The 143,165-nt window shown below is 41.4% G+C and overlaps 8 protein-coding genes across 13 annotated transcripts in view; 2 read left to right on the top strand and 6 right to left on the bottom strand.

The window, feature by feature from the left end:
- Window positions 1–14,947: 14,947 nt before the first annotated feature.
- c7h2orf42 (chromosome 7 C2orf42 homolog) lies at window positions 14,948–21,178 on the bottom strand. Of its 3 annotated transcripts, none has more exons than XM_035910301.2 (9): window positions 21,079–21,178; window positions 19,711–20,804; window positions 18,755–18,874; window positions 18,508–18,618; window positions 18,139–18,243; window positions 16,655–16,762; window positions 15,889–15,989; window positions 15,586–15,748; window positions 14,948–15,496 (listed from the first exon to the last, which is right to left on the bottom strand). In XM_035910301.2, exons 2-9 carry the CDS (start codon window positions 20,771–20,773, stop codon window positions 15,261–15,263), a joined length of 2,007 nt encoding a protein of 668 aa, XP_035766194.1. In that variant the 5' UTR covers window positions 20,774–20,804; window positions 21,079–21,178; the 3' UTR covers window positions 14,948–15,260. The 3 variants fall into 3 exon arrangements, with proteins under 3 accessions (XP_035766194.1, XP_035766195.1, XP_006796953.2); XM_006796890.3 differs by having other exon boundaries at window positions 14,949–15,493; XM_035910302.2 differs by lacking the exon at window positions 18,508–18,618.
- Window positions 21,179–24,006: 2,828 nt separating this feature from the next.
- LOC102796970 (cytotoxic granule associated RNA binding protein TIA1-like) lies at window positions 24,007–35,518 on the bottom strand. Of its 3 annotated transcripts, none has more exons than XM_006796892.3 (12): window positions 35,318–35,518; window positions 33,330–33,426; window positions 32,985–33,083; window positions 30,626–30,680; window positions 30,412–30,499; window positions 29,819–29,894; window positions 29,557–29,662; window positions 28,383–28,481; window positions 28,215–28,299; window positions 27,949–28,090; window positions 27,654–27,799; window positions 24,007–25,978 (listed from the first exon to the last, which is right to left on the bottom strand). In XM_006796892.3, the coding sequence occupies exons 1-12, from the start codon at window positions 35,341–35,343 to the stop codon at window positions 25,840–25,842; spliced, it is 1,158 nt and encodes a 385-aa protein (XP_006796955.1). In that variant the 5' UTR covers window positions 35,344–35,518; the 3' UTR covers window positions 24,007–25,839. The 3 variants fall into 3 exon arrangements, with proteins under 3 accessions (XP_006796955.1, XP_006796954.1, XP_035766232.1); XM_006796891.3 differs by having other exon boundaries at window positions 27,654–27,802; XM_035910339.2 differs by lacking the exon at window positions 35,318–35,518 and having other exon boundaries at window positions 27,654–27,802; window positions 32,985–33,079.
- Window positions 35,519–36,520: 1,002 nt separating this feature from the next.
- Window positions 36,521–40,608, bottom strand: dtwd2 (DTW motif tRNA-uridine aminocarboxypropyltransferase 2). The gene is made up of 6 exons (XM_006796893.3): window positions 40,378–40,608; window positions 40,058–40,148; window positions 38,716–38,810; window positions 38,435–38,633; window positions 37,745–37,873; window positions 36,521–37,314 (listed from the first exon to the last, which is right to left on the bottom strand). The coding sequence occupies exons 1-6, from the start codon at window positions 40,542–40,544 to the stop codon at window positions 37,135–37,137; spliced, it is 861 nt and encodes a 286-aa protein (XP_006796956.1). The 5' UTR covers window positions 40,545–40,608; the 3' UTR covers window positions 36,521–37,134.
- A 2,123-nt stretch (window positions 40,609–42,731) lies between these two features.
- On the bottom strand, window positions 42,732–46,085 carry si:ch1073-398f15.1 (uncharacterized). Its single transcript, XM_006796894.3, has 2 exons — window positions 45,761–46,085; window positions 42,732–45,272 (listed from the first exon to the last, which is right to left on the bottom strand). The coding sequence occupies exons 1-2, from the start codon at window positions 45,883–45,885 to the stop codon at window positions 43,016–43,018; spliced, it is 2,382 nt and encodes a 793-aa protein (XP_006796957.2). The 5' UTR covers window positions 45,886–46,085; the 3' UTR covers window positions 42,732–43,015.
- Window positions 46,086–49,110: 3,025 nt separating this feature from the next.
- On the top strand, window positions 49,111–81,670 carry homer1 (homer scaffold protein 1). 2 transcript variants are annotated; one of them, XM_087843891.1, is made up of 10 exons: window positions 49,111–50,303; window positions 60,918–61,074; window positions 63,528–63,659; window positions 63,749–63,841; window positions 76,468–76,521; window positions 76,815–76,957; window positions 77,769–77,928; window positions 78,022–78,132; window positions 78,252–78,332; window positions 80,163–81,670. In XM_087843891.1, the coding sequence occupies exons 1-10, from the start codon at window positions 50,299–50,301 to the stop codon at window positions 80,349–80,351; spliced, it is 1,125 nt and encodes a 374-aa protein (XP_087700017.1). In that variant the 5' UTR covers window positions 49,111–50,298; the 3' UTR covers window positions 80,352–81,670. The 2 variants fall into 2 exon arrangements, with proteins under 2 accessions (XP_087700017.1, XP_006796958.1); XM_006796895.3 differs by lacking the exon at window positions 76,468–76,521.
- A 2,259-nt stretch (window positions 81,671–83,929) lies between these two features.
- jmy (junction mediating and regulatory protein, p53 cofactor) lies at window positions 83,930–111,990 on the bottom strand. Its single transcript, XM_006796896.3, has 10 exons — window positions 110,576–111,990; window positions 99,422–99,595; window positions 91,344–91,494; window positions 90,660–90,829; window positions 89,980–90,145; window positions 89,440–89,630; window positions 89,236–89,322; window positions 88,839–88,925; window positions 87,768–88,281; window positions 83,930–87,506 (listed from the first exon to the last, which is right to left on the bottom strand). The coding sequence occupies exons 1-10, from the start codon at window positions 111,443–111,445 to the stop codon at window positions 87,196–87,198; spliced, it is 2,721 nt and encodes a 906-aa protein (XP_006796959.2). The 5' UTR covers window positions 111,446–111,990; the 3' UTR covers window positions 83,930–87,195.
- A 2,818-nt stretch (window positions 111,991–114,808) lies between these two features.
- On the bottom strand, window positions 114,809–119,595 carry bhmt (betaine--homocysteine S-methyltransferase). Its single transcript, XM_006796897.3, has 8 exons — window positions 119,465–119,595; window positions 119,111–119,243; window positions 118,912–119,024; window positions 118,591–118,782; window positions 117,512–117,659; window positions 115,733–115,915; window positions 115,400–115,628; window positions 114,809–115,313 (listed from the first exon to the last, which is right to left on the bottom strand). Exons 1-8 carry the CDS (start codon window positions 119,486–119,488, stop codon window positions 115,133–115,135), a joined length of 1,203 nt encoding a protein of 400 aa, XP_006796960.2. The 5' UTR covers window positions 119,489–119,595; the 3' UTR covers window positions 114,809–115,132.
- A 7,421-nt stretch (window positions 119,596–127,016) lies between these two features.
- dmgdh (dimethylglycine dehydrogenase) overlaps window positions 127,017–143,165 on the top strand; it is a 20,048-nt gene continuing 3,899 nt past the window's right edge. Inside the window, exons 1-11 of the mRNA XM_006796898.3 lie at window positions 127,017–127,311; window positions 127,583–127,751; window positions 129,239–129,337; window positions 129,418–129,582; window positions 131,802–132,006; window positions 138,401–138,649; window positions 138,737–138,935; window positions 139,232–139,401; window positions 139,507–139,660; window positions 141,891–142,056; window positions 142,181–142,311. Of these exons, the coding sequence (XP_006796961.2) occupies window positions 127,190–127,311; window positions 127,583–127,751; window positions 129,239–129,337; window positions 129,418–129,582; window positions 131,802–132,006; window positions 138,401–138,649; window positions 138,737–138,935; window positions 139,232–139,401; window positions 139,507–139,660; window positions 141,891–142,056; window positions 142,181–142,311 (1,829 nt within the window). The 5' untranslated portion in view covers window positions 127,017–127,189. The remainder of the gene's footprint in view (window positions 127,312–127,582; window positions 127,752–129,238; window positions 129,338–129,417; window positions 129,583–131,801; window positions 132,007–138,400; window positions 138,650–138,736; window positions 138,936–139,231; window positions 139,402–139,506; window positions 139,661–141,890; window positions 142,057–142,180; window positions 142,312–143,165) is intronic.

A 143,165-nucleotide genomic window follows, 5' to 3' on the forward strand; every position in this document is an offset into this window, starting at 1 on the left:
CTTCCAGTGGCTTGCCTCCCTGTTCGGTCCTGGATAACGTCCTCCAGACGTGGCGTCCATCACAACAACCTCAGCGTCCTGCGACGTGCCACCAGTGGTGACCTAGCTCCCTGGACACGGATGGCTTTATTTAATGTCAGGTCGCTGGCGGATAAGGCTTTTCTTTTAAGTTGTGGAGGTAAACACAGACGACACGAGAGCTCTCGATTGACACTGCTCGTTTATTACTTATCACCACACAACTGAACTCTTTTCCCTCCAAAACACAGCAACAACACTTCCTGAGAACTGGGTGTGAGTGGAGCCCTCCAGTGGTCCACCACACATGCCCCCCCCCGAACACCCAGTAGGGTCATCCCCTAGTCCAGAACCCTCGCTTTAATTAAACGTCCAGAACGGCTGAAGCGGGGAGGTGGAGAGCTGGCGGAGGGGAAGTGAGCCTGAGGGCCAGGCTGGCATGGGCGGTCAGGAAGAACTGAAGACAGCTCGGGCCCCGCCAGGCGGGGGGCGCTCCCAGAGGAAGAAGCAGGATTGTCCGGTCCAGTGGAAGGCGGGCGGCCACGGCGGGGGGCCTGAGCCGGCACCACCTGATCATCCCGAAGCACATGTGCTGGTTTAAGTCTGTCAATAGAAACAGCCTCCTGTCGACCCCCAAAATCCAAAAGGAAATACTTCCGGCCCGGTTGAATAACCCTAAAGGGGCCGTCATACAGTGGACGCAGCGGAGGCCTATGAGCGTCATGCCTGACAAAAACAAACTGTGAGGAGTCCAACGACCTTGGAACAAAGGTGTCGGGCACACAATGGTGCACTGGGCCAGGAAGAGAAAACGAGTCTCTTGGGGGACGGAGAGACAGCACAGATGGAGCGAAGCACGGGGGTGGGCTCTCAGGCAAGAATTCCCCGGGGACCCGGAGGGGCTGACCGAGGACCAGTTCAGCCGGGGAAACCCCAAGGTCTTCTTTAACCGCGCAGCGCAACCCCAGTAAAACCCATGGAAGGCGGTCAACCCAGTTGCCATCTGTGAGAGAAGCACGGAACGCGGCCTTAAGCGACCGGTGGAAACGTTCGCACATCCCGTTGGCCTGCGGGTGGTACGCCGTGGTTCGGTGGACTTTGACCCCCAGGCCGTCAGCCATGGCAGACCAAAGCTCGGAAACGAACTGGGGGCCCCTGTCTGAGGTGATGTCGGCGGGGGGACCGAAACGCGAAACCCACGTTGACAAAAATGCCCTGGCCACTGCTGCTGCTGTAGTGGACGCCAGAGGCACTGCCTCAGGCCAGCGGGTTGTGCGGTCCACTACAGTCAAAAGGTGCGTGAAACCTTGTGACTGCGGCAGAGGACCAACCAGATCCACATGCACATGATCAAAACGCCTCCCTGGAACGCGGAAGGATTCGAGGGGCGCCTGTGTGTGCCTATGGATCTTAGCACGTTGGCATGGGATGCATGCGGCTGCCCACTCTTTCACTGATTTACGAAGGCCCGGCCAAACGAACCTAGAGCTGACCAGCTTGACCGAGGCCCGGACGCCTGGATGAGAGAGGGCGTGTACGGAGTCGAAAACGCGACGACGCCACGAAAGGGGGACTACAGGGCGTGGACGGCTGGTGGAAACATCGCAAAGCAGGCTGGGCCCGCCGTTCCACACGGGTCTGTCCTCCAATACAAGGCCCGTTTGCGCCGACCGAAGGGCAAGGACGTCCGGGTCGGCCTGTTGGTCAGCGGCCATAGCCTCGAAGTCTATGCCAACATAAACGGGAGAGACCAGCACACGGGATAGACAGTCAGCCACGCAGTTGGACTTACCAGCCACGTGCTGAATGTCAGTTGTGAACTCTGAAATGGCTGCCAACTGGCGCTGCTGGCGCCCGCTCCACGGATCAGAGACCTTGGACATCGCGAATGTCAAAGGTTTATGATCGACGTATGCGGTGAAGCTCCGACCCTCGAGAAAAAACCGAAAATGCCGTGTCGCGAGGTGCAGGGCCAGCAACTCCCTGTCAAAAACGCTATATTTGCGCTCACTGTCCCTAAGCGTGCGACTAAAAAAAGCGAGCGGTTGCCAGACACCGGAGACCCGCTGTTCTAACACCGCGCCCACTGCCACGTCCGACGCGTCGGAGGTCAACGCAATCTCCGCCGACGGAAACGGGTGGGCCAGCAGGGCGGCGTTTGCCAGCGCGGTCTTGGCCCCAGAAAATGCCTGGATGCGTTCAGGGAGCCAATCAATCGGGTCCTTAGCTGTTTTACCCTTCAAGGCAGCATAGAGAGGCTGCAGCAGGTGCGCAGCTCTGGGGAGAAAGCGGTTGTAGAAAAAGACCATCCCCAAGAACTCCTGCAGCGCTTTAACGGACGCAGGACGCGGAAAAGCCGAAACGGCCCGGACCTTGTCTGGCAACGGAACCACACCGTCAGCGGAAATGCGGTGGCCCAAGAAATCCAGAACCGGCAAGCCAAACTGGCACTTGGAGGGGTTGACGATCAGGCCGTGTGCCGCCAAGCGCTGGAAAACCTGGTGCAGATGGGACGCGTGCTGACTCTCAGAGCAGCTGGCCACCAATATATCGTCAAGGTACACGAAGACGAAGGGCAGCCTGCGCAAAACAGAGTCCATCAACCGCTGAAAAGTCTGGGCGGCACCTTTCAGGCCGAACGGCATGCGCAAAAATTCAAACAGGCCGAAAGGGGTAATAACGGCAGTTTTGGGGACGTCTTCGGCGCGCACCAAGTCAATTTTAGAAAAAATCGAGGTGCCGGCGAGGTGGGCGGAAAAATCCTTGATGTGGGGAATGGGGTAACGGTCGTTCTCCGTGACATTATTCAAACGGCGAAAATCCCCACACGGCCGCCACCGACCGTCTGACTTGGGCACCATGTGTAGCGGAGAAGCCCAGGCACTATTCGAGCGCTGCACTATGCCGAGGCGCTCCATTGCGGCAAACTCTTCCCGAGCGACGGAGAGTTTCGCGGGGTCGAGGCGACGCGCGCGTGCGAACACCGGCGGACCGACCGTCGGGATATAATGTTCAACCCCGTGCTTCGTTGCCGTGTTCGAAAAATTAGGAACAGTCAGTGAAGGGAACTCCAAGAGCAAACGCTGAAAAACATTCCCTGAAGTCACTAAATTAGCCCGATTCAGGGGCTCGATGGCGCGAGTGAAACAGGGCATTGAAGAAAAAGACAGTGCATCGATTAAGCGTCTGTTAGCGACATCGACCAGCAGTCCGTGGGCACAAAGAAAATCGGCGCCCAAAATAGGTACAGAGCTAGCGGCAACAACAAAGTTCCATTGGAAATCCCGACCATGAAAACAAACAGTCACGAACCTTTCCCCGAACGTTGCGATGGGAGAGCCATTAGCCGCAATAAGCTGCGGTCCGCAGCCCGCTGCTAAACTGTCGGCTCCGGACGGGGGAAGGAGGCTCTTCTGGGAGCCGGAGTCGACCAGGAAACGTCTCCCAGAGCGCGAGTCTTCTATGAAGGGCAGTTTTTCTTTGTCGCCAGCGGTCGCGGCCGCTACAGCGCGCTGGCGGGGTCCATGTCCCAGGGTCGGAAAAGCACAAGGCGGCAGGCAGCGGCGCGCTCTGGCGCCAAAACGCTGATGGTAGAAACAGAGGTCCCGTCCGTGGTGTCGCTGTGCCGCGATCTTTGCCGTCAGCGAAGGATCAGAGACGTCGGGGCAGGTCAGTGAGGAAGTGGAAGGCGCCGCCGGCGAAGCTGGAACTAGGTCGTGATCGTGGAAAGTGCGGGTAGCCAGGAGAATACGATCCGCGTCCTCAGCCAGGGAGCGATAATCCTTCGTGCCCAGAAGCAGAGAGTTGGCGAGGCCGGCTCTCACGGCCGCCGGCAGCTGTCGGAGGAATATGTGGGCGAAGAGGAATCCCCCGTCGTCCGGTCCGAGAAAGGATAGCATGTGCTCCATCAGTTCGAGAGCCGTACCGCCAGCCAGGCCTGAGAGGGAGAGGAGCTTCTCGGCTCGCTCTGCGTCGGAGAGGGCATAGCGCCGAAGAAGCAGCTCCTTAAAGGCGGCGTACTTCCCTCGGGTGGGTGGGTCCCGGAGGAGAGTCAACGCACGACGGGTGGCTAGCGGGTCGAGAGAAGCCACTACATGGTGATATTTCGTGTCGTCAGCCGAGATGCCACGAAGGGCGAACTGAGCCTCCACGTGCACGAACCACGACGGGGGATCGTGAAGCCAAAAGTCCGGCAGCTCGAGCGCCACAGCAAACGTAGCTGCAGCCGGAGGCAGAGGGCTGGCGGCTGCTGATGCATCCAGAGCGGAGTCGGTGCCACCATCGGACTGCAACATGTTCAAGTCAGGGGTCACCAATGTGGAGGTAAACACAGACGACACGAGAGCTCTCGATTGACACTGCTCGTTTATTACTCATCACCACACAACTGAACTCTTTTCCCTCCAAAACACAGCAACAACACTTCCTGAGAACTGGGTGTGAGTGGAGCCCTCCAGTGGTCCACCACAAAGTGACTTTTTCCTCACCACAGGACTGGACGTTTTACTCCTGACGGAGACCTGGATTTCTCCCGGTGAGTCCATCCCCTTCTCTGAGCTTCTCCCCCCTGAATTCGCTGACTTTTTAGGATCTGTTCTTTTTAAATATGGCTGTGTTCTTATTACTGGCAATTTTAATATACATGTCTGCTGTAAGGACGACCCGTTAGCTAAAGACTTTCTTGTATTAACTGACTCTTTTAAACTCATTCAGTGGGTTAATGAACTAACCCATGCTAAAGGCCATACCCTTGACCTGGTCTTTTCATATGGCTTGGACATTTGCATCAAGGATTTGAACAATGCTGGGACTTAGGTAATACTGAACTGCACCTTGAGGCCCTCCTTCGCCCTATGCGTATAGTTAATGCTGAAACTGTGGCAAATTTTTCTCTCTTTTTTGAATTCTGCATCCACTACTTTTGATTGTTTTACCTCTCATATGGTTGAAGACTTTGTTAACCATATGCTCCTCTATCCTTGACACTGTTGCACCTATTAAAATGAAGCGCCCTTGAACTTATTCCCAATGCTGGTTAAACGACTCTACGCGCGCCTTATGACGTGTGTGCCGCCGTGATGAGAGGAGGTGGAGAAAAGATAAACTCCAGGTATCTTATGAAATCCTACGTGCCAGCAGCTCTCAATTTCAAACTGCTGCTAAAATGGCCAAAGCGGCTTTCCTATCTAAAATTATCCTGGCTAATGGTCACAACTTATCCAAAGGCACAAAAGGGCGACGTCACAACAATGTGATTGGTCACTTGCAATGTTGGACCTGGAACAACATTTATTATGATGATGTGGGAACAACACCGACACGAGGATATCAGATCATCCGTGGTCAATCCCTGCCCTGATATGCCGCTGGTGTCTCCAGCTCTTTGTGAACAATTTTTAAATCCCTTCTTAGATAAAGTTTCATCTCTTAAGTCTTCGCTTCCTTTAATGTCAAGCCCTGTTTCTACTCATGGTTGTTGATCTACTTTCCATCAGTTTGAGCCCGTGTCACTCCTTACTGTTAACCGTTTAGTTGAACAACTGAATAATACTAATCCTATACATGATATCCTCCCATCTCGCATAGTCAAGAACTGTTTTGATGTAATTGGACCCAGTATTTTATCGTTATTGAATTCTTCTTTACTCTCTGGCTGCGTCCCGTCAGCTTTTAAACATGCTGTAGTTCAGCCTTTTCTTAAAAAAGGAACCTTGATTATAATGATTATGTGAATTACAGGCCGATCTCTAAGCTCCTGTTCCTGTATAAAATCCTTGAGAAAAAAGTTCTTTCACAACTCCAGGCGTAGCTGGATGAGAATGACATAATGTCTGCCTTCAAACCACATCATAGCACCGAAACAGCGTTGTTAGAGTCCTTAACAATCTTCTTCTAATTGCTGATACTGGATGCTCTGCAGTCCTAGTTTTATTGGATTTATCCTCGGCCTTCAATACGGTAGATCACAACATCTTATTAGCGAGGCTTGAGCATACTGTAGCATTAAAAGTGTTGCCCTTGATTGGTTTAAATCATACCTCTCCAATAGGTCCTTCTCGGTCAACCTAGGCACCTGCTCTTCCTCCGCTGCACCTGTCTGCTGTGGCGTGCCTCAAGGATCTGCGCTGGGCCCTATTCTTTTCTCACTGTATATGCTCCCTCTAAGCGCAATCTTTGAGACTACCACACCGCTTTTCACTGCCATGCTGATGATATACAGATCTACTTTGAACTAAATGATGATCTTGCTTTGTCCTTGCACTGCTTTCAAGAGTGCATGTGTGAGGTCAAAGAATAGCTCTTAGGAAACTCTCTTATCCTAAATGATAAGGAAACTGAAATCGTGGTAATTGACAGTAACGTTCCTCGTGGCCAACTTCGTGATGCCTTTGGTTCCCTTACCAGTTCCCTCTCTGACACTGTTAGCAATTTGGGCGTGTTGCTGGACAGCTCTTTCAAATTCGATAAACAAGTGTCTGCTGTAGTTAGATCTAGTTTCTACCAACTGCGTCTCATTTCCAAGGCTAGGCAGTTGGTTCCGCATAAGGACCTGGAAAAGCTCATCCACGCCTTTGTAACCTCTAGGCTGGATTACTGCAGTTCACTTTATCTCGGTCTTCATTCTGCCCTTCTTCATAGACTGCAAACAGTTCCAAATGCTGCGGCACGCATTCTGACTGGGAGGTTTGCCTCTATTAGCCCTGTTCTAGCTGACCTGCATTGGCTACCCATTAAATACCACATCCAATTTAAAATACTGCTGCTTACGTTTAAAATCACCAACAACACAGCACCGAGCTACCTTATCGAACTCCTTAGATCATATGTTCCCGCCAGAGCACTAAGATCATGTACTCAGTTACTCCTGGTTCAGCCAAGATCTCGGCTGAAGTGTAGAGGTGACCATGCATTTGTCTTGGCTGCACCAGAGTTGTGGAATAACCTTCCTATTGCTATCCAGGCGTCCGATTCTATCCAATCATTTAAATCACGGTTAAAAATCTATTTGTTTAATCTCGCTTTTCCTGCTTGTTAATGCCTGTACCTGACTCTTAGACTTACTCTGTTTTCCTTTATACATGTCTTTTATAGCTTGTGGTTTTACAATGTTTTTACTTGATATGTATTTTATGCTACCCCTGTGTATTAGTGACAATGACCTGTTAGTATATTTGGTACTTTGCTAAGGCCTTATAATACTCATGTTACTTTCTGTCTTTTATGTTAAGCACTTTGGTATACCGCTGGTTTTTAAATGTGCTCTATAAATAAAGATGTATTGTATTGTCTGTCTCTGCTCCTCTTTCCTGTTTTCTTTCCTGTTTTCTCTTTTGCCCACACCCCCCAACAAATGGCTGCTCCTCCCTGAGCCTGGCTCTGCTGGAAGTCTGTTAAAAGGCAGTTTTTCCTCCCCACTGTTGCCAAATTCTCGCTGATCATTTTTTAATACTGCAGGAGGTTATCCTTACAATTTAAAGCACCTTGAGTAGATTGCTGTAACTTGGCCCTAAATAGAATTGCACCATACCAAAGGATCATGTACTTTTTCGATAAATATTATGCAAATCTATGCGAGTGCTGTTGATACATTTCTCTCAAACCACAAATGTAAATCCAAAATCCGGAGTCCATCATAAAAATATCTGCTCTAAACAGTTGGTGATATTTCAGCCTGAATCATGAAGTTGAAGCAGCCAACACTGTCAGAGTCATAGTGCGAGCTTGGATAACAAGCAGAAGAAGAAAAAAACAGCGCTACAAGTACTTTTACAAGAACACCAACATACATTTTGCAGCCGACTTGACTTTGATTGACAAGTTTTTCATTAACATTCCGCTTTATTGTCTGTCTCACTCATCCCTCTCCTCCCTTCGCCCTGTCCTGCCTCGGTTACTCCTCTGCTCGCAGGGTGAAAGATGTGACAGGAGGATGTTTATTTAATGAGAGCAGTCTGGAGGGGGTAATGAAATCTACCCTAACACCATTAACAACCAGGCTTATCAGCTCCTGGGACACACGTCAGCATGCTGCAGCCTTTTGTTCTGTGGCTCTAGGCGGCCACCGACCCAAAGGACAGATTAAGGATTCTCCGAACACCGTTGACACCTATGCTGAGAAATTAAAAACTGTCCACCAATCTGTGCTTTGAAGTAACGCTATCGTTTTTCACTTTGCGCATTAGGAATTGACATGAAAAGCATTAAGGAGGCAGGATAAGTGGGCAGGTGTCTGACAGGCACATGTAAAGTATCTGTAGTGTGTGTGTGTGTTCGAGCGTGGGAGGTGGTTAGTTTGTTACCTGACCGCACAGGCACAATCAGTCCCCCTTCATGTTGATATTGATGGATGGACTTCTTTGTGTAACACACAAGCAGAGACAAGCCACAAGCTCGCACTGTATGTATGGCAGCATATAATGGGACAATTAAGACCTCTTTATGCTCGCTCCTTCCCTGTTTCCAGTCCACGGCATGCACCGCCCTAGTGCCGTTTTTCCACCCTTGAATCATACAATATTCTATGAAAGGCTCATTTTCTGAGCATTACATTAGAGTGAAGCTGCTGATGGCCACACAAAAGCCATGTAAATGAGCTGTGAGAGAGGCCCATCAGTCATCACGCCAGATGCGCTCTCCCATTATTATTTATGGCCATAATTGGCCCGTGTTTCCTCAGGCAATGACTGTGCACTGATGGATCTGATGATGACTCTGCTCAACGATCAGGAAGCAGTCTGAAGGAAGGAGGAGGAGAAGGAGGGGAGAGAAAGTTTGCATGTGAAGGGGAGGATGCGTGAATCATAAGAGAAGAAAGGCTGTGTTAAATGATGCAGTGTAGCAGCTGAGTTGCACAAAATGAGATCCATCCAAACACTGATGGCAATCACAAACAAATTGCTTCTGCACATTCAAACAGTTTTTCAGTTCCCCTCAGAGATTCGTCGCCACGTGACCAGTTTCCATTCAAATGCAGTCCAAACTTTTAGCAGTTTTCCAAAGAATGTAAAATTACTACTGCATAATTTACAGGACACAGATTAATGGTGATGAGATTAACGGTTGGTGGTTCTATAGTGGAGGGTCATTGAACTTTATTATTTGAGTTTCACATTTGTATTACATAGATCTCACACACATCTCATTGGCTCTTTGTAGTATTAAAAAATAAGAACATTTGCTTCATTTTGTTTTTAGATTTATTACTTTCTTCTATTACTGCAGCAGGTAATAAAAAAAAAAGTTTAGTTTTTTATTTAGAATTTCATTTTCTCTTCGCATGGATGGGGTATGACACGATGGACCCTCAACCTCTAGAGGTAAACAGTAACTATAACTACGCCTCTTTATATAATGCACTATCAGTACTTATTATTTTGCAAAATGATTTAGATTTGTTTCGTGGCATCGTTAGCTACCTGGTCACTGAATATTATTCAAACTGCAGAGCGTGTGAATCACCTGTTGCGATGAACCTTTAATTTAAGTAGGATTCTTGATCATTTCTTTTAAATACAGCTTCTTCTTTTTTTCTTGGCACTCTGAGACCCCTCTGGTGTCTCATTTTCCCTTTTCAAAGAAGCTCTCCAGTGATATTTGTTTTGGTCATTTTTTCAAGGGTTAGCTTGCAGACTTACTGATGCATGAAAGAAAAAACACAACTGAGGGAGTGAGGTGTGGGTAGTAGTAGCATTTTTAGAAAAATAACAAATCAAAATAAAATACATTTTTAAACTAAGTATTCTTTCTTTGCACACGGTATGAAATAATCCAAAGCCAGTTTAGACTCCTCGATTTGAAGCCTCAAAACTAGCATTTAATCTTTAGCCATATGGTACAGAGTTGCCATATTTGAATGAAGAAGTGAAGTGATAAGTTATCAACTAATGCTATTAAGCTTAGTTAGCTACATCCGTTACATTGTAAGAGTGATGAAACACAGAAATGACTGATAATTAGCCTCAAATAACAGACTAATGAAATGCTAGTACTTCTAAAACCATTTTCCTTGCTAGGCTATTAGCATGATTTTTTTTTTTTTTTTTTTTAATCTGTAAAGTTGGACATTTTAACATGGGAGTCATGCTCAGTGGACACTAGAGAAATCACAAATCCAGAAGTACTGAAAATGCATAATTCTGTACTTTTCATTGGTCATGTTGACTTTAAAACAAGAAATGTTAGCTAACGCTTCAAATATAGTCTGGATTTTGTCCCAATTTGAGGAACTGACATAAACAATAATGTCACAATTACTAATCTGTGCCCAAACAAATTTGCTTTTTATGCAGTTAAATAAGTACAGTGTTCTGAAATGAATAGTTTAGGTTAAAAAAAGCTACTTCTAAGATTTAGTGGTGTTAAATCCACTTGCAAAACGGGCACATTTTAACATTTTTATGAATCAAATATCAAACACGCATTTTTGATATGAGATTTTCCACATACAGATTTTTAGTTTTTTAATGTGTATGAAAATATGTCCTTAAGTCCTAAAGCAATTAATATACCTTAAAATAATTTTTTTCTTCAATGTATATTAAGTAAGCAAACATATAAATGCAGTGGAATATGAATAAGCATAGAAAAAAAAATAAAATGCAAGAAGCAAAAATGTACTTGAACTTCATTAGATTTCACCACTTTTGGACAGGTTTTTAAAGGTTCCTTCACACATCTAATGAACATGTGATCGACTCACTCCACATATTCATCCATCATTCAGGGCTGATTTAACCCTCCTAATACAAGTCAATACATGCCGCTGTGGAGTCAGGAGGACTTGTGGAGGTATTGAGATGTGGATCGTCAGGACATCGACTTTGGATTCGGTCGGTTCACCCGAGGACTGACAGACAGGGTTCGGAAGTCATTGGGTAAGTGGTCTTCTCGCTCTTTACCTTGCATGCGACATTGACTTCTCTGTCTGGTTAATGGTTTTCTGTTGAGGCAGGTCGAGTGCAGTTTGTTTCCAGGCCGTGGAAATGTTGCGTGTCACAGTTTGTCATCAGTCATCACGGACGTGTTGATAAGTCCCGTCAGTTTGCCTGCATCTCTTCCAGTTGGCAGATAGGCTACTTGTTGGCAGATCGTTTTCCCCGCCCTTGTCTTACACTGAGTTACACCTCATATATCCACGTGGCAGGCTTAGATAATGTGTTTTGCCTTGTTCGTTTGACCATAAAAATGCTGACCTTTGTAACTGATGATTGGTGCATCCTTTTGGTTTTTCCCTTTTTCATACTGTTTTTCTGTGCTTGGACACAAAGACCTGCTGTTTGCACTAATCGCGTGCAAATGGAAACAACTTTTCTGACCTCATTACGGAGATAAGTCAAGTGATGAGGGCCGTGGGGATGCTTCAACAACAAGATGTCAAAGTGATAATGGATTTGTGTGTCTGAGGTCTGGAAAGTTCTGTATTAATAGTAATAATCTCGTTAAAACCAATTAAAAGGATATTAAGGTGAGTATGTGATCTTTCATCAACATGCAGCTACGCTCGCTAACCAAAATTTGCTCATATAGCATGTTTTTATATCAGAGAGAGACAACTGGAAAAGGCATGTATATGCTTTTTTTAGTTAACCGGCCATTCAGAGCACATTAGGGCTTTGATGTACACACTTTAACCTATTTATCCACATCACATCCAAGCCCATTTGAAATCACCACTTAACCAAGCATGAATAGCATGAATAGGGAGGAAGCCAGGAACCCATACGAGCACAACAGCCACTAGAGGGCAACCCCTGTGGTTGAGTAAAGACTTCCAGTCCTATGGAAAACACACGCATTATGTTATTCTGTTACTGGACACTAATTAGCAACTGAAATCCTTGCCCATTCTTCTTTGCAAAATAGCTCCAGCTCAGTCAGATGGACCCCAGACCTGAAAACTGCTGTTCACGAACGCTGTCCATCTAATCTGACTGAGCTGGAGCTGTTTTGCAAAGAAGAATGGGCAAAGATTTCAGTCTCTAGATGTGCAAAGCTGGTAGAGACATACCCTAAAAGACTGGCAGCTGTAACTGCAGCAAAAGGTGGTTCTACAAAGTATTGACTCAGGGGGCTGAATAATTACACACACCCCACTTTTCAGTTATTTATTTGTAAAAAATGTTTGGAATCATGTATGATTTTCGTTCCACTTCTCACGTGTACACCACTTTGTGTTGGTCTTTCACGTGGAATTCCAATAAAATTGATTCATGTTTGTGTAATGTGACAAAATGTGGGAAAGTTCAAGGGGGCCGAATACTTTTGCAAGCCACTGTATGTTCTTGGTTTGCTTCTTGTTAGCAAATGGCTTCCCTAAATTGGATCAGCCCACTCTCGTTGGTTAGAAAGACTGGTTACAGCAGTTAAAGAAACCATGGACATTTGAGCAAAGGTTAGCTGTAGTATCAGCCTCTGGACGAGCTTAGATAGAAACACCCACCCCGAAACAATGTCACTGGCATAAAATTTGCATACTGATGTGACACACACTGTTGGAAAGTATGGTATAGCGTGCCATCCAAGAGCTGTGACATAACACTGCTGTGACATACCACTGTGGAACTGACATTTGCCACCGTGCAGTGACTGACATGCTAGCAGCTTTTCAATCTTGAGGCTTTTTTTTAAGACCATTAATTTTACTGAAAACCACTTTAGTCTTTTTAAATTTAAATCAACTTTTCTGGCTTCCAGCAACATATGAGCCCTCCCACCCTCTCAGGCCTTTGCTGTCTCTTTCTATAACACATCTTTTAGGTGATGGAGGAAGTCTCTCTGTCACAATGTGCTCGCTATTCCTTCCAGGAGAGGATTGATGTGTCTCCCATCTCTGTGACTGACAGACTACATAAACAGCTAAATGTATTCCTCAGAGCTGTCTGGCAGAAACCTGCACCCCACCCTCCACCCCCCTCCTGCACAGGCAGAGGCTGTACTCACACTGATGTCCTGGGGGCCTGTGAGGGACGACGAGGCCGGGGGCTGGCACTGTTCTTAAACGCCTACACCAACCATGTAGATACACAGTGTGCAAGCTGCTATTCTGAGCGCTGCATATAATTTGGCGTTACGTCCTCATGGCATTAACTTGTAATCTTAATTAATTCATGAGCATTTGGACACATTTTGTAAGCATGTGTGATGTTTCCAGCGATATATCACACAGCAAGTGTGTAATCGCCGCTTTGTGATGCCCAGAAGGGAGAAAAAAGGGATGAAGCCAAATTATGAAATGCAGTTATACACCTAATTTTATTCTATATTAACTCATTTCCTGAGAGGAACAGAGTGAAACGAGGCACTTCTTACACTCATTTCTCCTCCATTTTTACACTTCTTCAATTTGTGTTTGCTCAAATGCTGTAGGTAAAGGAGCAGGACGCTGCTTCCATCTGCTGGTAACAGTTATGTACATTCGTCCGGAAAAGTAATGCAGGACTTCCACTGTAATGAGAACACAAGCGCTCGTGCAGTCATCTGAATTTGACTGTGATATTGTGACGTCTAAGCATGCAAATTCAGAGAGCATCTTCACCAAACTGCACGCTACAAATAGAGAAAAGAAATACACCGGAGATGTCTCCAGGGAATACTAATCACATTTTCCAATTCCAAACTACATAATGGGGGAATCCAGTTTACAGCTGGATATTGCACAATGAACCTGTTAATGTACATGTAGCTGGACTGTGGATTAGAATGGCCAGAAAACCAAGCCATGTTCACAAATGTCACCAGAAAAAGTTGGACAGGGTAGGTATGACAAAAAAAAATTCTTAAAAAAGAAAACTAATTTAATACTGGCTGTCTACACCTTGAAAGTTGTCCTTCTGTAACACTGCACTGCCTCCCAGCACAGAGGCTGTTATTAGATTAGGCTGGAAGTCCTGGTCTGACTCCTTGCATGTATGAATTTCCAGTAAAGGCTGGATCTTCTCCAGCGTGCACGATGGCGTGACAACAACCATGGACGGTATAAAAGATGGACTGCACTGTGACGTCACTAATTACTTAGTCAAGTTCTGACTCTTAGAATGACCATAATTGACTAAGTAAATTTGATGTTTATTAAACTTATCAGTAAAGCGCTTACTGAGGTCAGAACAGTCGGGTGTTTTCTACAAGACTGGAAGACTTTGTTCAACCGTAGGTGTTCCCCTCTAGTGGCTGGGAGGTGCCTTGCTTTGGCTTCAGTTTTCCAGACCTGCAAACTGCTGAAAGTCAGCTTGTTAAATGGCAGCAATTTATCCTTTTTGCTGACTGTCCTCCATCAAGCGCCTCACACAATTACAGCAGAACTGTGGTTTGACAGCTTTGTGCTTTGACCCTGAGGTACACCACTCTGTGAAAGGCCAGCATACTCCTGGTCCCTCTCCTGACCTTGTGTACCTTCTGGTTCGGTCTTTGCCTGAGAACCAGCTCTGATCATCAGATCACAAATGGCCTCTTTTAATGTATATGCTGATAATTAGTTTTCAAATGCTGGATTAAATGTTTCTATATATGATTCTGTTTTTACCTGTTCTTCTAAATTTGAGAATCACCAGTTTAATCACATGACTAAATGATGTGGCTGTGGCTCAGGAGGTGGAGTAGGTCCTCAACTAATTAGAAGGTTGATGGTTCAACCCTCTGCTGGTCCAGTCTGCATGCCAAATTATCCTTGGCAAGACACTAAACCTTGAGTAACTTCCAGTTCCTTCACTGGGGTGTCAATGTGAGATAGAAAGTGCTAAGGTGAAGGAAAAATGTACTTGTATGAATGAATCAGGCTTAAAGCTCCATATAAGAACCAGATCATCAATCATTTGATCATCTGGACATAAAGAAAAGGCCTAAGAATTCATTTCTGAGTTTCCCAAGATGAAAACACAGCAGAACACACAGGGCAGTAAATGCATCTTTGTTTTCCTGATTTTATTTTGCACACTTTTTACTGTACAATCAATCTCGGACTTTTTTCTTATCTTTACAAAGTAACAAAAAAAAACCAGAATCTGTTTCAAAAAATAAACTGTTGATTTTTAATATGTATTTTAAATATTTTTGCATAAAGGAATACACAATAAAATGAGAACTCCAGTACAGTCTAGCTTTCTACTGATCTATATTATACAGTGTAACACACTTGTTCCTTCACACGTTTCATAATACTATTATTAACACATGGAGATATATATATATATATATATATGTATATATATATGAGTGGGACACATGAGGAGACACATGTCATGCTGTGTTTAGACAACGACCTGTAGAATTTCGACAGTGTTTGTGAGTTTGTGTTGGGGACAGTCTGACTTATTACGGCCTCCTTTCTCTGCCGCGCTCATTTTGTCGCCGTGTTCGGGCTGGCCGCTCTGTTGGTGGCCAAATTCAAAGCTGATCCTGAGCTCTCCCACGTGACAGCGAGGGAGAACGTCTGGGATCCAGTCAATCACAAACGGGCAGGCCTCCTTCTGATCTGCTGCTCCTGCTCGAGAAACAGCAGCGTAAACATGGCTGTGCAGGCTGACTTCAGGTGTAAAAGAAGAAAAACTAAAGAAAAAAAGAAAAGATACTCACCAACTTTGAGGAAGGTGCGGAGCTCCATTGGTCGTATCGCCTGCGGCCGATCTGACTTGCATCCTTCTAGTGATTCCAACTCAGGCGGAGGCTCGGGGCAGCGAAAATGTGAGTACGAACCGTCTGCGTTTTTCACAAAACTCTGAGTGACCTCCAGCGGCAGCTGTTGGGCAAGACAAGAAGAAAGAGGTCTGAAGTTGTAAGAAGAGGTCTGGGGTCTGCCAAAAAAACACTAATGAAGATCTTTCATGAAAGAAATGCTGTGTGATTTTTTTTTTTTTTTTAATAGATGCGAGCGTTTACCTCAGGAGTGTCAAAGATGCGTTTGACCTGCATCAGATTGGTGATGTGCCAGGTGTACTTGGAGTAAGAGGTCTGAGGAAGTCCATCGTTTCTCACAAATGCTGACATTCACACAAATAAGACAGAGACACAGAGAGAGAGACGTATCGCATAAGTACAAATTTCTGGGCTTATTTAGCTGGAAGTACCCAGATTCACAGGAGATATTCACAGTTACTGCAAAGGGTTACAAGAGGAGTAACGAGGCGATGAAGGCAGACTTACAGCATTTCATTTTTTGAGTATTTTCTTTTCTCTTTAATGATTTGTAAGATGATAAAAATGACCTCCATTGGCTTGAAACTTAAAACCATTTGCAAGGCTTTTGCGTGGCTGCGTTACGATGGTTCATGAGTCACTAGTTTAATATCTGCCATTGTGCTGTAATTTGTAAGATTATCAAGTACTTTCTGGGTGATGAACCAGAACGTCGCTGACATAGTTTGCATCACAATTCACAGGTTACTGCCTGTAAAATGATCATTATGATCTTAAGCACAATTTGGGCAAAGACCCGTTACATGATAATTGTGTGCACCTAAATTCAGACATCACTCTGTTCTGAAGTAGCGAATCTTGTGACCTGTGAACACACGGACACCTCAACCTGGGATAAGCTCATTGGTTCTTTTCCAGGATGAGCTACACAACGCTAGACTCGCATCGCCTGGATGCTCAGCTGTGTGGTTCTGATTTCTGTCTTACTTAAAGCCTAATATGTTCCCACCTGTTGTGAAGTTAGGCAGTCTCCTCTTCTTGGATCCGAGCGACAGACGCTGCTGCAGAGCGTTGAAGAACTCCTGAGGAATGTGGTAGACCAGAGGCTCTGGCTTCCCTGATGGGGAAAAAAAAGAAACAGTTTTTTTCTGTGCGCAGTGAGAAATTTAAAGCCTGTCATGTTGCAGAAACATGTACTGTGATCAAGTTCCATACCATAGTACCATATCACCCCAGACTGCAAGCTTACTTGTGATTCGTAGGAGATTTAAAGGTAGAATGGGAGAGCCTCCCCCATTCTACTTCTTCTCTCTGTTAAAAGGAAGTTCTTCCTCCCTACTGTCGCCAAATGCTTGCTCATTAGGGAGTCATCTGATTGTTGGGGTTTTCTCTCTCACTGTAGGGTCTTTACCCAAAGTGCCTTTAATTGACTGTTGTTGGGACTTGGCGCTATATAACTAATAGTGAATTAAACTGCTGATGTAAACACAGTCAATGTAGAGAGTTTGTATGTTTTCACTGAATAAATTAAATAAAATGGGGGCCACTGAATGGCTACCCTGAGGTACCCCTGAGCAAGGTACCGTCCCTACACACTGCTCCCCGGGCGCTGGATTGGCTGCCCACTGCTTCAATAGAGTGAATGGGCGAAATGCAGAGAGTAATTTCCCTACGGGGATAAATAAAGTATACATTATTATTATTATTATTATTAAATTACATAAAAATTAATTAAATCGTTTAATTTTGTTTTACAGCTCTGCAATAAGCAACTAGAAACTGATATTTTCATCAAAAGCAGAATAATATTTGTGTTTTGTTACTACAACTGTGTGCTCCCCAGTTCATCAATTTAAAATGTGTTAACAGCGTGTTTGCGCTGCCCCCTGGTGGTTAAATACAGCAAGTACAGCATATTTAACAATTAAACGAGTGAACCCTTCCAAATAAAGGTTTTTTGCATCATTAATTTTTAATAATCTGTTATGTTGTTCATGTTGATAACTTGGAAATACATTTTTGTTGTAGTGATTTGCTTCTTACTGATTTATGGTTTCACTGGATGTAAAGTAACTAAAACATTTATGAATTATGACCAAAAATGTGACAGCTGCAACAGAAGAGCAACATGGAAGACCCTGCGCAATTATTGGTCAAAAAAGTGAAAGGAGGGTGAAAGTGTTTATTAAGTGTTGGCTAAAGTTTCATATAATGAGATACTATCTCTGCATCTGACCTGTATCTCATTGTATATCTGCATACTGACAATAAAGACATTCTATTCTACAAGCAAATGAATAAGAAGTCTCTGTGAGACAAAAACTCAGGCTCGTTTCTACTCGTGGCTCGGTATGATGTCAAACATGAGGATATTTTCTATGTAAAAGTCTCCATTGTACCACCGGAGACAGGTGACACTACTCTCAAAGACGCAAGATTTCATGGCTTAATTTGTTGAAAATACTTTCATTTGAATCGTTGTTTCAACTTTACCGTCACACTGGTAGTGCATGGCCAGGTGGATCCTCTCTGTGACACTCGCCAGCCACTGATGGAAGCCCATCATCACCGTATGCTCATCCACGGCCTGAGTGCTCCCTGAGACATACAAATATTTAGTCTTCAAATCAGATTAAAAAAGAATCCAGACATTTTCCTGAACTAAACATTAGAATATGCTACAACTGTTATAATATCTTCTGTGTTCTTTTTGAACAGTGGATCAGGGTAAGTGCTGCAAGATTAGATAGATGAAATGACAACCACAAAGAGAGACGTCTGAGGAGATGTAAGGTTCTTTAACAGACACACACAAGAGAGAGGGAAAGGCTCCAGTGGTGAGACAAGGCAAGGAGGTAGCACCTGGAGCCTTCGGCCCACCAGCACCAGGGGCTCTCCTGTGACCAGCTTTCCTTGGGCAAGAGGCCGACACTCCCTCCTTCCCCACCCCAGAGACAGAAGCCACTGAGAGGGCTTCACAGAGGCAGCAGGAAATGACAGAGAAAGATAAGACAGGAAGAGAAGTGAGGACAACAGCAGATTTAGAGCAACATCGATGAACACAATGATTTGTGCTCAGTTTTTCCAGAAAGAATTACGATCAAACCACCAGAGACAGATTCATCCAGGTGAAGCTTCTTGGCTCTGGGATGAGAGCCGACGGGTTCAGCCTGCTGCAGAGGTTTCTCACAGGGACTGATTGTTCTACCCAAAACTTTTTGCTGCAAGCCTGAAAGGAAAACCACAAGGAGAGGGACATGCTAAGACATGTGATTAAGCATGAAGGAACAGCTGGCTGAGCTGCATCTGTGGCCAAGAGTAAAGCCGTAAGCTGGTCTGTGGTGCTTTTTATACATCTAGATTGTTTTGGTGTTAGAAACCCAGTCTTGGAGATATCGGCTGTAGAGACGTCTGCTTTCTCTTGACTATGTTTAGGTTAAATGGCACTTGGGGAAAAAAAGCACAATGAAGAGCTTTTTCTTGTGATAGAGTGACACAACTATGCCATGCTCAAAGTCTGCCATTCTGATGCCCAGTTTGAATGTCATCAAGTCACCTTCGCTGAGTCACTGCCATATGATTGCCTGATCAGATAGTTTGTGTTATAGAGCAGTTGAACAGGTGTACTTCCGAACAACTGAAATATATGGATATTTCTTCAGTACTACAAGTCGAGCCTTCTGGTTTCATTGCATTCAAGAAAGGCAGACAGACCCACAGCTCAGGGCAACTCACACCAAAACGATCAGGATTGATTTAAAAAAAAAAAAAAAAAAAAAGCACTACAGGTCAGAGAAAAAATGTGTAACTCTGATTTTTGCCAAGTCTCTTAGTAAACATCATGTGCATTCAATTGCTGTTTTTTTAACAGTATTCCTCTGCAGCCCTACAAAATGACAGGTTATTATCACTAATGTATGTATGTATCTTTTTGCTTGTTGAGAAGTTTCATAAATAAAGAGACTGGATTCAGTACTCTTGTCTGACAACACTTGAGTACTAATGTAATCCCAGTCTGCTGCCAGGTTCTTTCGAAACTGGTTGAAATCAGCTGGGTTGCCGTACCGCTGGAGGCGTAGTTGAGGAAAGCTGAAAACTCTGAGGCCAGCTTCTCGTCGCTTGCAAATGCACACACGCAGGCAAAGAAGTGAAGGCAGGGCTGCAAAGTGAAAGAGCTGGGAGGCGGCTGAGAGCCGCCTGCTCCGTCCACGCCGGCTTTATTTCTTCTCGTGTTAACCTGGCAGGCACAGTGAAAAATGCTTCTCTCGCTCTTCAAAGCCTCTGATGACGGCCCCCCTGCGCCTACAGTCAGATGCAGCAGCCCCAGTGGATGGTGCGAGTCCGTGTGACACTTCACCACCAGCGTGTCTTTAGAAACGCGCTGCACCAGGGGCCCCGGAGACTCCGTGGCCAGCCGCCACAGCTCTTCTTTGACTTGATCTGAGGCCTTCAAACCCTCCAGGACTGAACTTTTGAACGTCAGTGGGGTGGCACGGCTGCGACACTCTATGGCTTGTTTGATGTGGACACAGAGGCTCTCGGAGGACTGTTTGGCTGCAGGTGACTCACCCTGATTCGATCTTTGACCCTGTTTGCAGGAAGGCAAAAAGCAGCGGCCCAGGTTGATGCGGGTGAGCAGGGTGGGGCCATCCCCAGTGGCAATCGCAGTATCCGTGGGAACGAGTTCCACAAAGCCACACTGTGTACCTGTGACTCCTCTTCCCCTGTGACATACCGAGAACACCTGCACACCTCCGCCTGAGCCACTGCCCAGGACTCCTTGTCCTTCCTGCTCTTTCCCACCTCTCACCTCACTGTCGATTATAACTTTAACCACCTCCACAGCACATTTCCTGCTGCTTCTGCCCGTGGATGAAGCATTCCGGAGGGACACCCCACAGGCCTTGTTCTTGCAGCTGAGCCCACGGGTGCCGTTGTAGACCCCACACTGAGGACACTTGCGAATACCCCGCAGGGTGGCCCTTCCCAGGTTGGAGAGGAAGGCAGGAGTTGCAGCTGAGGACTTTCTGCTGTCTCTCTGTTTTGCTGCCAGGTTGGCCTGACTGGTTAGAGTCTGTGGAGTGGGGGTTGACAGGACGCTTGAAAAGGAGCAAACTTCAGTTTCCATTGTTTTTAGGAGGACATGAAGGGATTCAAGCCTTAAAAAAATTTAAAAAGAGGGAAAATAAAATATACACGTGTATTAAGAATAAAGGGAGCTGTGACTAAATGTTACCAGTAAAACAGTCTATTTTTGATTTATAATAGTATGAAACTTTAATTGAAATAACACTCAGCCTTATTCATTCTACTATCGTTTCATTGCTTTTTTAAAGTGCTTTATCATATTTCTGTTTAACCGCTACAGCACCTCTCTATAAACAAACCTCCTATCTTACATATGGTCTTTACGTGTGTGAATGTCCAAACTACCTATAATCTGCCTCTTTTGGTCAAATCCAGCTCAACTCAAACCTCCAAAACCGTCTCGACCGTCGCCATTGCTCCTTACATCCCGACACCCGCATTGCGCCTGTAACGACACTCCCTATTGGCCGGAGACGATCACGTGGTGTAGAAAGGCGGGGACAGAGCGGTTGACTAGAGCTCAGGGCTCTGGGAGGGGACGGCCTTAGGAGCATTGGCTCATGGGGGCTGTAGTTATTTTGAACTGTCGGGTGGACGTCTGTGACGCTTGTGTTGATGAGGCTTTTTAAGTTGTTTTCTTGATCATGTTGGTTTTCACATGAAATTAAAGGGCGCCAAATATTTATTAAAGTCCACTTAAAAATATATAGCAAGTGTACGTTTTAACGTATATTTTATTTTGTTGTATAGCTTTTTTATTTTATATATATATACACACACACACACACACACACACACACACACACACACACACGTATATATATCTATTTAGTTTTTTAATTGGTCTGACAAAAAAGCCAAGGGAGTTTACATGTGTTTCCCATGTGGCTTGCAGTTAGTGAGGTTTGGTAAATTGGGGATTAAAAATTGCCCATAGGGATGAGTGCAAATGTACACTGATCAGGCATTACATTATGACCACTGACAGGTGAGGTGGATAAGACTGATTATGTATTCATTCATTAGTAGAGAGCAAGTGAACTTTTTGTCCTCAAATTGTTATGGGCTAGAAGCAGAAAAAAGTGGAAATATCATCTGAATTTCAGGAGCGGGACCACTCCTCCTTCACCCCCCCTCTGGGCTCAGGCCATAAAAGCTCCCCTTCACCAATACCTGCTGTTCTCATTTTCATGCCCCCGCCCCCCCATTTTTCCTCTCTTCTCCTCTCCTCCTTTCCTTCATTCACTTCTCATTAGTACATGGGGATCTGCCTGGCCCAGGAGCCTATTGCCAGTCCCCTTCAAGGCCTTCCCCAAACCGCAGCACCAGTTCATACTTCCTCATCCCTCATCGCCCATCGTAACTGAGGATGTGGTCCCAGCTACTGAAATGGGCAAGTGTCAGGATCTTGCGAGTTTGACAAGGGTCAAATTGTGATGACTGTAGACGACTGGGTTAGAACGTCTTAAAAACTGCAACTCTCGTGGAGTATTCCCGGTCTGCAGTGGTCAGTATGTATCAAAAGGGCTCCAAGGAACAGTGAAGCAGCGACAGGGTCGTTGGTAAACAAAGCTCGCTCATACATGTGTTATAAGATCCCATAGTTGACGGTGCATGACAGAGCATAAAAGAAGACATGAAATCTAAAGAATTGTCTGTAAACCTCTGAGACAGGACTGTATTGAGGCACAGATCTGGGGAATAGTACAGAAACATTTCTTAAGTGACTGCTTAGAAAAAGGCACATGATAGTTCATCTGGAGTTCAACAAAAGATACCTGAAGTGCTCTCAGATGAGAAACAAAATTCTCCAGTCTGATGAAATAGATGGCACTCTTTGGCCTGAATGCCAAGAATCATGTCTGGAGTGAACCAGGCACCACTCATCACCTGGTCAATTCCATCCCTACAGTGAAGCATGGTGGCAGTAGCATCAGGCTGTGGGGATGTTTTTTGTCAGCAGGAATTGGGATACTAGTTGGGGTTGTGGGAAACGCAGATGACAGCTGCAATGTACAGAGACATCCTTGATGATAAACTACTCCGGTGCAGAGGTGAAGGTTCATCTTCTAACAGAATAAGAACATTAATCACACAGTCAAGATAACAAAAGTGTGGATTCCTGATCACTGTGAATGAATTTGAGTGAACAAACCAGAGCCCAAACCTGAACCTGATTAAACATCTCTGGAGAGATCTGAAGATGGCTCAGCATCCAACCTGATGAAGCTCAAAATGTTCTGCAAAAAAGATTGGCACACCTGTTTTTGGGCAGTTTCTCCCAAACTTGTAGCATCATCCTTTAATAGACTTGTTAGGCTGCTTGTTTTTTTGTTTTATTTAATTTTGGCAATTTTTAATAAATTTGAAAGAATTTCAAGCAAACATGTTTCACTTTGCCATTGTATGGTATAATGTGTAGAACGTGGTGAAAATTTAATTTGATCCATTTTGGAATAAATATGTAACACGACAAAATGTGGAACAAATGAAGCGCTGTGGATACCTTTTGGATGGATTGTATTGGACTGAGAACTGGTGACTGTGGAGGCTGTGTAAATACAGTGAACTCATCGTCACATTAGAGAAACCAGTTTGAGATGATTGAGCTTGACATGGTGCACCATCCTGCTTGAAGCTACCATCAGAAGATAGGCATACATTGTGATGTTGAAGCGATGGACATGATCAGCAAAAATACTAGAGACTGTTTTGGTGAGCCTGTGTAAATTATAGCCTCAGTTTGTTAGCTGAGAGGAGTGGCACATGGTGTGGTCTTCTGCTGCTGTAATCCATATACTTCCAAGACTGTTGCAAATTCAGATACGTTCTTCTGCAAATCTTGATTGTAACATGGGGTTATTTGAGGTATTGTTGCCCTCCTGTCAGCTTACAGCAGTCTGGACATTCTCTTCCGACCTCTGTCACCGACATTATAGAGAACTGCCACTCCCTGGGTACCAGATTCCTTCTCAGACCCTTCTCTGTAAACCCTAGCAGTGGTTGTGAGAAAATCCCCAGTAGTTCAGCAGTTTCTGATATTCTCAGATCCACCCATCTCCCACAATGAGGCCATGTTCAAAATCACTTAAAATCACCATTTTCCCTTCATTCTGAGGCTTAGTTTGATCTTGATCTTGGTTGTCCTGACCACATCTGCATGCACTGGATTGCCTCTCCGGCAGCAAGTTGTAACAAGACTACAAATAATGTTCTCCATTTCAGGCTCCACCTGCTGTATAGCATAGATGCAAACAGCATAAATGTGATCCGTTTTAAGTATCAGCACTTTAATGGGACAACAGACCAAAAAAATTGAATTAAAATCACAAAGCATGTTACTGGAGCTTTAACAGAACTTGCTTTGGGTTGGAATCATTCTTAAGCACTGCCTACTCTGATTTTTGGTTTAATGAAAGGTAGGTCACTGATAAGGCAGCACAGCAAGGTTTTTTTCCCCCGATTGTGTTTAAATGACTGGGGTCACAGTAAACAAAATCTAATCCTTATGAAGTTGCTTCTGTACCCAAAAACAAACTGTCAGGTAGGGGGAAAACAAATAAGTTAAGAACTATAAGTTTAAAGGCTTTTCCAGCGTGTCCACCAAGCACGTAAAAGACTGAAATGCTGCACCGCCTCTCCAACACGTCCTAGTCATTGCTGCTACTCATTTATGGAATCCACTTCCCCAACCAGGAGAGCAAGCACACTTCCTTAATCATCATGTTGTCTTTATACAGATTCAGTACAGTTGAACAGACTGTTTTGTTATTTACATAAAACAGACTTCCAAATGAAATCACAAATAAACTGGAATGCAAAACAAAACAAACAAAAAAACCCTCTAATGTTTCAAATTTTGTGACAACTTAAGTATTTGTGCAATATTTGTCTGCCTATAAGTAAGATAAGAGTGGCAGTAATCCCTGCATTTTATTTGAGATCATCTAATTTAAAAAATAAAAGTTGACAGTTGACAGCCACTTCATGTTTTAGAAAGAAAACAGAAGATTTTGCGCATCACATGATTAGATGGTGTCACTTCAACATTTCTTTATAAGACAGAGTCCTGAAATGAAACACAAAAAGGCAAAAGCTCTTTTTACAATAACAGCATTTTAAATTTGCTCAACAAAAAGAAAAAAAAGAAATGGCAGTTCATCTATTAGATTTGTAGCAAAAAAGGGGAAAAAAGAAAAGATGGCATAGTCCTTTCGGTTTCAGGGGAAGATGACCAGGGTATCGTCTTGTGTGTAAAAGCATCAGTTCATGCACACACGTAAGCACACACACACATTTCTTAATCCGCAGATGGGATTCTCTGCCCAGTCCTGTCCGGGATAACAAGTGAAGTAGCGCTCAAATTTACTTTGATTTTTTTGTTGTTGTTCTTTTTTTTGTTTGCATCCGCATCCTTCCCTCAACCTGCCGGCTCCTTCTACTCAGTGATATCCTACATTTCACAGAATGACTTGACAACACCCTGAGAACTCGCTCGGACTTGTGTTTTACTTTAGCAACCGGACAGACGGACAGTGACATTGATTCTCCAACTGAAAGAAAACTAAAAAAACCACAAAACAAAACCCCGTACCCTTATTCAAGACACATCTTGTAGGTTGTAGCAATTATGCCAACTATTGAGTTCGTCACCTCTTTCGCCCTGGACGATCGTTGAATATTGGTATAAAATCCTGCCCTTGCTCTTTGGCTCTTGGGGGCTGAAAACAAACATTAAAGCAGCTGTTTGAATAGAAATCTAATTCAAGAAACAGGTTCCTTTTAAACTAAACTGTGGCTGAGCTCAAAATATCATAGGAGAATTTACATTTGGCCAGTAGTACACCAAACAATAAAATGGGCCCAGGAATGCAAGGTGCATTAGCGATAGCTTTAACTGTGTTAAAGTGTGACTAATTATCTTTACACTTGCACATTTGGGCGGTGAGTGAAGTTTGGGGCTTGTATGGTTGATAAAATGGCGTACCAGCTTCACTAACAAAGTAATTTGGTGAGGTGACAGACAGAGCACTTCTACTGCACTCCTTCCCCAGAAGAGTATCATCCTTGTGGCCTCGGAGGCTTAGAGGGAGACGGACGCTGTGATCAGTGAGTGTGATAGCCAGCAGTACCCATGCCAGCCTGGTTGGTTAGCACCGTCCCGTTGACTCCTTGCCCAGCCTCCACCATGCCTCCATTGCTCATGGCACCCACACCTGTCCATCCAGCACCAGCATGTAAATGACTGCAACAGCACACAAAAACAGAACAATTAGGAAAAATGCAAAATACTGACCACTGCTTGTGCTACCCCTCAGCCTCCTAGCAGAAACACCTATGATATCAACTTCAAAATCCTATCATGCCTTGTTCTCAAGTTCTTGTATTCACGAGATTTTCAGAAAACTTATTTTGACCTTGAGGTCAAGGTCACTGAGGTTCTAACTCATCAAAGACTTTTAGTAGATGCATCTATGGTATCAATTCCAAAAGCTTAGGTGACTGCCTTCTTGAGTTATCGCATTCACAAACTTAGGTGTCCAAGTCGCCCACCCACCCAGCGGGGTTACAACAATAGCAAATCAACCTTTTATGGCTAAGGGGTAAAAACAAATGCAGCCAAGTAAGACATGAACCAGAGTAAAGATGCACTGATCAGATATCAGCCCAATCCTTATATCACTAGTTTGGGTATTGGTTATTATTCTAATAGTAGACCACTAGTTCCAAGCAGGAAATAAGGTAGCAAATTATATGTTGATCCTGCTGCTGTCTTACACATTTAAAATTAATTAATTAATTAATACCGACAGCTGTCAGTGCTACCACTAAGCCTAGTAAATGCAATTATAGCATAAATCTGAGGGCTAAATCACAGACTACAGCTTATTTTGGTGTATTTGCTAGCTGCTGGTATCAGACTGGTGCTCCATATCAGCAGAAAACAGCTTTAAAGTTTTACTCATTTCTAGTTTCAATTAGAACTTCCTTTGCACATAATTTGAGCTGTTCAGATTCCATCAGATGCAGGGATTTCAATGTATGAATTCCAACATGAGTTATTAAAAGGAGTACAAGTTATTCTTATGCCAGCATTTTTCAATACTTTAACAGTATCTGAATTGAATTAAATGTGGACTTGCACTGCTCTGCATGTAGCCAAGAAAAACAAAGACAGACTAAAGTCAGACGACAATACCCCATCAGCCTTTTATGAGTGAGGGACTATACTAATACACAGTAATACACAGTATAAAATATGGATGTAGCTTCCAGGTCAGAAGAGTGAATGAGCCTTAAAGTTGCATTATTTTTAGCAGGAGATGCTGCTGCAGCAAAAACACTTGTGGTCGTATAAAAGCCTAAAAGGGGAAAACAGCCCCTGTCCAGACCTCTGTAAGTACTTTCCTGATGGGTTTGTGGATTCAGTCACTAATTTCTGCTCATGCAGAATAAAACCCTAAGTCGATTTTGGTAATTCCAAGTTTCAGAAAGGACAATTACCCAGCATGCATGTTAACTAGCTAACAACTTGTGAAACTACACTCTCATTGTGTAACAATGTCTAATCCATCCCTTGTTTGTCATTTTTGATTTAAAATACCAAGATGGCAACGACAGAACTGCTCAGCAGTTGGAGCCTGAGGCTTCATAACAGGACGTCACAAACCAGTGGGTGATAACATCCATATTTCTCACTGTCTTTAACTTTACTTCTGTCTTAAGCAGCCTACTGTTACCTAGGCTTCAATGATGCACTGTGTGTTGTAAAGGCTGGTAGAAATTCTAAAGTATCAAGACAACATGAAAAATGTTTAATTCACTGTAATGTAAATAACAGCCCCTGACACAGAAAAGAAACAAAGCTGAGGTGAACAACCTGCTCACTTCTTTTGACTGTAATCATCTTTGGTACTTACTTGTAGCCCTGCTGATCCCAGGTCTGTCCATAGACGCTGTAGCTCGGCACCTGCCACCCATTGGGCACATACTGGCCAATCTGCTGTGTGTTACTGTACCATTGGCCCCACTGACTGTAGGGCTGCGCTGCGAAGCTCACTGTGTTCTGCTGACATGCAGAGTTATATTTTAGGAGGCAGACTATCACATTGCATCAAAATCACTCACAAGTACAGTCAGTCTATCATTTGAATGAGTGGGTGTCATTGTAGTTGATCTGTAATACGTTCAGAATAAAATCTTAAAGGTTCATACCTGTGCCATCTGTACCTGCTGTATGGGACCCTGGACCATGTCTGTAGTTTCTTTACCCCAGTAACACTTAACAACATAGCCCTCTATGGAAGTGCCATTGACAGAAACAATAGCATGAGCTGCGGCCTCATGGGAGTTGAACCTGCACAAAAAAAACAGAAAGAAAATTTTTTTTGCAGGCATTAGATTGGATAATATTAAGACACCCTAAACCTAGGTGTGTTTGACAATTTAGACTTAGAAAGCATAACAACAAGACAACTTGCCTCACAAATGAATAGCCTTTCTCCGGGAAAACTCTGATTTCCATTATTTGCCCAAAAGGCGAGAAGGTCTGTCTCATAATTTGTTCTATGAACAGGAAAAACAGTTTTAATGTTGAATGTGTGGGCAGTGCTTGCAGCCCTGCAGCACAGAGGTAAACTGTGACTCACCTGTGAGTCCTGTTGTCACTCCTCCGCAGTAGACTGTGCAGTTGCTGGGGCTTGACTGGTTCACCACCTCATCAAAAGATAGCTGCTTGGTATTGGTTGCTAAAATGAGAATTTTTTTAATTAGCTTTGTTATCAAAATATTTTATTGCAGCATATTTGCTTTGAGCTAGTTTATAGTGCTAGTGCATTTATATTCATTTTGAAACAGAACAAACAGAACACCAACCTGCTCCAACTTTTTTTATTAGCCAAACACAGAAGAAACAAATCTGAATGAGTAATTTTATATTCTCTGGGGGGTTTTTTAGGGACTGTTGAAAAATATGCTGAGCAGCAACTTTAACATGATTCTTATTGAGCAGTAAATAAGACCTGGAGTATCTGCACTGTTCGCACCAGAATACCCCTCCCCCAACCCTTGTTAAAAATAGTAGTAGTAAATTAAAAAAAAAAATAATGATGACATTTCAGTATCATGCAAATATTTATTGTTTCCCATATTTAGACGTCAAGTGTTGCTTTATCAATAAGCTATGGACAGTTTTACAAGAGCATTTCTATTTGCTGAATGCCACTGGCACACCCACTATGAGTGCTCTTCTTATTACCTTCTTGTGCATGTCCGCACGGCTTCCCTGACTCCTATTTTCAGATTGCATCTGTATGCAGGAACTCATAAGGGATGTTCATGCATTCAAGAAGTTACTAAACTATATTTACATACTGCCTATTATTATGTAATGAGCTACAACCAGAAGTAGGTGGTGGTAATAAAAGTACAAGCTTTTACCAACCATTAAAAAACAAAAACAGAAGCACAGCGGACGTATGTAGTGCGGGGACACTACACAATATCATACAAAACCACACACATGGTCTGTTTGGTCTGACACACACACACGCGCGCACAACTGAACTCTTCAGCTGAAAACTGCTGGTTTGAAGCTGGAGACTAGTGTTTCTCCATAAGAAACATGTTTCTGGTTAGAATAGAAACTGATGTCTGAGGTGGTGACACAGGTAAGTGCAAGGAGTGAGAAAGGGGCTTTAGGGAGCAATTTAAAAATAGCAGCTATATTGAAAAGCAGTCCAGAGATGCACAAGAGGATTTACTTCAAGAGAAAAAAGAAGGGAAAGAGAAAAGAAAATCTCCCAAATCTTCATTCTCACTCACTTTCACTTGTAGTTTTTGGAGCAGGCTTCCTTGTAGCCCAGTTAGTCCTGATCTGCCTCCCTCCCAACCACTGTCCTCCCATCTGCTGAATGGCATTCTCTGCATCCTGATTACACAAGGCAAGCACAGAAGAAGAAAAAAACAAGACATTTGTAAACATTATCAAATACCAAATACAATATGGAAATTCTGTCTCTGACTTAAGTGAAAAATCAGAACCTGTTTCTGACTCCTCTAACACGGTCATAATTTACACACTTACCCACTTGTTGAAGAAGGAGACAAAGCCATAGCCTTTAGATTTACCTGTGGCCATGTCTTTCACCACCCGACAGTCCCTGCAAACAAATGAAACTCGGTCAAAACAAACAGCTTGAAAGACTCAGACCTATAAAGAATATATTTTAACCGAATATTACCAAATATTGACCATGTAAAGCTAGCAATTGCAGCACATTAAATCATTTTCCTACAAGAGTCAGAGCCAACCAGTGTTCACCTGCCCTGATTCCTATGGTTTCCAAAAATAAAAATGTATCAAATGATGGTCCAGCACTAGAACTACTGAGGAATGGGCCTCACATTTTCAGCAATAAATTCCAGCCTATTTCCATGATGCTTTCCTCCTCATGAAAGCACCAGCAGATCTGGTTAGATTAGTGCGGGTTTACCAACTATTAAGGTAGTGTGTGCTAATACCTACAATGGCCTTTACACCATATCTATTAATTCATTTCACAAACCAGTGGAAGTCAGACTGAGTGGCACAGAAGCACTGGTTACTAGCACATTCTCGGTTGTGCTGTTTTCAGCTCACAAATTTCCAGAAACTAAATATCACAAGAACAGACTTACGATATTTTTCCAAATGGAGCAAAAGCTGCTTTTATGTCATCTGTGGTGATTTCAGGACTTAGATCTCCAACAAAGACATGGAAGTGACCTTAAAAAAAAAAAGCATAACACAGTAAAACACAAAATTCATTTATTTATTGACCAATGTTCCCTGTTTAAAAAGCTAAGACGACCCCAGAGAATACTGTGCAACCACATCACCAGTTTTACTCACTGCTTGTGTCTTTCTTTTGACTGGTTGGTGTAGTAGCCCAGTTGACCTTGACTTCCTGCAAGAGAGAAAGATGCAGAAAGCCAGGAAGAGGACAAAGGTGAGACATGTAGCGTGCTTGTGGAAGGAAGGAAGGTTGTTTTTCTGTGATTAGAGGCTTTTTCACACACCACTTTTACTTAGGCCACATTTTGTGATTGAGAACTTTTTATATAAATAAGATGATCTCTGTATGTCACATTTGGGTTCTTAAAGCACCAACACAAACTGATTTATCCATTGCCACTTAATTTTATACACCTTTGCAGTAATTAATACACAGTAAAAATACAGTGGCGTACACAGAGGGATATCAAGATTTCACCTTCATAATCAGGAACATTTCACTCTCAGTCTAGTAAAAATTTGGAGCAAAACTGTAGGAAGTAAGGTCCAAATAACAAGGGACTTACAAACAAGTGATTTTTACGAACTTGTTATACTCCTCAAATGGTCCTTCAATACCTGTTGAGGATAAAATATTTTCAACTGAATGTATTTTTCTTGGAAGTAGCTCTTATGTGGATTCTATGTGGAAATAAGTTTGCAAAAGAACACACAGCAGTAAAGATGTAGGGGGACAGAAGAGCATCAATCAAATGAGATCAGAGAATGTTACATGTTGCATGATTACACAGCAGGGCCACGGTAAATTAATTCATACACAGATGGAAACTCACTTAAGGAACATCGGCATTTAAAAACAGGCACAGCATGGAGCATGAAATGACAGTAAAAAGCAGTACTGTGTTTATACCCACTCACATACTGGATTTCACTTTCTATGTCAGACACTGTACTGTAATCTACAGAGCCCCTGAAATACCATATGGTGACGTTTACGAATTTTTTTTTATTTTTTTTTTTTTTAAAACAAGTTTTCGTTAAAATAAATACATAAATAAATGTATTTATTAGCCAGGAATTTCTGTACCTTGTATATACGTGACACATTTAATGTTATGGGACTTCAGGAGTTCTGTAATAATTCAATAAAGCTGAAAAAATGAAAAAATAAAACACTGTATTTAAAGCTTCAGTGACCACATTTATGCACTTTCTTCCTTTTTGTGATTTTCTAGTCTAAGGTTAAAATTCTAACGCTTCCATTCTATACATGTGCCGTAACTATGGCATTCAATTAAATTGTTACTGGCCTTGAACTAGAATGAAAACTTCACCCAACAGTGTGTTCAGACCAAATGTGAAGTAAAGATAAATATAAACATTGTGGAAGCTACACATTTGTGTCAAACAAAGGCAAAGACATTAGTTACAAAAACTCTGGCACCAACTTTGCTTTATGCTCCATCACCAAAGTATCAGCTGCTGTTTCTCCTGATTACACTAATTAGCAGAAATGGGGGATAAGCTTAAAGTCACAACACAATTTGAGTCAGCCAGTGCTTTATGATTTGCCTTAGAGACCTAAATGAAGATAGACAGAGAGAACAGGACTTGAAGTAAAGTAAGAGAAGTGACTCTACTTCCTGGTGAGGTCTGAAATATGTTTCTGTGAACTGCATCTAGCTGACAGTGATATGTTGGACACTTTATTTGTGTGAGTAAAGTCAGGAAAACCTCTGCATCGTGTTTGGTCTGAACAAACAATAGGTGGCAGCTCTAGAACATAATTGACACATCAACTGTTGTCCCGCTAAAATTTGATTGATAGATTTTCTCATTTTTCATTCATTTTCATTTCATCTGTAAAAAATAATTGAAATTAAAAATAAATAATTTATTTAAACAAATTAATAAGCTAACGGGTAAAATTACTAAAAACAAATGAACAAAAAGGTCATATCTTTGATGTCTGTATCAACAAAATATCGAATTAAATATTATTTAACTTTCTGAGAATCTCTGAACAAAATACTCTACCGCTGTTAATCTACCACAGTGAAAAGAATATGCTATTAAGTCATTTTTGCATCTAATTTCTTTGCTTTGCATGATTTGCAGTCACTTCTTGATGTGCAGCTACTGATTTGAGTTAATTCCACACAACCAACAGAGCAGCAAACACACAAAACCAAAAGCCCACACTGTTGAGAACCAAGACTACATATTTTTAGGATTCATAAAGTTCACAACAGTAAGATTACACAGATCAGTGCTTAGTGTTCTCACCCTGGTCATTTCAGACTGTGCACAGAAGAATGGTTTGCACAGGGGAATTAAACAAATTAAGTGAAGTGGAGCAGGAACAGGGCAGTGTGATAAGGTTTAACAAGATACAAGTTTCTCCACACGCTTCATTTCAAATTGTGCCCACCCAGCCTTGACCTAGTTGACTCACCCAGGAGATACGATAGCTTACCTTACCCAGAATTTTCCGACCATTCATGGCTGCGATTGTGGCAGTGGCATGTCTATGCTCATAAAACTCCACAAAGCAGTACGGATCGTGACCTGCTGTCTGGGTTGGAGAGGAAACACATAAGTTATGTTACTGTGAGCAATATGAAAGCCTGAATAATTATGGTGACATCATTGTTAAGCATTAAATTGAGAGGATGCAACACCAATGCAAAATGGAGAAAAAAAAAAGGATGAACATTACAAGAGTCAAGCAAGTAGCTAAACCAGATTGCAAGGGCTGAAAAGAAAATGAGAAGAAAAAGAGTTACGGAAAAATAAATAAATAAATAAAAAACAAACTCACATCTACTATCATTTTGCAGCTTTTGCAGGGTCCGATTTGGCCAAACAACTCCAAGATGAGTGCCTCGGTCACATCCCGGGACAGATTTCCCACATACCTAGATGCACAAAAACAAACAACAGACGGGAGACAGTCAGTGCTGGCTAGTTTTTCAAGTAGCCATCGATGGCTGGTGCAGATGCTCTAACAGGGCAACAGGGTTTCCCTTCTCTAAAAGTTTACCATTGTTAAAAAATTAGCCCAGAGAAACATCTTTCCTAATCCATTTTTATCCTAACTCCAGAGAATGTTTGAAGCATCACGTCAGGACAGTGTAAGAAGTTGTTGTTTCCCATTTTTAGCACATTCATATCAGCCTCACCCTCATTACAGGAAATACTTTGTTTCGTTTTAGATAAGGGAGGCTTCTGGGCAGACTGTGCAGGAGGCCAGACACATCATAACAACTTGATAGATGTGAATTCGCTGGACCATTACATGTGTAATTCTTAGACCAGAAAACCTCAGCAAATCACAACCACATACCACGCATTCATCCAATCCAACTGTATAGGACATATGCATTATCGTATACCCCTCCTTTGGGTACGGTCTAGAAAATTTCAGACAGGTGGAGGTGATTGCTTTCTTGTAATTTCTTGGAAAAGATAAAAATAACAAGGCGGTACATGTTTCCATAAGATGGCAAAGCAGCTGACATGATCATGTTTCAATAAAATACAATCACTGATTATATTCTGTGTTGGGATAAATATTCAGTTAAAATATTGCCACAAGCTAAAATGACAAGTAATTGTTATGAAATTAAATTTCTGTACTATGAAAGCATTCCATATCAAATACACTTCAAAATACTGGTGTTTTATTGGTATGATATCTTGGATTAACGCTGTAGCCCAACAAGGATCAATTTAAAGCTTTTTACACACTGGAAGATGGTTTAATCTCAAAAAATATATCATACTTACTGAGCTGTTAAAAGGGTTTGAATTTCAAGAAAAAATATTTGAAATCTTAATCGATGTCTTGGTGTTTTTTAAAACATATTTTATTTATTTACAAATAAAACATATTTTACTTAATTACTTAATATTTTACTAATTAAGATGACGACTTACAGATTAAAACAATAAAAAAAAAAAACACAGAAAATAAACAAAACAATATCAGCACCAGACACCACTACTAGTCCACTTGTAAGGCTCCATTAAATGCAAATCTGAACGCTATTTATGCTTAATGATTCTGTAATTATAGCATTTAAATGTCAGCCAAAGAGTAGGGAGAGGTTTAAATAAAGAAATATCAACCATGTCTTTTAAATAGAACTGTTTTAAATAGAATTAATCTTCCCCCAGGTAATAAAAACCCGTTTTCACAATCAAATCAACATTGGCTGACACCATGTTATCACTTAAAGCATCAAACGCATATACATATATGTAGTTTCCTGGCCTATACAATGGTGACTCTATCAGGGTGATGGCACGTCGAACTCGATTGAAAAGCCAGCTAGTTTAATGTCCTTCTGCTTAGTGCAACACTTAACAGCGCCATAGATAAGTCTCTGGTACATTTAGCGAGTCTCTCCAAGTTACTACTTAAAGTGTCGTTTACTAAGCATGCCAACAGTTATTTATTTTAGAAACAATTCAACTTTCACGCCGTCTTATTCTCAGCAAGAAACGTGAACGGACGCGTTAATTTGAGATTTTTCTGGAACTAGCTAGCAGGCTAGCATTAACCAATGTGTCGACTATACGAGAGATAGACCGTTACCATGTGTTTAGATGTTATAAACGCGTTGTTATGCTACGTTTAACAAAAGCTTACACAAGACATTCAACTGTTATTATATAGACGGGAGCCTCCAATGTGCCTGTCCTAAAGAAACAACCGCTTCGAGACCGGAGTCAGCCCTGGAAACTGCCGCTGAGCATTACGTGACGAACACAAGCGTTTAGCTAACAATAAAGGCATACACTTACAGGGTTTTGGGCTGGTCATCGTCCATTCTGTTTCAGTTGCTGGCCGAAAACAAGTCGCAACCCCGAGAGCAAATCCACGACTGTCGCGGGCAGCTGCCGGTGACACTGTCGAGTAATTTTATTGCGAACTGGTTTATCGCCGTTGTTAGCTCAAGAGTGAACAATGGGCAGCCGACAAAGATGGCGGAGCAACTGGAGGCCGACGCGAGTCCCGCATGCGCAGTAGTTCAGCCTAAAGGCAACTTCTAGACAGGCTACAAAATAACCACAAGTGCAAATTAGATGAGAAAACGCGCATAATTATTACACGAAAACATGTAAAAGCACGTGTAAATGTTTTTTTTTCTTCCATAATATATACATTACAAGTAGATCTCTAATCAATAAAAGATGTAAAAACCTGTGCGACTTTTAATAACTTCATTCAATCCCGCTGTTTTTTATATTCTCTTTTGTGTAAAGTAACTACACTGCACTTTGGGAAACGTGTATCTGAGAATGTATATTTAAGTTGTGGATTTCTCCTCTTTTCTACATTTGAGAGGCAAATGTTAGGACATGCAATATATTACAATTTAAATTATGTATACACAGATGGATAAAGCTGATGAGCCATACTACAAACAAATGGGAAGAAGTTTAAGCTAGGTTAAGAAAAGAGGTGACAATCAGTGAGCAGCAGTGGGGTATAGAGGGTGGCAGAGGGTGGTGCAGGACATGCGAGGACAATGAAACAGTGGTGAGGTGTGCAGTATGAATGACAGATGGGTTTCCAGTGGGAAGGGAAGAGTTACATCAGGGCTCGCCTCTGACTCCCCTCTTGTTTGCAGTGGTGATGGACAAGTTCACAGATGGGGTTTGGTAGGACTTGGCATGGACTATGATGTTTGCAGAGGACACTGAACTGTAGTGAGAGTAGAGAGCATGTGGAAGATAACCTAGAGAGGTGGAGGTATGCCCTGGAGAGAAAAGTAATGAATAAAGAGAAGAACAGCCAGACTGCTTTGAGCTGATTGGAAGATAGCAGTAAACCAAATAACCACCGAGTACAAGCAAGGTATGCAGAAGAGCATCTCTGAATTCACAACATGTTGAACCCTGAAGCACATGGGATATCTGCTGAGACATTCAGATAGTAGGACCAGAATTTGGTGTAAACAAAAGAAAAATTCTACACATATTCCTAAAATGAGATTTGTTTTCCATTTTATTGATAGTTTGTGGCATTGAAAAACTGCAATACTTAAACAGCTTTTTGTAACATCCAACAAACATTATTGGCAAGCCTCCAAACACCATTTATAAAGCTATACATTTATACAGTATAGTGCAAGTTTCAGTTGTCACTCTTCTTACCAGTGTGTTATTTGTCTTTGGTAGGTTTTGTGTTGATTTCTGTTTATTTTATTATTTTTTGTGGAAATTGAAATTTTGCTTATTAAAAATATCAGTGGAATCAGCCCTTCCACATGTGACCCGCTGTATAGCCACGTGAATCCAATCACAACAGAACCACCACATGTTTCTAAAAAATTCAAGCTATTGTGATGTAAACAAAGTAAGAAACCTAATTTATTCTTAACTCTGATGCTTCAAGTACAACATTTATTTGTCAGTAATTTACTTACAATTAATGACAAATACATAAATTATATTTATCAGCATATACAAGTGTTTTTACAAAAAACCAAAAAGGAAAAAAGTCCCCTTATGTCTCATCGTTTCCATCCCTGTACTCTGATCGCACAGTCCGACACAGTGCAAACAGCAGGAGAAGCAGAGCTGACAGGGCCTGTCCTCTCTGCTCTGACGTGCCCTCATCTGGGGCAGATGCTGTGGTCACTGAGGAGTTTCTCCATCCTCTTTATCTTGCGCTTGTTCTTTGGCATGGGCTTGTCATACATGCCGTTCTTCAGCAGATGTTCCTTGCTATGATGGATCTGAGCGCCGTGCTGAAGCTGGAAGGAGCAGAGTGCTTTCAGGGGCTTGAGCAGAACCTGCACACACACAGATGGGAATGGAAGGAGAGCGCGATAAAGAACACCAGTCTCTGTGTTTTGACATGATTCATGATAATGAACCTACAAAGAATTACTGCCCAGCTTCTCACGCACTCTTATCTCCAAGCTTCATTTTACCATCCTTTTACCCTTTTCATTTAGCCTACCCACTCATCACCCTTGTTTTAAGAAGGCAGCAGCAAAAAACTCATTTTATTCTAAAGAGCGGAAATGTCCATTTAGCAACGATCTGCTGAACACAGTCAACCTTTTAGCATTAAAATCTAGATATTTATCTCAGCAGTTGGTAGAGACTAACACAGAGTTAAAAGTAATGCAAATATTAGATGTAAAAATTATTACAATTCTGTATACTACAGATTTTAAATATTTATTATACTACTATATAACTGTTTTGGTATTTTACCTCTTGGATCTCATCATTCCGCTCCAGGATCGACAGAGCGACAGCGGCACATTCCAGAGTAGACAGACAGATGTTGGAAGGTTGTGTGCGGATCACGTATTGACTTGATAAAGTCCTATTGAGCTGCACCTGGTAAACCAAAGTAGAAGTGATCAGTAATCACAATGTTGATGTATGAAAAGCAATGAATTTTATGAAAGCTGTAATTCTTAAGGAATGCACAACACTGGCAGTTTTTCATTGAGCGCTTTCAGCGTTCATCTCTGACAGGTGTTAAGTTTCAAAGTTATGGTTTGTCCATAAACACGTGATCAGAGCTGGAACATCTTCTAATGTTGGTTGTCAACATTACACACATTCAACTTAGAGGCGGACTTACACAGAATTTATGACACAGATTTATCTGATATCAGATATATGAGCTAATTTTTCCCCCCTTTCAGACTTCTGTGTTTCATTTACTTGTTTACGTTTTCCCTCACTCTGCCTGGATCAACTGATTTGTGTGTTTGTGTCGTTGTATTGACTAATCACGTTTGTGCACACCTGCATGTTATAGTTCTGTGTCAGTTGGACACACAAATCCAAATTTTCCACCCAATTCAGGCTTTTAGACCCTAGAAAGAAAAAAGGCTTAGCAACTGAGAGAACAGAGTTTATATTCTCTACAACGTCCTTTAATACGCGCACCTGTTTGGGCAGGTGGAAAAGGCTGTTTTTCAGGAACATGTTTTTGGCTTGGCTCCAGGTGCCGTCTATGATGATGACATTATATTTCGCAGTGCCCACTTCTTGGTATTGCACCAACTCCTCAAGGTTCTCCGATTTAGGTCCTGGGTACAGAATCAGCGTTCTGCTGTCCCGACACACCGCAGCCAGCTCCGGGTGCCTGCACAGAAAATAAATGAAGGCAGAAAATAAAAATTTAAATATAACACATATTTAGCTACGCTCAATTAACGCATACTTACTTTTCCTCATTAAATCTCCTTCCAACTATGACATTGCATTTTCCTTGTGGCAAGCAAGCAGCAAGTAGAGGAACTGTGCGGAGTACTCGGCTCTCCTGCAAGAGATCGAAACCTTTAGTCTCTCATGTTAACCTTTTATAAAATGTGTGTTCATTACTGTCATGAAAGCCGCGCATTATAGAGTCCACTGTCAGGAGCAAGACGGTAATCTGATTCCAAAGCATTCAAACACACCCGATGGCGATGTCAGGGTGATACTCTGAGAAATGAGACACTGATGTTCTCCTTATTCATCCACTAACTCTCAACACAATATCAGTCTTGGTCTGGTGCAGATGTACATGTATGCATCTTTCTGGATATGGGTCAATATCAAAACTTGCCTTTAATGGAAATAAGTCAGCAAAACATGCGAGGAAATGGTGCGATGTAGAAATTGTTCTTTCAGATAGTTTGATTAATAAAGTAAGCTATGGTTGTATCAACTGATACTGGCATCAATGTATATGTTTGCCATCATTATCATCATTATTATTATTTATTTTACAGGAAACAGTTTTTCCAGCAGAGTAGACATCTGTACCATCATGCAGGATTTTAGATTAGCGAGGTAACTTAACTGGGAATTTTCCATTTTAGTGTAAAGTACACCTCATGTCACTGTTTGTTTTGAGATCAGCTACTACGCATACTATGTATAATCTGTAAATTATTTGTGTTATAAAAACCTATATAGATGCTGATAATCCTGGCAGGTAGTTTAGTCAGTAAGTTTCATCCAGCTTGATCAATACCTCCAGGAGGAGATAGGGAACATTCATAACAATCATTGTAGTAAGATTATTATAGTCCATAATGTTTGTCTCTACAATTAATACTTTTGGGTGTTTATTTTACTTAAATATTCATCAGCATTTTTAAATCAAATCAATCTTCAACAGCTACAGTCATCTTAGTGTAAAATTCCCTCTCTCTTTGTTACTTTATCAGCTTTTCTGCTGATTCAAGTTAAAGCCATGTCCTATAATAGTTTATTACTTATATCCTATTTTTGTCAGCCAGGTCTCAAAGTGAAACTCATGCAAGCTCAATTTGCTAGGCAAAAAATAACCCATAGAGGCTCAAATCAATGTGCAATACAAGCATATAACAATACAGCTAACACTGCTAACACTACCACACAACATAAGGTTTAATCTAACAGATTTTAATAAACAATAACAGTGACTTTTGGGGGCTTTTGAAAAACTTTTAATAACATAGATGTATTTTTGAAGCTTCACAAACGCTACATTTAAACAGATCAAGGACTCTGGGTCTTAAAACATGACTTTTGACTCACCTCTGCAGGATGCTGCACTACGTACAGACATGTGGAGACCTCCAGAGGTTGTGGTGGAAGAAAAGGACATAGACACACCTTCTGAGGGCGACTACATGGGAGGAAAGTTGAAGACGTGAGGCTGTGTTTTCCCAGTTACTTCCCAGCCTATAGCCCCCATCTGTGTGTGTTTCAGCTGGTCTTGAGCTTTCTGTAACGACACGGATCTGTTCCCTCATTAAAGCATGCCAGCTACGCGAGGAGACGGGAACATTCATACGCCGCCTGGATCAACCAACTCGGCTAACTACTAGCATGAGCTGCTCTTTAATTCAACTCACCGGCAACGGAAACATGTCGGTCTTCTCTCGCCAGCCTCTACCGGAAGGGCAGCCAGATCCCCAAAAGCGTCAACCAACCCGTCCTCCATCGAGGAGCCGTCGCACATTTCTGGGGCGTTTTGTATCTCTTGAGTGACGGCGGGACACAGACTGGGAGCGCAGTCCATTGTGGAGTTAGCAACAAGCTAACCTGCGCGAGTACCCAAACACTGCGCCGTCTTCTGGTGTAGAAGTAGACCGACTAGAGAGAGAAGGCACACGGCGGCGTAATTAAAAGTGTTTTCGTAGAGTTCACAGTGCGTACGAGAGTAAGGCTTTATATTTTGGGTACATACCTCGCCTCTACAATGGATGAAAATAAATGAGTACACAATGCACATAACTGCTGGTGGGAAATAAAGATTCTCAGTAGGAAATGTTTATTACAGGAGAGTCCGAGGCTGAATTCGTTTATACAAAGTGTTTCTCTTCTTTTTCTTTTCGTCCCATCTCCTTTGGTATGAGTCTATCGCGTAGTATGTTATATACATTTAGAATTGGATGGCTAAAATAGCTTGTTTCATAATCATAACAGAGACCTTTTCTGGCTACTCTTACCTCGTTAGTAAGGTAAGAGTAATGATCTATGGGGCGACTTCACTTGTTGCTACTGCAAGGTTAACCTGTAAACGGACTAAAGCTAGATTGATATTATTAACCAGTATTAGCCATTATCACAGGTATATATGATATTAGCCCAGATGATTTCCCGTATATGCTAACAGAAATTAACACAGAACTTTTTGACATCCGGGGTCTCAATACAGATACAGATACTAAAATTAAGACTAGTTCCTTATTTTGTCACATCTATTTATTTATTTATTTATTTTTTGTCATATCCAAGATAAGTGGTCCAAAGTGAGCTTCACAATAAGCTGTTAACTATTTAGTTTGGAAGCTGTGTGTGACTAAACAATAACCCTATCATTTCCCCCTTTCTCATAAGATTCAAATATACTCTCAATATGTGTATGTATGCATATAATCCAGACTGCTTTCATGCATCATTGGTAAAAACGCCAATCATGTCAGAAACAGAATACTTTTATAATCTCTAAGGACAATATATATACTGGTATATAAATCGGTATATATTCAGTTTGCCAACATATGCAACAAAGAAAAATAATATATTATTGTTTGAAGAGCTAAAAAAATAGCAGCTATTTAAAATTTCATTGTCGAAATTGTGTTTCATTACAATTTTTGCTGTCCTTCTCAGGATGATTACAGATGTTCATAATCAGTTCATAGGCATACATATAACAGCAATCATTTTGTTATACTCGTCGTTGTTTTGTTTTGTTTTTCATTTGCAGTCAGTTAGCTGTTTGCTGTTCAAAAACTCAAGTTACCAACATGCACTGACACATCCGTTCTATTTATTGTATTTCTGCGACACAGTTGCTTGTAAGTTGTTAGTACGTCATTAACTCAGGGCTGCCACCTGTCGGTGTGGAGGAAAAGGGTTATTTTAAAAAGTACGCTGGGTGTCGCCAAAGGCTATTTAATGTAAAAGTAAGGCCGCTTTAATATACTTGAAAACACAGCTTTTGCCCCACGGAAGCAAAAATAGTTATGTACACTTAGTTGCGTATGCATTTTATTCACACATCGTTTGAAAATGGATATCTGTGAGTTTGTTTATAGTTTGACTTTGAAGGTCAGTCGACACAGGGTCACAGCTGAGGCTTCAGATGGCACCGTTGGATTCAGGGCATAAAGCAACTACTGTACAGTGTATCTGCAAGCAATGCAAACATGCAGAATACTGTACCCCACAGTGCAAAAATTTAAAAAAAACAACCCCAAAAAGTTTCTCTATGTGCACGCATTGGGGAATATAAAGCAGACTAAAACGAGCTACGTTTGGTTAAGTTGGAGATATCTTTTCGACGATGCAGGAGAAATATACGTAACCTTTATAAATGCCTTTGAACATTTTTATGATAATTTTTTTAAAAAGCATTTGCAAAATTTTATAACATTTGATGAAGATCTTTAATTACAGGTTATTTTGACGGGGTGCAAAACATCACACCCCATTTGGCTTAGTGAAAGATGCACATTGTCAAGAAGTTTCACGTTCCAAGCACATCCGTGATTAAACAAAGATTTGCAGGGTGGATAATTTGTCAGGAATAACCACAGGTAAATAGGCTCATCTGCACGGATCACAGACTGTCTTGGATGTTTACAAGCGGTTGTGTGGAACACAGGCTCCCAGTTTAGATAAGGTGTCGAGTTAATGGCCAGAAGGGCTTATTTATAGCTGAAGATGCACCCTGACACCGTACAAACACCGACACATGCACGCTCATCCTTTTTATTTGCACATGTGAACCACTCTCATCAATCATGCTATGACTCATGCGCTATTGGCTGAAAGTCTGGCTTCACCTGCAGAGACAAAGGATATATGATCAATCTGGAGGCAAAGGTTTTAGATAAGACTTTGATTATATATGCAAATCTGAGCTTTAAGAATTTGTCTTAGTTTAATGCACTTTACATTTACTGACATTTTAAGCCCAAATATGGATATTGATCTGTTACAGCACTTAATACCAAGTTTATTGAAAAAGACTGTAGCGCACTAAAGTATTATACACTGTCCTTTGTTTTTGGCTTGCTCAGTGGGAAAAACTGTCGAACTATCTTCTTGTTTCTCAGCATTATTCTCTGTTGGATCTGTTTCTGATGACTTAACATCTGTCTCTAGTTCAGTTTGTTTTGTAACTGTTTCGGTCTGGCTTCTTTCTCCTTCTTCTGGTTTGGAGTTTTCTCCTTCAGTTGGCTTTCCATCTCTCTCATCTCTGGTGGTCACTTCATTCCCATCCTGTACAGTTTCAGCTTCTGTTTTGGCCACAGCCAACGCATTCTCTTCTCCATCTCCGTCGCCTTCATCAGCAGTCTCTGCCGGCGATGCCGTCTCTTTCTCCTCCTCTCTTTGCTCTTTCCCTCCAGCCTCTTCGTTTTCCTGCACAATGACGTCAGTTGGAGTCAGAGGCGTTAGATCTAGACACGTCTTAGGAGGGGATGCTACTTTTCTCCTAGGAGGAGCGACTGGCTTGTCTATTTCTGAATCTTTTTTCCACAAATCCCGAACACAGACGTTGCTCTCTTCCAAGGCTGCGGGATGATCATCTATACTTGTCCAGTCTGCTTCCTCTGAGGGAAACTCAAAGCAAGAGATGCTAAGTTCATCGACTGGGATTTCTGTTGGTTTTTCAACTGTTATAGACACACTCCTTACTGTCTTGGATTTACTCTTTTTTGCTGTTTGTGTGTCGTCTTCTTCCAGAAGTCGAGGGAAAGGCTCTATGTCGCACGGAGAAGAATTGGCGCTGGACCTGAAGAAGTCTGTAATATCCTCCTCTGAGTTAGGCACCTCGCCTTTTTCAGGTTTGGTCACAAAAACACCAAGATCATACAAATCTCCAGACATTATCCGAGGTCCTTCCTTTGGGCATTTTTCTTTATCTGTTGGTTCCCCTTCCACAACAGGAGTCTCATCTATCAGGACATATTTCTCTAAATATCCCCTGGCCTCTCGGTCTGAATGCCTGCTGTGGAAGGACTTCTCCGAGGTCACACTTTCAGTGTCTTCTTCTTTTTTCCGGCTGCCGAGTGCTTCCTCGTAAAGGTCTGTATAAAGAAAGGCCATGGCTTTGGGTTCCTCCAGCAAAATGGGATCAATAATTTTCGGGGGCCCTTCGGGTAGAAAGATTGGTGTGAGGACATCTTCTTGGCTTCCAAACAAATTCGAACCACTCTGTTTTGAGGGAAGCCTAGATAATGCACTTTCTGCTGCTCCACCTCCATCTGTTGCCCCTGGACTTTTCAGAAAGTATTCGTCTGTACCGCCATAAAAGACTTCATCTAAAAGCTCATTAGCAAGTTCCACCAGACTGATTGTGTCTGACTTGTCAACATCTGCACTTTTGGTGCTGGTGGTTTCTTTAGCCTGTGCATGTTTCTCAGTGTACTGACTCTCAGTAGCAGTCTTTGCCTCTAGTTCCACCTGTCCTTCTGCAGCCACAGCAGGACCTCCTGGAGCTTGAGTATCAATCAGGGCGAATGCCTCAAAGTAGTCCACATTTCCTGCTGCTGCTCTGCTTTGCATTCTGGCCACCGGAGCTCCCGGTGGATCCATGGAATCTAGATCCACAGGAGGGCGGGGGCTGGCTTGGTAATCTATTGTTGGGCCCGTTTCTACTGAGATCAGCGGCTCATTTTCATGGATCTCCTCACTAGCTTTAGGAACAAGACTTTCCTCCAGGTATGAAAGATTGTCCACCATTTCTTTGCTGACTTCTTCATCCACCGTGGCCAGTTTTTGGGGAACAACAATGTTGAGGATTTCAGAGCCTTCTGACACTAAGCTGAACAGCTGCTGCTCTTTGTCTTCCTGAGGATCAGTTGTTTCCTCTTGGTCTCCTTCTCTGTCACTTTTCAAATTTGGTTGAGAAACTTCCACCAACTCTGGCCGCCCTGAGATGTTCTCAGAGCTTTCTGCCAGGACTTCTCGCTTTCTATCTGCTTTGCTTTTCGGCCCACTTGCCCTCTCCTTGGTTGTCTTCCTTCTTGAGATAAGCTCCTCATCCATGACAAAAATGATTTTGCCTGCTGGATGAGACCCAGGTGTTGCAGGCTGTATTGCAACCGCAGAGCTGAGATCCACAGAGGGGAGTCCAGCTTCAGACATCCATGGTGTGGTGCAGCGACTGGGGGTCGTCTCCCATGCGATTCCGCTGTCCTCCCCTTGCATAGTTACCATGGAGAAGGAGGAGTCCATCATTAGGCACTGCATCTTAGGCCGGACGTTATCATCGTGGACAACCTCGCGTAAGCTGAAGGCACAGTAACGCACAAATATTGGAAGGTTAAGGGAAAACTATACAAAATATGTCCTAATAACTTCTAAGTTGTGCAGGTGTTCTTTTGCTTTAATACTTTTTGCACTGCGCCTAAAGCGAGAGAAAGAGTCTCAGCTTATATTCACCAAAGTCTGAACTGCATAAAGCATCACATCTATCAAACTTTGAAGATGCTTGTTGTGTTCCATGAGCATTTTTACGTCACACAAGTGTCATTAAGTAGGAAGAAAGAAAGAAATTTCACCCTGCAGAACTTCCCATTCTGCTTGACCAATGCAAACATACGGACGTGTGGCATTTCCTCCATAAATTCAGCATATTTTATTACTGTAAAATAAATGTTTCACCACAGACTCTAATTCATAAATGATCAAAAACTTTCTTCTGTGGTAAAAAACAAAAACAAAATTGCAAAACAAATCTCATTAAGATGAAACTTTAACCTGCAGCATAAAGAGCACCTGTTTTGAAGGGTCTCCACTTCATCAGTAACATCAAGGTTTTGTTCTGTAATATCTTCAGATGTCAACACAGTCATCTCAGGGTCAACATCTGACTGTGCAAAATCCTCCATTGCTGTAGCCATTGTTAGCAGTATGGATCTGCTTCAGCCTCTCAACACGACTCGATGCTGCTCTGCTGATCACATACGAAGCGAGCGAGCGTGCTCGAGTCGGGTTTTCATGCTCAGCATAATCTTGAAATAGAAAACTTGCCTTCCACTGTTTCATCTGAAACATTTGCAGCATGCAGGGAGAGTAATTCGTCTCCTGTTCACAATGGTTGAACTCTCGAAATCACTACATACAAATAACATTTAATCTGGGTTAAGCAGTTGCAAATAATCTGAACTGTGAAAATGCAGGAACATTAAGGCAGTGTCTCTGTCTTATTTATTTTTGTCAGGTCTATTAATATTTTTTTCTTGGCATCATGTATCTGATATCATTAGTCTCTCTGTGATTGAGTTAGAGGTGAGATTGTTTAAAATCTTTAAGCTGTTTTTTTTTCATTTGCATCAAATCACATTTCAATGAAAAATAGTAAAAACCAAAATTGTGATTAAAAAGTTAGACTTGTCATGCTTTTCTGTCCCACTAGTGAGCATTTTGTTTGTGGTAACTGGCCAAATAAGTTTTTAAAATCTGCCTTTCTTTCATTTTGATTGAGCCACCTGCTCGTGTCTGTCACACAGAGTGTCAGAGATGCTATGTGGGAAATGAAAGCGTGACGGAGTTGGGGAGGGTTTAGTCAACATGTTCTATCTGGGTAAAAGTTCCCCAGTGTAAACTAGTCTGACATACCCTGTGCAAATCATAAAACTTTCCAGTGGGCATGCCAAACTGTGTGAATTTAATATTATATAAATTTTGAGGCTCAAATAATTGTTCCCCCCACTGCAAATACAGGAAGTCCATACTGGAATGTGTCACATCCTTGGAGAATGACTGAGATTTTTTGTTTGTTTGCTTTTATTTCATTTCATATTGGATATCATTGTTCTATTCTTGTGTTACGTATTGTAACTACTAAGGCGCTGCTTTTGTTTCTTAGCTAATTTACTGGTGTGTGTTCTACATACGTCTGCTTAATCACTGTTTAAGCTACGCTGTTTTCTCTATAAGGTCTGTTTTTGTTAGTTAATTTTGAGTTTGGTTTTGGTTGTTATTAAAAAAAAACTTGCAGTCATTGTAGTGAACTAATGCAGTCCATCAAAAGATTCAAATACTATTTTACAGTATTTCCTTGATATTTTTAATGCAGCAAATGTTTAACATTTTAAGATGTTGTATATGTGGGTATGTGTGTGTATAGATTGTTGGATAAACAGGCACGAAAATTACAGAGTAACTGAATATCAAATACATAAAAAATACAATTACCACTCAATGTTTAGTGACAGTACATTAATATACGTCTATTTTAACTAGAAATACTTTTAAACACACATTATATATGAAATTCCAATATTTACACATGTCCTTCAAATTCCTTTCAATCCCATAATACCATACCACCCCCACACACATACACAAAATAATGGCACAGAGGGCAAGTAGCAGCAAAGTTGCTGCCAATCAAGCGCGACTGATTAATTGATCATCAGCGAGTGTGAGCACCTTTATATAAAAGCATAGGTTTTGTCGGTTTGCTGGTCTGGAGCACTAAATTGTGTTAATTCAATGCCACAATATTCCCAGTTGTGGACATCTCATCAAACACCTGATTCTAACTGTCAAGCATGGTGGTAGAGGGGTAATGAAATGTGCTTGTTTGTGAGTCTGCCACGAACTCCTCTGTTTACTAAAGTATTTTAAAGTAAAGCCTAAGGCCAACTTTCTGATGACTAAATTTTACCCAAATTTGTGTCATGTAACAGGACAACTCTGTCAAGCGTTGCAGGAAATCTATGCCAAATTGGCTGAAAAAGAAATCATTTAAGGTGTTGCAGTGGCCCAGTGAAACTGAAAAAAACCCCAAACCACGTAAAATGTTGTGGTGGGACCTTGTGTGTATAAAAGAATATCAACAAACACAAATACAAACAGAACTGGAACTAACAAAAACCTAAACTGGGAAAACCTGGAACATGAATCATGGAGACATAAAGGAAGTTAACAGACGATCCGACAACAGACAGAGGAAGACAAAGGGCTTAAAAACAGGGAGGGATAACGAGGGAATGAGACAGGAGGAGAGCACAGCTGGGAGTAATCACACACAACAAGACCGGGAAGAAGCAAAACTGAAAAGTCCAAGAATATAAATTAATCAATAAACACAAAACACTGGGCCAGTAATTTGACATTTATGTTAGGCTGCTGACAGGTGTCTCTATTAGCAATTGCACCATAGGTTATACTTCCGGTCCTGTAGGAAAAAATGATAAAAGAGACTTTATCTCTAAGATCCAGAGAAGAAAACTCCCATTATTTTAAAACATATATCATTAATGTCATGAATGCATATCATACTGAAATGCTGATTGTGCCTTCAACCCCATCACCATTTTCAACCCCCATAATGCAAAGTTAAGCCCTATTACTTGATAGACTTTTATTAATATTTGAATAATATCAAGAAATAATAGGTTAATGTTAGTTAAACTATGTATACAATTTGAAGGACAATTAAAAGAAATACAGCCTTATCAGATTCTAGCATTATTGCATTTTTTGAGAAAACATGGAAGCCGATGTTAATTAAAGTTCTCCTGACATGCTCTGGCAATGAAACGAGTATTTTTGAGTGAAAATTACGTGTTTCATAAGTGATCTTTAGCCATGGGATATTTCATCATTACATACTCACCAGAATTTACTACTACTTATCATGATTCTTGGGGTTTTTGCTATTTCCTCTGTATTATTTTAAGGTCTTTACCTTACAATATAAAGGACTTGAGACAACTGTAGTTGGGATTTGGTGCTATATAAATAAAACTGAACTGAACTTCAGCATGATTTCAAATCATGATCACAATGATCACATGATAATTTTGTCTGTGACAGGATTGAAATCCAAATGGATTTAGTGAGATTTAAATGCCTAATAATGACTTTGTGCCTAAAATCTGATCAAAGTACAGTAAATGTGTTTTTTATACAAAAATATATTTTCTTTATTGTTACTGAGATAATATAATATAATATTATATAATATAATAATACTCAGATGTTCTGAGTACCATTGCGTTATTGTTATTGTTATTGTTCTCTTTTATTTACGTCAGTTTATTTTACCCTCTACCGGATGTGAGGACATACATACTGCCAATAACGTCAAAACTGCAGGCGTTAACGTAGCGTGATGACGTCGTTGGTTAATGCTTCCCTCCGAGCAGAGGCGGCGGATGGAGCGGAGCTGATGAATGAGATGAGGGGCTAACAGAGGGCAGACGGGTTGATGATGAGAGAGGATGAACCAGCAGCTGAAGGAGCATCAGTGTCCTATTCTCCCACCATCTCAGATCCAGTTTACGCGAAACAACGCAAACAAAATAAGACGGAGAAATCTGCTAGTTTGTGAATGAAGGAAATTTTTGTGGCGAACATCGACGTCGGTGAAGCTGTTTTGATTTTTTTTTTCCTCTTGGAGGAGGGCAGGACGTGATGATAAAACCCGGAGTGTGCTCCAAGGGCTTTTTTGTGTTCTCTCCAAAAGCAGCGGAGATGAAGCCCCGTCTGGAAAGAAGATGTCTGTCACCACAGAGCGGCGTTAAATGTCTCACTCGCGGCGGTAAAACTCTTTAATATTTCTCCGATTTGAGGATTTTAATGGCACAGAGGACTTCAATCAAGAGCCAGCGACTTAAAGAGGGATTTATAAGTGTCGAAATTGAGGGGTGAATGTTAATTTTTTTATCCCAACGTCTGCCATCCCTATTCAGATTATACACCAGCCAACGGAGCATTTATAGCCAGCTAACGTCACATTTAGAGACTATAGGCAGTTTTATTTGCTAAAACACGTTAACATTTTTTCCCCTTCGATAATTTCACTCTGAAATTAAAAGCGCAACACGATCCCTTCGAGTCTAATGTGGTTATAAATCACACCATCCGTCTGCTGTCAGTTTTTTTCTTCTTCTTTTTTTTAATAGCCCGAGTTGAGCTCCATAATCCTGCATTACTGTGGAGTTTGGTTGTGGGGTTTTTTAGCTAACGGCTACTAGAGCCAGAGCAGCGCGCGCGCGTGTTGTCAGTCATCATGCGTGCACCGACACGTTCGCACGGATGAAACCACCACCTAAGCCAAAAATATGATGCACCCAGAGGGCACAACAACACGCCGAGCCATGTCGGACTGAGAACAGCGAGAGTGGGGCTTCGCCGGGCTGTGAGCTCACACAAACAAGCAGAGAGCGGCTTTCAATTGAGAGGGAGAGCGGATAAAAATCAAACAAAAACAAAGCTGCAGCTAGCCTGTCCGCACAGCTCTCAGGAGACCGCTGAGAGGATCATTTTCGACTCAACTTAGAGACCAGAATCCAGCTATAATGGGGTATGTAAAGTGGTGGTTCAGTGGAAGTTGTATTTCTCACTCCCCATGTCATGAGTGTGGCACACTTTGTTGTTGCAGATTTCAACACCCACAGCTGCCAGTCTGCTAGCTAGCCCCCCTTTGCTAATTAAATCAAGCACTTTTGTCATCCCTTCTCCTCTTACATAGAAAAAAAATCACTGTAAACCACTATCCCATCATTATGTGCACCTAAAGCCTCCATACGCTGACATTTCAGCTTACAGAAGCCAATAAGGATGAGGCTGCGATGAAGTAAGCTACTGATGATAGGGAGAGCATATTTAATGTTTTACCATGAGTAAATGTGGAAAGGGGGGGGGCTCCATTGTGGTGCTTACATGTGGCCAAGCCTGCAGATCTGTGGTGATTCTTCTGATCAAGAGCGACCTAGTTCCCACTCCAGATGATGTAGCATGTGATTGGTTTGTTGTCATATTGTAGTTGGGAAGGAGGAGAAGGGGATTGGTGAATCGCTTGCCTCCTCATCCTCTGTAATTCTCAAGGCCAGTGGTTGTAATCCAGTCAACAATCAATTTCTGAGTCTGTCCTACAGTATGTGTTTACACTGTCTCAATTAGCAATTCTCCCTGTTCCTGTCCTCTTTGTGCAGTTGTTGATCTTAAAAAGGCTCAAACTTCATCAGTTCAAATGTCACTGGCATGTTTTTGTTTTTTCAGTGGAAACTGAAACATATCTGAAGTTGCAGCAGTGACACACCCCTACCACTGGAATTCAGTTAGGACTTTGTAGTAAACAACAGCAAGCAGAGTACATCCAGCAACAACACAATAAAATCCCTAAAATGACAATTACAAAGTTTTTATTTTTACTGGCTTAAAAATGGGTGCGCAGCTTCAGACAGTTATTCCCATACTGTTATTACAATGAGTCTGTGATATTGTAGAAGCGGGTAACCTCTTTGATGTATGCCAATTGAATGCTTTTAAATAAAAAAAACCCATTTACATATGTTGATTTTTTTTTAAGCCTTCCTGCTGATAACAGCTGGAGCCTTTTGGGTGCACCTTTGTGCCTGCATCCATCTGTCCCATTCCTGTGTAAAGTCACTGCTATTTTCAGGTAGAACTAAAATGATAGTTCAGTGGACAGGCAGGTGTTTTGATGAGCAATTAACCATCAAAGTGATTTATTTGAGCAATTTGTTAAAAAGCACTTTTTCAGATAGGAATATTTGACAGGTTTGCGGGAAGATTAGTGTGTCTGGGGGAAAAACAAGACGTCGTATGCAGAGCTACAGCAATAAATCATCTGATATTTGCTCATTTTTTATGTAGATGGCTCTGTCGGTGTATTTACCAGATGATAAGCAACAAGAAATAGGCAAAATTTAATGTTTATTTTTCACATTTATTCCTTTTTTTTTTTTTTTTTTAAGTGAAGGCAAATGGGTGGCTGAATCTTTTTAAATATTATTATAGGTCAGAATATTATGGGTCTTAAGCTGGCGCTGTGGCTGATTAATGAAATGTTTTTGTATATAAATTGACATGTTCTCAGCTGCTGTTTTGTGATTTCAGTTGGGTTTCCTCAAGACAAGCCAGTCTTTCATAACTTCTTTCACTTCCTCTATGAGCTTGTGTTATTTTCAGTGTCAAAGAAGAGTCGTTACAGAAGGGCTCGGACTCTCTGAACTTCTTACATTCAGACAAAGAGAGCATCAGTGGAAAAGACACAGGACTTCATTATTGTCATGAGAAATAGTTTTAAAGTGTCAGGCGAGCCGAGTGTCCCACGCTTGCTCTTTCTCTTTTGTCGGCTGCTGAAAGACTAGAGGTCTGTGAGCGGCATATGGGCATTTGGGACTGGAGGCTTCGCCTTGCCAGGCTCCTGCTGCCTCCCTCTACGAGTGGGCTAACCCACAGGGATGCTGCGATCGGATTGGGCGAGAGAGCGTGTAGGAAGGACAGGGAGCGACGGAGTTGGAGGATGTTCACAGCTCATGACCACATGGGCAGTTGCCATGACAACGTAGCAGCTAAGTTAGTAATGCGGAGTTATTATTCCTGTGCATAGCAAACACGGGCTGCAGCTGTCATTGCTTTCACTCAGTGGAGTTTTGGCTTGTAGTCAGATTTGTTTTCAATATTCGTCTTGATATAGTCCTTCATATATAGTATAGACAGGATAGGTAAAAAATGATTTACAATTTATAAAGAAGAAATAAATGAATCTAACATAAAATTCGAGACTTAAAAATAAAATAAATTTCAAAGTTCAGCGGGGGATCAAATAATTTTTCCACTGTATACAGCTCTTATACCTGTGACCCGTGAAGCACAACTTTTACTCCGAAGACAAACCTCCAGTTTGTTTTTCATGTTTTACGAAAGCTGAGAGAGTGTTAGCAGATAAGTCAAGTCTTCAATGCTTGCTATGAGCAACCACAGCAATCTGCTAATGACCAATGCAATTACAAAGAGGGCCTTCGTCCAGAGTCCTCTTTGCAACCGATTTTATGTAGCAGCAGCCAAATATAAACCAATCAGTTAGGAAATATGCATTTTTTTCCCGCCTTTTGACCGGAGGACGGCAGGTAGTCGCAGATCAGACTCTAGTGCTGTGTGATCGAGGCCCAATGTGCTGATAGGCTGATATCAGCCAGCAAACCAAACATCAGCCAACACCTTTGTTTGGGTTGTTAGGATTGGGTAGTTTGTGATTACCCGAATTAGTGATAGTTGTTGTTTTTGACGGGAATGGGATTGATTTGCTTACTTAGTAGTCTGTTGACTGTAAAAAAGAAAAGAAAACTACCTTGGTAGATACTATATCGGTAAAACATAAGCACTAATAGGCGCTGGCCATGTTATGCACACTTTAGCAGCACTTTTTTTTCTTCACAAACCATGGCAGAGAGTAAATGTAAAGAAGTCTCCATCTAATGGATTAGTACTGGAAAAACAATGTCAATTCATGAAGAAAATGAAAAAAACTAGGCCTAAAACTGAATGTGTGGTTGTGCACCCTGTTCATTTACTACGGTCTGTTATCCCCACCTGTTCATTCATTTCCTGGCTGCGGGTGAAGGCGCTCTGCATCCGATTGCTTTGTTTAGTTTCTTGCCAGTTTTATCAGTTTTAAAACCCAAATAATCCCAAACAGAAGATTAAATATTCTTTTTGCACAGCTGATTCTTGTGGACTTTTCCTTCTTACGCACATGCACACAGACACACAAACACACAGAGCATGCATGTGCACTCATTTGACTGGCTGCTCATAAAAACTTCACCCATCTGTAGTGGATTCCAAGCATTTTCTGATAATTATTTTAAGCCAGACTGGATTAATGAAATGCTAATATATAAATGGTTGCATGAAAAAAATGTTTTTTTAATAATGACTCTTTTGGACTATTATTGCTGTAAACTAAATTACACATACTATGTATTAGTGCAGAAACAATTGGCAAGAAAAAATGAAGTTTGCTGGATTCAGGCTCTTAGATGTGAATAGTTCTGTTTGTTTGTTATATTCATAGATACTTTATTTATAGCCAGATGAAGTGGTGAAGATATTAAGATTAATCAGATTAGTTAACACTTCAAGTTGACGTTAGTTGCATCCCAAATATGTGACCGATTAAGGAAATTGTTTCGCATCAGTCCCCAGACGTCATTAAATGTGGCAGGTATCAACAAGCCTCAGTGTCCTGAGTGACTGTGACATGTCCTAATAGACTCTTTGTCATTGGAAACTAATCTGAGCATTGTTTCGGTCACAAACAGTCCACATCTTTGTTTGCCACCATTGAAAACACCAGCGCTCATGTGTCTTCTGTTGATGTGAATGTTTCTGCTGATCTGACGACATCTGCACTCAGATTCACGTACAAGTACATGTCATTGAGACTTGAATGCTAGGTTTCATTGTGAAAAGGGATTATGGGCTAACAATCGCCACGCTGTCATGGAGACACACTGCACCGGGGCAGAGTTTGATCTAGGCCACACTGTCAGACTAATGACCTGCACCCACTTCAAGCCCCTGAAAAGCCACGGCTAATTGAGACATTGACACAGTGACCAGCAATGCCTTTTATTCTTGTTTAAGAATTAATCAAACGTTGATTATATATGGCTTTTAAATTCATTTTAGCTTTGCATTAAATTCATTTTCAGTCTGAATAACTTTACCTTTCTTTAAATTCTGAAGGGGGTAAGACTGATAGAAGTTTAGCCTTTTAAGGTACAGTCAGTCACTTTTTGAGGTTATCTAATAGAGATTATGTATGTGGCTAGGAAGGGGTCCCCTTCACTAAAGAATTAAAGACATGAAGGAAAGAGGCAACCAAAATGGTTTTGGAATAAAACGAGAGATTAAAAATAAATAAAATAATAAATAGTATTGGTACTGGAGCCTTTCCCAGATATAAGTTACAAAGAGAGGGGGATTTTGAAAGTGATGCCAAAGTCACCTGCTTTCTGCTCGTCAGGTAATTCAGGCTGACATCTTTGAGTTTGAAATAAAGAAAAAAAGTCTTTTTTTATGTGTTTGTTTTACAGCAGCCACGTTAGCTAGCATTATGTGCTTAAATTGGGAAGAGTTAAAAAAAAACAGAATTAATTTGATCTAGCGGTGAGATTCTTTACACTATGGCTTTAATACCAAGCACAAAAGAGTTGAGATTGAACTGAATAATACCTTTATGTGCTCTAGTTCCAATAGTTACCTTACCCATTTTTCTATTGGCTTATAGAACTATTTTAAAACCATCTGACTATATATTTGCCTTAAAATCATTAAAAGGAATTGGATAACATTTGTCATATTACTCAATTCATTCAACTGAGTAGCTACTTACAAGTTAGATTAACAGAGTCCAAGGTATTACATGCAGCAGATAGTTTCAGGATATCTTTCTGTATTTTAGTTTAATACAGGGGAATGTCACTAATACAGCTTATCACCAGTGAATTATTTTGAAAGTGTGTAATTAGCATCCTGCTGGTACTAAACATTATCTGTGTTGGCAGCCACAGTGCTATTGCTTGAAGTGCAGCTGCAAATATTTGTGAAGGTTTTTCTTTTTTGTTACACAGATTATTGTTGTTATATGAAACTAGGGATGCACTGATCCAGCTTGATCTGTTTTATTTGTCTTATTTATTTGCACTTGTCTTTACAACCCACATTGCCTTCCTCCTTGGTATATTAGCTGTGCAGCAGTTTGCTGAAAACAACATGAAACTGAATTGATCTGTCAGGAACATCTGATCTAGGTTTTTAGTCAGAGGTGATGTTATCTTAATTGGCTTGCCTTGACACAGCTTTAAAAAACAGCTCACAATAGTTAAAAAAAATTCATGAGCCAGTTTGTGCTGTTCTAATTATCTTGTCTGAAACCTTGCTTGTTTTGCATAATATCTCATCAATAACATCTCCTGGTAGATATCAGGTTAGAGCTGCTGTAACCAAATCATGTCAGAGGAAGTCTTTATTGTGAACTCTGACTCGCACGTAACCTCCAAAGCAAAGACTGCTGTTGCATTCAGTCTCTCCTAGAGCTTTACTTTCATCCAATAAGCGCTTCTAATGAGTTTATGTCCTGTAGTGTATTTATATGGTTCTTTACTTCCAGCTTGCATGAGCTGATGAAGCCGGTGCGACTCCCATGTACACATCGTTACATCATTAACTGTGTCAGTGTTTAAATAAGCCTCTGCTCTGCTAGCTTAATTAACACAGTGAGATGTGACAGGATATTCCCAGAGATGGGAACAATAGCTGGGCTCAGAGGAGTCATGGAACACTTAGCTGCCAGACAAGGAATCATATCTACTTTCCCTAAAAGCCTGGCAGATAGACATCTCAGAACCAGAACTGCATTAAAGGAGTCGTGTTGAAATAAAGAGCTTGTTATAGTACTGAGCTACACACAGAGTTACTAGCTGCATTTAGATCTGTTGTCTTACTTGAGCAGCTTTTTGACTAATTGTAACTAGACTGAAGCTGCAGTCCTTTCAGGACCATGTCTGTTTTAGTCTGGTAGCCCAGAGTGTGAAAGTCTATCTCTGTCAACCCTGACCTGTACGCGCTGGAAGTGATACCCATTTTGCATGTTGATATGACACTATCTGTTTCAGATACAGTAACCAAAGCGTTTATAGATGTCACTGTCAGCTTTACCTTTTGTTAGCTGTAGCAGCATTAGTTGGTCTGCGCGTAGTGTCCCAGCTGTTGATCATTTCGAGAACAGTCATAATTTTCAGATTGGAGTTGAAAATCTATTTTAAGAAAAGTTGAGATTGTATTTCTAGATAAAAGTCTGGAATTGTGCTTTCACATTAAATGTTTTTGTTATTTTTGCACTGTTGAGTACAGTCTCCATCTTTATGTCTGTCCCTTAAATATTCTAAATATATCTGCTCTTTATTTCCTGTGGATTTCCTTCATCACTGTGACCAGTTGCAACCAGAACAGTCAAAGCTTGTTTTTAATCCAAGACCCTGGGAACGTTTCATCCATAGCAATGTTTGGAAGTCATCCAGTATCTGCTGATCTCTGTATGTTGGCACAGGTGCTTCCAGGTCACCTTTGGCTTCATTTGTTCACCTCATATTAGTGTTCACCCCGCTGGTCAGGACCAGCCTGCACACATTTGCACATAAAAAGTAACAAAAATATAACACAATGTCAGTTTTCCTGTCAGAGGTCACTCTGGCTTGTCAGGTGGAGCTGTGGCTGCGGTGGGTGCTGCTTGTGTGAAAGAGGCACTTAAAATGAAAGTGACAGCCAAACAGCAACAATCAGCTCCACATCTGCACCTAACGAACGGATATGGAAGCATACCAAGATTCCTTCAGTATCTGGACCCACATGATCGTGATAGTCCAATGATAAGCCTGTTTTTCTAACAAGTCTAATCCCTTCTATCTCCGACAAGTTGCTCAGCAGCATCACCAGCTTTTGCTTGCTGTAGAGCTTTGCTGCCGATTGGTCCTGAGGTCGTCCGATCATCCCTGTTCATGTAGAGATGTGTGGTTTTTTGTTTCTGTGTGTACTCTGCTGTATTATTTACCTCCATTATTTAAGAAGAATTAACTTGTCTCTGCTTCTTTTGCTGCTTAAAAAAACAAAGCTTAATTCCAGTCTGATTTTTATCACCGACACACTCAAAAAGAGACAGTAGGTTTCAGAAGGACAATAAAAGTTGCCTCCACAGTCAAGCGCAGTTATAGTGGTTGACTGCACAAATCATTTTCTGGTCCCTGAGACTAAAACATGTTTCATTTGTACAGAAGAAAAACATTTTTCAAGTCTTTACTTGAAATGCTGTTCACATTTTGATGTTATGTGCAAAGTGCAAAATTAGTGTAAGTGAAGTATACCTCGTAATGATACATCTTAAAAGGGGGTGTCAAGCTTAATTTAAAAGAGAACTGCCTCGGAGGCTAGATACATGGATGCAGTTAAAGGACCTGCTTTTATCTAATGTGAAATGCATGCTGTACCTAATCTTCTGTATACATCTTAGTCCATGTCCAAGGCCTCAACCAGTCATCCAAATCTCCATTTAGTCAAGCAAGCCTAAAAGTCTTACTAGCTATTGCTTGTCTGGGTTGGTGTGTGGATAAGCACATATTGCTGTGCAGACCACAGATTAATTAAAGGGTTAAATCTAAGCTGGACCAAATTTTGTAAAGGGCAGGATTTGGCACACAGACTTTGATTGAAATATGACATGAAGAATGCTGTATTATGGCTAAGTTTTCACATTTGTCATTTTTTTATTAATTCTTACAAAATCTTTGAAGGTCTTTCATTTTTATGTGCTTTCTAGAACATTTTTGTACCGGCAGATGTCTTAATGATTTTGTCTACATCAGTTTGGGTCTGTGTCAGATTATCTTGATATATAATGCAACTGATATCACAATCAAATGCCCATGCATTCCCCTGTTCCAGATACATTAATGTAATCTAAATCCCTACATTGTGGCTGATTGCATAAGTTGTATTATGTTCACCTTTGCCGGTAGACACACTTACGCACTTGCTCTCAGTGTGAATGGCTGCTGGCTTTTTTTCTTCGTCCATTGTTCAGCATCTGCTAGTTCAACAACAGAGTAGGATTATGGATGTGCGGGGATGAGAAATGGTGTCTTCTGATTCATTATGTTGTTTGAGACTTCCTTTCCGTGGCAGTACAGGACAGAGTTGGATATTTCCGTTTACATGTATGCTTTAGCTTTGGCAGTGCTGGTAGGTTGGTGCACCACTTTAGTCACTACAGCTGGGTGGACCACTAGAGAAAAACATTGTTTAAAAATCATTGTTTAGGATTATCCCGTGAGATATCTCAGTATCTACCAGATGATTACAAAATGTCTCTGTAGACTGATACAATTTGGAACTGACATTTATGCCGCTTTTGAATGGGGTCACGTTAACTTGTGAACACACAGGGGCCTGTTCTCCACATGTGGATTAACCTTTTATCCGGATGAGCAGTCCATAGTAATGGAGACAAATATGGGATTTCCTGCTACTGCTCGTAAACAGTTCCGAATGAAATAAAGAAATTACACCAATATGACACAAGCAGCAGGGGATAAAAAGTCAAAATTGATGTCCTGCCAGTTGGTCCATGGAGGTAAAACCACCTCTTTAGTATCTTATTAATAATATTCATAGTAAATATTCTGTAATCAGATAGCTTAAAAAAAATCTGTTCGCAATCTTTCTCCCACATGGACAGTGTTTTCTGACTAATACACCAGGTGAGCAGAGAAGCCAACATATTTAAAAGAGTCTTTTTTGTTCTTTTGTCTTTGTTGTGCTGCTGTTTGCTCTGAATATCAGGGGATAACGGATGAAAGCTCATTATCACAGTGGACAAAGGAGGGTACAGTTGATCTGCTTTTAGCTTTATATCACCTTTATACCACCTTTTTTTAAATGATGGTTTGTGCAGTATTAGGCTGTGGGAAGCGACTGAAAGAATGAGTTGTCAGAAATTAGCTTCCTCCAAAGGGTCTGTGTGCTCTTCGATAGAGGCAGAGTGAAGAGCTCCATCATTCAGGAGGGACTCCTTTCAGTCAGTGAACACAAGTACACAACCAGTGTTGGTCTCAGATATTTTTCATTGCTGTCTGACTCTTTTTTCCTGATCTAGGGCACTTTGGGAGAAAAGTAAACTAGGATTTTTGACACTTTTTAAGGACCAAATACAAACCCAATCAAAAGTTTAAGACCACTTGAAACATGGCAAAAAATTTTTTTTGCATATTTTGCAACTTTCCCTTTTTGAATGTGGTCGGGTTGTTGAACTGCAAGAGCAGGATCTCTTGCAGTGCGCCATTGCTGATGAAGAGGGACGCAGTAAGACAGTTATTTGAAATTTCTTTAATGATCCTGAGGGTTATGAAACAAAAAAGTCAAGTGGAAATACCCCCCAAAATTTCACCAGCACTGAGGTGGGGGATCCAATTGACGGTCCATCAAGACACTGGACGATCCTCGACCGGCCATTACGGGTGCTGACTGCAGGCCCATAACCATCAGACAGCTTCTGAGAGTGGAAGGCTTCAAAAACAAAAAATGTCTTCAAAGGCCTCACCTCCTTGAAAACTGCAGAACTGACCACTTGGACTTTGCACTTTCAGAATACCAAACATGGGACATTGAAAGGCAGAAGAAAGTTTTATTCTCTGATGAGGAAAATATTTGACCTTGATGGTCCGGATGGTTTCCAACGTTACTGACATGACAAGCAGATCCAACCTGAGATGTTTTCTATGCACCACAGTGGAGGGGGCACCATAATGTTCTGGGGTGCTTTTTTTCTTCAACGGAACAATGGAGCTTCAGGAGGTGCAGGAGCATCGAACGGCCGCTGGCTATGTCCAGATGTTGCAAAGAGTGTCCCTCATGACTGAGGGCCCTCGCCTGTGTGGTAATGACTTGGGTTTTTCAACAGTACACAATGCCTGCAGGTCAAGGGACTTCTTCCAGGAGAATAACATCACTCTTTTGGATCATCCTACATGTTCCCCTGATGCAAATCTAAGTGAGAACGTTTGGGGATGGATGGCAAGGGACATTTACAAAAATGGACAACAGTTCCACGCAGTAGATGCCCTTCGTGCAGCCGTCTTCACCACTTGGAGAAATGTTCCCACTCACATCATGGAAACGCTTGCATCAAGCACGCCTCAACGAATTTTGAGTGATCAACAATAAAGGTGGAGCTACTCATTACTGAGTTCATGTTTGGAACTTTGATTTCTGTTTTGTGGGAGTCTACAGGTTTATTTTGGAGGTGTGGTCCTAAACCTTTGATCAGTTATTTCAGTTTAAGCGTTGTTTTCAATAAATTGCATGCTCAAAAAATGTTTTGTCTCAGTCCCATTTCTTCTTGTTGCATGTTGAAGCTCTACTTGGAACCTTGTTACAATCTAAACATGTAAAATATGATTTTTTTTTTGCCATTTTTCAAGTGGTCTTAAACTTTTGATCCGGACTGTATTTCTCTTGTTTTTCCTCTTCCCAACTACTGTTTCACATCTTTAAGCCATCCTAATCTGAAACTTTTAAACATCCTCATCTGTTTCTTCCTCTCTCTGTGCAGAGAGCAGCCCATCTTCAGTACGCGGGCCCACGTCTTCCAGATAGACCCCAACACCAAGAAGAACTGGGTTCCCACGAGTAAACATGCCGTCACAGTGTCGTACTTCTTCGATAGCACCAGGAATGTATATCGAATCATCAGTCTGGATGGATCCAAGGTGCGTACAAGTAAAGCCAGTTCTTAACCCTACCTGGTACAGGATTGCAGTTTTAACCTATGTTTACATGTTTATCTACATCCTTTTGATTTCATCGAACTTCTTTTACGTGCTTTGCTATAGTAACATTACTTGTTCAGCTATCAAACAATTACGTATTTTTATCGTAGAAATGCTTTCATCCACCACACATTCCACCACCCAAGAATAATTTTTTGGATTTCACCAAAGTGGAAGTAAAGCACTCTTCCGCAGCGTGTCTTTTGTCCCGTCTCCCTCCCTCACCCTCAACCAGTCAGTGAAGATGGCCTTCCCTGAGCCTGGCTCTGCTGGAGGTTTCATCCTGTTGAAAGGGAGTTTTTCCTTCTCACTGCCAAGTGCTTACTGATACAGGGCAATCTGATTATTGGGGCTTTCTCTGTATAACTTTTCATGTCTTTACCTTACAGTGTAAAGCACCTTAAGGCGATTGGTGTTGTGATTTGAGGCTATGTAAATAAAGCTGAATTGAATTGAAGTTTTAATTGTATATAAATATATTCATATAAATAATTGGAAACACTGGTTTTCCATCAGTGCATATTCTTTGTGACTGCTGTGCCTCAGCCTGGCCTCTCTCCTAGAGCAGTGAAGTTGAACTCAGGCCCGTCATATCTATGTGGCAGTGATTATTTTAGTCTTGAGAGAGGTGCAGGGGTGGAGTTAGCATAGTTATGCAAGAGTCTCTATGGGTGACTAGCGGTGCTGTTGTTGAACCAGCAAGTTAGCTGTGCTGTGCTGGAAATAGCAGCAGTTGGGTGGGCTGGTGCTTGGAGGACATTATTATCCAGACAACAAGAAGGATTCTCAGCAGAGACACACAATGACTGGTGTTACTTGCAAAGTTCCAGAGGGAGCAAACTTTTGACATGTTTGACATGTTAATACGCCCATGGATCCTAGAAATACACAAAAAGTGGCTATAACCTGTTTGTTAATAATAAGAGTTTTCAAAACTTAGTACTAATAGTGAGTTCATCCATTTTTTGGCTTCTTGGTTGCACATTTAATAATAATAATGGATTGCATTTATAAAGTGCTTTTCGAGACCCTCAAAGCGCTTTACAATTCCACGATTCATTCACTCTCACGTTCACACACTGGTGGAGGCAAGCTTCAGTTGTAGCCACAGCTGCCCTGGGGCAGACTGACAGAAGCGAGGATGCCATATCGCGCCATCGGCCCCTCTGGCCATCACCAGTAGGCGGTAGGTGAAGTGTCTTGCCCAAGGATACAATGACCAAGATCGAACCGGCAACCTTCCGGGTTACAAGATGAGCTTCCCAACCCCCTGAACCACGACTATTTTGGTTTACTCATCAGCAGCAGAAGCAGGCAGATGTTTTCAACAACAGGAAAAACAACTGTCTGACCTGCAACCTGCTCCAGCTGCTAGCTGCTGAGCTTTTAACAGCTCAACAAACACACTCATGATTACTCATAATGTTTCTCCCTCACTGCTGCTGATTGTGTAAATGAGGAACTGTTTGCAGGATCAATTAAAAAGTTGATTTTAAGTCAGTAGTTTCTGCTGCCCCCAAGTGGTTCATGAAATTGATATCACAAGCTAAAAACATAGCCACTTGCAAATTGTAGACATTTGTCTACCGGCTGTGTTCAATTGCTTATTTTGAAAACCATGAATGTTTGTTTCTACTCTTCCCTTCTGTTAACTTTCTTACAGCCTGTCAAATTTTAGAAACCACTGTTATGTGTTACTGTAAGTGTATAACTAATGAGAAACATACATATATATTTGGTAAATCAGCAGTTTTTTCTACCAGGTCAGACTTTTTTTGGGTGTTTGGTGAAAGAGTCAAAAAAAAGAAAAATCAATACAAAACTGCGCTCATAAAAGTTACTTTTTTAAAATCTAAAAATTCCCATGAACCATATTGCAAGTCTAGAATGATCCTGCCTTACTTACTCTACTACTTGTGCAGATTCCAAATTTGCAAATGTTATTGTTTTTATATTGTTTTAAAGACCACATGTGCAGACTGAGATACCCATGCACCTCCTCACAGAACCGCTCGTTAAATTCAGTGTCCATCATGTTTTCCTCTGTTTGTTCATGTGCACTTACAAAGTAGTGGTCACAACACATTGGAGGGTACACATGGCTTCTGCCCCGTGATGGTAGGCCACTCCACGCTGCCCCGGACCCCTCCTGCTGCGGTGGGCTCATGTCACTCTTTTGGTCTGCGTGCGGCCACCCCTGACCACTTGGATCAGGTTTTTGACAGTCTGATGGAGTCATTTCCTACTGCATAAAGCTCAAGAAAAGCAAGCATGCTGACCTTGAGCTGACAGTGATTTCTTTTCTTTAGCTCTAAACTCTCTTTGGCTTGAATAAGCTGTTCATGTGTACATTTGATTATGACGTTCTGTCACGTGCAACTTGTCCCCAACAGGCCATTATAAACAGCACCATCACCCCCAACATGACGTTCACCAAGACATCGCAAAAGTTTGGCCAGTGGGCGGACAGCCGAGCCAACACTGTCTACGGCCTCGGCTTCTCATCAGAGAGCCACCTGGTTAAGGTGAGAAACTGCCGATGCCCTATCAGAAACCAAAGCTCGCTGCTCAGTTGCCAGCCGTGCTGTAGTATCAGTTGCTTCTGTTACTTCAGTTTGCAGAGAAGTTTGCAGAGTTCAAGGAGGCGGCACGGTTAGCCAAGGAGAAGTCTCAGGAGAAGATGGAGCTCACCAGCACGCCCTCTCAGGTAACAGACATTAAAAACACTACCGCTACCTTAGACCTAGTACCACCACCACAGGTGATGCAGAAGTGCTGACAACTTGTTGTAATGCAAACCCAATTCCAAACTGTTGAGACACTGTGCAAAGTGTAAAACACAATGCAAGAATTTGCAAATCTTATAATCCCATATTTCCCTCATTATATAACATGAATGTTTAAACTGAAAAAATACTGGCTCATGTTGATTTTTGACAGCAGAAACACATCTCAAAGAAGTTGGAACGGGGCCGTGTTTGTCACTATGTAGCATCTTCTCTTCTGTTAACGACAGTTTGTAACCATCTGGGAACTGAAATATTAGAGAATATGGACAAAGCTAACACGAGTAAATACAAACTGCAGTTTTTAAATGATGATTTTATTTACCAAGAGAAAAGAGGTATCCACACATACCTGCCCCCTCAATGGAATAACTTGTTGTGCCACTCCTGGCAGCAATAAGTGGCAATGAGTCTTTCATGTGACTGTGGAGGAATTTTAGCCCACTCTTCTTTGAAACATTGTATTAATGTAGCTCCATTGGTTTTTGTTTTTCTTCTTAGCCTGTTGAGGGTCATGCCAAAGCATTTAAATCAGTTTTAAATTTGGATTTTGAGCTGGATACTGAAAGAAAACCTTCATTTGAGGTGGACTTGCTGGTGTGTTTCAGATTGAAAATTGAAAATGAAAATTCTCCTTCATGATTTTCTCAGTAGACATTAGAAATTGTTGTTCCATACGTTTTGGCGTCCCAGGTCCTAAAGCAGCAAAGAAGCCCCAGACTATCACACTACCACCACCATGTTTGACTGTTGGTATGATCTGAAATGTCGTGAGTTTTACAGCAGATGTAACGGGACTCAAACCTACCATCAAGTTAAACTTTTGTCTCATCAGTCCACAGAATATTTTCACAAAAGTTCCCAAGATGTTTGTTGCAAATGTGAGATGAGCTCTTGTGTTCAGCAGTGGTTTTCTCAATGGATGCCATTTTTGCCCAGTCTCTGTCTTATACTTAACTCATGAATACTGACCTAAACTGAGGCAAGTGAGGCCTGCAGATTTTTAGAGGTTGTTCTCCTGGATGATTTGTCAGTGCGCTTTCAGAGTAAACTTTGGTAGACTGGAACCTTGGAAAGGTTCACTACCAGGGCTCTAGACTAACTTTTTGACATGGGCGCACCGGTACGCCTAACTTTAAAAATTTAGGCGTACCGGCACAAAAGTTAGGCGCACACTTTTCAACCGTATCGCTTATCACTGCAGTTTTACATGTGCACTTTCTTTGGGGGGGAAGTCCATACAGATAATATTCATTTCTAAATTATTAACTAACAAACTTGTGCTTAAAGTGCTTTGTCAATATTGTAGAAAATGTTAAACTTAATCATCATCCTGGCCTCCTCTGATGACCTGTTTGCTGCTGTCTGTTGCTGAAAGGCAGTGGGGAGAGGGGACACTTGGGCAGTGCATTTATTGCAGCATATAATGTGTTTCCTGGATACACTGTGCTTTTTCAGCATTCAAAGATTGATGGCACCGTGTCAGAGCACTGGCTTTGAATTTCAGACGGATCAGGCCTTAACTTAACAAAAAAGTTATCAATAGTTCTTTTCATCTTTTCTTATTACCCACAGCTACATCCACTTCTCTGAGGCCTAGGCTGCTCACTAGGGCTGGGTATCATCACTGATTTCTATAATCCATTCGATTCTGGTTCTCAAAGTCCTGATTTGATTCAATTTAGCCTCAGACAGTCAGAAATATTATAATTCTGATCATTTATCAGTACTGATACACATGAGACTTCATCAGAATTGTGAACATCACAGCAGATGCCTTTGTGTGAAAGTAACTGAGAATAAAACAGAAAAACATGAAGGAGATTTTCCTGCTCTGGCTTTTTATAGCAGGTAACCTTAAAATATTCTGCAATATTCTGCAATTTTGCATAATTTTAAGAAGTTTAAATTTCTTCAGTATTGAACAGCAGAAATTAGGCTTTCTTGTCGGAGGTCATTTAAGTGAAAAAAGAAAAAGACAGCGCTGTAAACAACGGTAGACTGGTGGGTAATAAGCGAATGAATAATGCAGAAAACAGAGATTTGAGACGGAAACTGTTTTTGAAGTACAGAGAGAGAGAGCTTTGCATGAAGTGTGATTTTTATCGTGGTGGAAGCAAAACAGCAAAAGTCAGAGGGAATTCATCACGACATTGATCAAATGTGAAGCGTAGTTTGCCGCTTCTTTTGCTGCTGACTCTGCGAATTTTGGTTGAAGAGAGACAAAACCTGCAGCTCAGAATCAGCGCAAAAAAGACGTAAACACAGAGCGGACCCGACGCATCAGAAACGCTAAGCTCCGACAGCGTGTCCGTGTTCGGGCCGTCGGGTGAGAAAGCCGAGAAAGACAAAGCTGATTCTGATGCGTCGGGTCCGCTCTGTGTTTACGTCTTTGTGTGGAATCCGTTAATGAATTGATATCGCTTTATTCAAGTTACTCACCTCTCTCTTCCACCTGCACTTTCAACTGGACCACGGCCGATCAGAGAGGTCCCGCCCCTGACTATCTCTGATTGGTTTAGTCCCCGATAGGGGCATAATGTGTGTCTGTTGTTGACCCCACGGAGAGTTGCAGAGAATTTTTTTTTTTTTTTTGTTACCCGAACAGTTGGTCGCACAGGCGCGACCAAATATTTATTTTTAGTCGCAGCACTGAAAAATTTGGTCGCATTTGCGACCAAATTGGTTGCACTCTAGAGCCCTGACTACTGTTCGAAGTTTTCTCCATTTGTGGATAATGGCTCGCACCGTGGTTAGATGGGGTCCAGAAAACCTGAGTTTCTTTAGATTGTGGTGTGAAGTGTTGCTTTTTGAGATCTGTAAACCTACTTCACTTTGTCAAACAGGCACGTTTGTGAATACAATAACTCAAGAATGAAGTGAAAGTGGCCTCTCTAAGAGGCTCTTTTTGTACTCAGTCACATCACTGTTACTAGTAAACTTAATTTGTTACAACATGTTCCTCCAGCTGTTTCTTTTGAGTACCCTTAATTTTTGCAGTAGTTTTTTGTGCCCATCACAACTTTCTTTGAGATGTGTTGTCGTCGAAGTCAAAGTGAGCTTGTTTTTTCTTAAGATGGTACATTTTAATACAGTCTACCACCATCACACTTTTTCAGATACTTGCAAGCCAGGCACGTTATTCGTTCCCAGATTTCAGAGTCAAGCCCTCTACCAGGGCCTACACTATTAGAAACTCTCCTACAACTTAGTTGTAACACTGATGACGCGCCAATGACTCAATACAGGCTAGGTATTGGGTGAGGTATTATGGTCATTATCAATCAGTGAAGTATTATGGTTATTATTATTAATCAGAAGATCTAGGAATGCTACAGGAGCTGATGGGCAGTAATTAATAAACACACACAACACAAAATGCTTTTGCAGGTATCATGTATTTAACCGAACCTCAAAGAAAATTAACAAGAAAAGAAAAGGAAAACTTAAATAATCACTCCTGCTGCAGCTATTCTATTAACCAAAAACCCAGTGAGGGTGCACAAAACAACTAAGCCAATTCTTCCGGCTTGTACCAAGCACCATAGAAAACAGTTCCCCATAAACAACACTTGTTGACATCAAAAACACTGATCCACACTGAAGTCCATGAGTTTTATCTGAGTGTCCATGAGAGATGTCCAAGCGCTATTGTCCATAAACGGGGGAATGGTGTGTATGAGTGTGAAAATCAGTATATTTAGAAAATGGGGACAGAGCGTCGTCTTTGATAGCTTCCTACCCAACCAGTGGAAGCTTCGATTGCGGAATGAGTCCTGCTCCTAGCCGCTCATTGGCTCGCCATCCTTTTTCATACCCGAAAAGGGTTCACCTGGCCTGCATTAAATAAACAAGGCCAATAAGAATTCACAAGAATAATACAAAAAATGTCAGCCAATTAAGCTAAAAACATTAAGTTATTCTTGTTCCTGTGTACACAAATAAACAAACAGTATATTTAACCAATAAGGATTCAACTGAAACATTTCAACTGCTATATACAGACTATATAGCTTCACAGCACTATTTATTCAACAAATACCAGTCAAATCAAAATCAAATTGTTTGGACCGGCAGCAACCAATTAGCGCCAGCTGGTAGCAATACAAACAATCAATTAAAAGTTCAAACTCACCAATTCCGTTCTGTTCAGTGCACAACAACACTATGGCTCTGGCTCACAGTAACCAGCATCTAAGTTGCATAAGTTAGTGGGTGTTAAAAGAAGCATTAAAACGGAAAAAGCAAGTGTTTGCCAATACAAACCTGCAACAGCTCTGTCACCTGGCTTGCCTCCACGCATCTGACAGGAGGAAGCCGGGACAGGCTTACTATGACCCACATGCCGTCCGATTGGCTGAGCAAAGTCATGTGGTTGGAGTCACGTACCTGCGATGCATTCGATGGCAGGAATAAGTGCAGGAAACAGATTTTACTCTGGGTTACACCCTCCCCCCTTGAATACATGCACGTCCCGTCGCATAATAACACTACACAATATGTACGACTGAAAGGTTTGAATTGGTGGTTGTGGTGGTTAAAGCATCTGACAGACTATGTAACAGAGACTGAACAACTGATATCAATGGATTGCCTAAGTGGGCATACTGCAGTCGCCTAGGTGGCGATCTGTGACGTGTTGACCGCCTCGGAGGGGGGTCAAGAACCGACTCTGAGCTATTAAGAGTTGGCAATGTCACAGGACTAGGCTCGCCTGCTAAGCTGTCAGAGACTTCAGGATCGGACAAGTCTGTAGATACGGCTTCAAGAATGTGCTCGGGTAAGATTTCAAGCAAATCTTTCTCGGATGTCCCATCAGCATCAAACTCCAATGGTTCTTCCCTCTGAGATCCTAACAGAGCTTCCCCAGCTGATTCCATTTCAGGTACAGATGTTGGTGGAAGTTTTTCCTCCTCACCACTGGGAAAAGACTGTAGGGGGTTGAGAGACTTCTCCACCCTAAACCCCATTGGGAGCGGGGCAAGATGGACAAAGGTCGGTTCCAATTCATCCTCTTCAACAAAGTACTCAGGAGATTCCTGTTGTTTCTTGGGCTGTTGACGAGTTAAAGGGGGTGTGATTGGAATAGTCTCATCTGATGTTCCTGATTCTGTTGCAGGAAGAAACCCACACGGAAGAAGGAGATCTCTGTGCAATGTGCGAATTGGACCGTCTTTGCATTCTGGTTTTACGGTGTAGACGGGGAGATCTTTGGCACATTTCAGCACTACAAAGACATCTGGTTCCCATTTGTCAGCAAGTTTATGTTTACCTCTCAGCCTTATGTTCCGCACCAAGACTCTGCTTCCAACTTCCAGCTTGGATGGTATAATACGTTGGTCAAATCGAGTCTTGTTCCTCTCAGCGTTCTTCGCAGCATTCTTTGAAGATAGCAGATAACTTTCTTTCAACTTAGCTTTTAAGTCTTGTACATACTGTGAATGTGTCTGATGTTCTTTCTCACGTACAGGAAGATTAAAAGCAAGGTCAATGGGGAGACGAGGACAACGTCCAAACATTAGTTCGTATGGGGTGTAGCCAGTGACTTCATTTTTGGTACAGTTGTATGCATGGACGAGTGGCTTTACAAACTGTTTCCATTTGGATTTCTGTTTGGGTTCAAGAGTTCCCAACATGGCCAGTAGAGTGCGATTAAACCTCTCTACTGGGTTTCCTCTTGGATGGTACGGTGTTGTGTGACACTTTTGGACTCCCAACAGGGCACATAACTCCTTTATCAATTTCGACTCAAAGTCTGGCCCTTGATCTGTATGGAGTCTTTCTGGAATTCCATAATAAACGATGAAGTTTTCCCAAAGACATTTAGCCACAGTTTTTGCCTTTTGGTTCGATGTTGGAATGGCAAGGGCATATTTGGTGAAATGATCTGTCAGTACCAGGATGTCTTTGGTGTTGCTGGTGTCGGGCTCGAGACTGAGGAAATCCATACAAATGAGTTCAAGTGGACGTGATGTCCGAATGTTAACAAGAGGAGCAGCTTTCTCCGGCAAGCTTTTCCGGCGAATACACCGGCCACAGGTTTTTATTTTATTTTCCACATCCACGGCCATTCTTGGCCAATAGAACCGAGTCCTGGCAAGGTCAAGGGTCCGTTCCACTCCCAGGTGGCCCATATCATTGTGGAGGCTGTGGAGAACAGTTTGCCGCAGTTCTGTCGGAAGGACCAGTTGGTATGATGGTTGTTCATTTTCATATCTCGTCCTATGGAGAATACCATCAATCAGCTCTAATTTATTCAGTTCTCGAAGGAGAAGAGGAATTTCAGGAAGCTCTTTCCTGGCTGTCAGAGGAACTTTTTCTCCTGACTCCAACTGGTGAATAACCTCCCGGAGAGTTGGATCAGTTCTCTGTTTTTCATAAAGCTCAGAACGGGATAGGGTGGAAATAACAGGAAGTCCATGGGAATCTTCTGAGTAATTCTCAGGAAGCACTGCTGTGTTGATGGACAGGGATTCGACCAAGCTATACTCAGCTTGGGTCCTGACAACACAGCTTTGGCAAATCGCATCGACGACTTCAACTGATATTTCACCATTACTGCTGCTTGAGAGATGTTGTTGAGTAAACTGATTAATTAGCTCCTCATCTTTTTGAGCAGTTTCACTAGAGGAAGTACCATCATGTGGCCGACGGGAAAGTGCATCTGCATCCAGATTTTGCTTGCCGGCTCGATACTGTATCTTGAACGAGAAAGTAGAAAGAGCAGCCAGCCAACGATGGCCGGTAGCATCCAACTTTGCTGAAGTCAAGATATAGGTAAGTGGGTTGTTATCCGTGACCACTGTAAAACTTGCTCCATACAAGTAATCATGAAGTTTTTCTGTCACGCTCCACTTCAGTGCCAAGAATTCAAGCTTGTGAGCTGGGTAACGACTTTCACTGGATGACAAACCCCTACTGGCATAGGCTATCACCCTAAGTCTCCCCTCTTGCTCCTGGTAAAGGGCGGCACCCAATCCGGTGGTGCTGGCATCTGTGTGGAGGATGTAAGGCAGTGCCGGATCAGCAAAACCTAGAACTGGTGCAGTGGTAAGTTTGTCAATGAGTGTGTCAAAAGCCAACTGACATTCAGGACTCCACCTGGAACCAAAGGATTGCTTGGGATCAAACTGTGAGCTCTTAGAAGTCTCATTTTTAGAGCTTTTGTGTGTGGATGGGTACCCACGTGTAAGGTTGTTGAGTGGCTTGGCGATCATGGCATATCCCTTAATAAAACGCCTATAGTAGCCAGCGAATCCCAGAAAAGATTTCAAGGTCTTCAAGTTGGTTGGAATTGGCCAGGATTTCAGGGTGGCAACCTTTTCTGGGTCTGTCTCAACACCATTTTCTGAAACAATGTGGCCCAAGTATCTGACGGATGTCTGAAAGAATTTGCATTTTTCTGGAGAAAGTTTTAACCCAAATTCTTTCAAGCGATTCAACACTCTCAGCAAACGGTCTTCGTGCTCCTCAAGGGTGTTGGAGAATATGATCAAATCATCCAAAAACACCAGGACCTCTTTCAAGTGCAAGTCTCCCATGCACTTCTCCATGAGTCTTTGGAACGTTGAAGGTGCATTAGTAACTCCTTGAGGCATTCGGTTGAACTCCCAAAACCCAATTGGCGTTACAAAAGCGGTTTTGGCTTTATCAGCTTCATCCATTTCTATCTGATAATAACCAGATTTGAGATCAAGCACAGAGAACCATTTTGATCCAGTGAGTGCTGTAAACGACTCCTCCAAGTTGGGCAATGCATACGCATCCTTAATCGTTTGAAGGTTGAGTTTGCGGTAGTCAATACATAGTCGGATGTCTCCATTTTTCTTCTTGACAACCACTATTGGTGATGAGAATGATGACTCCGACTCCCTGATAACACCAGCATCTAGAAGCTCTCGAAGATGTTTACGAACAGCTTCTATGTCCTGGGGATGAATAGGTCTTGCTTTGTGTTTAAAAGGGGTATTGTCATGGAGCTTGATATGATGCTTCACTTCTTTAGTGCAACCAAAATCCAAGTCATGATGTGAAAAAACTTCAGACATGGCATTCAATTTTGTTGTGATCCGTTTTCTCCATTCTGCTGGTATTGGTGACTCACCAAAATTGAAAGGGAGGGGTGTTGACAACATCTCCCGATCTGGGGGGTTTGTCACACTGTGCTCAGAGACTATGCAGTCATAGGCTCCCAGCTCTGCAATGACACTCAAAGCTGGTATGCAGATGTCTTGCTCTGTTCCGTTTGATACAACAACTGGGACCTGAGTGTGTGTACCAGCTTTAAGAGGAACTAGACAATTACTGACACACAAACCACCCGGCAGGCCTGAACCCGGGTGCTGAATGACAACACATTGACTAGCTGGGCTGAGAAGCTTGGCAGAACCCTCGACCACAACTGTGCAGCCAGCTGGAATTAGCACAGGAGATTTACTAAGGGTGGTCACAACACCAAGATGATCATTATAATTCTGTTGGCATGTCACTTGGAGAGTTTGCAGAACTGCTCTGTACCCGTAAGAGGTAGGCTGGAATGATGAACAGTTACTAGAAGAGAATTGTTCATAAAGAATTTCAAGTGTATTCATGCCAATAAGAACTGAGGTTGGAAAATCAGGTCTCACATCAGGAACAACAAGTGCAAGCGTTTGGACTGGGACGTCAGTCCCAAGGAAGTCTTTTGGAAATGTCATGGCAACTTCAACATACCCAAGGTATGGAACACACTGACCAGCAGCCCCCTCCACATGAAGAAGTTCATTCAATGGGTGGACTGGCTGATCAGAGAGACGCTCATTATAGAATGAAACTGGAATTGTGGTAACCTGGGAACCAGTATCCAGTAGACACGGGCAGTTGCAACCTGCGATGTTGACTTCTGCTGTACATCTGGATCCAACTAATCCTGGTGGTAATCTAGTGTGGATCTTTGTCTTTGTCTGCATTTTTGCACACGTGGCATGCTTTTTGTTCTCAGCGGGACAAGGTTGGTCCAGCTCAGCTCCTGTTTGTCCCTCAACAGGAACTGGAACTAGTTTAAATCCTCAGAAGCAGGGGACTTTTGCTTCTGCCACTTTTGTTTGTTGTCAAATTGTTTCCGCTTAGCACTTACCAATGCTGAATTGGGTGCATTTTCACATTGTGGCTTAATGTGACCATCTTCTCCACAGCGGAAGCAAAACCCTGGTTTAGGGCTGGAGACGCTAGGTTTTGGATTCTTACCAACCTTCTTCGGCCCATAGGGCCTTGAAGCTGAAGCTGGGCAGGCAGCAACCGGTGGTTTGACATTACACTGCAGTGCTGTCAAAGCTGCAAGCTGCTGTTGTATAGCTGCCATCTGTTGTGAGAGCTGTTTAGTCAGAGTGGTTAGCGCAGTACAGAGGTTAGTTTCTTCCCCAGTATTGGCAAACTGGGCATTAGCGGTGGCTTTCTGTTTTGTCGGTCCCAAATGCTGTTTCATCCTTAATGTCTTAGCTGCCTCTCTGTCCTCTTCAGTTCGAAGGAGTAAGAGAAGTTCAGGAAACTTGGGGGGGTTGTGTTTCTTTTGTTTAAGTTGGAGTTCCGATATTAAATTGTTATCCCAACATCCCCTGCAGAATTGATTCAACAGTCTGTTGTTCATGTCTTTCTCTAAAACACCTCCTCTTTTTGCTGCATGCTGTAATGCCACCTGCAGCCGCTGCAAATAGGCCGAAGGCTTTTCTCCACTGTCCTGGAAGGTGTCCATGAACTTGGCATATAACTCTTCCCCATCCTGCACAGTACCATAGGCTGAGTCAAGTTGTTTCATATAAACTTCTGGTGGTGTGTCAAGGCTGAGGTGTTTTACCATATTACAGGCAGGAGGCAGTAGACTGTCACGAATCAGTCTGGTGCGCTGCAGATCAGATATAGATGGATCTTTCAGGGCTAATTCCACACCTGACCGCCATATATCATAATCTGTCTCTTGAATTGGCCTGGGCACTCTACCAGAAAACGCTCTCAGTCGATGGAATGCATGCAGCGAGCTGTCCCCACTCCGAACAACGTGTTCCACAACATAGCGTTGTACTTCAGGAGGGTTGAGATCAGCCGCTGGAATGGAGGCAGAATGCCTCTCTCCACCTTGTACTTCAGCACCACTGGCAACAGAAGGGGACTTTGTCGTAAGAGAGGCTGGTAGTGAAGGAGGAAAGACTGAATCGGGAGGTTTTGAATCTTCTGGTTCTGCAACCACTAGAGTCTCTGGGTCGAGCTCTGCAAGGGACCGGCGTATCTGGGTCATCCCCTCACTGAGGACTAATGCATAATCCCTCCCAGATAATTTGGCTATTCTTTTTAAGTCTGCCAAGTAAGTATTTGTCTTGGAACCACTAACTTTTGATGCATAAATTTCAGATAGACTCTCCATGTGGAGTTTGTCACCTGAATCTGAAATAGATGTGTGCGGTAACAACTGAGACAAACGCGTTAAAGATAAACCCGAAGCGTACTCAGCGACAAGCATGTTATTAAATTCAGATTCTGGTGAATCTATAGTAACCTTGCGGCCTATGTCACCATACTGTTCAAGGAAATGTATGACTTCATCAACTGAGTGCTCAGTTACTCCGTCGATTAAAACCGCATTTGGGATCTTAATGGCAAGTGTCTCAAAAACTTCCATTATGGGGAAAAATAAATTGGTGAGTTTGAATATATATTAATTACTAACCAAATCAGCTCCTGGCTGGCTCGCCAAGAAATGTAACACTGATGACGCGCCAATGACTCAATACAGGCTAGGTATTGGGTGAGGTATTATGGTCATTATCAATCAGTGAAGTATTATGGTTATTATTATTAATCAGAAGATCTAGGAATGCTACAGGAGCTGATGGGCAGTAATTAATAAACACACACAACACAAAATGCTTTTGCAGGTATCATGTATTTAACCGAACCTCAAAGAAAATTAACAAGAAAAGAAAAGGAAAACTTAAATAATCACTCCTGCTGCAGCTATTCTATTAACCAAAAACCCAGTGAGGGTGCACAAAACAACTAAGCCAATTCTTCCGGCTTGTACCAAGCACCATAGAAAACAGTTCCCCATAAACAACACTTGTTGACATCAAAAACACTGATCCACACTGAAGTCCATGAGTTTTATCTGAGTGTCCATGAGAGATGTCCAAGCGCTATTGTCCATAAACGGGGGAATGGTGTGTATGAGTGTGAAAATCAGTATATTTAGAAAATGGGGACAGAGCGTCGTCTTTGATAGCTTCCTACCCAACCAGTGGAAGCTTCGATTGCGGAATGAGTCCTGCTCCTAGCCGCTCATTGGCTCGCCATCCTTTTTCATACCCGAAAAGGGTTCACCTGGCCTGCATTAAATAAACAAGGCCAATAAGAATTCACAAGAATAATACAAAAAATGTCAGCCAATTAAGCTAAAAACATTAAGTTATTCTTGTTCCTGTGTACACAAATAAACAAACAGTATATTTAACCAATAAGGATTCAACTGAAACATTTCAACTGCTATATACAGACTATATAGCTTCACAGCACTATTTATTCAACAAATACCAGTCAAATCAAAATCAAATTGTTTGGACCGGCAGCAACCAATTAGCGCCAGCTGGTAGCAATACAAACAATCAATTAAAAGTTCAAACTCACCAATTCCGTTCTGTTCAGTGCACAACAACACTATGGCTCTGGCTCACAGTAACCAGCATCTAAGTTGCATAAGTTAGTGGGTGTTAAAAGAAGCATTAAAACGGAAAAAGCAAGTGTTTGCCAATACAAACCTGCAACAGCTCTGTCACCTGGCTTGCCTCCACGCATCTGACAGGAGGAAGCCGGGACAGGCTTACTATGACCCACATGCCGTCCGATTGGCTGAGCAAAGTCATGTGGTTGGAGTCATGTACCTGCGATGCATTCGATGGCAGGAATAAGTGCAGGAAACAGATTTTACTCTGGGTTACATAGTCCAACCAATATAGGGCTGATCACCGTGCTTTACAATGAAATGTTAAACTTGACACGTACCTCCTCATCCAAACTCAAAACACTATAAGAAGAAGACTTAGACTTAGAAGTATATATCTCTAATATGGTCAACTGTGTGAGCTGTGAGCACAGAGCCACGCCCATCTACCGTTTAAACCTGCTTACAAGGGGCAGCCAATCAGAAGATGGTTGACTAAAAGGGTGCACAAACACCTTTTTTTGACACAGGGTGAACTTAGGGTCTGCACAAACTGTCTGTATAAGATAAGATGATTAAGTATTATTGTGAATCATGCAAAGCTATAAATTCTTAGGTATCTCTATGAGGTGAATGAGAAGTTTCTTTCTTGAGATATTACACATTGTATTTGCTAATATTTAAATGCTACCATTCTACTTGGAGAGCCCTAACTGTGGAAATCGCTGCTGTGTTTGCTGTGTTTTGCTTTTTTGTGTTGTTCTCGGCATCATGCCCACGTTATGCGGCTGTAGCCACTAAGCTAACACCTTGTGTGGCCTGTTTTGCCTCCTTTTGCTCTCCCAAACGATTTGTCCTCAGGTTGGCACCGTAAAAAGGAATGTGTTGTCAGTCAACAAACCTGTTATAAAGAAGGTAAAGACAAATGGAAGAAAAATTACTTTGTTGTCTCAGATCTGACAGCACCTTTTCCGAGTCTTCCCCGAGTGTTGACACAAACTGGCGTCTTTGTATTCCCCTTCCTGTTTCCATCACCTTCCACCCCCTAAGCTAAGCTAACTTGTCGTAGCTTCTTATTTAGCTTACAGATGTGTGTGGTGTCAGTCTTTCAGTCTTAACTCTCAGCATCAGTTTCTCAAAGTGTTGAAGTGACATTTTTTTTGTTTGTTTTCTTTTGTTTTTTCACTTTCACAAACGTGCCAAATCAGGAGTCAGCCCCAGGTGATCTGCAGTCACCTTTGACCTCAGAGAGCATCAACGGTACAGACAATGACAGAGTTACACCAGATACACCTCAGCACCCCGAAGCCAGAGCAGAGCCTTCCCAGAATGCACTGCCCTTCTCACACAGGTAAACCAAAGCTCACTGGATCGCAGAAACAGTCGCACTTCTTGTTTAGTAACGTGTAACATCACTTTTCAGCACTTTATTTTAGTTCAGACTAAAGTCAGTTCAATCCAGCTGTCAAGTAGTTAAAAAACATCATCAGGCATGTAATGGTTACACAGAAAAGTCATCACCAGCTGGGTCTTCATTCATATTAAACAGTCTGGAAGCCTGAAACACAAAGAATTATTCATGGTGGTCAGCTCTAGGCTGCATAGAGAGACAAATTCTGTTGGTTTTGTAGGGCACCTTTTTTCACAACACACACTTGAGTGGAAAGATTTATTCTTTATTTTTGAAGCCTCTGTGTAAATGAAAGAAGATGAATTTTCATGGTAACCAAACAGAATCAGCTGTCAAAGAATTATTATTATTATTATTTTATTACATTTAGCTGTTTTTGCCTGAAATTCCCACATGATCAGCATCTTTGCTCATCCCACCGGAGCACTCCACAGATGCCTTGTTAATTTGCATTATGGTGGTATGAAATACTGCACTTGTACATCAGCGCACAGTAGAGGTTAATATGGAAAATCTGTTTCCTGGCCCAGCCTTTGATTGGCTCTTTGGGGACGGGACAGCCACCATCTTTTCTCTCATAGATTTCCGTTTAGAATAACACGAAGCTGAAAATAAGCACACATGTACACACCTCGTGTATAGTAATAATTACACCAAATGCTGTTGAATGTCACTGTGGGCTTAAGAAAATTCTGAAGGGCGTTTTTCACCTTTTTCCAGTTATTCCCTTTCCTCCTTTGTCCATTTTCAGTTCATCCAGCATTAATAAGCACTGGGAGGCAGAGCTCGCGGCGCTGAAGGGGAACAATGCCAAACTGACGGCGGCTCTTCTTGAATCTACAGCCAACGTCAAACAGTGGAAGCAGCAGCTGGCAGCCTATCAGGAAGAAGCTGAGAGGCTACACAAACGGGTATCACTCTGTCCCTGCACACAGGAAAGTACTCACTGCGTGATCCCATTTTACCACGTCTGAATGCTTTTTCTTTTCCTTTTTGGATTGCAGGTGACGGAGCTGGAGTGCGTGAGCGGCCAAACGACGGGGATTAAATCTCAAAAGACTGAACTCAACCGAACAATAGAAGAGTTGGAGTTGGCTTTGAAGGCTAAAGAGGAGGTACAACGAGTGCTTGTTCGTCCTGCTGGGTTGAAGTCGTGGATTTTGCATGCCTGGACTTTGATTGGTGCGTTTACCATCTGTTCTGAGCTGTTCACTCTTTCTGATCATGCTTGCAGGAGTTGGAGAGACTTAAAGCAGAGGTGGAGAGTGCCAATGAGTTTAGGTCTCAAAGAGATTCCCTCACACAGAGGCTACAGGTGAGTATTGCTCAATGATCATGTGTTGCATAAAGATTAATGCAGTCTGTAAATAGTGAGTAAAAATAGAAAGAGCAAAAAATCTATGACCATCCCAAGTCCAGGAAGTGGTGCCAGATGGGTTTCAGAGTTGCCTTTTCCTCATAATAACATCAACAAATATAATAAAATCAATCAATTCGTGCATTATATAAATTTTTGTAAAAACTGTTTTACCACACAGTAACAGATGTTAATAAAACAGTTACAAATGTGGTTCTGTCTTTGGAAACCAGGTGAGGGGTAAAGTGAACTTTTAAAGAAGGAGGTGCTTGTTTCAGACTGTATTTAGTATAAATATTTCAAAAATTCACCGTATATGTAAAACATGGATTGTGGACCAGTATTTCAACGTCTTTTGGCGGTTGCTATCTTTTTACAAAACCGTATTTTTTAACCAACTGGCACACAGAAGTGCTAAAAACTGCAGTTCCTCCATTGGCCACTTAAGTCAGTCCTCATAAAGTATCATGGCTAACTTTACAGCATTAGAAAGAATGCTTATAGCCTAGTAGAGATAGAAAAATTTTGCAGTGCATCCAGATGTTGGAGTTAGGGGTGTGGCCACAGTGATTGACAGGTTTTCTGATACAGGCAGTTGCAGCTCTACGTCTGCAAGCCCCTTGGCTGTGTGTGTGGTGGTGTTGTCTTTTGGTGCCACTTAATGGCATTATCTGGCCACAAGTGATAATGCCATTACCTGTTTAGTGTTACAGCCTCACTGTGTATGATGCTGGATACTGTAGCTCCTCTGAAGAAGAAAGCCTCTAATCAGACGTACTCCAGTCCACGTCACAAACATGTGACTTAAAGCAGATAACTCGAAAGTTTGTTGCTCAATAAAACGGCCCTCTGTAAAGCTAGAACGTCTTATTATCCCTCACTGATTGAAGGAAATAAGAACAACCCTGGGTTTCTCTTGAAATTTTAACCATTGGAGAAAACAATTTATTTATAGCCACCCCACAGACGTATCATTATGTACAGCAACTTTCAAAACTACTGATATTTATTTAAGCTCTTTCTTTCTGATTGATCCGAGGTAACTTCAGTAATTACTTCCTTTGTTTGTAGACCCCATTCCTTCAAGACTGCTCAAAGAAGGCTTTGATCTTAAATATGATCAATCTGTATAATGTAAAGCAGCGGTCCCCAACCTTTTTTGCGCCATGGACCGGTTTATGCCCGACAATATTTTCACGGACCGGCCTTTAAGGTGTCGCGGATAAATACAACAAAATAAAAGTAGTACCGGTACCGAAAAAAAGAAGATTTATTCATAACACACTTGAAAAGACCCAGGAAAACCGAGTTAACAATAAAAACGATAACAAAATAACGCTGAAAACCGATAAAAACCCTGAAAACCATACATTTCACACCTGAGCCTCAACTCTCGCGGCCCGGTACCAAACGACTCACGGACCGGTACCGGTCCGAGGCCCGGGGGTTGGGGACCGCTGATGTAATGGACTGCGTATCTGTGGCCAGTGTACTCCTAGTACCCGATAAAAGGGGAGGCTTGTGTCAGGAAGGGCATCCAACGTAAACATTTTTAGAAAATCCAACATGAGGTTCATTAATAAAACGTCCATACTGCATTGGTTGAAGCCCGAGTTAAAAAATATTACCAGTGCTGCTAACCAGCAAAGACAAAAAAAAATGCGAATGGGTCACGAAGGCTTCAGAAAGGGCTTGTTTAAACTAAACAATGATTTTCAGTGGAGTCCCAAATTACAAATATGAAGCTAAAAATGTGCGTTTTTAAAGAACGTGTGTTGTTTCCATCAGGAGACAGAGTTGAGAAACCAGACGCTGGAGGCCCAGCTGACTGATCTGGAGCAGCGTCTGGAGAGCAGCCAGCTGGAGCGGGAAGCCTTTCGCAAAAGCCTGCGCTCCCTGCTGGAGCTGCTGGATAGCAAAATCTTTGAGATGAACGAGCTGCGGGACGCACTGGCCAAGCTGCTGGAGGCCAGCTAGACGGCGAGAGACGAAGACTGTGCCACCACCTCCACCAACACAGCAGCCAGCGCCGAGACTTTTACCGCATGTCGGCACTCACCTGCTCACTGACAACTTGAATTCTCTTTTTTTGTTTGTTTTTTTCCTCCCACACGCGTGTAAAAGTTTACACACGACTTTATACTTTAACACACATCCACGCTCAGATCGTTTACAAACCGCCATGTGAAGCCTTCCCCTCCGCTCCACTCTGGAAAAATCCACAGAAGCTTTCCTCGCTCTACGGAAACATTAAAGGCGAAATTCGCTTTTTTCTTTTAAACGTTGCTTTGGTGCGTTCAAATGCAGTCACTCAGAGTCTGTGATTGTTCTTGTTTTCTATTCTCTTTTTTTCCTCTTTCTGACTTTTTTTCCAGGCACAAATCTTTATTAAAACCCACGTCACCATCAGCCAAATAAACTCTGAGATCCATTCGGTTATTTGTTGTGTGGACTCAACATAAAGAGGATCCGGAGGACGTCGGTATCTATCGTGAAATATTCTTCTGAAATATATGAGCAATACAAAAGGGCAGCACCAGAGGGTTTAAAAAAAAACATTTTCCACTCTCACTTTCAGGTAATTTTACTCCTCTCGGATACGTTTAAGACATCGAGGTGGGATTTTACACAAACGTCTTTTCTTTCTTTCTATACGCTTTTTTTAAGGATATAACAGATTCATAGTGCACTTGTTCATGTGTGTGAGTGAGTCAGATGTTTCTTTTCCCCTCTTTGTTTCTGTTGCGACATGAAGTGCAATGATTGAATCCTTTTTTTTGTTAATTTATTACTAAAATTTGTGACGATGATGATTATTATTATGATGGAAGTTGTACAAAATCAAAGTATCTTTATTTACATCTCATTTTCACTTAATCTTTTTTTTTATCATGTGGTACGTGAGTGTCAAGATGTTGAAACCTGGCAATATTTTTGAGCTGTTTATCAAAGGAAAAAGGAAAATGCGGCGGGTTGATTGCAGTTTTTTTTTTCTTTTGCCAAATAATGTTTTCCTGTACAGATCTGAATTTTTGCTGATGTTGCCTTTGGTACAGACATGCATCAATGGTAGCTAAGTAGCGGTACTTTTTATTTGGTGGGATTTACTATTGCCAAAAATGAGAGGAATACGATTCAGCGTGTACACCTGAAGAACACTATTTAAGGGCTTGTTGTTAGCGCGGGTACATTCGGGACACTTGGATGGATTTTTGTGCTGTAAAGGGAAAAAAGAAACATTTGAATAAGACTTTGAAATACTGATTAAACCACATGCTTACAGACACAAATTGTAATTTTGAGTTTTTAATAAAAGAAAACCAAATGAAAACGCTGCAGTTGTGTTTTAATGAGCATACTTCACAGTAAACCAGCCCTGCTGTCATAAACCTGGTTTAAATAAATCTGACTGCAGTTGGACTTGCCTGGTTAAGTTTTAACTTGCGTCCTATTTCAAAGCTTGTTCTTTGAACTATTTAAGTACCAGCATACTGTCACTTTTCCAGGCATTCAGCACGTCAACCTGAAACATTTAAATCCATGAATGTTTTTGTTTTTGCATCTCAACTAGCAGGAAACGTTCCCACAATGTTCTAATGGTGTTTTGAATGGACCTGTCAAACTGAAGGACTCATCAGGTACTGACAGGCCAAGCAAAGTGCAGCTCTGGCAGCAGCTGAAGCAAAACCCCAGGTACAGACATGCATCAATGCCTGTTCCTGTTAAATTATTTTCCTTCCCACTGTCACCAAGGGCTTGCTTGTAGGAGGTCATCTGATTGCTGGGGTTTCCTCTGTATTATTGTAGGGTCATATAAAGCACCTTGAGACTAATTATGTTGTGATTAGGTGTTATATGAAAAAAACTATTCGAAATAAGGTCTGGGAAGAGTTCTTTCAGTTCACTGACAAAGAATTTTGGTTAGGTTTAAAGTAATTCTGGCAAACTAATGCATCTCAGGAGGAAACAGTACCCACACTGTATAGTGGGGATGGAGTGCTGGTGATTTAGCTATGCTGTGGAAAGAATAGTTTGAGGATCTCCTCAAGCCTCAAAGAAGAAGCAGAGTCTGGGGATGATGGGGAACAGCTCCTCAGCAGTGTCTGCTCTGGATTAGCAGACTGGATTGGTGGGTTTCCTCTTTAAGAAAGGGGAGCTATTAAAACTGTTAAAAACACAGACGTGTTGTTTAATTGTCTGTCTGTGGGAATAAACTTGAAAACAGTGATTCTCAGGAAGGTGAATAAAAATATGATTTTTGGATTCTGTAAATGGATTATGGACTAGAATGATAACAGCATATTATGTGGTGGTTAAACTCTAAAGAAAGATTCAAAAACAACATTTTGGTGCATCATTTTATTTTGAAAGGAAAAAATATACATATATATATAAATGGCCTTTAGAAAGCAGAGAGGAATGTCATGATAGGAAACAAAAAGAAAACCTTAAAGTACATTTACATTTGTACGCTTTAAAAATTCTTTAAAATATGAAGTTTCAATAAATACTTCAATACATTTAGGCATGCGGATATATTTTTCATGATTTACATTTCATTACAGTATCATTCTTAAAAGCCCCCCCAATCTTCGTTATTGCACTTACGTTGTAACTGGTTTGTCATCAAACCAATCACATGCATAAGGTCGTAAAGGTCAAACTGGCAAAGAGTTATGGGTGGAATTTGAAATCTACCAGAGTTAAAATGGTTTAAAAAAAAACAACAACTTAAAATAACCCTGTAAAAGTTTTAAAAAAAAAAGAAAAGAAAAAAGGAGAAAGTCAGATCATCTGCTGCCAAAGGTTTACACTCATACAGATATATTTAAAAATCTAACAGGATGAAGAGGAACTGCGTGCAAATTATTCATGATGACTTTAACACTTAGCAGCAGTCTTTTACTCTGACAGTCGACTAATTGCCTTCCTGTTATACAGTATGCAGAAAACATAATGCTACAGTTAGCTTAGCTTAGCATGAAGACTGGAACACAGCCCCACATTTTTAAGAATTTTAGGAGTGATACTGTTGAGTCTGTGTTTCCACTTCTGCTAGTTTAGAGACAAAAAAGATTTTTCATTTTAAAAAATCCAGTATTCAGACACATGAAACATAAACACACTTCCCTAACATTTGCTATGTGTAGTTATTTATTACTTTAAACAAGGCCAAATTCAGGTTTGTCAGAATTCGATGGTCTGTGTTTAAAATCAGCCAAGTAACAGTCCTGCTTTGACATAATTACATCATAAAAAAACCAAAACAAGCGTCTAAAACTCATTAAGTATCGCTTTTAAACAGAGAAGCTAGCTCTGTTTTCAGTCTTTATGCTAAGCTAAGCTGGTAATCATTCAAACACAGCAGCACTGATGTTATCAGTGCAATGTCAGCATATGTGGGAAGAAAAAAGAAGACATACATTTATATATATGACATGTTGCTCACTCAGTGCATGGCTTATCAAACAGGAAAATGTGGGATTAGTTTTTCAGTTAACAAGTTTTCTCAACAGATATTAAAAACCAAACCAAACACCCCCCCCCCCCCCCCCCCCCCCACACACACACACACACACACACATCAACACAATCAACAACTCCAGTAAATAAGGTAAGGAAGCAAGCTCGGAAAACATCTTTCATAAAAGAAGGCAGTGGAAAGACAGCATCTCTCTGGTGAGGAAACTGACAGTAAAAACAACAAATGAGCGCAGCACAATAAATAGAAACGTCACACATACTCCTAAAGCTCCTCTATGAATCCCTGCCACACCGTGTAAAGCATCTGAATTATTACAAAATAATATGCTGGTTATTTTCATTGTGTGGAGATAATAGTAAAAAATAAAGACAAGAAGGAAGAACACCTATCACCGTTTCCTAAAGCCAAAAGCAATGTCTTCAAATGTGTCAAATATCTAGGTTACGGTTAGCTAATGTGCAGCTAACTATCACATGCTAAATGAAACAGAAAAAAGAAGCAAAACAAAAAAAACAAAACAAAAAAAACAAAGAAAATTCTCAAATTTCAACATATCGGCCAAATATCATTACACTACAAGCTGATATCGGCCCCTCTTGACAACGCTACACCCCCCAAAACAACAACAAAAAAAACCAAAACAACGATTTTACCAATATTAGTCAATATTTTCTTTTTGCCAGATCAATTTTGCACTGTTGAATTCTTTAAAAAAATAACACAATAAAGAGATTAAAAGGCAGTTATATTCTAAAATTAAGATGAATTTGTTTGCTAGCACAAAAGCAGAAATATACAGGAAAGAAATGTCAGTCAAACTCTTATTTTAGAGAATGTGAAATTCTAGACCGATAACAATCTGTGGATCTGTATCTAAAGAGCCGAGCTCCATTATAGTGAGTCATATCTACTTTTTTTTGCTTTTTGGTTCTGCTATTTGTCAATGATGAATCAAGATCAAAGTAACAAATGAAAGGGAATCTGGTCCCAACAATATTTCCATCTGTAAGGTGGACAGTAAACTCTGCCAAACACAGAAAACATCCAAAGCTACATTCAAGAAATCATTTATACTTCAAATGGAGCTAAAGTAGAAATGTCATACAGGTATAGATCTGTCAAAATACTGACCTGGTGTTAACGGCATCCTTAAAAAAGAAGTGGAGGATGCACAACAACAGATAAAGCTTGTTATGTAAAACCACAGCTCTTTGTGTGCTGATGATTACAGTGTTACAGTGTGACTATGATGGGAACACCAGGGGCCAGATGTGCTACTGGTCTACATCAGCACCAAGCTAAAAGACGCCGGCAGGTTTTCTGTGTGGCTGGCTTTATCGTTTATGTATTAGACAGATTTTTCAGTTCAGAGTGCAAAGAAGAAAAAAAGCGACACATTTAAGAGAAAAACTCGAAAAATTGTGGCTTTTGTTTCAGTCAAAAAGCATCGCTTTACTTTTCAAGGTTCAGCTAATCTTCTGGGATCAATAACTCATTAGAACAACAACACCTTTTTTCCAGCATGTTCATAAAAAGACACGCAAGTCACGCTCTGACCTGGACTGACAACACAGGGACCGTCTGCAAAGTGTAATGCCGAAACGTATAATACATACATATCCCGTTAATCAAACCATATGTAAAAACGTGCTTCTATTGTTTTATTGTTATTTTATTTTTTAACAATTTGCAGCAATGGACCACCCAGAATCTACATGTTGGTGACATAAATGAGAACAATATGAGAACAATTGCTGATATGAACGTCTTTTTTCAGTGTTGAACTTTATGATCCCAGTGCTGTCTGTACAGGTCAGATGATGACTTTTAATGGAGTTGGTTTGGTATGCTTGAAAGGCATACCGAACATATTTGTATGGCTTATTAGTCCCAGGAGTTCACATATCTGAATTTCTTCTAACTTAACCTGGAAACGTGTAACGACAGATTCCTTTTTCCGAGTTTTATTCTCGTAAATTTGTACATTTTTTTCCTCGTACATTTGACACTTTTTTCTAAAAAATGTACCACATGTTTGTGTACATATATGAACCACCGTGACCCTAATATGCTTTTTAAGTTCAGGCATTTTTGAGTTGAATTTGTAATTTTATTGAACCTATTTGAGTCTTGTCTTTGTCCTGAATATGAGCAGCCTCACGCAGCATGCAGGAGTGAAACAGAGTCATGAGCACATTTACAGTTACAGTAAATTTGACAGACAGATGGTTTGGGGATGGCCTTACTCTGGTCCTGCCTGAGACCATTATCCCAAGAACAGCTGTCCCAAACTCCAAGATCCCACGCAGACTTCATCGAGTTCTAACAGAAGAGTTCGCCTTTGTCTCAAAACATATAGATTCTCCTTCAGCTGTTTTAGAGTGAAAACCTACACTTGCTGGATTACTTGCTTCCTCGTCCGCTCTGCATGTTTACACTGCCCTCAGGAGACTGCAATGGTTGAACTGGTGGTTAGATTTGCACATTATGAGCATTATCAGCACATTCTTGCATTAGTAGCATCACATCGAGTAAATCTGGCCCCAGGTCTGTTATTCTCACACATATTTAGAGCTGAAAAGCAGCAAATCTACAAGTTTGCGTTTGTCTTTGATGACCGGCCGAGCTGTCTCATCCTGTGTGAGGTGCAGGTAAACAGAGATTTTACACATTTGCAAGATGACTGGATTATTTTCTAACAGCCCTCAGAGTATTTGGGGGCACTTTGTACTGCAATCAGGTGCTTTCACAGTTCTAAAGCCCTAAAACAGATGCTGGACGTTCAAATTGATTCCGATAAACTGCGTGGGTGATTACACAAAACATCATCTCAAAGTCAAAGTTTGGCGATTTTGTAAATATGAATGTTAATACCACTCTCGTATGTACTCAGTCCAACTATTCCTTTAAAAAGATGTACAGTACAAATGCTTGTTGTGTAGTAAAATGTAAACGCTCAGACTGAAGGTTTACCATCACTGTGAGCAAAATTCGTGTCCTCAAACAAACCCGTCACAGCAAGCTACAGTACGACTCGGACGTGATGAGAGGTCAGAGGTTGTATCCTCGCCCAGAGAGCCACAGCAATGACATAAAAAAAAAAAAAAGATTAGTGGTCCATCTTTACAAACAGCGTACATGAGTAAGAAAAAAATCCTCTAATATATATTAAAAAAAGAAAAATCGAGGGTTTTTGTTCAAATTGCACCAAGAAATCTCCAGGTGACTTAACCCTGGCTTGCCTGCTTAACTTGGTTTCACCTTGTTTAAACTCTTTGTGTTAAAAAAACAAGAAGGTGGGGGGGGGGGGTTAAAAGATTCCTTTGACGAACCGCATTAGTTTTCCCAGTCAGTGCAGGGAAGACCTTCATCCTCTGACTCTGACTCAGGAGAGGCCTCCTTGATTCTCCTCAGAGCCTCGTGAATGCTGCGGGTCAGAGCGTCGGCCGAGTGGGGGAAGCTTTTGGGATGACGCTGCTGCTCCGGTCTGGTCCGTACCTTCCTAAGCCGGACGCCCTGTCGGATCTGAGCCAGGATATTGTTGCTGTCGTCATCCGGATCCGGGCCCAAGACCCGCAGCTCAGCCTTCCTCAGGTGGAAACTGCCCCGCTTGAGTGAGGCCAGCACCTCATCCATGGGAGAGCTCGCTGAGAACACAGGGCAGAGACAATTAGCCTCACAGTGTTTAGGCTTGGTTCACCGTTTAGCACACGGCCAAACAACCTACTGCTGACACACAATTTAGCTCCACCCTTTGTTTAAATACACCATTTCCCGTGACTGATAAAATGCTTAAATTACCTCATTTAAAAGTAGGTACCGAATGAGTGTTATGTGCCTTACATTAAACATTTGTAGTATTAACCAACCGTGAAGGTCTCTACTGCAATGAAAAGTTCCCTGCCCACCTCTCCTCCACTGCGACGAGTCCAGAGAAGCCGTCTTCCGCAGCTTTTTCCTCGCCGTTAACAGCTGGCTGCTGTCAAAGAATCGAGGGGAAAATGGAGCCAGCGGGAGCGAGGTGGAGTCAGACTCGCCTTTCTGGTGTTGAAGCGTGACGGCCGTGAGGTTCTTCTGCTGGTCGTCCTCTGAGGTGGGAAGTGGTGGAGGAGGCGGAGGAGGAGGCGGTGGAGGTGGGGGAGGGGGACCCAGTGAAAAGTTTGACGGCGTGGCTGAGAGTGGGGGCAGCGATAGGAAGGGAGGCGAGGGATCGAGGCCTTGGAGGTCGACCGCAGGTAAAGAGACGCTGTCACAGCCGTACGCGTCCAGCGGGAGAGGAGCAGAGAGTTCTGGGAGATCTGAGATGCAGTCGGTCTGAACGCCGGCAGCCTGGGTGCTGGGCTGCTGCCCAGCACGCCTCCGACTGTGAGTCTGACTCAGGCGCAGGCGGCTTGACTTTAGAGTCACCTGGCCTGGATACCTCTGTGTGGGGAAGCAGCAAGAAAGAAAGTAAAGCTGAAGGACTGAGTGTAGTTTAAGCAACATTACACACATGATTTTGCTTTAACCTCCTAGGACCTGCCATCCACATATGTGGACATCACAATTTGGGTTATTTAGACCAAAATACTACATTTTGCTCTACAAGTGCCTGATATCCACTTACGAGGACATTATACTGCCACTGTTTTATTGAAATTTTAAACAAATATCCTCATATGTGGCTCTCACTTTTCTTAGAAACAAAAATCAGGTAAAAAAAAATAAATCTGGTAATTCTTTGTTTTTACGTTCATCGGATCCCAATCAGCCCAAATATCAAAGAGAAATTAAAAATGCATGCCATGGAAGAGTTCGGGTCTTAGGAGGTTAATGTATCAAGACTATGTAGATGTCACTACAAGAACATAAAACACTGTGGACAAACACAAAATCATCTTTTAACTAAAAAAACGAAAAGTTACTCATCATTGGTGTTTGGGGAGGATTCAGTAAAGGTTCCTCCTCAGATGACGTGTGTGTTTATGTTAAGTCCTCACCTGCTTGAGGCTGCGAAGCCTGTCAAGTGTCCTCTGCCTCTCCTGACTCACTCTGGCGTTTTGCTTAGCTTCATCATCTTCATCTCCCTTTTCACAGAAACAGCAAATGAGATGAATGTGTTGTAGCAGGGTGAGGAACAATTGCTGCTTTCACTGCTTTGGTATCGATATTTGAAATTTGTCTCGCAGCAAGTTCTAAATCAAAAAAGTTCAATCATTGCTTCAGAATATTTGCCATGTCTGTGAGCATCAAAGTGGACTCCCTGTTTTCTTTCTGGTGCTATAATAATAAAACTGCATAGAATTAACTGGTAATATCATCTCTTCATTTACTGATAGAGTAGAACAGTGAATATATAAATCCTACCCCTTGCAGCCACAGATAGAAGTTTCTTACCTGCTGCAGCTCCTGCAGGGATTTGCTGTCAGCATGGCTACCTTGGCGCTGTTGTATCTTCTGGTTGTGATTGATGATACAGATTTCCTATTTGAGGAAGAACAAAACACAAACATAATGTTATTAAAAACAGACCTGTCAAACTTATCCTTAACCCACAGGAGATAAAGCACACGACCGTATCTTTAGCCATCGGTAATTTACCTTCTTATTTTTGAGGTAGACTTTCTTGGCAGTAATGCGGCCCCTGCGGGCCTCGAGCTGCCGGGTCCTCTGCTGCAGGGCGCAGAGTTCTTCTTCTCTGAGGGGTGACGGTGGGGTCGTGGGGTCTTCTACACCCTTCATGGCATCAGGACTCTCAAAGGTATCGTAGTACACCACCTCATCCTGTCGCTCTGGCAGAAAATCAGAAGACATTGAAGATTCAAATGCTGCTTGTGCAGCTTATACAGCTCGTAACAATGGCTCAAGGATTTGCTCTCTGACTGACTATGAGTAGAAGAAAAAGTGGTACTGAGTGATAAAGTCAAAGCAGGACAGCTGTGGTGCCACGGGGTAAGCAAAGGACTTAACTGGGAGGATGAGGTTGGAAACCAATGAGAAGCCAAAACATTTTGTTTTATACTTGAAAACCACATTTACAGCACATGTAAGCATCAGTCATGAGTCTGACACACTGAGCTATAACAGAAAAAGAGAAAGAAAAAGAACAACCTGAACCAAACCATCTAAAGAGATGCTCACCTGTCATCTGCCTGCGCAGACTCTGCAGCTGGGCAGTCAGCAGCAGCTCCTCGCAGCGCAGCACCTCGGCCTGAATGTCATACAGCTGCAGCTGTAACTCATAGTACAGCGCCTCCAGCTGGTCCAGGCGAAGCATGGCATCCTCCCCACCCTGTAGACTCTGCATCTAGAACAACAACCACAGAGACTATTTCAAAGGCCAAAGGGCACCGTCCACAGGATTTTCCAAAAGCTCTACCTGAGTGACTGCATTTATATTTCACATTAACAGATCCGGTGGAAGCTGAGCCAGTGTTTGTGTCTTCTCTAAGTGCTATGCTACAACACACTGACCAGGTACATTTTTAGTTTTAGTGTATTTTCAAATGCACAGCAAACATTTGACCTCACAGTCATTCCCAGTGAGTCATTTCCACTCCTGCAGACCAGGAAGTTGTTCCCTCCATTACAGGATGCCACAGCCATGAGCTCATTTTCCATCACAGCTATTATCTCGAGTTCTTCTCTTCTGTTAACTTCACTATGTCCATGTCCTCTTATTGTGGCTTCAAACCTGACTGAGCACCACCTTTTCAGAACACACCCAGATAGGCTTCAGAATTTTGACACTGATCTTGGTCCACATGTGTGATTCATTTTTGGGGTTTTTTTTTCAGCAGCATCAACATGTTATGTTTTACCTCCTCCTTCAAACCATGTTTCCTCTGTTCCAGGCAGATCTCTTTGGCCCTCATGAGCTGCAGAGTTTCTTTGGAAACGGCAAACTGCAGCCGCTCCATGCGTTCAACCGCCGCTGTCCACGCTGACTTTCCAAACTTTCTCTGGTCAGCTCGCATCCTCTCGTATAGAGCTATAACACATACAGTAAAGAAGTAAGTGAAAAGGGCTAGAGCTGCAGCGATTAGTCAGCTAGTTAACTGGCAAATGATTAGACATTTAAACAGCAGTTTAATGACCATAATTGTGGTTAATAGTTTTGAATCATTTGGAGCAAAAAGAACATGTGAAAAAATGGTTTGGCCTAAACGCTATAGTTTATTTCTGGAGCGTTAAATGCCTAAAATGGACAAACCAGCAGTGCTTTGACTTGAAATCCGAAGTAAATAAAGCCCATTTGAGGAAAAACATATTTTTATTCCAATTCATAGCAGAGAAGGTTTGAGGATTAAAATGTGTCACAAGTCAGGGTGGAGTGTATGTTAATGACTTTGGTATGCCAGAGGTTGGAGATGAGAACAGAGCCAGAATGTTTTATTTTCACATGATCTCTAAGCGCTCTCTTATGAAGTAAACATACTTTCATAAAGGTTCAAAGGTCACCACAAAAACAACGCCAGAGAAACTAGCCTCCTGTGTGTGTTTACCTTTCTGAGATCGAGTTGTGGTTTCAAAGAACTTGACAGTCAGGTCTTGAATGGAAAGCACTGCGGCGTGAGCCTTCTTCTGCCACTCCTCGTCCTCTTTTCTCAGGCTCTCCACACGACGAGGGCCGAGTCGCTCAGTCTCCAGAGAAATCTGGCAGGAGTTAAGGCAGCTTGTTAGAACAGCTTAAATGTACAGTACTTACATTAGATCAGGTATCATCAGTGAGGTAACAAGAGTTTTTATAGAAAGACTTTGCAACATGGTATTTATGCTTTGGTCTTACTGTTCTTTAATAATGTTTTTTTAAGTCTATCTTTGTTTACATTTTGGCAAACGGGCTCCAATTAAATGATGCCAAACTAGCAGCTGTTGGTTCCTGTTTAGGTATGTTCATGTATACTGGATTACTTTGAAACTGTAGAAAACTAAAAATATGTGTAAAGCACATTTCAGAGTTAGATGGAGATTCCCAAGCAGTTTTATGACCATCGTAGACTGTATATAAAAGATGGACGCAGCTTCCTGGTCTGAAACTTAAAGCAGACGAAGAAGCTCCTATTAGGCCAGTTTTTTTCCTGATGAGTTTATGGATAATTGAGTTTCAAGCAAGAAGCAACATTCTTGTGCCAAAAACATCAGCTCTAATCGCGATTTGAGTCAATCCCTCTAGACTCACACGTCATAAAGCCCAACTTCAGAGCATTAGAAGGCATGTTTACAACACACACACACACACACACACACACACACACACACACACACACACACACACACACACACACACACACACACACACACACGTATATATAAATATAAAAGAGAACAATTTTTCAATCCCAGCTGGGCTAACTTGGCTCAAAGAGAAATCCATTGCCTTAACTGCCTCTTTGAGCTCCCTTTTGTTTGAAGAACACTGGCATGCACCTGTTCTGATCATTGTATGCCCCGCTTTCCTTTCTCTAAATCCCACTTCACGTCTGCCAGTTTGAAAACCACCACAAAAGACCATCTATAGCATTCTGAAATACCAGGAAGTCACGGCAGATGGTGATAACAAAAAGGAAATGGCTTAGGCGCGTCTGTGCACGCTTATACAGTGACACTGACCCAGTATACTTGTGAACAATAAATAAAACGATACATGCGCGAGGTCTTTTTTTCCCCTCCTGCCAGGTGAAAAAAAGAGGAAGAAAAAGAAAAGCGGTGTCACGTGGAGTTGTGTTCTGGGTGTTGAGGGAGAAATACAACCCCCTCTAAGAGGAGAGGGCAGGGAACAAAATGTACACACAATATAAGCTAAACTCCTTGCGAGGGCCTCCTGTGCATGCAGTCGTATTTCAATATCTTGATGCAAAACAGATGTGCGTAGGTGCTTAAAAATAAACAAGACTATAATAATCCCAATCAAAGCCCAAAGGCTTTGATTTATGTTAACCAGCATACTCTGTGCTTTTATTCTTGTGCAAGTGAGGCACAAGAACAGGGAGTGGTTCGGGGGTGAAACCGGGAGCAAGCGGGGGAGGAGAGTCTACATCAAAAGAAAAGAAAACGTTTGGCAGGAACAAATCTTAGAAAGTATATTATTTATTCACCTAAAAATGTCAACAACATGAGGAAACAAGAGCAAGGTTGCCTTTTAGCAGGTCGATCCCACCTGGTGAGGATGGACAGACATTCACCAGCCTCCTTTCCTTTACCTTTTTGCATGCCATCACTGACTTTGTCCCTGCTGACATCTGCAGCAAATCAAACTGAAGAAAACATCTCTGCATAAAGTTGGCTGTTGATCATCAGTCTGTTAGACTGGTTTTATGCAAAGCTGAAACGCATCCAGACAACTGACAAAATGCATCACCTGCTCTACGAGTAAAGCAGGCCAAAGCCCGTTGAAATGTAACACAAACACTAGCATTTGGGGAATTTCCTGAAATGTGCATTGTTTGAATATACTTGGTGTCTGATCAAAGTCTCAATAAGTTATGGAAATAAAAGAAGTGCGGTGCAAACAAGTGATGATTCAAACCTGTACAGTTGCTCGGAATAGGTGACACATTCCTATGACTAATATACATTGGGACTATGAGCCAAATGCAGTAAAGGAGTTTTACATTTTAATTACATGTCAGCTTTAAAATGCTTTCTGCATGTTTGGCTGAAAAACAGGCCAACTAGCCACACAAATAAAATTAGCATCCTTTTCCCCCAGCCTGCTCCCTTCTAGTGTTTTATCACTCACTTCCTGCATACAGTTTAAAAATACAAAAAACAATGGTGGTGGGGGTTGGGGGGGTTGACTGAGTTACGTCTGTTAACACCTCTGGTCATGGTGTCATACAGTGATATGTCAGCCCTACTTAAAACAGAGGTGTGACGCCATTTCCCACGCTAAAGTGCTGGGATTACAGGACGGATGCTGTCATGGTAGCCCTTATCTCATTCGATTAAAATAGCATGACTGTGGTAGATACGAGGCAGTCTTCATCAAACAATTATTTATAATTATTTGAAAAACCTGCAGTTCCTTCAAAGAACCTATTTTAATTTAAATTGTATCTTGAGGTATTTTGTTACTAGCATCCTGTCACACAGGAGTGAATGTATTAAAAAAAAAAAAAAAGATAACACACTTAACCAGGCATAAAATATCATTTTTTGGACCAGGAAGGTGATTCTCAATCAGATATTAGCTGAAAACTTGACATGTGCAGCGTGTCTTTCACATCTACAGCAAATGAACAGTATCTGAAAGTCACGTCCTGCAAAGAACTGACACAGGTCTGGGACATACAGCTGTTTCCCGAAGCCTTATCAGAGATACTCTCAGTGGGAGGGTGGCCGCCAGGAATCAATCTTAAGGATGGGAAACAGGCCAAACTGCACAAGAACTGGATTGAAAATCAGTGCCAACATGTTTTATGAATTACTGGATCAAAATTTTACATCTTTAGTCATCAGTGTGTATTGAGGAGGTAAAAACAGAAGTACAACAGTGAGTGTCTACAGTCATCTGTAAAACATGGTGATGTCTTGGTCATGGTTTCGAGCTGCTAAGAAGGAAGACTTTCAATATATTATCTATTTAATTAATTTTGAACTTAAACATTTAGACCACAAAGAAAAAATGAGGACTTTTAGAACTAGTAAAAAACAATTAGATGAATTGCTTAATTAACTAATTTATGTGCATAGAAATGTTTTCTCTTAGCCCCTTTCTACTATTACCTACTCAGCTTGGCTTGGCTCAATTTTTAGGGTTTTCCATTCGATGGTATCAACAGACAGGCTTCCACACATTGGCCAGTCACTGGCTTCACTCCATGAGTCATGAGAGCGACTACATCACGAAACCCGCCATTTTTGAAAATGGCTACACAAAAAAACAAAACAAAACAACAACAACACCATGATCCCCAAGTTTGACGAAAAGCTGTACACCGAGCAGCAGCTATACCATCGCGTCGACGTCCTCCGTTGTTGGGTTGTGTGTGTCGCATGCAAATGGCATCACAGGACTTTCAACAGTATTGGTGTAATGACCCCGGGCACATTAGGTGGTACTCGTATGTAAGGAAAGCCACCAAATCCGAGCTGAGTCAAGTCCCTTCGAGTCGAGTTGAGTAGGTACTAGTGGAAAATGGCTTTTTGAGTCACAGGAAATTAAAACAAAGCTGCCTCGATGACACACTGAAGTAATGACAAAAGAAGGGCGAGGAAATAAATGTTTTTCAGTGATGCAGGGCGGTGGAGAGGTGGAGCATAGATAAAAGAGCAGAAGAACTTAGCAGAGGTGAATCTAGTGTAGCATGTTGACAACTGTTGCCATGTTAGAATGAATACAATGTGAAACTGTAACTGGAGCTCACCATGGCACAAAACCATCTCTGCCATGCCACAGTGAAACCACATTTTTAATTCATGGCTGCCCTCTGACCTCCTGAGCAACAGGACACCCACGCTGGACTGCTCCGACATGCTACGGACAATGCACCGTTCACCAAAATGCCTGATGAGAGAACATTCATTCAATTTTCCATCAGCTCTTTGCTGTTTCTGGTAAGCTCAGATGTCTCCAGTTGAGAGCGTGAAAACTTTTAGCTGAAAATTCACAGCTGAGCAGTAACAATGGTGAAATTAATGATTATACATATATATTCATATATCTCAGCTCCTACTTGTCAGCAATATTTACTGCTTTCTGACATTTTACAGACTAAACTATTTTAAAGTTAATTTAGGAAAAATAATTATCTCCAAGAAGATTAACCTAACTTTTAAGTACCAAAAAATATATCATGTGAGTATTAAATAATTTTTTCCCAATTCTCTCTAATGTGTAATGCCTCTACCTGACAAGATTACACCTTACTTAGATTACTTTCAGACAGTCATTTCCTCTTATGTGATTCCATGTGATTATGTTAGCTTCGTATATGAATGGCAGCCTGGTCACTTTTCATTAAAGGTCAAACATGCATCAGTTTAAACTTTCAATACATCCTGAGTCTGAATGCACGTAGTCCCATTAACAGCATGCACAGAGCTCTCCTCTATCTTTAGATGCTTAGCTCACAAGGGGACAGTTTTTTTTAATCATCATGTCAGGGGCAAAAAAGAAAGGAAAAGAAACTGTTAGACTGTTTATTAAATATCCAGCTACTTCAACATTTCAGCATCAACAGTGATCTACAGTATAAACATCAGAGTGAAAAAGACAGTTTGCTTGCTTTTAGTTGCCACATCCACTCACAGGCCTCTAGTCTATCTATCCCAGATTTAAGACATCATCAAATCAAGCTTTACAATTTCAACAAGGAGAACAGAGTCTGGCTAATGAAACTCTTTCTGTTCTTTGGAATCTCATGTGCAGAACATTATATACTGCAAGTACTATGCATGGTTACATTACTGTTCCAGAAATGCTTACATGAAGCCATAAAAGTGACATATGTCTGAATAACAGGACACCACCACTTTAACAGACTGATGAAAGCAGCATTGTTGTTTATTTAAAAGGGCTCCGCTATAACATTGCAGCGTGTAGGTCCTTGAAGCACTTTGGTCTTTTCACAATAACCTCATACATGCCATGTGTATTACTGCATTCACACTTGCAGATGAGGTCAGAACAGGTTGTAATACTAGCACCCGTCTGCCTTTTTCCTCCTCACCTTTACGACAACAAGCAGGATGCAAACTGCATGTAAGTGACATTCTCCTATGTGCTGATTCCCTCTTACACCTATTCCCCTTTCTTCACAAAGGAGAGAATCTCCACACCCCTGACTCATCAGTTTGAAAAAAGCCAGCTCTGTGTCAAGGTATCATTTGCATACAGCTTTGTTTTCAGCCATTGGATTGCCCTGAAGGGAGCAGGTGGTACAGCTGGAAAAACTTGGGCACATGAAGCACATGGAGAAAATAAAAAAGGTTTGAGGTAAAAGTTGAAATAGTTGCATTCATTAGACACTACATTAAAGTTCAGGTTTAACATCATACCACACACAGACTACCAAACAAATGCTGAAGGATTTGTTTCCAGCAATGTAGCAGATCTATAAAACCTGAGGAATTAAAAGAAAGTAACAGAAAGTCTGACTCTCAGACTCTCGCTGGTTGTGAAACACCTGAAAAATCTTGGGAGGAGGAGGAGGAGGAGAAGAAGAAGAAAGAAATGTAATCTTAGGAAAACATTTTGATGTTTACCTGTTTTTATTTATCTATTTTATTTACAATCACAAATTCTCTATTTTGTATTTCAACAGTTAAAGCAATATTATAAACACTACTATGTAGTATATAAAAATGCTGTCATGGGCTAAAGCTGGACTACATTTCCCATAATGCAATTCATAAGCTCTTTAATTCAACAAAACGCCATGCTTTTATAGCCCCACCTACCCACCCGCAGCACAACAGTTTGTATTGCAGCATTGTAGTAATCTACACAAAAATGTACAAAATGTCAGTGAAGGCTTCACACTTTGCACAGTTCATCAGAAACACATTGCTTATTTCTACTGATTTTTTTTTTCCACAGCATAAACAAGACTGCTAATCTTAAAACATAAGACTGCCAACACAGCTTAAAGGATTAGTTAATCTGCATTAATGGGTTACACAACTTATAAGCAAAAAATATTCACTGGTCATGGCCGGTTGTGTCAAATGTAAAATATTCACAATTTTTACTATTTTCTACCTTTTTTTTCCCTTGGTGCTTTGGACTCTCTTGCTCAAAAGAAAGATACAAAAAATATAAATAACTAATTGGCTATAGCAAAATACCAGAAGCTTTGAAAGATAAAATACTTCTCTTAAATTTGAAAAAAGAAATCTGTAGATTTACTGATTCAGACATATTTTTCTTATTGTCAATAAATAAAAAAGACCAACAATCAATGACGTGTTAGCCCTCCTCTAAAAACAGGTTGTGAAAAGAAATATTTTTAGTAACACTAACTTTATTTACAGGAAACTATTTTAGGTTATAGATAAATCCATAAATCCTTTGGTAGCTGGACATTTATAACAACAAACCACAGTTTATATTTGACTCAGTTCCACTAAGTGCAACACTGATGTGTTTTTAATATATCTGACAACAGTGGAGCTTTGCGTACAGCGAGTAGAAAAATGTACTAACACTTAAAATTTAGATTTCTTTTTTCCTAACTATTGCAAACATTTTGACTTCTCCTTTAAAAAAAAGTGCAAAGGGAAAAACAGTGAAATATCTCACTTAACATCAGCATCCGCACAAGAACCATCAAAACACACACAGAAATCACACCCCAGACACACACAAACACACACACACACACACACAGGCACTTGTGTTGTTAGTGACAAGATGCCGAATAAGCATGCTGTGAAAGGCATGTTGACAATGTAAAATACTCACAGCCCAACTGTGGGTGAAAGACTGAGACAGTCTATGAAAGAGAGAACAAAAGACAGGTAGAGAGATAGTAATAGGGACTGTATGGGACATTATTTCTATTGTCCATTAAATTAATGTCCATGAAACGTGCCTAACATGCGTTGTGCTTATCAGTGTAGACAGACTCTGTTTAGAAATTAATGGCAATTATTTACAAACATTCACCAATCTGTCTGACAGTGTTTGCAATCAGTCTGAGCTAGACCACAACTATTTGGATACAGGATGACTCCCAAGAGACAACCCAGGCAGTCGCCTTGTGATCAAAAGTCAGGGATGCTGCATGACCAGTCTGTGGGCAATCAGGTGATCACCCTGACCACTTGCAATTTGTGGCTGAATGTAAAGAAATTCAGTGCAATCACAGCAACCTGACCTAGTTGCAAGACAGATGTTGTCCTATTTTTACTCTAGCTAACTTCTAGTCTGATTGTCTTGGTTAAAAATATGAACTATCATATTAGTGAGAAATCAGCTGATTTATCCAATTTTCTATTGGATTTCAATGTTATGTATATCACTTCTTATCCGCTGAGCTTTTGGACAAGTGTACGAGAAGCAGCTAGAACTCTGACCTACTGACTGAGCAGGCATGTGCCTCCTCCTCTCCATGAAGTCTGTGAGACAGTAGGGATTAGTCTGTGGATTTACTTCCCTTTCCAAGCCTAATGAAGAAAAGCAACAAAGACAGAGCAGAGAAAGAGAGTGGGAAACAGAAGGCTGTGCTGAGGCTGCAGAATTACTGAGTGGTTTAGTGACTGCTGCAATAATACTTATGCTGGTTAAGCTGCTCTGCGCTGGGGGAAAGCCTCTCTGCTGATCCTCTGACCTCCACAGCCCCCAGTAGCAAATGCATAGCGCAGATCGGCTACTACCCAACCATCAATACCACTGCACCCAGCCTAAAGACCTAACACTGCTGGTCAATGCACTTGGCTTAGAAGTGTAGGCTCACCATGCAGCGGTTCAGGGATCGTTTTCCAGCACTAATCAAACCATAGCAACAGCACTTTAACTGCTAACATGCACCACTGTAGAGCACACCGACCAGTTAGTCGGCAATAGCTAGTGCTAAACCTACTTAAATCAAGCCCCTCAAACAGATGGTATTTGTAGCAGTGTGCCTGTGTGTATTACCTTAATCTGCTGTCGGCGCAACATTGCCAGTTCCCTCATGTCCCTGAAGGGCTGAAGCAGGTAGTGATAGAGCTGAGTTGTGGCTTCCAGCAGCTCTCCATACGCTTCGTCCTCCTCCGGGTACACCTGCAGCAGCTCCACCATGCTGTCCATCGCTTTGTGTTTATCCAGCACCTGGAGACAAAATGTGCATTGAACAGTATAGTCAGACAAACAGTCCACACAGTGAAAAACACTGCACTGGAGTAAAAGGTTGCTGATGCGAGAAAACCAAAAGACTAAACATTTCAGGCTTTACAAAGCCCTAGTGGTTGCCAGTAAAGACCAAAATCTAGACCAAAAGTGCCACAAATAATAGTTTTATAGTTTTTACAGGCTTGTTAACCACTAATTACTGTACTCTGTAGCTTTTAGCTGGGTGTAAATATAGTTAAATCAATAGTTAGTCAATCAGCAACAGATTTAATGATTAAATAGTGACTTAATGTTCAAGTCTTTTTTTAAGTAAAATGCTCTAAGTTGACTGGTTTCAGTTAAGGTGAATATTTGCTGGTTTCCTGATAGTAAAGTGAGTCTTTGGGGCCTTTAGCTCTATTACAGATCACCCAAAATACCTGAGAAATTATCGGGCAGATATATTAGTAATGACATTGTTAGTCATCCCTAATTTTCAGCAAGCATCACTCAAACCTGAGTGCATGGTGTATTTGTATTTGTTAAAGCTCTTAAGCTGTTTATCAGGTGCATGTTAGTGGGTGAAAAGAGCACCAGGACAGAGTATGAAAAATATCACCAGTGGGGTTTTTTTTAATGACTGGATATGTGACCTATAAAATCAGCATGTGTATTAAATGGAGCAGGAGAAACCTGGTTATTCACCTATCTGTTTACATAGTAGATTTCTGATATTCTATGTGCACCCATGTGTTGACTTCTCACCATCACAACCACTATCTTATTCACCCACAGAGACAGATCGGAACCAAGGATAAGAAGTTAATTATTCACTGTGTCCTGGTCCCGATTAGTACTACAAGTAACACAGGCATGTTTCTGAAAAGCAGAATGTGTACGTGTCTGCATGTTAGTCTGCTCAATACTTTGTAAAATACACAAAGATACCATGATTTCATATAACTAACATACTTGGAAAATATACCAACACACCTATTTGTCAGTCTACAACTCCTGCAACTGGTGTGTTGAGGGCATTGGAAAGTTGTGTAAGCTTAGAAATATGCGCATGTTAGAAAAATGTGAACATTATCATTAAAAGCTTTAAATTTATTGTAATTTAATGCTAATGACATGCATCTTTTCATAATTAGGCATGTCATTTTGACTCTTTATAGATATTTCGGTCTAAGTACTTTGAGTACTGAATTATTACGCAACTACAGCCAAAGTCTCAAATTACCCTAATTTCTGTATATTTTGCTAGGAGAATGGGAAATTAATGCAAACATACATGGAAATACACTACAGAAGCAAATCGGAGTTTAAAAAAAATCTAACAAGCTTGAAAATCAAGATTGCATGACCATCTTTATTCAACATAGGCTGAACTCGCTTATGCAAGCCTTCATGTAATGTCTTCAATTAGTCTTCAAGAAATAGTTCTCTAGGCTTCTTGAAGGACATCCAAATCTCTTCTTTGGACCTTGACTGCCTTTTGTTGTGTTCAGAGCTGTGCAGCCAGTCAGACACTTTCCAGATAGTACTGCATGGTTTGATCAAAATATGGCACTTTACAATACTGATAAAAACCTGCTGCCACTGATTTTCAGTTCTTATGCAATTTCGCTCAGTCACAACTGAGACCATTTCTGATATTCCTTTTTCTGATATTCCGTTCACCAAGTTTCCAGCTAATAGCTCTTTGGGAATCATTGTTTTGGTGCAAAAAAGCGATTCTATACCTATACTGGGAACAAATTCTGTGTTTTTGTGACAGTGTGCTTGTAACAACAGTTTAAAATTGGCTCTTTGCTAGGTTATCTGTCATTTGTAGATAAAACAGGCTTTTTTGTCTGAAGGACAAGGATAAATGCAAAGTGGCTTAATAAACCAAAACAAAAGAAAAACACTTCCCTGAAGTGGTCAAGTGCAAGGGCTGGACTGGAAAGAAGTGAAAAAGCAGACAATGTCCAAGGAAAAACTTTGAAAGACCTTCACAAAAACGGTAAAACTTTGCTCCAGAATACTTAACCTTCCTCTTGCATTAGGGTCGGCCGTGGCCTGTTTTTAGGATTTAAATGCATAAAAGTGGATTTTAAATTTGTTTATTTCAGCAAGACATTAGACTTTGTCAGAAATCTCTATTTAAACAAACAAAAACAAAAAAAACAACTGAATTTCACTAAATTATAAAAAGCTCTGGTGAAAATGATGACCTTTGTGTGTTGGAGTTGGTTTCGACCCAGTTATAATATGTGACTATAAAACTAAAAGGTTTTATGATTTAGGTTTTAGTGTGAAAACTGAAATCATAAACACACTCTGAGCTTTCCCACACTGTCAGAGAGAGAGTACACATCTCCAGTTTGTAGCATACAAAAATAAGAAGATTTACAATAAGCCAAACTCTTGATTGTATCTTTGCTAAAGATGAGAGGACACAAAAAGCATAGCAATATAATTGACCATCTTTCTGAGGACAATAGATTATCAACCAGAGGACAAAGATACATCTGATGAGGTCATCGCATGTGCTAGAGCTGCTCTCACTTCTGCTGAAACATACAAATCCAGAAGTGTTGACATAGCTCCATCCATCCATCCATCTTCATCCGCTTTATCCGGGGCCGGGTCGCGGGGGCAGCAGCCTAAGCAGAGAAGCCCAGAACTCCCTCTCCCCAGCCACCTCCTCCAGCTTATCCGGGGGAACACCAAGGCGTTCCCAGGCCAGCCGAGAGATATAATCTCTCCAGCGTGTCCTGGGTATGCCCCGGGGCCTCCTCCCGGTGGGAGATGCCCGGAACACCAACCCCAGGAGGCGCCCAGGAGGCATCCTTGTCAGATGCCCGAACCACCTCAGCTGGCTCCTTTCGATGTGGAGGAGCAGCGGCTCTACTCTGAGCCCCTCCCGGATGGCCGAACTTGTCACCCTATCTCTAAGCGAGAGGCCAGCCACCCTTCGGAGGAAGCTCATTTCCGCCGCTTGTATCCGCGATCTCGTTCTTTCGGTCACTACCCACAGCTCGTGGCCATAGGTGAGGGTAGGGACGTAGATCGACTGGTAAATTGAGAACTTCGCTTTTACACTCAGCTCCCTCTTCACCACGACGGACCGGTGCAGCGTCCGCATCACTGTAGCCGCCGCACCAATCCGTCTGTTGATCTCCGGCTCCCTTCTCCCATCACTCGCGAACAAGACCCCGAGATACTTGAACTCCTCCACTTGGGGCAGGAATTCGTCCCTGACCCGGAGTGGGCACTCCACCCTTTTCCGGCTGAGAACCATGGCCTCAGATTTGGAGGTGCTGATCCTCATTCCCTCTGCTTCACACTCGGCTGCGAACCGTTCCAGTGCGAGCTGGAGGCCTTCACCCGATGAAGCCAACAGAACCACATCATCCGCGAAAAGCAGTTGTTGTTGACAAAAGCAGTTGTTGACATATCTTTTTAGTCCAATAACTCCTGGCTTACATGGTAGGGTAATTGCTGCACATGTCATCAAAGTGACGCCTGGGATTACCTGGTTTGCTGTGACAAGAATAAGTGACATCAAGACACGTTTTGATCCGTTTATGCCATTGTCATTTTTTGAAGGAAAAAAAGTCCATGGCAACATTTGGAATGGCATTGATGAGAATACCTGGATGCCTATAATGGTGTTCTTCTTGCTGTTGTGTACAGATCCAGCAATGAGAACACTGATAGTCTTAGGGACACATCAACAGGCAGAACTATTTTCCAGACTACAATGTCACTTCAGACCTTCGGAATAATATCAAGAGTCCTCAGATTTTACAACACCAATACTAGAGCAACATCTGACAAGCTTGCTCCCATTAGGAACGGATGCAGGTCTTTCCACTGACTGATGTTCAACCCTGAGGTGACAGTAGATGAACATTTTGCCCCTTCCCATGAAAAATGCACCTTCTGGCAATACATGCCCAGTAAGTCGCGTAATTACGACATTTTGTGATGTGATGCAAAAACTAGCTATGCATAGAACTGTAGAAGACTGGAAGATGCGGAAAAGGAAAACCAGTGAGTGGCATCCCTGAGAAAATTCAAGGAAAACATCTAATCTTTGATACGATAACTGGACTGCAGGGGTCACAATGTGACAAATTCTTTACCATCTATGATACTGGACAAGAACTATCTGCCACAGATAAAAACAATACAGGTATAAAAGCTACTTTTGGCTGCTCCTTTATTCACCAGGGGTTGCCATAGTAGGTAGCTCCCATGTTTGATTTGGCAGATGTTTATACCAAATGCCCTTTCTGACACAACCCCCAAGAGGTTTGTGTTTCCCTTTGAAACAAAAAAAATGGTATAGGTATGATTTCAACTAAGAGAGCCATTGAAAAGAAAAAAAAATCCCAGTATAACATGTAATGTGGGTCATAAATTACATTACTTCATCACTGTAGTCACTAAAATAGTGTTCTCAGTTAAGGGTTATTAATTCTGGAGCTGCACAATTACACTGCAAGTTAGAAGAAAAAAAACACTGTTGGTTTTAATTTGTTGACTTAAAATTTAAACACATCCTAAGAAGCTTTTGCACAGCTGACATTCAGACTTCAAAACACATGGCGGGGGATCCTATTACTATGCGTGCTGATTCACCGTCAGGGCATACTGGAACACCCGGTGGAACTGGGTCATTATTAACATTAGTAACTCCACCCATGTTTCCTATCTGTCCAGAATATGTGACGTGAAAAAGGTCTATACTGTGGCTTATTCCATGACAAGGGTAACTTTGATTTTTTTTGTTTTTACTAGAAACTATTGCCAAGTTAATTCTGTTATCTGTAGAAAAGGGCTAATGTTGCGACGCTGGAGTGACTTGCTGCACCAAATGTGGGTCTAATTCTGATTCATGATTACAGTCAGGTCCAAACAAAAGCCCTTTCAAAGCGCAAAGAAAAAAATCCTAGCAATCATGTGTAAGTGCAGGCACACTAGTCTGCGTGGTCAGGAATGATGCCATAAAATACATTGTTTAAGTGCAGTACAAGACGAATAAATTGGCCTCTACTGTTGCTGATTCATACCATATGTCCAAGCGTCCACAGACACTTCATTGTCCCAGAGAAAATAACCATTAAAACAACTATTGTTCACAGGAAATACAATTCACCTCCCAGCTCTCAGAAGCCAGCAGCTTCAGTTCACACAGCATAATACTTCTCCTTCATGTCTATAATATTGAAATGTACCCCCACACCAATCGTCATCCAATGTGGTGAATAAAGTGATCTCGCTCTGCAGAAACAGATAGATATGAATAGAGACTCCTATATTAACTGTGGGCTGAGTTTCCACAGCCCTCCACAGTGGGTACTGGGGTAGACACTACACGATTCAGCTCCAACACTGCTCCTACTGTTTACTTTAGCTCTGCGTAGCCCTGGAAACCAGTGCCCAGCCGTACACCCCCTGCAGCCACTGCTAGCCAGGAAAGCCCCTGAGCTAAATGAGCCGACTCTAATTCAGAATTTTAGAATAAATCGCTGAAGCTGGACTTGCACATTTTTCTTTTACAATTCCCATTTTTATAATGCAACAATTTCACTTCCTGCAGTGATGTTATTTAAATGGTCTGATATATTTGTTGGGAACAGTATAAGGCAAAGAGCTGCTGCTCTTGCCCTCCAAAGCCAATTGTATTACTTGACTTAATTAGTTTTTGGGCAATTACCAATTAATCAATAAGTTAATGAACAGAAAAATACATGGGCTGCTGTTTTAATAACTGGTTTTTCATCATTCATCATCACATTACAATCCTAGAATTAGGATTACAATACATTACAATCCTAAGTGACATTATATTGATGATGAACTGAATGTTGTCAGGTGTGGGGTGTGTAGGTGTGTTAAGATTTTCTTTTTCTTTTCTTTTTTTTGAACTGGGACCAGTTAAACAGTATACTGGGCAAGCTGGTTGGCCTGCTGCTGGCCTGTTTGGTGACTGACAGAAAAAAAGAAAAAGCAGGTAAACTGACAGATCTTAAGATTACTTGAGCTAACAGCTGATACCCCGTTGCTTTCTAGTAGACACGCCTGTAGCATGCAGGGGTAAGTCTAAAGCTTATTTTCTGGTACGGCACATGTGTCCTTAATTACCTATAGTGAGCCTACCAAGAGGTGTTGTCAACCTACACAATCATGCTCCTGTGCAGTCCTCCAAAAACCCAACAGCATGTAGCTCAGGTGTCCTTACTGAGAGATATCTATTTCATTTCAGCTCTTTGTGTGTTATAACTTTACTCTTCTCCACAGCTGACTGAAGGGTCAAAAACATCAAAAGCTGAAGCAGCCCACAGACTGATTGTACCACATACTTTGGGGACTGCTTCCATCTGGCAACAGACACTCTCTGCAGGTAGACGGGCTGTTCGTAGCTTCCTACAGCCTGCCAACACACCACCAATGGAAAGCCATGTTCACCCCATAAAAAAAGAGGGGGACAACATTTACCCTACTGCATTTAGTTTTATGTTATTGTTACCATGTGTTTTGCAGATACAGTTTTATAATATGAAATATAAATCTACTAATAAATGACGCTACATTCTCGTAGATTATGCTACCAGTATAACGTAATTACACATTTATAATGTAATTAAATGGGACTCTTTTGTGGGGAAATAAATGGACTGGTATTCGTATAACTACTACTCAAGTTGACCACTCAAAGCACTTTCTACTACAAGTCTCACTCACCCTATCACGCATATTGATACAACGCTATTATCTATGCCTCTAAGTGCTTTGTCTAACACACACACTCACACACACGCCCGCCCGCCCGCCCGCCACAATAAAAGCATGAACTACTGCTCCTGTGGGGAAAATAAATTATGCTGAAAACTGCACAAATGAACTGGACTATTTGTTTGAACATCAGTCTGATATTGCCTAGTGTGATGTTGAGCATTTAGAATCCCCATGCACCCCATCCAAAAGCTCATCATTTAAGAACAATCCTATTAACTTTCATTAAAACTGTACTCAACTGCTGCGATCACAGTTTTTTGTTGTTTGACAAATTTAAAAGCTAACAATTCACATTCACATTGTAAGATAAAATTACTGTAACCCCTGCTTGGTCCATTTTAGTGTGTACCCAGACATCAAGCACACAGCTGAAGGCACCATCCAGGATTTCAGGCATTGCTCTCTTTTAAGTGCCTCTTATTATTGTTCTGACTAGTTTACATATCATTTGCTTATGCCTTATTTGTGTTCTGCTCTTACTCTTGTTATTCTATACCAGTCTCACACTAAGAGTATATTGTGTGTATGTTTGCTTGTCTGCTATGGATAAATATGCATGTTTTAAAGCAGTTTGCAAATGAATAAACATAAAACCTATGTTAAGCCTTGCTGTTAAACAGAAGGCCTTCCAATGTGAAATGAGTACATAATAATTACAGGGACATTTCTGGTAATATGCACTACAGTATAGCTGCAGTATACCAGCTCTGTCATCAGCACTTACTCTTGCTGCTGCTACATCTGCTCAGTCTTGCTGAAGCAGTTTCCCTTCTGCCTTTTAATTGAGATGTGAGGCAGGAAGAGAACGCCCTGACTGAGCAGAGACTGGATTTTAAAGCTCATTTGAAACTGAATGCTGTTCAGGAGTCGTCAATCAACAGACCTCAGGCCTAAATCTTTCAGGCAACTTGATTGGTTCTGGCTTTCTCGGCACAAAGGTTTCATGTAGTAATAGATAAAAATAGTAATGCCACCTGTAATCAACTGAGGTAATGTCAACCGGTTAAACACAACGTGTAAGATGCATTTTTAATATCAATAATTTGCATATTGTAACTATTATTTTACTTATTTTTGAGGAGTTGCTCTGACAAAAAAATTGTCAGAAAAGTACAGCTTCAGTTTTATGTGTTCCCATTTTTAGCTCCAACAAGACAATACCAGCAGGCAAAACAGCAATTGTTGTGAACGTATCAGTTTATGTACAACTAAAAAGATGTGATTGACACAAAATGTAAAATACCCCTATACATAAATGTGAATGAAGTAAACTGCTCCGTTCAGTAACTGTACAGCAGACTAACAACACAGCTGTGCCTGAGGCAAACATGCAGACACACCATAACAAACAAACTGTGGGCGTACACAAAACATGCAGAAGCCATGTTAACCTTCAACATGCAAAGGTCAAGAGGTCGCCCAGCAAGGAGACAGAGAAACTTGATTATTGTACACATTTAGGCCTGACTTTCAAACCACCCAGAGGAGTAGTTTAACTGTCAAAAAATTTACAATGGTTGTACAGATTTAAACGTCACTGAGCGAACGATTACAAAATGCAAAGATGCTGCTTTTTCATATATATCACAACAATAATATATGTGATACATATATTTGCATTTATTCAAATGACAAGCATGTTGATTGCCGGATTCCTTCTTGACTGTTTTCTCAGACTACCAATCGCTATATAGACATTGGCAACTTGGGCTTACAGGACTACACAGATGAAACAAGCAACTAATCCCTTTTCATTACTCTTTATTGTTTTGCTATATTTATTTGTACAAATGAAAAACTTTACATCAGTACTTTTGTCTTTGCCTCACAATATATTATAATCTAAACCTGACTTATAAAACTCTACTATTTTCAATGTTATAATTAGAGTATCATCTATAAACAACAGTCTAATTTCGATTGCACAATCTACTGGTATTTTTGCTTTTATGGAAGAAATTGTCATATTTTTGTCATTTTGGTGACTACATATGGCTACATGGTTTTATTTTGTCAAATATAACAGTTTACAATTCAGGAAATACTAAATTTTTAAGTATCTGAGAGGCCAGAGAAAATTTAAAGGTTTCATCTAGTCATGTTCAAATTGATCAAAACATACTGGAAGTGGGTCAATACACCTTTTTCCAAAAATAAACAAGTAAAACCTTTGAAATGATTTGAAACTGACTTTACTCCTACACAGCACCCATGCTATCTTGCATAGATAGAGCACTTTAGGTTGAAGTTGTAAAATGTTGCTTTTGTTTGTTTCTTTGGGTTTTGTTTGTTGGAGCTATAATTTCACAGCCTTATATATGTGCAAATTTTAAACCATAACATTTCCAGGCAAATCAGAGGTGCTTGAGCAGAAAATGTTCTGATCTGAGATAGAATGACTGATGCCTGTGGCTTAGATTTTATAGTAAACACTATAGCGTGATTTTTCACGTCTGCTTTCACTTTAATCTCCCTGCGCTACAATTGTAGTTAACTTCCCATCACCTTTTGTTCGCTTCACATCCTTGTCATCGCAGAACAACAAAAAAATGTTAAATTTTAACGATTAGCTTGCAATATGTCAGGTCCCCTGGCAATAAGCTGGGTTTCATATGGCATCAGGCCACAGATAAGGAAAAACTGGGAAAGTGTCAAAGTACAATTATTAAGAGCAGTGATTTTCAGTCTGAAGCTTTTCCAGACAAACCAAACAATCAGGACAGGCTATTCAGTGTTTATGCCAAATCAGAAAAAATGACATAAACTGGCATTTTAAAAGGCTCTACGTAATGCAGTCAAGTCATTTATTTACTATACAGGTCAAAAACCTAAAAATATTGTTTTATGTGATGAAAATTATCATTCTTGGCAAGGATTAAAAAGTAAAATTTTCTCTGTTTCTGTTGCTTGGATAGAGCAACATAATTAGTGGAGTACGGAAGCACATTACTATAAAATTACCATATCTTTATGGTAAAAAACTGTAAACTTTACCTGAGGTAAAATGATATGCCCTCCTTTTCTCCCAATATCATCATGCAATTAAACCAACTACAGCCCTGAAAGTGTTGGAACCAGATCAGCATACTTAAAGTCAAAGTTCATCATGACTGAACCTGGAAACTTGGGAACAAGTACAATCCAATAAAACAGAGTAAATATTACATCTGTTGTTGACACTATAGTGTTCCAAAGTGAGGCTGCAGCTTATGATTTGAGCTAGATTACATTTTATTGTTATGTATTAGTAACTGAGGAGTTCTTCCACATGAATGTGTTGGATAAAATAACAAATAACACTAAATACACATCAAAGGAAGACGGTCATCTTTGCTGCTACTAAGAGCTGCCCCATCTTTCACTTAGTTCCATTATCATTAATCTAACAACTGTTTTCCCGACTAGATTTCAAACACCTGATGAGAGCTGTATGTAATGACTGCTGCTCTTTTTATAAAACAAGTTCAAACAAAACTCATTCCTGTTTCCTCTGAAGATGTGCCCTGTCACATATGAATCACTAAAGTAATTAAGTATTCCTTGCTCCTTGATAACCAGCTGTTTACTGGTTTGGTGCATCAGTCAGTTAAAACACTCTGGAGGTTAACTTTTTTTTCCTGAGGCTACAATTATGATCATAACTTACACCTTTATAGAGTATCTGGCACTTCACCTTGCTTTGCCACTCACATCAGGCTACAGACATGAAATATAGCAACATAGCTGGGCTAAATATACACCTTCATCTGTCTAGGATTACACTGAAGCAATCTCGACAGCTGTGGTGACACATCATTCCTGTAACTCCACCTCTTTTTGTTCTCCTGTTTTTCTATGCAACTCCCTTCCAATGGTTCAGCCAACTGGAGTGTAATGTCTGGCCAGACCAGATCATATTACTGGCTTGTGTATGTGCAGCAACAGATGGTAGATCACAGGAGGGGAGGGGGACAAAGGAAGAGGAGGGAAGAGAACCAGCAGCCCATGACTTAAAATTATACCAAAATTAACCCCCCCCCCCCCCCCCCCCAAAAAAAAAAAAACAAACTGCCTTTCCATGTAATGTCAGGCTGCAATTAAGAGTGTACTTATCAGATCTCACATCATCAAGTACTAAAAAGCTTGATTCCCTGCTTTTATTTAAAAGCAAGTCAGACTTCATGACAACTGAATAAGTTACTTCACCTCTTGCATGCGTCTTTTGGCCCTCTCCAGAGCATCTTCATAGCCTTTCTGCCTCAGCTCACTCAGACTCTCGTAGTACTCCTCAGTGTCGTCGCTCTCTGAGAAAAGCACCTGTGAGAGGATCTTCCAGCCGCAGGTGTCCAAGGCATGACCCAGGTACACCTGCAACTGATAGCACAGGGCGTCCGTCTCCCGCTGTGACATCCCGGGCAGACCGAAAAGGACAGTCCACACGCCGGACTGCTCCTCCGGGAAAGAGGGCAAACAAGGCTCTAGGTCCGAGTTGACGGCGCATAGTTGGAGGTGGGCTGCTCTCAATTCATGGAAGGAGAACAGTCCAGCCCAGCTGAAGTCTTCGCGGTTACTGGCCTCGATGTCACCTGGGTCAGCATCATCCGGAGACAGCATGACATCCACTGGCTCCAGGATCTCCATATCCGTTATCTTGGGTGTCACAACGTCCCATGACCCTAAAGTGTGACTTACACACTCATATGACTTTGAACTACCGGCTTTTAAAGTCTTCCTGTCTGCGTTAGCATTTGTTGCGGGTTTCCCTTTGGGGACAGAGTGCGGTCTAACTTTACCCACTTGGCAGACTCCATCTTTCTTCGCCGTGACGGGACTTTTTGTGTGTTTTTCAGCCACGCAGGCACCAGTGGGAGGAAGCCCAGTGATTGGGCCACAGTCGACGTCCAGTAAAGTGCTCCGTCTCTGCACGGTTCTGTTGTGGCAGGTTATGGCGAACTTTCCCTCGACGTCGTTCCAGGCCACAATGAAAACAAATTTATGTCGCTCTTTTTCGTCGAAGACTTTGGGCCGGACGGACACCCATCCGGACTCCAAGTTATCCTCCATGATGAATGACATCTCATCCAGCCAGTAAAAAAGACACTTAGATATGCGTTAGCCAGAGGAAAAAAAAAATCTTCCCTGATGTCGAGGCTAAATGCTACTCGTAGCCACCGACAGCAGACCCCACGTTTAAAAAAAACATAAAGTAAGATTTGGCGGAGCTACAGCGAACAAACCGACGAGCTAGATTAAGAGATGACACAAAGGCTTTCTTGCTTTGTTAACCCGCTGTCTGTTGCGTGTGAGCGGCCGAAAGCGCAGCCAACGTCGTTGTCCCTCCTCCAAATGGTCGGATTTGGGATTCCGACATGAAGAAGTTCAAGCAGCCAAACGCACTCGGACACCGCGGTCTAATCGAAGGAGAGAAGTCGGCTTCATATTGCGGCAGCTAATGCCCGTTGCCATGACACCTGGCCGCTCACCTGCCCGATGCTCGCGCTGTCTGAATGTGCAGCTCTTTGTCCGCTCTCAGACAATGCCGTCGCGCGACGCGCATCGGCTCTCGATGTCACGTGTGAGCTTCTGTTTACAAGCAGAAGGTGCGTGCGTGTTTGTCCGGGGAGGGATTTAACTGGTGACCCCCCTCCCTCCCTCCGGTGTTGCATTCCATCTCCACGATGAAAATGGTAAATATAATGCTCCTAGAAAATGTCGATACCGTACTGACATGCAAAACGATCTTTGAGCAAATTGTTAGTTAGTTGACTAATATTTCTTTATCTCTACAAAACTACAAAAATATCTCTTTATCTCCCAATAATATGCATTTTAAAAGACGTTTAATGATGCATAAAATGTACAATATGCTAATGCTGGTTAACTATATCCGCTAGTCTCTCTTTATACCATGCGAACGTGAAATATATCAATTTATCATTAAAAAGCAATGCAAAGTCGAATATTTTATCAGATGTATTAAGCGTGACGTATCTTTCTATCACAAACTTTTATTCTTTTCACAATTCTTTTTATTTTTTGGATATTTTTAAACACAGTCCAGTTGTACATAATACATCCTTAAACTGTTTTGTTCATTACATTAAAGTGTTTAACGTTTTTATTACGCTTACACTTTTTCCACATGAACCCTTGAAGGCAACATAACAGTCCGTTTCTTTTAACAGCTTAATAAACCAAACGGCACACAAAGACAGAAAACTGTTCCACGCAAACTACTTTTTAATTCAGTAACTTTACGTGGTTAATTTTTAAAAAGTGTTCATTACAATTTGTACTCTTTTGTTTTTTTTTATCTCTATTCCTCTGTCTCTTTTCCTCACTTGCATACGTGCACGAGGAGCATAAACATCTGCACGTGGGCAAATCCATGACGCAAATACGTACAGAACGTGTTTAATGCCAGACTGCGTACGGTAAGCGAACTGGGTCAAAACAGGTTTATGCACCATTTATTCTCTAAGAAAGTTAATTTTCGTATGCAACTTTAAAATCAATCTAGCAACTAGAAAAAAAACGTAGAGTGGGGCAAAGATGACCTTTATGGTGCTTTTAACGCTACTAGAAAAAAAAAACACAAAACTGTATGTAGAACCAAGTGGGTTAGTTTACTAAGGGCCTTTTCCAAAATCTTGCTGGTGCTTGACTTATATTTAGAATCTTTTCTTCAACTTTTGATTTCCTCTGAGTGCAAACTTCAGTTCTGTTAGTCACTGCAGAGTATTTGTAGAAATATGCCAGCCTTTGTTGACAGTAAGCTTGAGATGGAAGATGTGCGAGGATTCAAAGTACTATGAGGCAAATCTCAAACGTGAATATGAATGTAAAATACATCAACGGTAGAAATATTGACATTGATTGTATTTTCTGTACGTTTTGTTGTTTTATTATTTTTATTTTTATTATATTTGAGGGAGGGAAAGTAATCTGAAAAGAAATGCATTTCCTGCTTTTTAATTCTCTGCCTTTTCTGTGAAAACACATTGAAAAGAAATTTCAATGTAGTTCACCAGGTGAAGGTCATGCATTATTGCCATGAAAATTTGGATCAGTTGAGTCAGTGTGCGTAAAGAATACTTCAGCCTAATAAACACAGGAAACCAGAACTCCCTTTGGATTTCCATGGTTTAAAAACAGATAAGCTCTACAGAGCTTTGTAGATTGTTCCCTTATATGGAAATAGGCACATTGATGTCTGAGTAATAATCTGTTAAATTGACTCGATGTTTCACATTTGGTCTCACCCACTAAGGCAGGGATGTCGAACTCCAGGCCTCGAGGGCCGGTGTCCTGCAGGTTTTAGATCTCACCCTGGGTCAACACACCTGAATCAAATGAATAGTTTATTACCAGACCTCTGGAGAACTGCAAGACATGTTGAGGAGGCAATTTAGCCATTTAAATCAGCTGTGTTGGATCAAGGACATGTCTAAAACCTGCAGGACACCGGCCCTCGAGGCCTGGAGTTCGACACCTGTGCACTAAGGCATGTTCTCTTTCCAATAAAATAGCACCTCTCGTACACTGCCACAGTCCCTGTTTTGACCTCACTTTATTTACTGCTCATTAATTTCCATAGTTAAGGTGTAAACAAAAAGAAAAACCGGTCTTTCACTTTGAGACCGGTTGCATCATTTATCCTCTTGGAAAAGTAAGATGATATAAATTATATATATATTTTTAAACAACAAATAAATAGCCCTGCACCAACTTTGCACTTTGTCCCTGTTTTGCTGGTTTGTACTGAAGTTATTAACTGTTAAACCAAACTGATAATACTTCTTAATTTTACTTCAAACTCTGAATCCAAATATTTATGTGCATGTCAAAAAGGGTGAAAAAGCACTTTAATTGCAACATAGCAACTTCAGACATTAAATTTGCACTATGGGAAGAAGGCAAACCAGCAGTGGCAGTGTGATGCTTTGAGTAATGTTCTGCTGGGAAACCTTGGGTCCTGCCATCCACGTGGATGTTACTTGCAGACCATGTACACCCTTTTTATGGAAATTGTACTCCCTGATGGCTGTGGAATCTTTCAGCAGGATAATATGTCCTGCCACAAAGGGCACAAAAACAAACAAACAAAAATACATACAACCCCCCCCAAAGGTTTAGGAATGGATGAACAACAATTAATTTAAGGATTGACTGGGCCTCCGAACTCTTCAGACCTCAATCCAGTTGAGCATCTGTGCGACAAAAACAAAACCTATTTTAGGTGATAAGCAACACACCATTTCCTGAAGTTTGACTTTTATAGGTAAGGCTATGTCCATATTAATGCATTTTCGTTTGAAAATGCATTGTTTTCTCTCAATTTTGGCCTCCCATCCACCCTGACACGGCGTTTCCCCCTATCCGGGCTAGTGTGGACATAGTCTAAATGACCCTTCCAAGGAACAAAACCACCAGTGCTGATTTCTTTGTTGCCGTTTGTCGTTTATTGCTGACCACATCATTGAGACATTACTTGGGTGCTTTCACAAACAACTGTACATTTGTAATACAGTAATTTAACTTTTTTCCTTTAAACAGTTGTGATGGTCATAAGAACACTATGATGGCTCAGTCTGGAAAGCCAGTATAAGGTTAAGCATATGATGCCAGTCTTTCAGAGTAAAAATGGTCCTAAAAAAGAAAGAACTTCAGCATTTCGATCTTTTTTGGTACATAAACTTTGGGGAATGTGTGAGTATGCCTTCTCACGCCACCCCTTTGCTTCTCCTCGTCAAAGGCCGGAGCTCAATTGCCTTTGCTGGCCTTGTCAAACAGAGCCTCCAGCTGCTCCTTTGAGGTAGCCTCCTTTTGCTGCATCAGGTCAGCGTGGCCTTTGGTGACTCCCCAGCTATCAGGTGTGGACATGGAGGGGCAGAAGGGGCGGCCAGAGGCGGGCTTCAGCTTCTCCCAGTAGTCACGGCGGGCCCTAAAAAGAGAAATGGCAAGCTGTCCTGAAAACAAAACAGTGGCAATAATCTTGAGGTACTTTGAGAAAACTGAAATAACATCTACCTAGCTCTAACCCAAGGCTTGGTGTGCAATGACAGGCCACTACCCCAGCTGCCATGCTTCTCAGATCCAGCAGGAAGACAACCTCGCTCAGCTTCCAGCTCCTCAGCCAAGGCACGGATGTGATACGGTTCAAATCCGCAGCAGCCTCCAATGTAGCGAATCCCAGCATTATATGCTTCCCGGGCATATTTATGCATGTCCATTCTGGTCAGGATCCTTGGCTCCAGACCTGTTGGAAGAGGAGTTTATTTTTAAGGATTTCTTAAAAAATTTTTTATGTGGATTGAGAATTTTTTATTTTTTATTTTTATTTTTTTAAAGTAGGGTAATGACCAAACGGGAATTCCGGCAGGTCTATGAATCCCTGGCAGCCGCAGTCCGGAGTATGAAAGGCCAGTGGCTGGGACATGTAGTGAGCCTTCAGCCCAGCCTTCTCCACACCCTCCTTCATCAGTTTCACAGTCTTCACACAAGTCTCTGGGTCAAAGTGGCAGTTAATGCCAACAATATCAGCACCTACAGAGAAGATGTGCAGAACAGATCAGAACTGAGGCAATAAATTGTTGAGATTGTGGAAAAGTCTTGTGAGAAATGGTAGCAATCCATGTTGGTTTCAGCTCAATGCTGGATGTGTCGTATCAGTGCACATGGCTGATTACCTCAGTATCTGTTCATACCACCACTGGATGGCAGCAAAAATCTGATCTACACAGTGGCTTTAACAGGAAATCTAATGACTGAACATTAACACAGACTAAGACTTCAAATGAATACAGACTGCGTGCATTGAGTTTAAGATGTCAGGTCCATACCACTAACACGCTAAAAATGCTTTCTTGGTGTATTTGGAGATTGTGACAAATGAAGTTTTGGACCACAAAAACAACACCAGAAGTTAAGATATTTTGAAACATAGACACTTTGCAGACCTTGCAAGTCTTGATTTTATTTTTTTTTCCCACATAACAAAACAAGATGTCCAAACACCCACATTTAGTTTTGCAGTGCTGTTGCGTAATAATATGCGCACTTGTATGACATACCCATGGTAGGCCTGATCGCATTGCTAGACTATATGCCATATGACATAGGACCCGAGCACTTCCCAAACCAACTAAAATTAGTCTTCTGGAAATGTGTAGATCAGCTAAATGTGAGCAAAAGATTGCCAGCATCTGATGTAGGAAACAAGAAAGATTGGCGCAAAGCTTCCACGTGTGCCAATGGGAAAATTATACTGAATCCCACATGTCAGCTGAAGATAGCAGGTCCAAAAACAAGCCTGAGCGTAATGTAGCACTAAAACAGGGTGAACAGTTTCCCAGGAGGGTAAACAAGTGCAATGGATAATATTAATTACAGACCCACTGTGTCCCTCCAGTGTGCAGCATGCACTACACCCTGACTAGTCCATCTACACAGAACAAGACCAGTTCATTTTAAACTGCTTGACCTGAATTTACCATAGTGTGACAAAAAAGCAGCTGTGAAGAGAGGTGCACTTAGCTCTGAATATGACATTGAAGCCCCATTAAGGTACTGAATACACTGTATGTTTTCCACATGGTTCACCGTACCAGGAGGTGTGCGAATGTGGGTTCTTACCAGGCAGGGAGAGGAATGAAAGATGCTATAGAATTTCATTACAGGAAACAACTTTAAGCACACAGGCTTTCTTTACAGAAGACGCATCGTAATACTCTAGACCGAGTTACCAGGAGAAGTCTAGAGTACGAACAAACCAGCCTTAAGTTCATAAGAGACATTTCAACATAGTTCATAGTTATTCACAGGTAGAACTGTGTGCAGCTGTTTGAGCTATGAAGTCGTGATAATAAATTTGAAGTCTGCTTTTATCAGACCTGATCCAAGAGCTTCAGTGACATGCAACGGGGTTCAAGGATGCAATTGTGACCACTGATGTATGCATCTATTGCTCTGTAGTTACACTACCAAAACATTAGTTCTCAGGTAGTTTCTCTAAACTCTGCTGAGTTTCTTCATATACATCAAACAATGGCGCCAAAATTAAATAATATTGTTGATTAAACATTTTTTTAAAGTCAACTCTTCTTAAATTCCTGTTACTCAACGTGCGGGAAATTGTCGTACCAGCTTTAACAAGTCTGACTGCACAGTCTCCAGGGCTGACGCCGTTCAGGTCCCCTTCAGGTCCAATGCACAGAGTCGCAGCGACTGGCTTACCGGAAGCCTTCAAAACCTGGACTGCCCACTCAGCCTCTTGCACATGCTCAAAGTACTGCAAGGAAGCACAAAACGTAAAGACTGCTGAATTACTAAAACAGTTTAAAGCTGCTGTGGGAGCTCTTTGGTATCCCTCAGCTCTACAGAGACCCGCAGCTTTTCTTGGTCAATCTTTTGGTTTTCTGGTCAAGCAAATAAAAAGAAAAAAAAGAAAAGGGAAAAGGGGGAGCAAAACAGTCAACAATTGGTCAACAACAACTTAATATCTCACTGTTGACCGGCTCAGTACTGCTCAGGTCCAAAAAATGCTACACTATAGCAAAGCATCCCTGAAATGTCAGAATTAGATCGTTGTGCACCTGAATTCAACATACCGGTCCATAAAGGCGTACAGTCATGAGTACAGTACAGAGTCATGAGAAACACGTTCAAATACATTTTTTTGCAGGATACACTTATCTCAGTTACTTGTGCTATTTAAGCAAACAGAAGGGCCGTGTCTGCAACCAAGGGAGGTGACTTTGCTACTCACTGAGACGACTTTCTTTCTCAAGTCTAAGTGGAAAAAATATATAAAGTGGTCATTAGTAAACCTGGGCTCCAGCATTTAGATACTGAAATGTGAGCAGTTATACAATGACATGGTGTAACACCCCCTCCAGACTTCTTGAGAGTTAAGCACATTACGAAAGGGGAATTACATGAATATATAGACATAAAATATATAAATGCATGAATAACTTAATTTCTAATTGCAAAGATGCCCAAGCTGAAAATGTTTCATTATTAATAAAGTCATTCAGAGACAGGAGGAGAAGAGATGATATTCTAACCTGCTGCAATGGTTTTGTTAACTTTGCTTTACTCCCAAATCTGCACCGAGACAGTTCTAGTTCAGGGTCATCTCTTTAAATGTTGACCTAAGTGATCTCTTGTCAAAAGTTGCTTTAAGTTTCCAGAAGGAAATGTTTAAGTTTATGGCATACCTCTGCAATCAAGAAGTCGACATTTTTCTGGACAAAGACATCGATCTGTTTCATGAAGATGGCCTTGACCTCCTCCTCGGTCTTGCTGCTGAGGTATGCCGGGGTCTGAGAGACTCCACCTGCCACCAGAGCATCACCCTCATTGGCCACCTCTCTGGCCAGGTCACAAGCTGCTTCGTTTATTTGGCGTCCCTGTGGATGAAAGGAAATATTTTTTTAAACCACTTATAAATCAGTTCAACTTTCATGTTTTGATTCCTTTTAAACCCCTGTGCATGCTTGATGATAGCTCAGAGCAGCTGCACATGAAAACAAACTCACGGTGAAGCTCAGAGTCTGGCCCCTGTTCTCCAGTTTGTCATCGCTTGCGTAGAAAGTGAACGTCTGCATGACATTGGAACCAGCTCTCAGGAACTCTCTGTGCAGCTGACGCACTGCAACCACAACACTCCCCATTCAGCACTCACAAAACTAGAACTTCAACATTTAAGCTTTAAATGGAGACCAAGCAGAGTCCTACCCGCTTCGGGGTGCTCGGCAGCAGCTTCAGGTGTCCACGGCCCGGCTTTTACATAACCTCTCTTCTCGAGCGCGAAGACAAAGCCTCCGTCCCCAATAACGACCTCTCCTGCATCCAGGCGCTTCAAAATGTTCTGCCGTGAAGTTAACACGCAAATCAAATCAAATCAAAACAACACACACAGAGCTGCACAACACCCATTTCATTGCACGAAGCGCGCACAAGCTGATTCAAGTTCAGAGCGCCCTTTACATTTTTTAATCATGCAACATGACGAGAAACATAATAAACAAAAACAAAATATAACTTGTGCAGCGCAATCGTTATCCAAGACTGATCGGAGTGCACGCCTACCTTCTTTTCTCCCGCTGGTGCCATGATTACTGTAGCAGTGACCGCCTCACACTTCTCAGCAGCAGAGTCTTGAGTTTGGAAAAGGCTCGCTTACTGCATCCACGCTGCATTTATAACCCAACATGGGTGTGTCGCTCCTGATGTCACCCGAATACTACCTCCCTCTTCTCCAAAAGTTGATTCTGTTCATCTGGACGTAGCGTTACGTTTTTCTTTCTGGGAGAAAGCGCTACGTCCAGATGAACAGAATCAACTTTTGGAGATTTATTTTCCTGGATGTTTTCTAAAATGATTTTTCGCAGTGTTTGTGTAAGGACAGGTCGGGTAAGTGAACACACAGGGTCAGACAGCACTGCCTAATTTTGTGTCTGTAGGTCAGTTATGCCTAAGAAAGAGCTGAATGAATTGTGTGTGTATGCTCACTGATGATGTTATGTCAATGGCAACTGGGAAAACAATGATGTGGTCACAAGGGAGCCACCAAGGGGGGCCAGGGGTGGCACTGTCCATCCCCCAAAATTTGCTGGCCCCTCCAGTGGCCTCCCCTGGCAAGGCTGTCCTATTTTGGTAATGATTCTAATAAACATGAGCACAAGAGAGAGGAAGACACCCCACAATGAGTTGAATGACATTCATTTGTTATTTATTCCTGCTTAAAACAGATTGTTATGGATTTCAAAATCTTATTAGATTTGTAATATGTACCTGTTTTCAGTGATATCCTCTTTGATAGCAGAAAATTAACTAGGCATATAATTCTTTTCTTTCTCCCTTTTTTTTGCCATATTTTTCAAGTAGCCTATATTTGACAAAATCATAATAAGACTGGAAATTCTGTTTTTGGTTTGCCACCCTAATATTTTTAGTGGCCCCCATATGGCCACCCCTATGTAAAAATTCTGGAGGCACCCCTGGTGATTACACCTTACAAACCAGTAAGGTGTAGGTTGTTTGGGTGTGACAGGGCTGAATATAGAAAACAGTGATGTAAACTGGGGTCAAATCCTTAGGTTCAGGTCTTTGGCTCAAGTCTTCATTCGCCACACAACTGCCATGGTAACTGATGCCCTGTTCACCCAGCATGCCATGTTTTTAGGGTCCTACACAGTTTTCTGTACTCGAATATGCAGTATTATATGAAAAGTCCAACTGTTTAGCAAAGTAATGAAAGAAGTATTTAAATCATTTACTTGTGTAAAATAAGCAATACTACAGTTAAATTTGGATTCAAATTTTAATTTTTGCTCTAAAAGAATTAACCAAGGACTGAATCTTGATGTCCAAATAGCTAACTGTGGCTATATCCAGAGTGAAAACATATATTATATATACAAGGCGACTAATAAAAAGTATGGGAAGCAGAGAAAGGAAAGAGCAAGCATCAAAGGTTAACAGCTTTTATTGGATTTCAGAGAGCAGCTAGTTACTAACAAAGTGAGTTTTTATTTATTTATTCACAGCAACAATCACCTCAAGGTGTTTATACTGCAAAGCACAGACCCTACGTTATTTGTGAGAAAAATGCCAACAGCCAGATTCCCCATGAGCAAGTGCTTGGAGATGGTGGGAAAGAAAACTTCAATTTTAACAAGAAGAGACATACAGAAGAAATGCTCAGGGCATCACAGTGGAAGTAAAGTAACAGTCTTGAGCATGTGGCAGCATGATTAATGGATAGTTCAGGGTCACATGATCCAGCCCTAATGAGAAACAATAAAACAATAAAGTTTAGTTCCAGTAAAATAAACTTGTGGACAAATGATGGAAAAATATATCCACATATATCTGGGAATATTTGAAATTGGAAAATATTGTTCTGTAAAGACAGAGTTAACTGATATTAGGCCGTAAATGACCAAAGAGATGATACCGTATGTGGGGGGTGTAGACTTAGGTGTGGTAGCTGGGTGGGGCTACTGCTCAGCTGCAGGAGGAGAGGTGGAGCAGTTGATTAAGGGACCATCGATAGTGAGGTTCAAGAACAATAGAGCAAATGTCTGTAAAAGCAAGAAATTACTGTTCCATCAATATAAAGAAAACAGTAAATTGAGGATATGGATCAGTTACCAAAGTTTCGGTACAGGTCTGCTATTTCATGATGATTTCTAGCCCTGGTTGCTATGGGTCTGATGTTGCCTGAGGAGTTTTATCTGTGTGTGTTTGCATGTAGTAGAGTGGAGCCATCATTCCATATCCAAAAAATTAAAAAAAATAAAATTACAATGGGAGGCAGCAACTCAAAGGCTTTGTCACATTGTCAACACTAAAATCTATATGAATCTCTTCAGTCATTCAGCAGAATGACGTGTAATTGCTGTGCAGTGTGTGTTGTTCGGCAATTAGTTGCTAAATTTAAGAGCCCCCTCACTGAAAAGTTGACAAAACCTCAAATCACAGAAAGAAAAAGAAAAAGTCTGGCGCTACCACTGCACTTGGGTTTTCCATTATTGTCTTTACAAAAGAATCTGACCATAAAATAAACCCACCAGACATGGAGTTGGAGACTGAGACGGTATTCTCCTGGAGACAATTCTCTGAGTTTCTCAAGCCTTTAATTAACCGCCTTGTGCTCTTCAAATACCTGGTCTTCTATCTTGTCTCACTTTCCCATGCTACATTTATGCCACATGCCTAGCTTATCTGATTGGCTTGTCGAGAGGAGTTGCCTGAGACTGAGACTCAACAGTGTGGGAGGCACAACCAGAGGCCTGCTTCTCTCTTACCTTAACCCAGGAGATGCAGAAAGTATTTGGCTAACCTTTCTATGAAAAACATGTGACTAAACTCCATCTCTCCCTCTGCCAGGGCAAAATTAGTGGCTGAAATGACAAAGTCTTCAAAGCCAACTATATGATTGACTGCTGCTTGTTTCCTTGCCTTACCCATACTCCCCTCAGTGAATTAGAATCTTGGTCAATCACATCTTCATCTTTCATGGGATTCCATCATATTCTGTCTCTATAAAATGCATCTTTCATCTCATAAGTCTGGAAGATGTTGCATTTAGCCCTATGAGCCTCATACTGTACGTTCTCTCTTCTGGTTACCATCCTCATTCCTAAAGCTGACCAGGAGATGAGGACTGCCCTCTGACAATCCTTCCACCTGGAGTTCTCAGCTGCCCTGCCAACCTAATGTCTCCTCAAGTATTTCTCCTTTTTTATCCTTTCTTGGCTATCAATCTCCCTCTACAGGGGTAAGAATTAGCTGTTGCATCAGCTAAACCTGCATACCTGCACAGGAAATGAGCCTGCACTGCCCCCCTCATCTCCTCAAGATCCAGAATCAAGCTAACTGCTGTTATATGCCTGTCCCCAGTTACAGACCAAAAGGTGCACATTCAAAAAAGGACCAAAAGAGACAATCAGTGCTCTCTTAGTTGTCCTTGTATTTTTTTTTTTTTTTTTTAGGTCCTATGATATGAAATCTGAGTTGTCCCTTGGAATTCACCCCAACAATTCCCACATCCATGTAGTTTGTGTGTCCTTGTGAAGCAGAGCCACAGGAGGTGGACAGGAGGTGGCGGAGGCCATCAGCTTCTGCTGGGCTGCAACTTCTGAAGCCACAGCCATAAGTCTCTACCTCAGCAGACTGTCAGATTGTGTTTTACCACACTAATATCTTTTTAATTTCTTCCTACTCATCAGCTCTTCTCTCTGAGCTCTGCTGCCCAGCCTTTCCTGCCTGATTATACTCTCTCCCCTGCCTGCAAAGTTTAAAAGAAAGAGATGAAATTATTACTTTTTTTATATGTAAACAAAAGGCAACACATTTATTTAGTCACAAGCAAAACCAAAACTGCACAAAAATTTTAGGTTAGTCTAGATCTCCATGGCATTCCTCTGGCAAACCAGCCCAGACTAACACAAGAGTCAACAAGGCCAAACAACCAGTGGAATGTTAATTCTGAGGGCGGCAGAGCAGACTTGTCATTATGAACTGAAGACAAACCACACACAGGGAGAAATATATTTATATAATTTTCACTGTGTACAGATTACCATATAACATTTATTAAACACAAAAATTGCATGGATATGAAATTTGACTACATATTTACTCAATATATACAACTCAGGGACAGTGGGGGGTACAAGCCAGGTACTCCTAATGCCGATCCCTAGATCGGATAAATGGGGAGGGTTGCATCAGGAAGTGCATCCATCGTAACTAAAACATGTGGATCACCATTAATGAGATTTCCATACTGGAAAATGTGTTAGAGGGCACCAAGAGAGAAGGACAGACAGGAGTATGATGGTGAGAACAAAGATTTTAAATCTAGGGACTTTGACTGGTAAAGGGACAGAGCTGGCTGATATGGAGAATTTTGGTAAAGATGTATCACAGATATATTGTGTGTGCAGGAGACCAGATGAAAGAGAAGCAAGGCTGTGAGCACTGGAGGTGGATTCAACCTGTTATGTTGATGGGAAGGCAAGTGGAGTAGGGGTAGTCTCGAAGGAACATATGTGAAGATTGTTGTAAAGGTGAAGAGAGAGCCTGGAAGTCAAAAGTGTGATGTTGAACACTGTCTGCCTTGTTGTATGCCCCACAAGTTGGATGTTAGTTAGAAGTGAAAGAATAATGAAGTAAGTTGAATTAAGAGTGTTGCCATTAAGGAAGAGATTGGCAAAGCAGACTTAAATGGATATGTAGGTGAAGGGAACAGAAGTGATGAGGAGGTCGTGTTAAGGAGAAGATAAGAAATGTAGATGGTGGTGGGTTTTGCAAAAAGAATGGAAATGGCTGTGATGAACACAGACTTGAAAAATATGGAGGAACATGGGGTAATAATGTATAAAAATGGAGGAAGGTGCACACAAGATGACTATAGCCTATGCAGAAGATGCAATCTGAAAGATGCAGGAAATTGGTCTGCAGGGCAGCTTTTGAAATGAAGAAGTGGAAGTAAGTGAAGGCAGATTCAAGGATTAAATGGTGCAGGTTGAAGATGGAGGAATATTGCAGAAGTGGTGTTCCCACCCCTTTATGCATTCCAAGGAAGAGGGAGGAAGTTACAAACTGATGATACCACACATTATGCGCCTCGCTATGAAACCTAACAGAATAATGGATATGCTGTTTTGTGCCCTTGGTGTTATCAGCACCTGTAAAAAGAGTTGTCTTCTCCGCCTGCTGAGGCTGAAATAAGTTCATCTAGTTTTTAGAAACTTTCACTAAACAGTCTGTTACAGTGTCACAACTAAGCATATGCATGAGCACTTAAATACTTTAAATGAGAATAAGAGAAATTTAATATTACAATCCACTGAACACGGGAAAGAAAACAGGGAGTCTTGGAGGTAGAATGAGGAATTGCAGGAAAGTATTTAAAGAGGGATGTTAACAAAGATGTGGGGCAGTCAGAGAGATGCAAAAAGTACAAAGGAATACTGGGAGTTTAATTGTTTTAGACTATGTGATGTAAGAGTTTTGTAACATGAAAAAAACCCACACTGTTGTATACTCAGGTAAAAATAAATAAAATAAGATCAATTAAAAAATGGTTAGGGTCAAGGTTGTAGTTAGGTTTACGGGTTAGGTGTGTGTGTGTGTGTGTGTGTGTGTGTGTGTGTGTGTGTGTGTGTGTGTGTGTGTGTGTGTGTGTGTGTGTGTGTGTGTGTGTGTGTGTGTGTGTGTGTGTGTGTGATTGATCACTTGCTGAACCTGGACCAACATTAATTATAATGATCCAGATTCAGGATCAACACCAACATGGTGTTTTCAGATTGTGCTGCAAACTCTAAACAGAAAGCTCACAGGGTGAGTGAATGAAATAAAATTTGGAAAACTATCACTTTTAAATACTACTGTATTATTTTACCATGTTGCCTCACAGCAAGAAGTTTCTGGTTTGGAGTCCACCATCTGGTCGGGGCCTTTCTGTATGGTATCTCCTTAGTTTGCGTGGGTGTTTTCCGGGTACTCCAGCTTCCTCCCACAGTCCAAAGACAGTGGGCATTTATTGAGTTTAGGTTAACTGGGGATTCCAAACTTCCCATATGTGTGAATGTGATTTTGAATGGTTCTCTGTCTTTCTGCATTATCCCTGTGACAGCCTGTAAATCTGGCCATGTTAGAATGAAAATCAACTCTGGAAATGTTTTTATTATTTTTTAGAAGAGTTGTAGGCCTTCTATTGTTGTATTTAACCATAATTTGATACTAAGTGCAACAGTAATCCTGGAATTTTTACAATGTCTATTTAAAAGTATTCATTTTTAGATTAGCATGTTAAGCTAATTATGCTAAATGCTAATGATGACGTTGAAAAAATTTTTTTTTAGTTGTTTACCTGTTAACGATGATATAATACAGTGCAGGTTATTCAGGACAGGAAACTGATGAAAGCAGGAAGAAGAGGGTTTCCAATGGGATAGTATTAAAGTGCAGCACGTTACAGTCCAAACAGAAGCTGGCAGCCCATACCCTGCTACAGTTTTTTCTTCAGCACCATGTGTGGTGATGCCGATCCAAATTTTTTAACCCCACACTCAAAAAATTCAAAACCTTTCTTTATCAGACACAACGCAGTAAATTATTAACTGATCAAGTCCTGTTTCTAGTCCATGTTTGAGTTAATAATTAGTCCAGCAACAGCGGTGCTGTTCCTTTGTTGTTGTTATTTTGCAAGTGTTTGTGTAAAGTTATATATTTTTCCACTGCACGCGTTTGCGTAGACTCTGGCTTTTCTTTTTTGTGAGCTTAACTATTACATGCACAACATGAATCAGTACTGTAGTGAATATCCTTTCTTCATTTCTGTGTTCATATAAAGCAGTTATCAGCACCCAGTTCAAACCTGCTGCAGCTGTCCCGCTTGGGTTACAGGCTCAAGGGCTACTCAGAGATAAATGCTTCTGAATGGATTGTTCAAACTGGATCTGACAGACATTTGTGAGTCGATTCTATTGACACAAAAAAACCCTGGTGATACAAACAACTGGTGCAAGGCTTTCTGTGAAAAACAGTGTTACTGTACTGCACTACGAATCAACAAGTTATGCACATTTTGGTATGTTTTATATCTCCCTAGAATCAGCAGCATTATAAGCATAATTTCTGCATGTTATGTTTTTGTGGCTTAAAGCGCTGCTGTCGTTATGCCAGACCACAGGACTCTGTCACATTAATCACCTTTTCTGCAGAGCTTATGTAACCTCTGCAAACCTAAAGTGATTCCTGTTGTCTTCCTGTTCATAAAATAAACACATGGCACTGCTACATTTTTAGATGTTGCTGAAACAAACTGATCAAATGCTCACAATTTTTTTAAGTGCCATTAGTTTTTGTGCTAAAACGACATCCCTGTATAGATATAAAAACAGTCCTGCGACAGTTTTAACACCTACAAAAAAAACTCAGTGTGTGTTCAGAAACCAGTTACTTCAAAAACAAATACAGACTCTTACAGAATGTTAATGAGGGTTTTCTCTGACAGCACATTAGTTTAACCCTCAACAAAGTTTTTTTCTTCTTTCTTTCTTTTTTTAAACCAGCCTAATTGACCTACATTTGAAGTCTCAGCACACAAAGCGTTAACTGCGTTAAACCTTCGTCCTGACTTGGTTCGCGAACTGTGGGCGTGCCAAAGCGGCTGTCAGTGCAAAAGTGGGATATTTGTAACTGCACCCGACAGTACAGGGACTCCGAGAGAGGGGGGGTGGTCATGCTTCGTGGTGCATTGGTAGTTTTTTTAAACATCAGTACTGTTTCTCAGTCATGGCTCGGATACTAAACCTCATCAGAGTTCAGTTGCGCAGAGATTTAGCCTCGTGTCGAGGCGTCGCTGGACAGCCCCTGAGAACCATCAGCTGCACCTCAAGAAAACAAGCAGAGCAGAGGTGAGACAGTTTAGTTTGATTAATTTTTAAGGATTCGTCTCATGCAGCCAGTTTTGGTCAGGGTAACGATCAGAAACGAGGCTTTAAAAATGCCATGAAAGTGATCGATTTGTGCAGCAAAACTTAACGTGATATGCAAGCTTCACACAAAACTGTTGGACTTAACTTGCTGACCTCAGTACATCATTATCAAGCTACTTTTGTAACTTGTGCATGTTGCATGGCGCTGTAGCTATTTTACCTGCAGTTAAATTGCTTCCTGTCCTGGCAGTGATGCATCTTCAGTTTTGGGAAAGCGGTGGAAGGACACTGCAGAGACTGTCATCATTGGTGGAGGGTGTGTGGGCGTCAGCTTGGCCTATCACCTGGCCAAAGCTGGGATGAAGGATGTGGTGCTGCTTGAGAAGACTGAGCTGACAGCTGGATCTACCTGGCATGCTGTAAGTTTACAAAAGTGCTGAGACCAAAGACCCTACAGGGGTCCGCAGGGTCCTGAATGTGAAGCCAGAGAAAGGCCAGGGTCACACATTTCACTTCCATGTTGGTTGGCGACCATTATTACCTTCATTAACGTTGAAAGGACCACAGCCCAAAGTCAATAAACCACTGCTCCCATTAAACTTGAATTTTACATCAGTTATTGAAAGAAATCTTTACGTTTGGCTTCTTCCCTTCAGTTGAATTGTAATCTGACAGTTGGAGTATAGCAAATGGTCAAAATTAAGAGACTGGAAAGAGGGTATATTTGGTATTTGTGCTTGGAAAATGAGAAATAATAATTGATTTTTTTTTTTTCAAATTGACTTTATTTTTATATTCTCTGAATGAGCTTTCTTAGCTTAATGGTTAAGTAAAATATAATGAAATGACTCAATTTGGGGTCTTGGGTCAGTGATGTGGTGTAATGATAAGAATAACATGTCTCCAGAATAATTTGAAGGTACTGAGCCTTTAATACTGCTAGAAAACTGAAGTCTGGCTCTTCCTTGACAGTGAAAGTGTTTAGATCCAGTACTGGCAAGTGGCTGTCATCCAGTTGTTACTCCCTTTCTAGTGAGAGCAACTGTTTTTCAAGGTACTTGTGGTCCTAATCCTCTTGCTCCTTACACTCCATGTTATTCATTTACAAAAACGCAACACTCCTATACTATTAATAGACATTTCACATGTCAGAGGGGAAACTTGCTCTTCACTTACTCGCCTCATTGGATGGGCAGGGACCCAGTGGACACTGGGTGAGGAATTAAGGTAGCTGCAGACTTATAATTGCCAACCAATATATGTAATTTGAATCAGAATCTGAATACTCTATTGATCCCTAGGGGAAATTATGTTGGTTACAGTGCTCCAGTACAAACAATAACAAAAATGGACAATACACGAAGTAAGAAATAGCACAATATATAAAAAGGGTGTAGCTATAGCACCATACTGTGTATTAGGTGGATGAGTTGTACAGGGAGATGGCCACAGGCAGGAATGATTTCCTGTGTCGTTCAGTGGTGCGTTTTGGTAATCTCAGTCTCTCACTGAACGTGCGCCTGTGGCTAGCCAGCACGTCATGGAGTGGGTGGGAGAAATTATCCAACACTGTCTTTATCCTGGATAACATTCGCTTTTCCATCACCACCCTAAGAGATTCCAGCTCCATCCCCACAACATTGCTGATAGCTGATTTCTTTTTTAAATGTTTAATGAAGAGCGATATTAGCGGTTCAGATTATGTATATTGCTATAATGCTCCTTAGAGCTCCCACAGTTTTAAGGAATATTTTAGTGTTTTGGCTCATTGATTTTTTTTTTATTTTTTTTTTGCTGCCCCCAAGTGGCCAAAAAGCAGTTCTTGCAGCTTTAAGTTGGAATATGTGAAAGCAGTATCTTGGTGGGTGTATTTTCCAATTATCTTAATGGTGTGTTTGTATTTTAGGCTGGCTTGACAACATACTACCATCCAGGGATCAACCTCAAGAAAATCCATCATGACAGCATAAAATTATATGAGACCCTGGAGGCTGAAACTGGACAGGTGAGGTACTTTCCTTAGCTTTCACAGCTTTTACAAGCATAACTGTATTTGTATACCTTTTATATTGACTTTCCCTGCAGGCAGTGGGCTTGCACCAGCCTGGCAGCATTCGTATTGCTTCAACACCGATTCGAGTGGATGAAATGAAGTACCAGATGACCCGCACACACTGGCATGTGACAGAACAGTACCTCATGGGACCAGAAAAAATCCAAGAACTCTTCCCTCTGCTTAATATGGATAAGGTCTGTATGATTGTTCTCAAACTTGTTCCTGCTCAATCTTTTTATTGTCTTGAAACAGACATTAGAAACTGTGAAGACGTACAGTGTTTATCTGAACCTTGACAGATGTGGTTTTGGTATTCAATTACCTAAAACTTTTAAAGCCAAATACTTGACTTCTTGACAAGAGTTCGAGAAGATAAATATCACTCTGCTAACTGTTCACTAATTATTAACCCTGCTATGGAGGATGTTTTTTGCACATGTGCTTGCCATGCTTACTGTCTATAAGTGCAACAGCTCGAAAAGTTTTAAATGAATTTTGATAAAACTTTATAGGGGTGGAGAGTAAGTGCCTTAAAATTTTTCTTACATCCACCAAGGTCATTAAGGTCAGCGTAATGACCTGTTGGTCAAGAAATAACCGTTTAACTTGTGTATTGTCAACATATAGAAAGTACTGTATAAAGATTTTAAGTATCATGTCACATTTGACCTCTGACCTTTTATAAAAGTCAATAGATTAATCTGAAAGTCATAGAGATGCTGTGCAGAGCTATTTAAAACCATTTTTCCTTACTGCAGTTGTTTGTATTGACAGCATATAGAGAATGATATATGGGGATTCTAAATATCACATTACTTTGGACTTCTGACTTCTTCTTCAACATCAAATAAGGTCAAACTTTCATAAAATTATAAATAATAATAATATTATACAATAAGCTCTGTATTGTATAAGTAATAATATTCATTCCCTGTTGATTACAAATCAGTACCTATTATCCATTACCTTCTCCTGTTTGTGTAATTAAAGTAAACATTGGTCATGGTTTTTAGTGCGCTACAAACTTCTGAAAGCACGTTAAAAAAGATGAAAGAAAACAAAATAAATATAAATAAAATATAATGCTATTCCCTTAAAAGGAAACACTGCCCAGACAGTGAACTGCCTTGGCGGACGTTTGCGTTCTTGGTGTGCTTCCTGTTCCATTATGAAACTACAGCAAGGAGATGTTTAACTTAGACTCCGACCAATACTGGATTTTTGCAGGCAATTCCAATACCAGCTTTTAGACAGTAAAAGGTTCTCATAACCCTCTATCAGCTGTTATATTAAAATACAAGATAAAGTGATGAGCTCATTGTTTAACAGATTTCAAGCAATGTATTTCAAGAACTGGTTTCCATAAACATTCCCCCACTTAAGACCATGCATGCATCTGCTTAGTTGTAATGCTGCTCTGGTACATGCTTTAAAAAGTGCTGAGAGTATTGTAACACTGGAGTGCTAGACTCTCAAATGGCACAAACTATGTGACATTTCTAAATGACTCTCTGCATCTTTTATTTGTAGCATGGTTTTGTAAACAAACTAGTTCCATCTAGTTCAGACATTTCAGATAATCATGTCAGTATAAATGGATCCCTGATCTATATCTGTATATCTATGTCTATATTTAATGATTAAATTAGGCTTGTAGACTCTACAATAGAGAGAAAACCCCTACAGTTAGATGAACCCCATGTGAGCAAACACTTGGTGACAGTGGGAAGGAAAAACTCCCTTTTAACAGGAAGAAACCTCTGACTTGGGGAAGGCCAGCCATCTGTTATGACTGGTTGGGAGTAATCCAAATCAGGAAATATGTAAAAATTATTACTTTATCTGAGCTTTAAACACGAGTAGAAATCTTGCTGAAAAATGGATGAGCTATTAAAGTTTAAAATAAATTTAGAAATGTTTTTATTATTATTTTATTGCTGAAACATGTCGTTGTATGTTCCTGGTTTTGTGCTCTTGACTCTGTCCAAAGTTCACAGTTTAGCATTAGATCCAAAGCTAAACATCTCAACGAGTGTTGTAAAGTTGGGCTTTAAAGTTGACCTGATCCAGCGCTCCTGAAATTTACCAAACACAGTTATGATAAGGGAATAATTAGTTGATCTAATATTAGGTTTTTAGTATGACATCAGCTTAGAAAGGTAAAACCTACAAACCTCTTAAGTTAAATGACCCAAAGAATGAGACATCTGTTGATATGTTGTTGACCCGCGTCTGCTTAAGTGCTAGAGTCGTTGATATTATGTGTAGTTATAGAAAGCTTTAAGTATCCAAGCATATTTCACTGTTAGCAATATATCTTTATGATAAGCTGCTTGATCAGCTAATTATTAAGTTTATTATTATTGAATCACCATTTTGAATTTGTTGTGTGAAGGTTTCTGTTTAATCTTAGGTGTTGGCAGGTCTTTACACCCCAGGAGACGGCCACATCGATCCTTACTCTCTGACTATGGCTCTGGCTGCTGGAGCTCGTCTGTATGGTGCCCAGATTTATAATAATGCCCCCGTGACAAGCCTCAAGCCAACGTCTGATGGCAAGTGGGATGTGCAGACCTCTCATGGAACAATTCGGGCAAACCGCATTGTCAACACAGCAGGTGAATATTCATAATCTCTATACGCATTTATTCAAAGGATAATAGGAGCGGTGATCCTGATATTTTAGATGGTAAACACTATATCCATGCAGAAAATGTAAGGAAAAGTACAAGGGAATAACTGCAGTCCACAACTCACATGTGAATATGTTCAAGTCCAGATTTTTCTTCTTTGTCTCAAGTTTCTTCGTGTGTATGTTGGTAAAAGAAGAATAGTTTTTGTTTTATTTGTTTCTTTTTTTGTGGGAAAAGGATAGATCTCGGATTTCAGAGCACAGTAAAACATCTTATCTATCTAAAGTTTTTGGTCTGAACCGGGTCATACCAGTTCTTGGGGGATTTTGTTGGCCGTGACTCTTTGCTGCTGTTGCCTGTTTTTCTGGCAGAAGTTCAAGAATGTGCTCCACTCTCTTTCTCCTGTCTGTGCTCCCCTGTGGAGTCATGCATTTCATTAGTCACCCTTTTTTTTTAAATGCACAAACTCAGAAACAAATGGCAAATAAAATAGCGACTGTAGTCAAACAACCACCGCCAAAAAAATTACAAGAATTTGAAAGATATGCATGGTTTAAAAATAACAAACTAGAAACAAAACTATGTCTGTTCATGTGCTTTGGAGCGCACACAAAGGTGTAAAGAAGCAAATATTTAGCAGCAGAGCATATTTACTACTTAAATCACATTTTCTTCCTTTCATATTTTCTTTACTCTGGTTGAATCCAGTTATGTTGAGGCCTTGCTGGCATTTCGCCATCACTGTAACAGCCAATCGACTTAGGGCAACAGGTCAGATTTCATCCAATCTTAAAGCAGCAGCACATGTAATCCTCCTTCTCCTGACATGCAGTTCTAAGCCTTTCACTACTGCTGTGCTGCTGCTCCTTCTTGCATGCAGGAACCTTGGGTTTGTGGTTTAGCTTTAACAAAAGGCAAAGTTTTACCAAAAAAAGTTTAAATTCATTCGATTAATATAATTTTTTTGTGGTTCTTGAGTTTCTTCTGCTTCATGGGCAGTCTCACATAGCGTGGCAAAAAACGCCTTTACATTCTCAAACTCTATGCTTCTACAGCAAACATCTCTTTGTTGAAAACATCTCACAGTTGAAAGCATCCTCCTTACCAAAGAGCGCTCAGTTGAAGCCAAAGCTCATGGTTGCCATGTGAACCTAATATACGAGGCGATCGTTTTATTATCTTCAGTGTTTTCTCAATGTTTCTGTCTCTAGTACTACAGTCTGTTCATCATGTAAAATATGTGTGTACAGGCTGGTTTGGTTCTATTTACTTGGAATTTCATTTGTTGTTTCAGTGATTTTTTTTTTTTTTTTTTGCATGTATTCATCGGCTTCACCATTGCATAACTTTCGATCTGTTATTAATAAAAACTGTTTCTAATACTTCACTAGTTATCATTTTTAGCTCTTACTTAATCGTTAGTCTTAAAAACTATTTATTAGCATTAGATCAGTAACTTGTAGCTCACCCTTTTATTTCCTTATCCGTCCTTATTATAGCAGATCACATGATGAAATAGTGTAAATGTATGGCCAGACTAGCAAAGTTAAAACTTTGCTTTAGTTCATTGAGGTTTATGAGCATTTGTTTTTGCACCACTCACTCAAGGCCCCGCCCACAGCCTTTCAGTCAGGAGTCTTGACTTTGATTGGGCCATTGCAGCAACTTGATTATTTTCTTTTTCAGTCATTCAGTTGCAGATTTTCTTATGTGCTTGTGATCACTGTCTTGTTGTATGACATAAATTTCAGCCAAGCACTAGTTGTTGAACAGATTGCCTCATGTTTGCCTGTAGAAACTGCAATATGCAGAGGAATTCATGGTCGACTCAGGGACTGCGAGGTGCCCATGTCCTTTGGTTGCAAAACAAGCTCAGATTATTATCACCGCTCCACCTCCACAGTTGTTATGAGGTGTTTATGCTGTGACTACACTTTGTCTGTCCAAAGGACATTGTTGCAGAGGTCTTGTGGTTTGTTCATATGAGAAGAGAAGAGGCTTTCTTCTGGCAACCCTTCCAAACAAGTGATACCTGCTCAGTGGGTTTTTTTGTTTTTTTTTTGTACTGTCATTAATTTTAAAATTTAACAAATTTAAAATGCTAACCAAGCCCTGTACAGTCTGAAATGTAGCTTTTGCTGGGGGGTTTTCTTTTGCAGTCTATGTGAACATTGTAAATGGGCACTCAGAGCACTTCTGTTTAGCTTGCCATAATCAATCATTCACACAAGCACTTTTTCTGTGCTTTTCCTATGTAAGTACTTTCTATCTAACATTCATACACACTCATACTGCGATGGATGCGTCGGAGAGCACCTTAGTATCTTCACCAAGTATATTTTGTATGTGGACTGGAACAGAGCGGCATCAAACCACCAACCATCTAATTAGTAAGGGACCTGCTCTACTTCCCAAGCCACAGCCACCCCAAAATGTACAATCTGACTTTGCAGCAATTGTGGCTTTGTGTTGACACAACCCTGAATCTTCCAGACCAGCAAAATGCCAAAACTATATACAGGTGTTCACACTTTCTAATGATCCATAAATTAAGTGCATTTTTAGCAGCACCTGGCTGCTACCTGCCCTCTGAATTCCTGTGGAAGCAGTAAGTGTGATTTGGCAGCTTTGCATTATGTTATCTTTTACATTTAGCTAATTATATAAACTATAATCCATCACTTCTGGATATCTCTTCTGACCATTCAGTGCCTCACATTGTAACATATAAACTGGGTTAACCATTTTTTGTTTTGAATCGTTTAAGTATTACTTCTGGCTAACTTGAATCGCTCTCCCTCCAGTAGCTGATAATAAACTTTTATAAACTGGGTTTCTTCAAAGTTGTTTTACTCATACCACAGGTGACTAGCAGCACCCACTGAACTAGACATATTCTGAGCATGTGGCAAACAGCTGTTTTAGCCTCTGATTTTACAGTAAATTGGTCTGACTATTATAATTCTCAGAGAAACAATTTAGCAGAATTTCTTGTTTGTTTGGCTTCTTTACTCCATTAACCAATGTTTACTAGGTAACTCAGTAACTCTTAAAGTGTTGTGTATATGAAGCTCCAACTGTAAATAGAATCTGCAATGTTATTATGCTGCAGACTTACATACGAGTACATAGATTGAATACAAACTCTTGTGAAGAGTTGCTGACAAGAGTATGTTGCAACACTTTGCTAAAGATAGCAGGGATCAACAGGTTTTTCTCTGGCTTCTCACTCTGGCCCCCAGCAAATGCCGAACATCTGTGTTGCTTTCACATTTCCCAGCATATTTGTTTTGTGGCTATTAATTTATAAAACGGGTTATGCTGTACTTCAGGTGTGTGCAAATTAATTTTTTAAGAGAAAGAGTTGGGGAAAGTCTAAGTGAACACATTCAAGTAAGCAACTTAACCAAAATGTTGTAATGTTGTAAATTAAGCTTAGTATTCCTTCTACACACTGAAGTGCCCTCTATGTGAAAAAAAACTGCTCTGGTGAATAATGTAGAGCTTTGAACCCTGAGGGTAACTTCTGATTCATGTCTGGTGTCTTCTCATAACATGTGATTTTTATAGTTGTGACTTGTATTTTCTTTTTTTTTGCTTCTAATGCTGTAATGCTTATACATTAGATTAGCGCCTGGGCTCTTAAACTAGTTCCTTGTGGTTTATATTGAATCTATTTAATCTGTGCTGTCTTATTTATTCTTGCCTTCATTTTCGGGTCTTATGTGTGTTTGTCTTGCATGTATCTATGTGTACACCTGTGTGTTTGCCCCTGTGATATGACATTTTTATGAAATCTAATCCCTTAACGCAAGTGATGAAATACTCCAGCAGTCAGTGTTATTAGAAATCCAGCTTGGACCAGTTCTAGCACACCTTGCTAGTATTGGATTGGACCACCTGCTGGTGGCATATTTTCAAAAACTGACCTCAGAGGTCAGTACTCACATTATAGCATCACATAGTTGGTGTAGATTTGTCAGCTGCACATCCTTTATACGAATTTCCCATTCTACCGCATCCCAATGTTCTACTAGATTGAGATCTGGTGACTGTGGAGTACAATGAAATCATTGTCATGTTCAAAAAACCAGTTAGAGATGGACTTTCAACCTTGTGACCTGGTGTGTTATCCTGCTGAAAGCAGCCATCAGAAGATGGGTACAAATGTGATCATGATGGCATAGACGTGATCAGCGGCAATACTCAGGTAGACTGTGCCATTAAAACAATGCTTATTTGGTATCCATCCATCCATCCATCCATCTTCATCCGCTTTATCCGGAGCCGGGTCGCGGGGGCAGCAGCCTAAGCAAAGAGGCCCAGACCTCCCTCTCCCCAGCCACCTCCTCCAGCTCATCCGGGGGAACACCAAGGCGTTCCCAGGCCAGCCGAGAGATATAATCTCTCCAGCGTGTCCTGGGTCTGCCCCGGGGCCTCCTCCCGGTGGGACATGCCTGGAACACCTCACCCAGGAGGCGCCCAGGGGGCATCCTTGTCAGATGCCCAAACCACCTCAGCTGGCTCCTTTCGATGTGGAGCAGCAGCGGCTCTACTCTGAGCCCCTCCCGGATAGCCGAACTTCTCACCCTATCTCTAAGGGAGATGCCAGCCACCCTTCGGAGGAAGCTCATTTCCGCCGCTTGTATCTGCGATCTCGTCCTTTCGGTCACTACCCACAGCTCGTGGCCATAGGTGAGGGTAGGGACGTAGATCGACCGATAAATTGAGAGCTTCGCTTTTACACTCAGCTCCCTCTTCACCACGACGGACCGGTGCAGTGTCTGCATTACTGCAGCCGCAGCCCCAATCCGTCTGTCGATCTCCGGCTCCCTTCTCCCATCACTCGCGAACAAGACCCCGAGATACTTGAACTCCTCCACTTGGGGCAGGACCTCATCCCCGACCCGGAGTGGGCACTCCACCCTTTTCCGGCTGAGAACCATGGCCTCAGATTTGGAGGTGCTGATCCTCATTCCCGCTGCTTCACACTCGGCTGCGAACCGCTCCAGTGCGAGCTGGAGGCCCTCACCCGATGAAGCCAACAGAACCACATCATCCGCAAAGATCAGAGATGAGATCCTGAGGCCACCAAAGCGAAAGCCCTCCGCCACTTGGCTGCGCCTAGAAATCCTGTCCATAAAAATTATGAACAGAACCGGTGACAAAGGGCAGCCCTGGCGGAGCCCATCACCCACCGGGAACGAGTCCGACTTATTGCCGGCAATGCGAACCAAGCTCTTGCAACGGTTGTATAGGGATCGAATGGCCCGTAGCAATGGGCCAGACACCCCATACTCCCGCAACACCTCCCACAGGACACCCCGAGGGACACGGTCGAATGCCTTCTCCAAGTCCACAAAACACATGTAGACTATTTGGTATCAAAGTGCCAAATGTGTGCCAAGGAAATATTCCAGGAACCATTACACCACCGCTAGCATCAACCATTGTTTGATATAAAGCAGGATACATCCTGGTTTTCATGTTGTTTATGCAAAATTTGGATCTTACCCTTCAAATGATGCAGCACTTCTATTGTCCAGTTTTGGTTGTAGTTCCCTGGTCTTGGCTGACAGGAGTGGCAGCCAGACTCCCCCTGCTGCTCTAGCTCATGTGCTTCAAGTTTAGACATGATGAGCATTCAGGGATGCTCTTCTGCATATCTTGGTTGTAACAAATCGTTATTTGACTTGCTGTTACCTTCTGGCACTCTGGCCATTTTTCTTTCATCTTTGGCATGAACGTTTTCACCCAAAGAACTGTCGCTCACTAGATATTCTTTCTTTTCTGGATTATTGTCTGTAAACCCTAAAGATGGTTGTGTTGGAAAATCCCAGTACGACAGCCATTTCTAAGATACTCAGACCAGCCCGTCGGACAGTAACAACCACGCCCTATTCAAAGTCACTTAAATCACATTTCTTCCACAATCTGATCATGCCATGATAATGATAATAAATTGCTGTTTCAATTTAAAAACACAGAGACAACAGAGAGACCTTTTAAGCATTCTGTAATCTGTTTGGTAGTTTTATAAAGAATCAAACAATAAAAGAAAAACATCCTTTAAAAAATGTTTCTTTAAATAAGAAGCCCAGTTTCATGCTGTGAGTAAGATGATTGTTACCACTCTGCTTCTGTACATTTTTATGAGAAGCTACATTTTGGAAATGGCTGTTATTGGCTAGCATCATAATTCCCCTTTATGCAAAGATAAGCTAGAAATCTTGAGCCTTCATCTTTAACTGACTGACATTTATGTTTTCATGAGAAGACAATTCTGAACAAATATTTGTCAAAGATGCATTTAGAGATCGAGAGCGAGCCAACTGACTTCACCTCTTCAGCTGAACTGACTGCATCTAATTTGTTTCAGGTTTCTGGGCCCGGGAGGTTGGCAAGATGATTGGGTTTGAACACCCTACTATTCCAGTGCATCACCAGTACATTGTGACAGCAACGATACCAGAGGTGAAGGCTCTGAAGAAGGAGCTGGCGGTCATCAGGGACCTGGAGGGGTCTTATTACCTGCGTCAGGAAAGAGATGGCCTGCTGTTTGGCCCCTACGAGAAGATGGAAAAGATGGTTTTACAGGACTCCTGGGTGAGAGATGGAGTACCACCAGGTCTGTCTGCCACATGAGATTTTTCAATCTAAATATTTCTACAAAGTTTTCATCTTCCTGTGCATGACTGTTTCTATCTGCCTGCAGGTTTTGGAAAGGAGCTGTTTGAGTCTGACTTGGACAGGATAATGGAGCATGTGGAAAAGGCCATGGAGATGGTCCCTGTACTAAAGAAAGCTGACATCATTAACATTGTTTCTGGACCAATCACATACACTCCTGACCTCCTGCCTATGGTTGGACCACACTGTGGAGTTCGCAACTACTGGACAGCGATTGGCTTTGGGTGTGTGTTTAGTCAGGTGTTGCTGAACCGTATCTAGCTAAAATACTGCTAAGAGGTGAAAGACAGAAAAAATAGCTGATGTAGTATGAGTCGTTGATTTGGCTAGCATTACAACATGCAGTTGGAGTTGCATCCCAACTATATGTAACTTACAAATGTGATGCGCATATTTTTAGATGCAGTGTGACGTAAACCTCTAGAAGACTTTGATTTTCTTTGAAAAGCTTTATTTTTTTTCTTAAAATCCATCAGAGCCAATCGATAGTACCTAAAGCTCTGATTTAATATTTGTTCAGGTATGGTATTATTCATGCTGGTGGCATAGGCAAGTTCCTGAGTGAATGGATCACAAACGGAGAACCTCCATACGACCTGATCGAATGCGACCCCAACCGCTATGGCAAGTGGACTGATGTACCCTTCATATGTGCCAAAGCTCGGGAATCCTATGGCTTCAACAATGTGGGTAAGAAGAACATGGGACAGCTGCACAGCATTTGTGGAACAGAGCCTTCTATTATATTGTTACTAAAAGCCTGCTGTGTCCTCCTCATGCTGTTGGTCACTGCAGTTGGTTACCCCAAGGAGGAGCGTTTTGCTGGCCGACCAACCTGCCGAACTAGCGGTGTTTATGAGCTGCTGAAAGACAAAGGATCTATGGGCTTTCATGCTGGCTGGGAGCAACCTCACTGGTTCTACAAACCTGGAGACGACATTGGATACAAGTCAGGTTTCTCTGTACATTTCTAACAGTGTCTTTTTGATATGGAAAATCTGAATGCTAATTTTTTCCACTTGAATCCACTGTGCATTACAGCACCACATCCACCACCCTTCAAGCTCTTTCAGGTAGTACAGGTACAAGTTCGCCCGAGGTCATCTAACAGGCTTTCTGACGATATTAGCACAAGAGGACCATTTAAATTCCACACTGAAACTGAACAGCTGCTACTGTTCATGAACACATGCAGCAGATGCACAAGTCTCTTTTACAAACCCACATGTCGATGAGCCTTTGGGTTGTCCAAACCTCAAACATATCCAGTTGGCCTTCTTGGCAGTTGCATATTTGGCTCTTTCTGGGACATAGTTATTTTAGTTTGTATGGAAGCTAAAAGCTGCGGTTATAATCTTGCAAAACATTTATTGTGTGTGGCAATGCAACTTTCCGCTAGCCAGTTTTGCACAATAAAATGTATATTTTTAGCCAGACCGAATATCTCAACTAGTTGGACAGACATTTTTTTTCTAGGCACTCTGGGTAATCTCATGATATCTCATGTAGAGCCTGACCGATCAGCCAGTTGATCCGAGCAGTCAGATCAGCTATAACATGGGAGTCTTTTAAAACATTATCTCTTTATCTGAATTGAGTGTAAATGAGTACTGGATAACTACACATGAGAAGTGTTATGGAAAAAATATCAGCCTGTATATTGGAATACTCAGTTTTTAAAAGACCGAATATTGGTAGTGGTATGAGTTTGTTTTGCTCAGGCTCTGTTCTCTAGTGTCAGCATGAGGTTATCATCAGTTGTGGGGGGGTGGGGTTCTGCTTTGGACAACATTTTGGAAAACTTCTCTGATTTCATCCATGCTTCCATCCATCCATTTTCTTTAACACTTATCCAGTGGAGTGTAGTAGGGAGGTCAAAGATGTCACATGTCAAGACCATCTCAGCCTTTCCCTTCGAACTTTGTCTCCAACTTGCTGAGCTTTCCTGCTATTCATTTCTAATGCTGTCAATCCTGGTCACTCCCAATAAAAATCTGAGCACCTTCAACTCCACCCGTGTCCGCTCTTATATTTCACCCTATGTTCTTCCCTCTTCTTGAAACATATTCACTATTTCAGCTATTTCCATCCTTTCTGCAAAACCCACCACCATCCATATTCAACCACTACCCTTCCACATTTCTTTCCTGACGCCATACCTACCCAGGACCTCATGCTCTCTGTTCCTGGCACCTACATGTCCAGTGAATCTCTTGTCAGTCTCTCCTCCATGGGAACACTTTACCACTAAATCCAACTTACTCCAGAATTCCTCTTTCTCTTCCAACTATCCAACCTTTGGGGCATAAACACATTCAACATTACCCCTTTGATTTCTAGTTTCAAATGCATGATCCTGTCTTGCACTCTCTTCACCTTTACAACCCTATTCACATAATCTTCCTTCAAAATTATCCCTACTCCTTTTCTCTTCCCATCTACACCATGTTAAAAAAGTTTGAATCCACCTCCAATGCTTCTGGCCTTGCTTCCCTTCTCAATAGTCCTCAGTCTTCACTTTCTCCATCATATCAGTCAGCTCTCTCTTTACCAGTCATAGTCCCTCCATTTAAAGTACTTACTCTCTCTGCCATACTCCTGCATTTCCTTCTCTTTTGCTGCCTCCAAACATGCCTTCCCCCTTTCCTTCTCTTTTATCTTCAGCGAACAGTAGCACAGTTTCCACCGGCACCCTGTTGGCCAACAGCACTGCATGTGATTGTTGTTAAACTGGGCCTCAATCCATCCACTAAGGTTTGGTCTGCCAATGATTTACCATTGGATGCCCTTCTTGATGCATGTATCCAGTCTTGGGGCCAGCAATGTGTTGGCTTGTATCAATTCTAACTAGAACTGCTTAAAAAGATTGTTGAATTTGCTCCAAAATAAGCTTTGAACATTTTTCATGCAATAGCAATGGATAGTGTTGCTTTCTTTGATGTTACAGAATGCAGTGCCTGCACAGGTGTTGGCATGTCTGGAAAACGTTAAAACTTTTATCAGTGTTTTCTCTTTGTCTTCTAGTCTTGTTTATATTTCATTCCCATTGGAACAATATTCACTCAGTGCACTGCCCTTTTACAGTGAAACTTATAACACTTTCAGATAGAAAAAGTAATAAAATAAGCAAATCACTAGTCAGTAAAATACAGAGTTAACTGATTTTGTGTTGTGCTCAGACCCAGCTTCCAACGCACCAACTGGTTTGGACCAGTTGGAAGAGAGTGCAAGCTTGTGATGGAGAAGGTTGGAGTAATAGACCTGACACCTTTTGGCAAGTTCATAGTAAAGGGGAAGGACTCACACAAGCTTCTGGATCGCCTCTTTGCCAACACCATGCCCAAGGTAGAAGACCTAATGCAAACTGTTCAGCTCATAAAGTGATGATTGTGTTGGTCACATATCCAGTGCACTGTGCACAAACGGTCCTGACCACACAGCTTTCTCAAACTCCATAACCTGTTTTCAGGTGGGCATGACCAACATCAGCCACATGCTGACACCCTCTGGGAAAGTATACGCTGAGGTTACCATCACCCAGCTGGCACCGGGAAGGTTTCTGCTCATCACAGGTTCCGGTTCGGAGCTGCACGACCTCAGGTGAAATGGATCAAACCCTTTAAACTTTAAACTTCCAGTCAAATTCAGCCGTAGATAATTTAGCAGCAATAATTGTCTCGAATAGTTTCTTTAAATAAAAAATACAAATTTAATTAAAAAGAATATTTTAAAACATTATCTCTTCATGCAGTTTCAGTGAACCTGGGCTCAATAGATTTCCCAGACTGGGTTCCTTATTACAGTCTTACTTAGAGAAATAAGGAGTTTTGTTGCATAGCACAGAAAAACACAGAGCTCTGTCTTAAGGCTGATACTTCAGATTTTTTTTTCCAAGTTTGTGTTTTCCTTTCAGTTTGTTTTGGGTCGAAATACACCAATACCCATGAATCTCAGTTACTGAAGTGAGTTGCCAAGATGTGATTTAATATTGAAAATGAGTAAACTAATTAGCTCATCAAATAAAAATAACTCTGAAACTCTTTAAATGAAGTACTGCATCATACTAAGAGTTTTCATGCAGTATTTTTATGCAGTGTGGCAGAAGTGAATCAGGGCTGCATGTCTAAAACTCCACACACATATTGATTTAGACTACATTTCAATATTTCAGTCCCTGCACAGTGCTCATACTGTTAGCAGTTAAGCAAACACTGTTTTGCTCTCTGTCCTGCGCCCATGTCAAGCTGTGCTGGATTGCTGTCTGTTTTGTACTGCAGAAACTTAAAACCTATCTGCAGCTGTTAACACAACGCCCCTCGAGCTCCTCCAATCACGAGGCAGAATCGTAAACCATTTATTTTCATTCCTTCACTGTAATCAACTCTCTACCACAGTTTAAAAAAAGGCTATGAAGTTTTTTTTATGCCATGTAGCGACATCTAGTGGTAATTCAC

This window comes from Neolamprologus brichardi, chromosome 7, assembly GCF_056152115.1.
Source record: "Neolamprologus brichardi isolate AB-2024 chromosome 7, ASM5615211v1, whole genome shotgun sequence".
NCBI lineage: Eukaryota > Metazoa > Chordata > Actinopteri > Cichliformes > Cichlidae > Neolamprologus > Neolamprologus brichardi.

Coding starts and splice junctions, on each gene's coding strand:
- c7h2orf42 (XM_035910301.2), bottom strand. CDS start 20,773: ATGGAAACTGAAGTTTGCTCCTTTTCAAGCGTCCTGTCAACCCCCACT. Junction 18,875..19,710: donor CCTCAACTACGCCTCCAGCG/GTACGGCAACCC, acceptor TTTTCCTTTCAG/GCTTGCAGCAAAAAGTTTTG. Junction 15,749..15,888: donor GCATCTTTGACACTCCTGAG/GTAAACGCTCGC, acceptor CTTGCCCAACAG/CTGCCGCTGGAGGTCACTCA.
- LOC102796970 (XM_006796891.3), bottom strand. CDS start 35,343: ATGGACGATGACCAGCCCAAAACCCT. Junction 30,681..32,984: donor GTCGGAAAATTCTGGGTAAG/GTAAGCTATCGT, acceptor TCTCTCTTGCAG/GAAGTCAAGGTCAACTGGGC. Junction 27,803..27,948: donor AGCAGGTACAGATGGCACAG/GTATGAACCTTT, acceptor TCTGCATGTCAG/CAGAACACAGTGAGCTTCGC.
- dtwd2 (XM_006796893.3), bottom strand. CDS start 40,544: ATGGACTGCGCTCCCAGTCTGTGTCCCGCCGTCACTCAAGAGATACAA. Junction 40,149..40,377: donor CCGACATGTTTCCGTTGCCG/GTGAGTTGAATT, acceptor CCTCCCATGTAG/TCGCCCTCAGAAGGTGTGTC. Junction 38,811..40,057: donor TAGTGCAGCATCCTGCAGAG/GTGAGTCAAAAG, acceptor GATCTCTTGCAG/GAGAGCCGAGTACTCCGCAC.
- si:ch1073-398f15.1 (XM_006796894.3), bottom strand. CDS start 45,885: ATGGCTACAGCAATGGAGGATTTTGCACAGTCAGATGTTGACCCTGAG. Junction 45,273..45,760: donor GTGGAGACCCTTCAAAACAG/GTGCTCTTTATG, acceptor CTGTGCCTTCAG/CTTACGCGAGGTTGTCCACG.
- homer1 (XM_087843891.1), top strand. Junction 61,075..63,527: donor TCAGTCTGGATGGATCCAAG/GTGCGTACAAGT, acceptor TGTCCCCAACAG/GCCATTATAAACAGCACCAT. Junction 76,522..76,814: donor ACAAACCTGTTATAAAGAAG/GTAAAGACAAAT, acceptor GTGCCAAATCAG/GAGTCAGCCCCAGGTGATCT.
- jmy (XM_006796896.3), bottom strand. CDS start 111,445: ATGTCATTCATCATGGAGGATAACTTGGAGTCCGGATGGGTGTCCGTC. Junction 91,495..99,421: donor TGCGCCGACAGCAGATTAAG/GTAATACACACA, acceptor AACTCCTGCCAG/ATTTCTCTGGAGACTGAGCG. Junction 89,323..89,439: donor TCTACCTCAAAAATAAGAAG/GTAAATTACCGA, acceptor TTCCTCAAATAG/GAAATCTGTATCATCAATCA.
- bhmt (XM_006796897.3), bottom strand. CDS start 119,488: ATGGCACCAGCGGGAGAAAAGAAG. Junction 119,244..119,464: donor CACCAGCGGGAGAAAAGAAG/GTAGGCGTGCAC, acceptor ACTTCACGGCAG/AACATTTTGAAGCGCCTGGA. Junction 115,314..115,399: donor AAGCCTTGGGTTAGAGCTAG/GTAGATGTTATT, acceptor TTCTCTTTTTAG/GGCCCGCCGTGACTACTGGG.